This window comes from Thunnus thynnus, chromosome 23 (genome assembly GCF_963924715.1).
Source record: "Thunnus thynnus chromosome 23, fThuThy2.1, whole genome shotgun sequence".
Classification (NCBI taxonomy): domain Eukaryota; kingdom Metazoa; phylum Chordata; class Actinopteri; order Scombriformes; family Scombridae; genus Thunnus; species Thunnus thynnus.
The window spans coordinates 16,774,901-16,919,079 of NC_089539.1; the positions used below are offsets into that span (position 1 = coordinate 16,774,901).

At 39.7% G+C, this 144,179-nt stretch overlaps 7 protein-coding genes and 1 long non-coding RNA gene across 21 annotated transcripts in view; 6 read left to right on the plus strand and 2 right to left on the minus strand.

The window, feature by feature from the left end:
- Nucleotides 1-2,262: 2,262 nt before the first annotated feature.
- Nucleotides 2,263-3,661, plus strand: lepb (leptin b). The gene is given in 4 exon segments (XM_067581691.1): nucleotides 2,263-2,344; nucleotides 2,347-2,393; nucleotides 2,395-2,418; nucleotides 2,732-3,661. Coding segments are annotated over 4 exon segments (474 nt in total). The 3' UTR covers nucleotides 3,053-3,661.
- Nucleotides 3,662-6,127: 2,466 nt separating this feature from the next.
- Nucleotides 6,128-11,231, minus strand: LOC137175830 (transmembrane protein 53-A-like). 2 transcript variants are annotated; one of them, XM_067581735.1, is made up of 3 exons: nucleotides 11,175-11,231; nucleotides 8,501-8,699; nucleotides 6,128-6,834 (listed from the first exon to the last, which is right to left on the minus strand). In XM_067581735.1, the coding sequence occupies exons 1-3, from the start codon at nucleotides 11,214-11,216 to the stop codon at nucleotides 6,473-6,475; spliced, it is 603 nt and encodes a 200-aa protein (XP_067437836.1). In that variant the 5' UTR covers nucleotides 11,217-11,231; the 3' UTR covers nucleotides 6,128-6,472. The 2 variants fall into 2 exon arrangements, with proteins under 2 accessions (XP_067437836.1, XP_067437835.1); XM_067581734.1 differs by lacking the exon at nucleotides 11,175-11,231 and adding an exon at nucleotides 9,337-9,494 and having other exon boundaries at nucleotides 8,501-9,147.
- Nucleotides 11,232-20,804: 9,573 nt separating this feature from the next.
- prrt4b (proline rich transmembrane protein 4b) lies at nucleotides 20,805-42,073 on the plus strand. 2 transcript variants are annotated; one of them, XM_067582298.1, is made up of 4 exons: nucleotides 20,805-20,924; nucleotides 26,984-28,128; nucleotides 33,729-33,872; nucleotides 39,258-42,073. In XM_067582298.1, the coding sequence occupies exons 2-4, from the start codon at nucleotides 27,075-27,077 to the stop codon at nucleotides 41,330-41,332; spliced, it is 3,273 nt and encodes a 1,090-aa protein (XP_067438399.1). In that variant the 5' UTR covers nucleotides 20,805-20,924; nucleotides 26,984-27,074; the 3' UTR covers nucleotides 41,333-42,073. The 2 variants fall into 2 exon arrangements, with proteins under 2 accessions (XP_067438399.1, XP_067438400.1); XM_067582299.1 differs by having other exon boundaries at nucleotides 20,818-20,920.
- Nucleotides 42,074-42,115: 42 nt separating this feature from the next.
- On the minus strand, nucleotides 42,116-60,250 carry impdh1b (IMP (inosine 5'-monophosphate) dehydrogenase 1b). 11 transcript variants are annotated; one of them, XM_067582300.1, is made up of 16 exons: nucleotides 59,810-60,250; nucleotides 54,164-54,262; nucleotides 53,909-53,989; nucleotides 50,211-50,259; nucleotides 48,218-48,319; nucleotides 48,042-48,116; nucleotides 47,714-47,920; nucleotides 47,507-47,594; nucleotides 47,191-47,390; nucleotides 46,760-46,850; nucleotides 46,489-46,584; nucleotides 45,751-45,894; nucleotides 45,429-45,573; nucleotides 45,181-45,324; nucleotides 44,987-45,070; nucleotides 42,116-44,339 (listed from the first exon to the last, which is right to left on the minus strand). In XM_067582300.1, the coding sequence occupies exons 1-16, from the start codon at nucleotides 60,028-60,030 to the stop codon at nucleotides 44,318-44,320; spliced, it is 1,848 nt and encodes a 615-aa protein (XP_067438401.1). In that variant the 5' UTR covers nucleotides 60,031-60,250; the 3' UTR covers nucleotides 42,116-44,317. The 11 variants fall into 11 exon arrangements, with proteins under 11 accessions (XP_067438401.1, XP_067438402.1, XP_067438409.1 ...); XM_067582301.1 differs by having other exon boundaries at nucleotides 53,909-53,986; nucleotides 59,810-60,249; XM_067582308.1 differs by lacking the exon at nucleotides 59,810-60,250 and adding an exon at nucleotides 56,705-56,869 and having other exon boundaries at nucleotides 53,909-53,986.
- Nucleotides 60,251-66,384: 6,134 nt separating this feature from the next.
- Nucleotides 66,385-68,681, plus strand: LOC137175745 (uncharacterized). The gene is made up of 2 exons (XR_010925708.1): nucleotides 66,385-67,293; nucleotides 68,024-68,681. It is a non-coding gene; the product is annotated as an uncharacterized lncRNA (long non-coding RNA).
- A 2,495-nt stretch (nucleotides 68,682-71,176) lies between these two features.
- Nucleotides 71,177-84,265, plus strand: si:dkey-159a18.1 (sortilin). Its single transcript, XM_067581588.1, has 21 exons — nucleotides 71,177-71,629; nucleotides 72,004-72,066; nucleotides 72,431-72,507; nucleotides 72,618-72,714; nucleotides 73,446-73,613; nucleotides 73,844-73,917; nucleotides 74,172-74,218; nucleotides 75,145-75,281; nucleotides 75,478-75,561; nucleotides 76,354-76,414; nucleotides 77,977-78,129; nucleotides 79,175-79,272; nucleotides 79,373-79,472; nucleotides 79,585-79,759; nucleotides 79,903-80,096; nucleotides 82,635-82,827; nucleotides 83,014-83,130; nucleotides 83,205-83,349; nucleotides 83,448-83,554; nucleotides 83,637-83,754; nucleotides 83,880-84,265. The coding sequence occupies exons 1-21, from the start codon at nucleotides 71,357-71,359 to the stop codon at nucleotides 83,892-83,894; spliced, it is 2,496 nt and encodes an 831-aa protein (XP_067437689.1). The 5' UTR covers nucleotides 71,177-71,356; the 3' UTR covers nucleotides 83,895-84,265.
- Nucleotides 84,266-85,502: 1,237 nt separating this feature from the next.
- fam3c (FAM3 metabolism regulating signaling molecule C) lies at nucleotides 85,503-91,716 on the plus strand. Of its 2 annotated transcripts, none has more exons than XM_067581782.1 (10): nucleotides 85,503-85,615; nucleotides 86,114-86,171; nucleotides 86,364-86,468; nucleotides 86,700-86,726; nucleotides 87,092-87,215; nucleotides 88,513-88,571; nucleotides 88,954-89,004; nucleotides 89,086-89,170; nucleotides 89,285-89,411; nucleotides 90,995-91,716. In XM_067581782.1, the coding sequence occupies exons 2-10, from the start codon at nucleotides 86,156-86,158 to the stop codon at nucleotides 91,082-91,084; spliced, it is 684 nt and encodes a 227-aa protein (XP_067437883.1). In that variant the 5' UTR covers nucleotides 85,503-85,615; nucleotides 86,114-86,155; the 3' UTR covers nucleotides 91,085-91,716. The 2 variants fall into 2 exon arrangements, with proteins under 2 accessions (XP_067437883.1, XP_067437881.1); XM_067581780.1 differs by having other exon boundaries at nucleotides 86,119-86,171.
- Nucleotides 91,717-144,127: 52,411 nt separating this feature from the next.
- The window catches only part of btg1 (B-cell translocation gene 1, anti-proliferative), a 9,943-nt gene continuing 9,891 nt past the window's right edge, over nucleotides 144,128-144,179 (plus strand). Inside the window, exon 1 of the mRNA XM_067582173.1 lies at nucleotides 144,128-144,179. This exon is cut by the window's right edge and continues 404 nt beyond it. The gene's annotated coding sequence lies outside the window, so the exon portion shown is untranslated.

The window sequence follows — 144,179 nt, forward strand, 5'->3', positions numbered from 1 at the left end:
TTAATAACCTTCTAAGCCGTCTGAACCCGTGGAGAAGAACTGCTCCCCAAGGCGTTTGATTTTCTAACTAAGCAGCTGGTTAGTCCTCGTTAGTATGTCCATAAACTGTTGGCCTCTGAGTCACAAAGGCAATAAATCTAGACTGGAATACCTCAGGGGGCTGACGTATCTGTCTATGAAGTAAGCCAAAGCTGAAACCACATCCCGCTTGCTTTCTAAGGTTATTGGTTTTCCTTGTATTCACCAAGGCAAAGGCAAAGAGAACCTTGATCTGTAACCTGTCCTCTCTGGGTATCTTCCAAGGCTGATAGGTTCAGCTTCAAGACTCTTTGGGTTAGCCAGATTAGCTTGAGTTCATTAGCGGCCTATGAAGCTATCCATAAGGGGTTAATGTCCTTTTTTCATGTGTGATACAGGCATGAAACAGCCTCTTTAGCTTTCAGCTAACAACATACTGAATCACTCTGAAAAAAACAATAATACACTCATCACAACACATTAGCCTGTTGGTCTATAGCATTAGCAAACTAGCATTCAAACATAAGCTAGACTCCAAGTATTTTGCTTAGTTAACAGGCTGCTAAACTAAAAAAAGGCGTGTTATCTTCTAGCTAATCTAGCTAGTAATGCTAAACAAATTAGTCGCCATACTGACTTAACTGAGTTAACAGCTACACTTAATTATGAAAGTCTTAGAGAAGTGCAATAAGTGTAAGAAGTGACCTTTACTAGACAGTACTTTGTAAAGAAGAACTTCTTTTTAGTGCCAGACACTGGTGACACTATGTTCAGTGAAGCATTTCTCTAACAGGGAGCTTAGTGTGAGAATGACCTGGGTTGTTTAACCTTGAGGATATAAAGGTGACGCTGCTCACAGACAGTTCGACTTTGCCGTCATGCTGTCGCTGGTGTCATTTGAGATTCCGTTGTTGTTCACAACAAGAGAATTCCCATTGGAGAAACACCAAATTAAGATAGACAAAGAAGAACATTCCTGCTGTATGCAGTAAAATGGAGAATGTATTCTTTTTCACACATACAGTAATTACATACACGCTCAAAAACTTTGTGGTAAGAGCGTCAGGCCTTCAGACAGAACTTGAAAAACACCTCCGGAAACCACCAAAATTAACAAACTGTTATTATGTTTCCATTTTTCACTTATTGTTGCAGCTGTTGCCAATAACAACGGCAATACAGGCAGTTAAAAAACACGTCATAGGCACCACATCCCAGCAAAGACAGATTTCACAGTTCTTGTATATCACGTAGAAAAAAAAAGATAAATGCATTCACATGTAAAGAGAAAGCAGGGAGGATTTTTAAAGATCTTGAGCAAGATGATGATGACTCACTGCCTTTATTCTGAATGATAAGATCCTCATTTAATATTGCAATGCATTTCACCAATGCATTGCAATACATGTATAAATTGGCATTTATATACATGTTCCATGACTTTTTTGTCTTCTCCTGTTTTTCTTTATTTGTTTGGTTGTATTCTTGGGTTTTAGTGGGTTTGCATGGTGCCGGCACAAGCTATAGTCTACCTACGCATTTTCCAGTATTTAAAAGTTAAGATTAAATCAAAGGGATTATTCAGCAGACAAGCATGCGTACAGGAACGCTAAACTAAGAACACAAAATATGTGTGAGTTCCAAGTAACTGAGTCACAGTAATATACTCTCTTTTATATAATCTTTTTTTTTAAAATGGCATTTACTGTGAATTTCTTGCATAATTTGAATGCATTATAAGTTGACCTGTAAGGGTCAGGCTCAGGTTTGAGTTGGGGGAGGAGAGAGGAGGGGAATGGACCCAGGCAAGATTCAAGTTCAGAGCAGACTATTTAAATGGGGGAAACCTGCAGAGAGGCATTTGTCATCTCTGTCATTCAGTGTAACAGGAGAACAGCTACGAAAAACACAGGTAAGACTATGATATGATTATGATATATATTGATATAATATTTGTATAGGGGGCCATTATGGTGCAGAAAAGAATAATAATATTAATTCAAGTAATTCTATCATTTTTTCTTGTATAAGCAAAGTAAATGAGGAAATTATGAATGTTAAATTACTTTTAAAATCTAAACAAATTCATAACATTTTGCTTAAGAAAAAATATGTAATATGTATGTAACAAGAAATACTGAACTTATTTGCAGAAATGCAAAGAACATTTTGTTAGTTATGGTGCAGATTTTTGTTATGTTTTCTTACGTACTTTGTTCATTTACATTTATTTATTCTACCAGGATGCGCATCCTTCTGGCCCTCCTCTGTGTCTCTGTTGCAGCAGCTCCTGGGTGCACCAGTCTTCCTACAAAGGGAGAATCTATGAGAAACACCATACAGAGTATCATAAACATAGCCCAGATTACCCTGGTCCACATTAAGAAACTCAGAACAAAGGTATGCGTATTGCTTCGTATAAACATAGTTTAATAATGTCTCACAGTACAGTCTGTCTGTCTCAGTCTGTGGTTTAAAGAGAGTCCAGGACATGTATTAAACTCTCCATCTGATTATTATTATCTGCTTAGTTACATTTCCAGTAACTTGTAAGCATTACAAGCATAACTAAGTAAGCATAACTTTACTGTAAATTTTCCTTATAGCACAGTCATATAATAGTAAAAAGGAATGCATTACATCAAATCCCCCCCGCAGCAAAACTAAACAACATACTGGCATACAGCTAACATCTTCTTCTTCTTTTCCTTAGTTGCCTGTGGCTCCTCAGATAGAAGTCATCACTCCCTCCATTGAGGGACTAACTAGTATCAGCCATGACCTTGGACTTTTGGATAATGCACTACAAAACCCTTTCACAGAGCTTCTCAGCCAGATCCAGGCTGATGTCTCCAGCTTGGAGGGACGGGTGCGCTCCCTCGCTGTGACGATGGACTGTCCCGTCGCAGCCAGACCAAGAGTAGAGAGCAGTGACAATTCGTTCCCTGACAGCCAACTCTACCTGACTCTGACGAAGGTGCAGCTCTACCTGGAGAAGTTTCTTCACAACAAGGACAAACTCAAGGTCTGCTGACAAATCAAAACTCATGTCACAGGTATGCCGTGTCTTCCCATAATGCAAAAATAAAATTTGCACAAATAGTTCAGTGTAATTTGTCTTTGCACATATTATTTTCTCCTTATCCTTCTGTCTTTTGACTCCTTTCACATAGTGATGTAAAGCATGCAGAAACATTTTCAAATTAACTCTAAATACTCAAGTAATAGGGATCTTGTTCTGGTTGCTATAAAATGTTTTATATAATACAAGTAGCTTTGTGTTTAATGTTCATCCAACAATGATTTGGTAGACTTTTTGGAAACAGATGAATTTTACATGATTTTTAGGTTTATTTATATTATTTGATATATTTAAATGTTTATTGAAAATAGTCATATTAAAAACCCCGAATTAATAGCAACAGATGTCTCTAACAGTATGGTTTACAATTTAAAACATGTTTTTTTAATATGGGTATGGATATGCGATAGTGTGCAATTTTAATGTATGAAAGCTTTTGTAAAGAAATGTATGGAAAACTCTCATGAATGTGCAATGTTGATGGCGTTTCATTTGAAGTGCACTGTTTATTCTTTGATATGATACTTTATAAAAGCCTTGAGCAGAAACATGAAGCTTGTGGTCAACAACAAAGATGTTAAGCTGACTTTGCAATAAAAATTTTAGTCAATATGTGTTTGTCTGTTTCTCATGAAAAAAATGAAATTTGAAAAGAAAAGGCATTTTTTAAATGATCTTCTTACTTGTGTGTTACTCTGAAAACAAATCTTATGTTGTTTTAAAGTCTGGTCATCCCCCTGCCACACAACATTACACCACTGGAGGAAATAAAAATAGCAAATTTAGATTATATTTTTTAAAATGATAATATTCATGTGCTGTCTAAATAAAAACATTAATATAAAACTGATGATTAAACTTTCAGGAGGACATTTCTTTGTTCAATTAGATAAAACAATGAATTATGAATCAACTTCAAAAGGGATGGAGGAAATTAAAATATGAATGATGAATTTTAAATATAATGTGTGTGCTTCATTATAGTAACATAATGTGAATGTTACAGAAACACAAGACAAAATATAAGTAGCAAACTCAACACAGGCCTACACCAAATAGCAATAATCAAATTTTAAATTTTACAGATGTAAAATAAGGATTTTGTTACTTAATCTGTGCATAATAATTTTCAATTCTTTCTTCAGTGAGTAATTAACCTTTGTCAACATTTTAATAGAAATTTCTTCAGACACTGCAGTTACTTGACAAAATAGGATTTATAATACCAAAAAGCAGGCATGGTATTAAATAAATCTAAACAGTGTGGCGAGATATTTCTCTGTAGGTTACTGGTCAGCGTTTCGGCAGCATAGCCATTCGAGTGAGGCCCAAAATGTGGCAAAGTAAAGGTTGAACTCTGACCCACACACACACTAATACTAACGCATCATCACGCATCACTGAACACCTCATCTTCCACATGTACGACAGACAGAGGTGAGTATAGTGAAAGTTGCATTTGGCTCATTATATTTTTAGACAAAGACACATCAGATCGTAATTTTAATGTTATTATTCCAACATTAATTTGTGTTATTATTAAACACAAACAAATTGATTATTACAATAAGAAAATATATTAATTAAAAGATGAATTTCAGAAGAGGCCACTGAGAATTCATCCCTGCTCTACAGGCCACAAGTTGTTTGGGGATGTGAAAGAATAGGTATTGATAACATGCACTCAGCAAACTGAAAACACTGAGAACAATGGTGGCAGCACAGACAATCATGTTGTATAGAAAATAATTGTAAGAAAAAATGCACACATCCACTACCAAGTAATTACTGTGTAAAACTGGAAATTAAACTACACAGTCTTATTATTTGACTTTTCAGTTTTCTGTTTTTTATTTCAACAAATGAAGCTAAACATAGCTAAATTGTTGATAGGAAAAAACTGGATTACAGGATTACAAGACTATTCACCGCAACATTTATATTATCATTTGAATAAAGAGCTTAATTTTAATTATAAAATGGAAGAAGTGATTATATGTCATAAATAGAATGATCACCAAAACAATACAAACTAATGGCAGGAATATACAGTATATTGCTTAATATATTATGCTAAATTTATAAATTTGATTCCATTTTTTTCTCCTTTTTGTGTGTGAATTGTGGCTTTCACAACTCCCTTAATTAATTCCCTCTGGTTATGTACAAAAGTGCACAGAACTTGGATATAAATCTAAGAATACATATCAGTTAATTTTAAAACAAAACTGTGTCTTTCAGTGATCTGAAACTGTAGGATATCTTATAAAAGGGATTTAATGACATTTGTATACTTTCATGGTGCTGTACAAATACTTGAGGCAGAGCAGGGAAAGTGGGAGCTCCAGTGAGAAACACAAGATTGCATGTACATGTACTATTTATGCACATATGTAATAGAAAATGGTGGTGAGTGGGATAGTAAGATGATGGAATATGATATTACCGTCCCTGTGAATATGAGTGAATGTACATGCCAAATGTTTTATGTGTATGTTTTATGTTAGCATGACATCTACCTAGATAATATTGTATGGGAAGGACTATAAAACTGCTCCCTTGAAAGCAAAATCCCACAATACAAGGCATAAAATATAATAAAAATAATTATTAAAGTCTTTATCAGAATTAGAAACAGTCCAATGGCTAAAACTGACAATGATATTAGATATTACATGCAAAGCTCTGCACAACTCTGCTGAGAGATTAAACCGGCGAGATGATCAGCTCAGTTAAAACATCTCTGGTATTATTTAATGCTTCAGTATCACTTCTTACCTCTTTATTTGAGCTGACGTTGTCCTCGTTTGTCTTCATTCAGGGAAAAAATTAGTCTAATCTAAGTACTCAACCCCCTCAGCTATCAAGGTTCTTGCCCAACTCCCATATTCTTGTTACGTCATGTTCATGTGTGTTATTTTTTCCCTTTTTATGGTGTAAAGCATCTTTTGAGTACACAAAAAATATTATAAATCTTATCTGATGATGTATAGCAGCACTTCTCCACTGAAATAAAGAAAGCAAAGGTCTTGTGTGAATGTTTTATTTCACATTCTGTGCAGAAACCAAATCTCTGGTAACAAGTGTAACAGCTGTTCATTCATAAGCAAGCATTATTTGACAATAAACTCCAAATAAATGTTGTTAAATACTGCATATCACTTAAAGCGTAACCTTGGTCAAAATTGAAACAAGAAAAGTCAAATACTTGAGAATGCTTATAAGGAGAAAAACGTCCTTACTCACAAAAATAATGAATAAGCTGCAAGGCGAAGCCATTAAAGTGCCTTCTCTTTGAAATAACTTACTTACATAAAACATTTTAAAATGCAGTCAAACCAAACTTTTCCTTCCCCCCCCCCCTCCAACAGTTCACATTTTGGCTTTGAGCGAAGAAACAGGCAGCGAGTTCAAGAATCGTTCCAGCGTAGAGAGATACTCTTCCCGGTGGCATCGCATGTGAGCTGCATGTATCGACTCCTTCCACTTCCTGCTCTCCACAGCCACGCCCCTCTTTCTCCAGAGGTCAATAGTCTTTTCCATGGCAACTGGGTCACACAGGGCATCATTTTCACAGAAGAAGAACAGGGCCGGCGCAGTAATGGGGCTGTTGTGGAAAACTCGGACGCTGTTGTCGTAGAAGTCTGCTGTTTGGGTTTTGAAGAGCCAGAAATAAAACAAGGCGATGTTTTTGACCAAGCCCTCAAAACTTGGCAACAGAGTCTTGCCGAGGCCTGAACAACAACAAGAGACAACAGAAAGGGTAAATATAATATAATAAATTAGATATAGATATACTGTATATATATAAAACACAGTCAGGCTGAGTATCAAACTTCATCCTTTATGAGTGCAGATGGAAATGTCTCTAGCATTGAACACCTAAATTGTACCTAAAGTTGGCATTGAATGCATTGAATTCCTGATTTAAATAATAATTTTGCATTTTTGACTGTATTTCATATATCAACTGATTTGTATTCAACCTAAATACCGATGCAATTAAGAAGGTTGGCTAATTTTGTTAAATAGAAAAAGTGGTATTATAAAAAAAAAAAAATGAAAATAAAGAAAAGTTAAAGGAAAATTCTGGTTTATTTCAACCTGATGTATTTGATGTATGTGGCCATTGTGGCTCTATGTGTCATGTTAATCTTGCTGTCTCCAGCTCTGTTATAGAGATTCTGCTGATTCACAAAAAGACGGATTGGATATGACACACAACGATAAACATTGGGGCAAACTACTGAGACTAATACATCTTTCCAAATAAAAATGATTCTTACGTGAATCACTTCAAAAGTTTGTTTCTGAACAAAAGTAAACACAGAAACTGGCCGCCTTTAGCAGCCATTATGGTTAACTACATAGAGATCTATATCCAGGGCAACTTGCCGGCTAACCGAACCACCCTGCATATTCATCCGCGCACGCCAGTTTGTTTACATGTATGAGAATGACTTTCACCACGGTGACTGGCTGGCTGAGTGTATTTACTTGAGCCAAAGTACACAGAGATATAACAAATAGAAGAACAACAACAAAGAATTGAGGCAGAAAGCCAACAGGACTGTCAGGTACGTTTTTTTGTTTAAGTTCCTCAGAGTGAGGTACTTTAGAAAATACTTAGGTCTCCAATGCAACCACACCGCCCTGAGAAATGTGACTTAGACACACTTATTATATTAATTTACTGCTGAATGTATTTTATGTAAAATCTGCCTACTCAGTTCTCTGTATGCTTTTTCAAAACCTTCCCCATAATGCCGAAGGTATAATTCCAGTGAAGAAATACAATTTTAATTTAAGTCTTTGCCCTAAAAGTCTAATTCAACAATACAGGCTGTAAACATATTATAATAAGCCCTAAAATACTCACCATGTGTAACTGTGTATAATTGCGTAATAGCTAACTCCTACTCAGGACTTTTAAATCCCCAGATTTGACAATTACAGTAGTCGATCGACATGAAATTAATCAGGAAAATTAATTACAAAATAAATCCAAACAATAACCAGTTCAACCTTGTCAAAAGCTGAAATTATGTGTTTTAGGACACTTTTGATTGGACAAAACAGGCAAATTGAAGACACTGCCTTGTGGTCTGGAAAATTATGATGATTTTTCCTAGTTTTCTGATATTTTACAGATGAAAATGAACAAATAAAGTCTTTAATTACAGCCTTGTGTCTTTGTGTTTAATGAAAAACATATATAACTGTTTGCAGGCACTATCCTAAAGTAAGTTAGAAACAAGCTGCCACAAAAAATTCCTGGACTTCTTACAAACTGGAGCAGTAGGTCAGCTGATTAATGAATTATTTAAAGATCTGATGTGCATATCCATCACAAAAGTAACCTGAGCCCCAGTGGGCCTGTGGCAGATCCTTCTCACTCACCTATTGCCATGTGCTCCAGAGTGCCAACCACCAAGCTGTCATATATGTGCCCTATCACCCTCTGAGAGAGGTCTGCGTGTTCTTTCGGTCTCTGGGTGATATGGATGAGTAACTGGGTGAAAATGTAGCCACCGATGGAGGAGGCGTAGACCAGCACAGGCCTCCCTGAGAACTGAGGCTCCTCCAGCACCTTCAAAACCTGCAAACCATAATCAAGCCCCCATGGAGGCCACAGGAAGTGTGATGCACTGCTCTGGACCAAGAGGACATCCATGCCACTCTCCAGATACATATCCGTGTACTTGGCCACCGCCCCCGGCTGGGCACCGAGCCAGGAGAGGAAAAGGAGAAGTGGACGGGTGTTGGGCGCTGAATCTGACTGGTGTGTGTTTTGGGAGGATAGGGGTGTGTGTGGGAGTGTGTTAGAAAGCAAAGGAGAGGAGGAAGTGTCAGCAGCAGGGTGAGCTGGATGTGGATGGGATGAGCTTGGCGAAAGGGCACTGGGGAAGTTTTTGGCAGAACACAATGTCTGGCCTTCTGCCTCTGGGACCGGAGTGTAATAATGAGTTATGCCTTTGCATATCTTCCTGGTTATAAACCTTCCTCCACTGCATTGTTCAGACTTGGTTGCACCAGTCCTAAAAAGGCTGGAACAACAGAAATAAGGTTAAAAGATGATAGATTTACATAGTTTACACTTAATTATTAACTACTCAAACTGTGAAGGAGTACTTGACAATTCCACTACATGGACTAACCTGAAGGCTGTAATAGCATCGCCCTTCATATATTTATAGCAGGTTCAGCAATATCAAAGCAACATGTTATTCTTTTACCTTATTGACAGCGGCAAATTCCCCATTTTATGACGCTTTATGAGATTTCCACGGTGCCGACAGCCGCAGGTCCTCCGAGGAAACTTAGCAGAGGGATAATTTGGGAACCTGCTCTTCGCTTGTGACGGACTCTATTTCCTCACTGATATATTTCCTCTAGCCCCGCCCACGTGAAAACGACGACGGAAGCGCGCGGTCAGATAAATGCTCGCCCCCGAGATACTGTGCTCGCACCACTGACGTGTCCCAAAACGAACCGGGAGCGATTTTTATCTGTGGAAAGTTTTATTCTAGAGATAAAAATCCACATTTCATGCCTGTCTAGTTATATTTTGAAAATGAGTTGACAAGCCTGTCTTTGTTGCAGTGTTTTAACGTCTTTGTCAACACAACCGACTGTTATTTCAATCATTAAATGAATTTAATGATTGAAATTTTCTTGGGTGCTTTGTGAAAAGATGTTTTCATTTTGAAAATTGAGGACTTCTATCAGTACTGACTTATTCTTTATGCTGTGTTTATTGACATAAGCTAACTATGATTTTATAGCCTAAATGTGAAATATATCATCATCATCATCATCGTCATTTGGTCATTTTTTACTGTAGTATGTTGGTATGTAAGGAATGCAGTTGCATAATTTGGCCACAAGAGAACTCTGTTGTCCACTTGAGTTCAGCTATTTAGGGGAAACGCTATCTGATGGATTTCTATCTCAACAAGTACACTTTCACCCCGTAAAGAAGGCCAGAAAAGAAACTGCAGATGGAATTTTTTTTTTGGCTTTTTTGGCTTCATGTTTGTTTTAAAACAGCCTTCATTATGGCAGGGGGAACAAATCCTGACAACTGGGATGGTCTCAGTCAGATATTGTTCCACTTGTGTTAATGAGAAAGGAAGTTCACATATCAGGTATGCAAATACTGCCGACTCGTTTCCCCACAACAGGAAGGTTCTCTGAGTTTCAGCCTTGTATCACTGAATTTGTCCATTATAGAAGGATTTGCATCACTTTGATAGAGGTGTGAACTTCCTCAGAAAAGTGATAATTCTACTTTATGTTTATAACTGAGGTCGTAGTGGGTGGTGGTGGTGTACTGGAGTGTATTTTAGTGATATTTTGTCTCCTTCATTTATGTTAATGGGGTGGACAAATTATTAGGAAGTTTTCATTACAATGCTCAATTGCATTTCTAAAACTACAACATACTACAGTAAAGTAAAAATAAATTAAAATATAATAATTAAAATATGACCAATGAGGCATTGTGTCTTTTGATAATAATCACATATTTAGGCCATAAAATCACAATTATGTGTATGTGAGAACAGCATAAAAGTCACTATTGATAGTGTTGATTGTGGTCCACAACATTCAAAATGTCTTCTCACAAAGCACCCATGAACATTTTAGAAAATGATTTAACGATTAAAATAAAAGTTGGTTGTGTTAATAAAGACATTCCACAGATAAAAATCGCCACTAAAGCTAGTTTTGGGCCTTATCGCTCTCCGTAGCACCTCAGTGGTACGCGCACAGCATCTCGCGGGCGGGGCTACCGGCTCTCTCTCTCCTCTCTCTCCTTCTCCGCATGCCGTGAACGCGCCACCTCTCTGCCACTAACGTGCTGCTCGCTCCCGTCGACCTAACTTTACTTTCTCTCAACCTTTATTTAAGATTCTCGGAGAAATCATTGAGGGTGAGCCTCAGTTACAGTGATGCCGAAATAATGAAATGATGCCGACTTAATGAAAGAAAACATAAATAGACCAATAAATGATTTACAAACTTAATTTTACAAGAGTAAAATGTAATAACAAGCACCAATAATACTAACCAATAGAACATGGAGAATTACACGTTGATTGGCACACTCCATTGCAGCTTAGACGGGGCTTATCTCAGTTTATTTATAGCTCAAAGGAGCTCGTGGCCAACATATCGTGGCCAAGAACCAGCTATTACTGTGGCTGTAACGTCACAGAGACCTGCCACTGCATCTAAATACGGAAACATTGCAACATCATAAGGTTCAGTTTGATTTGACCCATTAGTCGAATAACTGCAATATATTTTAGCGCCACAAGATGGAGCCAGAGACTAACACTGTTACCCAATCACAAGGCAGAAGATGACTTTATTACTCCATAGGGTTGAGTATGATGAATATGTCCCTCAGAGCTTTTATGATTGGTATTCATTAGTTGGGAAAGTGGTAGATATAGCATACAGTTTCAACCTCAGAGAAATTATTGTTACATGTAATAATTTTGCTTCATATGGTATATTCCAGGACTGTGTTATGATGCTACAACCTCCCCCCATCCCCATTTTTTTAGCCCTTGTTCCTCTATTTCAGTTCTTCATTTCATTTTATATTTATTCATCAGGACAACTTTAGTAAACTGCCCACAGAACGGTCTAAATTTGTGCTCCTGAGATGCTAACGTCAGTTGTTTTAGATAGCTGAAAAAAAAAACTACTTTTAACCATGAAACTCCATTTTAGCAGCACTGCAAATATCCTGATGTGATCGTCTGCATTTAGACAGCTCAGTGGGAAACAAGAAACGCAATATCTTCAACCAAACCAGTCAGCCGCCAGAGAAATACAAGGTAAATGTTTCAAGAGAGCTTATGAATTTTACCCTGATTTATGATATTTGTGGTTTTAAAACACAAAAATGTCTTTCCTACCACATTCATTAATTCAACTAAGTGTAGCTGGCATGCTGTAAAAGTGAGCAGCGGTTGTCATGACAGTGCTCTGTGTAGGTGACCGCCACACTTTCCACTCTTTCACATACAGGCAGCAAAGGCAGGTTTAGGTCATCACATTTCTCTCTCTTTTTTTTCCCTTCTTCCCCTGGATCTATTTTCCGCAGTCATTTGCACTTCCCCCCACCAACAAACACACACGTGCACATGACCATACACACACATACACACACTGTACTTCTATCCCTGTGGGGACCCACGTTGACATAATGCATTGCCCAGACCCTTCCCCTAACCTAAACCTTATTCTAACTTTAACCCCTAAAAACCAACCCTCAAACAGCTCAAACAGCTCACTGAAGGTCATGACCGGCCGAAATGTCCTCACTTTCCCAAAGAAGTACTCACTCCCACTACAACTCAAATTGGTCCTCATAAAGATAGACACACAAGTACACACACACACACACACACACACACACACACACACACACACACACACACACACACACACACACACACACATACACATTACCTTGTATTTTCCAGCACTGCTGTTCCAAAATTTGACCTTCTACATGAAAGCTGCAGTAAGTAAGTTCAATGTCAGCATTTATTTTTGGGTTTGTTAGAGAGTTTACATGCACATTAGTATCCTAGTTATGATCCTGTTTTCGGTATCCTGGTTATAAACATTATATTTTTGTATCTTGAGCATGTACACATGGAGCTGAAAAAAAAAACAGATTCCTCACCTGGTGGTGAGAGTGTATGTTTATTCCTCTGGTTTGCTCCTGTGTGCATACGAGTGTGTGTGAGTGTCAGAGAAAGAGGCTGAGATTGCCTTTGCCTGACTCAGCATGATCACTTTCAGACTCAGTCAGGCAGAAAAATGTTTGAGTCCCACAAAAACATAACCCTCGCCCCCTAGGCCATGTGCCTCTGGTACCCTCAACACTACACGCCACCCTTTATTCACATCTTACGTCACCCTCTTCATCACCCCCGTTGTCACCCCCCTCGTCCCTGCTGGTTTTCCATACATTCTCCTCATCAAAACCCTACTTTCCTCCCAGCAAAAGAAAGCCTCCATCACTCTTTCTGACCACCCCCCACCCTTATAAACCGGCAAGGCCCTCTCACCCGTCTTCCCCTCTCAGCACTTCAGACCACCCCCATACTGCTGCTACACAATCCCCGGGCCTTTCCTTTTTGCATTGTTTCTCCATGGCCCCTATTGTCAGAGCAAAGAGAGAAAGATGGGAGGAAGGGGAGGTGGAGAAGAAAAAGAGGGGAGGAGGGGAGAGAGGGAGAATGTGCCCTCTCTGTTCCCTGGGCATGTGGAGTCCACCCACATCAGGGTGTGGAAATTCCATTGCAGCTTCCTGCTTTTTCTCCCAGTCTTTCACCATTACTCCTCTCATCTCTGTCATGCTTTCTGCTGGCATCATGTGCCTCTCTTCATGCATAGGATGAAATTACACCAAGCATGTCTGAGGCATTAAAACTCTATAAGATTTAATGATTTACTTAAACTTCTTTGTATGAGCAGGTAACAACGATGCCCTTTGATGCTAAATGACCCCAATGAAACCGTTTAAAATGCAGGTATTGGTGCTTTTTAACGCCAATGTTGGTGTTATGAATGAGAATTTATTCATATACAACTACAGGAAACATGCTGAAATTTGCAGTTTTATGGCTATTCATGCTTGGAAGGTGTAACAAATTATAATGAACCAAGAGCAAAACAGTCTTGAATGGTGCTTTTATCCATCAGTTTTTTTTTCATGTGTTCTTCAATGGTATGAACACCTGGTAAATGGCACAACTCCATCATGTTCAGCTTAAGTCATAAATTAAAATATATGAGCTTTCCGGATTAATGTCCAAGGGCATGAGTCCATGTGACTTGAAGTCTTGCTTTGCTAGAAAACTGCGGCATGAACCTAGATGAACTAAATAAAAACTGAGCAGGTAAGCTTTTCCATAAAGATTGGAAATGTTATTGTTAGTTACCCGCATTAAATGTTTTTTTGGCCACTTGGGGGCAACGTAACAGGCTGTAAACTCAATATTGACATGCTACAAATTTATAAAGTTGAAATGACAAACATGTTAGCAATTTCACACGTTTGTACAGCTAACACAAAGCAATTAGCATTGATTTGGAATCATGTTTCTGGCCACCTAGTGAATCTAACACTCTCCTTTTAGCTCTGGTTTGGTCTCCACCAACTCCTGTTGGCAATAACTTGCTCTTTAGCTACTAAATGGTCCACTACGTTCAACAGATAGCTGTTAACTTTTTCTGTCCACTCCATGGTGCTGGGCTGGTAGTGAACAGAGAATTTACCAGCACTTTTACAATGAAAAAAACAACAGCTGGAAACAAGGTTGATGACTGCAGTGAGACTGAACCAAAGTGGTATACAGACATATAAAACCACAACAATGAGGTAAAAGTTGCTAAAATGTGCTGTAGAGCTAAAGAGGACTGCAAAGATGGGTGATAATTCTCTATGGGTTTGTCACATTATACACAGTCATCTGATTCATTGTTGATATAAAAATATTGATAAGCAGAAACAAGGACGCAACATTAAGCTTGACACAACATTGAGCATGTTCATCTACCATTTCTTTATCTCTCTGCCTTCCATCAATCTCCTTCATCTATCCTTCCACCTTCCCCCCTTCTTTGTGTGAGGGCTGTGATTTGCATTCATAACGTGCTTAGAGGCCGTCGTAGCTCATGTGTGACACCTGTCGTCTGTGGGAGGAGCTTTTTTTTTCTATCCCATCAATTTTCCTCATTGGTATGGAAACCACGTTAAATCCCCAGTAGGTGCACCAGGCTGATGTATTAAACATACAGTCATTGATTACAGATGGCATACCTGCATCTCACTGGACCCAAACACATGTCAGTTAGATCCCATCACTGTTTGAAGCCACTAGATGTCATTGTTAATTTAGGTGCGGTTACACTGGCACTGATAATACTTTGATTGGCAGGGAGGTAACAGATTACATTTTATTACAGGACCAAAATGCACTGATCGACATTTTACCCACTGTTGCTAATCAGCATTACATTGGATGGATTTCAATACTTCTGCTCAATGATACTTTATCAGTTAACTCTCACAGTTGAAGCAAATCTAACCATGGGTAAATCTCAATACAAACAAAATGGATGATGATTGGATCAAAGCTTTTTAGGACTATGGTAAGTGGCCATAGCATGAACGTGATAATACACTAATTATATGTTCGAATATATAAATTAATGGACATAGTAGAGGGAACATCCTTCTTCACGTTGTGGCATTCTTTGCCTTTGCCTTGTTTGTTACTTTTGGATGTCAGGATACCTTGTCGCGTATTATCACTTACTTAAAGCTGCACTAATTTATATTTTTGTCTTGTAATAATGTGTCAGACTATGGCTATGTGTGAGTGAAAGGTGTCGCTCATAAAGACGAACCACAAAGAATAATCTCCCCATGCTGCAGTTCCCCTCAGCTCTTCCCAGTGTTTTAGCATATTTCTGCTCATTGTTTTCATTTTACAGCCTGAAACTTAACTGTCATTGTTCATTCTCACTGCTATCATCGCTGTCATTTCCTGATACAGCAGGCAGCTATTTTCAGCAAAACAAAACTCTCTGATTAACTCACTCTACACTACTTGCTCGCCACCAAACGGCACACAGACAAAGTTAGCGACTAGTTGGTGAACAGAGTGGAGCGTTTAGCAGCTAGAGAGCAAGATTCTTCCCACAGGAGTTGGTGGAGAGCTAAAGAGAGAGTGAATATTGTAAACTGGCAAGTGTTTGCTTACACATTCACCATATCAGTGTGTAATGGTGATAATACAGTATGTCAATGTTGTGTTGACAGCTTGTTGTGCAAGAGTCCAAAAACATGAAAAAATGGAGGTTTAAAGTGTGTTCAGACTAAACACAGACTGACTAATTTTAAGTGAGTTGACAATTTTCGTCACGTTGAGTCTTGATGGATTGTTAAACTGCGCACTCATCACAAAGACTCCATAAAAGGCACATACTGTAGTACTGTGTGTACTCTGTTGTGAGAGCAAAGTGAGGTTTATTTATATCAGTGGTCTTTCTGTGTATCTCTCAAGTAAATGCAGATGGTTTGTCAACCAAGGTCATCTCTGATCCTCATCTAACAGCCCTAATCAGCCATATCGAATCTGCAGGGAAAGCTGTCTGAGCACGCATTCACAAAAACACGCGCATTACACACACACACACACATATACACACTCTTCATTGAGCTTACACATACCAGAAGCAGTTGCATGAGACTTGCAACAGAGACAGAGATGTTGTGTTGCATGTTAAGAGTTACTAAGTCTGTATTGGATTTTTCCTACAGTCAGATTGTCTTTATGGATTTTTTTAAAGGTCATATTTACACGATGACTGCTGCTGTTCCATATATTAAGACCTTGAATAATGACATGCCCCTCTTGGTTTTTGGTGAATTGTAGCCTATAGTATGTAAACATGAAACATCATTATCAAATATTCATAGATGTTAGCATATGGTTGCAGAAAGGCACGCAAGTCACACTCTAAAAATAAAGGCACGACTCATACTCATATAAACATGTTTCTCATAATCAAAGCAAAATTATACCTTTAGTCCAATCATTTTGTAAAAGCAAGACTAATCTGTTGTAGATAATGTTTTTGGGAACTATGGGGTCTTGACCTCACTATAAAAAGCATGGGAAGGATCCATACAGCTGGCAGAGTCAATAAACTATTCATAGTGTCCTTTGTTTTTTTACTAGACAAAGAGACTTTCTTTGATCGTCACAATCTGCTATTGTCTGGCACTTTCCGTGTGCTGGAGCTAGTGGACTGTACAAGGAGAGGACATCACTATGAAGTCACACACACACACACACATGCACACACACACATACACATACACTGAATTCTTGGTGTTCTCTGGGGGACGCCCATCTGCTCCACAGTGTCCTCAAGACACCAACCAGTGAAACCTGACCTGTGAAAGCACAAAATGTCCCTTTAACACACCCGCCATTAGTCACACTGATAACGCAGTAATGCAGTATGTGTAAAGGTGCATGATACAGAGGTTATCTTAAATTAGAAGTGGACAAAATGTTTTCAGTAGTCCAGCAGGATACTGGACAGTTAAAATAAGCTGGAGTTGTGTGAGCCTGATAAATGCACAGTGGAAACAAATAATTAACAGATGCAACTAACTATTATTTTTTATCTGACAATTATTTTCTCTATAACTATTGAATTGTTTTGTCTATAAAATGTCAGAAAATAGTGAAAAATCTCAATATCCTAGAGCTCAAGGTGACATCTTCAAATGTCTTGTTTTTTTTTCCAACCAACAGTCTAATATTCACTTTACTATCATATAAAATAAAAGATAAAAGCAGCAAATGTTCACATTTTTGCTTGAAATATTACTCAAACAATTAATAAATTATCAAAATTTATCAATCAACAGATACTGTTGACTTTCTGTCAATCATTTTATGGATTAACTGATTTACTGCTTTAGCTCTAATTTCCATGTAATTATATTTGGGGCTGTATCTTTATTTGTTTCTAGGAAACATTTGAGAAGATATCTGACACATTTGAAAAGAAATGTATTTGTTCAGATCATGATCATTCAATTTTTACAATGTTTAATATTAAACTTTTGCTCAGTCTCTGCCCTCAGTTATGTCTTATGTTTGTATTACTGCAAAAGCAAAATGAGAAACGACAGGAACACAAGAACAGTTTAACGACATGAATAAATAAAGACTGAGCTCAGAGAAGACTGAAGATCTGTAATCAGAGCGCACACACCCGTCTGTTGTTAAATCTGCCTCCTCAGGCGCAGTTTAAAGATCATCTCACTCTGTCATAACTTCATAATACTGAAAATTTTAGGTCTGCGCTGCTTCCAAATGGGGACTTTTTTTTCCCCCATCATATAATTCATAGCTCTTAGGCAAAGCTTACATGCTGGCAAGGGGAGCTTGTGTCTACAGTTATTAAAAAAATGATTGGATGTCGTGAAATCAGGCTTTTAACAAACTCGTAACAGTATCTATTGTCTCTTATTTTAACATAACACTGTAGATTCTGGGACCAAAACCTTCAAAGACTGAGCTTGTTCCTTCTCCAACACAGTTTAGTATGACAGAATCATTCTGTGTCAACCCCTTAGACGTTGCAGTATTAGCATATTGATGTGCATTTCTGGTGTTGAGGATATACATCTTTAGACACTATGTCCAATCTAAAATCCAATTATTCTGTGTAAAATCATGACAATACATTGAATTCTAAGTAGAAGAAGAAGGCTTGCAGCCCTGTTATTACAACACCAGCAAGGAAACTAGTCTTTTATCTCACCAGGGTAAAAGTAAAGGTGGTAAGAATAGCAAGGAGAGTCAAGGTCAAATATGTTATTAAGACTGTCTTGCCAGTGCCGGCGGGACTGAGCCGAGCTGGGGAGGGGGCTTCATCACAGGCAGGAACGCTCAGTGCACCATTCAGGAAATTATGTTTCTTTAGGCTGGGAGGTCACTGATTGTTTCTATATTTAGGAAATTCCTGGGGATCATAAAGGCAAAGGATCTGGGGAATATTGTGCCAAAGTTGGTTCACAACAGCAAACATCCTCTGACTGGACACAGCAGATTTCATCAGAGATAAGTGAGGGAAAACTGATTGACAAAATAATGCTTAAAACTGTGTTAAAGGTGCGCCTCTCGAACCTCATGTACACTTTGGGATGCCGTGAGTTATTGTGTGCATGGGTGGGGTGGGATGAAAAGTAATTACACAGATGGTTTAAAGGATAATTCTAGTTTATTACAACTTGGATCTTATTTTTGTCATTTTGGCATTTTTTTGAGAGCTGGGAAACCTGCAACATCACGAAAACAAAGAAAAGTTTAACAGAGAAAGTATTACCAGAATTGTATGTCGTAAACATCCGTCACAGTTTAACTTCCAACTTCCAGATTCCACTTTGTGGTGGTTGAAATATTCTTGTTTACAACCTGCCTGTTTCTCTTATTCCTTGTGTTTTTTTAGCTTGTCAGACTTTGTTGCGGAGATGTCACCATGTTCCCAGATGAGACTGTTCTGTCGGTAACAGTCGTTGCAGCAAATACCTCAAAACAACATTCGTTAACGTTCAAGTGGCAAAGCCTTCTAGCGTCAGTAGCAGTAATGAGTCTTGTCTTTCAGGAACAAAGAAGTTAATTGTGTGATGTCGGTGTAGAGCTACAAAGTCTGCACTAGTTGGTTTCTTTTAACCATGACCACAAACGTTCCTTAACCAAGTAATTTTTGTGCCTAAACCATAGACTATATAAAGATGGACTTGGCGAGGTGTAATGTCAGCCATTGGTTTGAATTGGAGCCAGTTTGAAGCCTAGAGTTGATTTTTTCCTTTTGGAGCCAATACCTTCCAAATAAGGAGTGCGCGGTGTTGCCTTTCACACTCCGGAAACACGCCCTGCTACCTCGGACCAAAGCTAACGCTAGCTTACTGGGAACACTGACCTGTACTTTAGCTAAATTGTGCTAACATGGCAGGTGTCATAATCAAGTAATATTAAACTTACTGAAATATTGCGACAATTGTCCAACTCAGTGTGAGTCCCGGAGCTGCGGAGCAAATTGTCAATCACAACTGTCAATCAGAGGGCACACTGCAGACATCAAAGCTACTATAAGTCTTCAAATCTTATTAACGGAGCAATAATTTCCAAAATGACCACCAACACACTTATTAGAGGGCCCAAATTTAGAAATAGAGACCACAGAGATAGAGACCATTTAGAGACCATAATGACTCGTTGAAAAAAATGATTGACTTAGTATTTCTAGAGAGAAGTTGCTGTTTCTGAATGGGAGTCATTTGGAGCCAGGGATTTTTGGGGGCAGCATCTAGTGGCTGTCAGTGATATTGCATTTTAATGTAATTCCACACTGGCCTCAGCCTCAAGCCGTGGTAGTTGCCGCTCAGCCGTGGTAGTCGGCCTAAAACATAAAACATACTAAACCGATAAGGTTGTCAGATCAGGAAATGCTCATGTGTGGTTTTCTGGAAGTTAATTACAAAGAAGGCATTTTATTGTTAAATTAGGAGAACTTGTTGTATGAGATCTCAACAATTACTTTGGTTGGTGCAATGTTATCATAACTAATAGAAATGGTGACCAAAATTACAAAAAATGAGACCAAAATTGTAATGAACCCCAATTATCCTTTAAAGCTTGACATAATATGAACATAAGTTTTGCCTCTATTGGGTGGTGGGTGAGTCAACATTAGCATAACATTAGTCATTCTCTGTCTAAATATAGTGCTTGAAAACAGCTCCATTCAAATTTGACCAGCTTTCTGCTTGTGTACGTCTGCACATACAGGTGTTGTAAAGCTGTGCATGTAATTTTCAGCATGTGTGTTTGCATAGTCTGCCCAACTCTGCTTCCCAGTGTCCGCGGCGCTGGGTGATCTCCGCTAATGAACAATTTGCTCAGTGAGGTGTGACCACAGGCATTGTGATGGGAGCCACACAGTGGACTACTGATGCAGTGAGCGAGAGAGATAGGGAAAAACAGAGGGAGAGAGAGAGAGAGAGAGAGAGAGAGAGAGGGAGAGGGAGAGAGAGAGAGAGAGAGAGGGAGGAAGAGAGAGCGTAGAGTGAGGGAGGGAGACTGGAACTCAATTCCACACAGACGAACCTACACTGGCTCAGAAAGACAGTCTCTCCTGCAGCACACACACTCACACACCGCCGGCTGTGGATTCTCCATCTTATTCCTCACATCTGTAGGTAAGCAGCTGACATGTTTTCATCTGCCTGTACACATTTCTCTACCTTTCTCCCTGTCTCTCTACATGTGTGTTTTAATCATTAGGTCTATATCATGGAATAGGGATGTGTGGGTCTGACTCCCATATGCATGCTGTGACACGCTGAGACAGGCACTCTAGATGTAGCTATAGGTAAACACACGCACGCACACACACACACACACACACACACACACACACACACACACACACATATATACTGTATTCCCTTCCTACTAACACATGTAAGAGGGCTTGTGGTTGATCTGGGTGCAGTGATACTAATTACAATCAGGCTTAAGGAGATCAGAGGGAATCATTCAGGGGTAAATCTATAGGCAAACATCAATGTGTATATGTTGGTGGGTGTGTTTTATGTGTTTGTCAGTGTGTCATCTGAGTACAGCTAAGTATCTATGACCATGTACGAATGTTATGAATATCTGGTTTAGATTAGCTATGTTATACATGTCTACTGCAGAGGGATGTACAGAATTATGCATGCATGCCTGTTTAAGCAGATGCAAACATGGATTGGGTTGTGTGTGTGAGTGTGTGTGACTAGGCATTTGCATGTGTGTGCAACACACTCCTAAAAGCAGAACAGCGGAGTCCAATAGGTGCTCAAATCCAAGGGATTAGCGAGACGTCTTTGGCTTCAGCTGTCACCATGGCAAAGGCAGCCGGTGGAACGCCTGTGTTCGAGAGTGTCCTTTATAATCGTCAGGTTCACTGCATTCATCAGCTCTGGAGGCTAACACAAGCATTAGCCCGGCACAATTAATGTCACTCTCAAGGATGTAGAATATGTTTCACGAGTGGTCAAAGTGGGGTAGTAAAGAGGTGGAGAAAAAGAGGCATGGAAGATGTTTGTGGAACCAAACAAATTTGAGAAATAAGAACATTGACATCTGCAGAAATAAACAGGATTTTTCAGGAGAAAAAAAAACACAACTCCAGAGGCTGTTACTACTAACTTGAAAGTCAAAGAGAAATTCTGCATGGGGACATTGGAATTGTAAGATTGCATCACCAGAGGAAACACCACAGATTAGAATAGCTTGGCATTAATCTTGTTTGTAAATAGCACGCTGAATGCTGCTGGGTTGTAATGCAGGATAGTACGTAACCTGTTGGAGTCCTGCCTGTGATGCTGCTCTTGTGGACACATGACCAGGGCATTTGGTTATTCTCGGACATGAGAGCTGCTCTCATTATGGTCAATAATGCCCAGGAACTATCGACCTGCAGCTGGCCATACCATTTCTATCTGTTTCACAGACTTGTACAAGCTATGTCACAGCTCACAATTTAGCTACGGGATGTAAAACGTTATGAGGATCAGCTTGAAATTGGTCTGTGACAGAGGTTGCATGTAGTGATGAAATCCCAGAGAACTAGTTTCACTCAGCTCTATGGAGCTTTATAGCTTCTTTGAGCTCACTGTTTTGGTTTAACTCTCCTGTTTTGGTTCAGTCAGAGTGATGTGAGAACATTTACCACCTTACCAAGAATAATCATACACACTCAGATTTTAATTTTAATTTGTGTCGTTCTTAATGTGCATCTTAACTAGATGACTGAAGATAACTGAAGATAATTTGCTATGACCATTAATGACACCAACATTGATTGATAGATAGACAGACGTTAAGTGCTCTAACACTTTATAAAGCTCTTTGAATGTGCTGCTTTACGCAGAATAAATCCCTGCTGGCTTAAAGCGGCCAGTCAGATTGAATCTGTGCAGTATTGACATCCCCCTTGTAGCGTCAAAGTCAGGGGAGGACAGCAGGAAAAAGCCATAAGTTGACTCCTTAGATGGGAGATAGAGGCTATGATGTTAAAGAGCTGCGATCGAAAATACAAGCCTTCAGCAGCACGTGGGAGGATGCACATGTAAATACACACTCAGATACAAGTGCACCTACATATAACCATGGAAATATGGCAGGGTGAAAACTAGTGCTTGTAAATATGCACACCCACACAGCAGAGTCAGAAAAAAAAACAACCACTGTGACCCATAACAGTAGCCATTTGCAGGGAGGTAAATTACTCCATTATACCGGACTATGTCATTGATCCTCAGGCCTTGCCGTGCTTATAGCAGGTTTGTTAAAACGTAATGACATTGGAGACAGTCAATTTGTCTCCATTTGTGACACCCCTTGGTGTAGAGCCTCTCCATTTCAATCACTCAGGAAGGATACACACCTCTAATTCAGTCACCACATTTCTCTTTCACTTCTCCTTTTACAGCTTTCTTTTATCTTCCCCTCTCCTTACGTTCATTATTAAAATACTGTACTTCTCTCTTCATCTTTCTCTCTCAAACGCTTTACTACAGTGGCCTTATTATTAGCACCAAAGTGATCACAGAGGGGCCTGTAAAGCTGTGATGCTGCTATCAGATTAATTTAGAATAGAGAAATTTCCATAGAGAAATACAGTACAGCAGGTTGAAAGCCGATTGAGATCAAGATGGCTGACGGTCCTGAGAGAAGAGAGGAGAGAGTGGGGACACACACACACAGAGACCAATCTGAAAGACAGGAGTCTGTTTACAGAGTTAATAAAAGAGGCTCTGGCAACAAACTAAGATGGGCATTAGGCAGACTGCCTCAGAGTTTACTCTCCCGGACTAAGAATGCCACAACTGCATGTCAATATGGTGCCTCTCTCCCTTTACTTTACTGCCCTTGTCTTTTGCTCTCTGCCCTTCTTTTCTGCCTCTCTTTCTTTGTCTTTGTCAGGAGCAGTGAGACAAAACGCCAGCAAAATAATAGAGGGGACTTATAAATTCCCCACACACACTTTTTATAGTTCCTTTCCACTTGCTCTGCTGCCTGTCAAACCAGACAATGCCTTTACTAGCAGCCATGTATTTGATGTGGTGACAAGTGGTGACAAGTTAAAGACCTCTATCTCCAATTATAGTAAAGCACAAGCGGTGTGGTTTTTAGATTGATTGGTGGCTACATGGCTGCTGATCAATTAGTTTGCTTATTTGTTTCAAATTTTTAACTTTTCTACTAATGAAATTGGGTAAGTTCTGGACAGAGTTTATGAGAGTTTGTGATGGCTAAACACTGGTTCTGCATCGCTCAGAAAACTACAACTGTTTTCTTTACATTTTAAGTATTTAAAGCAGCATTTTTATATCATTAAATGGATCACATGACTACTTGTATGTGAAAGGGGTCGTTCGTAGAGATGAACCGCAGAAAACTATAAACCAACTCTGCAGCTCTCTTTATAGCATCTTTTAGTTCACTGTTTTGGTTTTACAGCTCGTGACTCAACTGTTTCATCCCTCTCATCTGCATTTTTTTTTTTTTAAACCCTAGCAGGCAGCTGTTTTCCACAGAAACGCTCTAAATACTGACTGTAGGCTAGTTGTCCAGCACCAAACTGCAGACAGACAAAGTTAGCAGCTAGTGGGTGAATATAATAGGGAATTTAACAGTTAAGAGCCATATATATAGCTCAGGAGTTAGTGGAGACCAAAACAGAGCTAAAAGGAGAGTGACTATTAGACTTATATTAAGGTGGCCATAAGCACAACTGCAATTGAATGATAATGTTTAATGTGTAAATAAGCAACTGTTTGCTAACATGTTCCCCATGTCAACATAAAAGTTGATAATGTGCCATTGTTGTGTTTATGGCTTGATTCTGCTGCCCCTGAGTGGCCAAAAACAGTCAGTTAAAAAAAAAGTCTCCAAAATGAAGCAAAATCATAGTGTATTGGGAGATACAATGGGATCTAGGAATATAGCTTATCTTAACTTAGTATATGGAAATAGTTGCATAATAAACTTTTACAAATCCTTCATCAGGGCTTTAAAATTGTAGTCAATTGTAATTTTATGTCCAAGACGGAGCTGCAGTGAATTCTACCTTCACTTTTCTGGAGGTGGAAGACCGAAGACTTAAAACTAAAAACATCTATCTTTAAGAAAATACTCTTGCATGAGTGCCATGCCAAGATGAGTCAGCCATCAACAAAATACCATCTGCTATATTACTTGTGTCAAATCAGACAACGTAGGAATGGAAAGTCTTCTACTTGCCTAGGTAATTGAAAAGAACAGCTTAGTATGCACTCAGTTCTGCACAGAACTGCACACGTGGTGATGTTTTCATAATAAGGAAATATTAGAAAGAAAGCCTTAGTGACCCATACCTACAGTACACAAAATCATTCTGATTAAGTGATTCTACAATCAAAGATAAAGGGAAATATCCTATAAAGTAAGCATTTTGAGCTCTACGTGAGTTTCCTTTTACCACACCAGGTGATACTGAGCAAATGTGATACTGTGGGGTAATGTTAGCCAAAATAAATTATACATATTCCCCGCTGTCTAAATAATTGATCAGTTATGCGTCAAATGTACAAAAAGGCAATCAGGAGTTAGAGATAATTTGCCCCAAGCTTAACAACTAATTGAACGCTTCTACAGATAATAAAATGAACTTGATTCCACAGCAAGCCATCTTATACTTTAAAGGCAGCATTAAATAGTTTATTGGCCTTTCTATAAACCTTTAGAAATTGCTGGCAAAATGTCTTGAAGAAGCCAAAAAAGTGTATCTGTGTGGGTGTGTGTACCTGCGACAGAATAGTACATGTGGGCGAACAAGCACCGAATTGCGCTAACATGCAGAGTCAGATTTAAATTAATCTAGAATCATATCTCTGCACGCATGAAATGTGACTTTGTGTGGGTTGGTTGACGCAAGCTTGAACAAACAGACATCTAAAAACAACCTCACCTCATTGGAAACTGATTTCGTGCTGTTCAGTCAAAATGCTAAAACGAGGGAGTGTGTGGGAAGCTCTATGTTTGACCCCCCTTCGTAGTGAGTCTTCATATCTCAGCATCTAACTGTGTATCCAGGCTGGTTCTATCCCTCCAGGCAGGCACAGAGGGGGAGATAGCAGGTGAAGTCCCTGCTCTCCTGATCAGTGAGAACAAGACTGAGACTCTTATGGCAGTGGCTGATTGATCTCGTGTGTGTGTGTGCATGAAAGAAAAGAGAAAAGAACTCGAGAGAGTGGAGAGTACTGGTGTGGATTTGAGAAAAAAGTGAGTCGTATATAAACTTGTCAGAGACATGAACAAAGGCTGACAGTGAAGAAAAACAGGGAAATAACATTCATAAAGAGAATGAGAGCATGACAGAGAAGCTGGAGAGAACTTCACTGTGATTGCGGTTTTCTGTGAATATTGGTGTTTTTTTTTGTCACTCTCGCACAAACAGATCTTTCTCCCTCTGCTTTAAAGACAAAATAAATCTGAGATTGAAAGAGAGCAAGGCCAAAGGAGGAGGGGGAGCCAACGGGGGAGTTAAGTACAACTAAAGCATACAGGTTGTTGTTCTCACAGGGGAAATTCCTTTGGTTCCCTAGTCTTTTCACTGAGGCAACAGGCTAGTGACTTTGAACCACTCAGTGCTCCACAAAAGAAAAAGAGGTCCCTCTATTCTTGTGCTGGAAAGCCAGACCCTAATTCTTCACTAACCTCCCCCAACCCTACTCACACACACACAAACACACACTTTATTTCTTGACCACTCCTCGCTGAGTAGAATACATATGCATAGAAGGTTCTTTCCCTAATTGGTCAGTCCGTGTAGCCGCCCAACAACTGTGACACAGTATGCATGTGAGCAACAGCATGACATAAATACTGACCACCACATCTAACAGGACACCACTAATTGTGGGGTGTCCGTAATATTTAAGTTCTTGTTGTGATTTGTGGTGGGTGACATATTTTCAGCTTGCTAACTTCGGCAGTCGCTTGTAATGGGTGGTAAACTTGATTCACTTTACAGTCTGAAAAAAAAAAAAACAGCTGAAAAGCAGGTCACACTCTGAGAAACTGAGGCTTAGCCTTCCAGAAATGTTCGATGAAAAGAAAAATCAACAGATGCGAATCCCACCAAGTTTTTGTCAACTCAAACTTAGCTGTGCAAGAATGGACTGAAAGTGTGTCACTCAGTGTCCTGTGTGTTCTTGTTTTCTAGGCCATTTTGCTGGAAAACCAGCTAAACCCGCCTCAGAGAGCTGAAGAATGGAGAACAACATGTGACCGATTCGTACACCACTGTCGACAGGATGCTTCGCCTCCACCAGACCTTTGCGCTCTGCTTCTGGTGTCTTTTGCTACTTCACAGGCAGGCTCTGGCTGACGAAGAGGCCCTCTGGGGACCGACGCCATCAAGAGAAAATCCACCTGAAAATAAGCAGAGCTCTTACTGGTGGACTCCGTCTCTGCCAAAACTCCCGCCCCTTCCCTCACTGCCATTCCATATCCCCTTTTATTCCTCGGAGAATAACGACAAGACTACTGTGTTGACCACAACCACCGAAGGGCTGACAGAACCAATCGATCACTTGCGAGACCACTCGGGTTCGGGGGAAGGGAGCATTTTTGAAGCCTCTGAACCACCCACCACTTCGACTCAGGGGCTGCTAACCAGTGTAACAAAGATAAGGACAGAATCACTTCCCACAGGGACATCAGATTCTCCACGCAGCAGCATAGCGCAGAGCGACAATGATACTCTTGTTTCAGACTCCTACTCTCCCACAAGCAGTTCTATCGGAAACACTGTGTTCACCAACAGTCCCACGAGCACAAGCGCTCCTGAACAAAATGCAACACATACCCACTCACCACAGGGCTCTACACAAGCAGCCAAACCCAGCATGGGTACCACTGCACAACACCTCCCAGAGGAACACACTGATAAAGAGGAAACGGAAGAATTTTCAGAAAAGATCCCTTCGACAATCGCACCAGAAACTACAGTTCCCACTGCCTTGACGTGGGCAGTGGCCCAAACCACAACAACAAACCCAGGACTGGTGGAGACCACACTGACCAGACACCCTCTAGGACCTGTTACTTCCCCCATGTCCCCACAAACCACATTTGTCACAACACCACAGGACTCCACTGTTAGTTTGAGTACTGAAGCGGCCACAATGGTAAAAATGCACCCCACTCAAAGTGAGACTGACTGGGGCTTCTCTGAGGCCAGATCGAGGTCCATGGAGGAACAGCTGGGGGTAATCACCACTACCATGGGGATCGATGACGAACTACTGCCAGTATCCATAACAAGCACAACTCAGAGCCAAAAGGTTAACTTCCCAATAACAGAAGGTAAGCAAAAGTTAAACAATCAATAGTGGCTGGATTGACTCAATAGATGTGATCAATCATCTGCAGGCAGGTCTTAAGTGTTCAATAGATGGCTGTCAAAAGACAGACAGTTCAGCTTGATTGATGACATTTCTGACATGGTAAATAGTCAAAGGTCGGACATTTGCAAAAATCCAGATCATGTTGAAACCCTGTCAACACTCATTAAGTACAAGTCTGGAATCGACATTAACATGACCACATTAATGAATTATATGTTGGAATTTATGCATATTTAGCTTGGAGAAAGTATCTTAAAGGTATATTTCAGATGTTTTACTTAGTGGTGGTTTTAAGGCATGTACATTAGCTCTGGCTACTGATCCTGTGGAGAAATTAATCCCAGTAACATGGCATCTTACAGAAATCCAAGGTAATCCAGGATAGAACAACCAAAACATGTATAAACAACACACTACAACAGAATGAAACATCTTTCCAATACTTGATTCTCACAGACTATTCAACAAAATAGTTTTATGACACAGTAAGTCTGACAGGAGAATAAAGCATCAGAATTTGTTGTGCAGTCAGTTGTGGGTGGTTGAAACCTTTTTTTGAGTGATGCATTGTTGTTTACTGGCCTCACCCATTCCCTAAATTCATTTTGAATTTCACAATCACCACCAGTGAGTAATTCATAACACCTAATGTAAAAAAAAGTCTGAAATATCCCTTTAAGAGTCTGTAACGAGTTTTCAAGCTGCAACTCTACTTCAATATTGCATAAGCCATTACCTCAGTGAATGGAAGGAAAGAGTATTTGATTGAATGCTGCTTAGTGGTGGTTTTGTTCTCCACAGTGCATGAAAAGAGAAAAATGATGAGCTAAAACAGCTACTGGTAGCTGGTGGGTTTCTAAGAGACTTTGATACAACATAGAGGCAATACCTCCTTCCTTCCCTGGCCCATCCCCCAATACTGGTGGCAGTCTGGTGTCTGTATGCTTAATGAGTCTTCAGAAGAAGATCCTCCTCCAAGTACAGACACATTCATCATGTAGGGTCAAAGGCTTGGCCAGAGAATGATGACTTGATTATTCACAGCCAGGGAGGCTCAGCGTCCATCTTATGAAACCTTGATGGTTTGGTGGATACATACATATGGTACTACTGCATGAGTACGACACAATGATATTCTGTTTGTGCATTAGTTTCCATATTTTCATGCTGTCCACACAACAAAAGTATAAATGTAATTTTGCAATCAACATTTATTTTAGTAAATAAATAAATACACAAGCAAGTAGGCTAAAACTATTATTGTAAGGCAATTAATCCCAACATACTAATTATGGTATATAATATGTTTATTATTATTACCCCTTTTCTGCAATATATTTGGAATCATATATAATATTTACTGTACTAATGCCAAAGTACAGTACATGTTAAATGTTTCTTAATCCAATTATTTTAAAACTTTTATTTAACTTGAAAATTGTGTTGTATATTTTTAGTTGCTTACTACAATAGATTCATAAATTAATGCCTTTTTTTACATTAGTCATCACCTCTGTTTCTTAATATACAAAATCATATTAGCTTTCTCCCATATTATATTTTTCTTATATGAAGTCAGAAATAAATCTCACGTTCAGAATTCAGACACTTTTGGACACAGTCAATGTGTTTTTGCGTTTGCAGTGTTGGCGTGCAACCATTCCAGATCTTACCTCTCCCATGCCATGTTTTACGCTGCCTGTGCACGAACTGGTGTAGTGTTTTGTCTGTGTCACCTGGTGTTGTGTCTACACTTGTTTTCGGTTGTGCACCGTGTGGCGGCATAAAGAGGAGGGGGCTTGGCCCTGGACGGGGAAGGCTGCTGTGGCCTTGTATCAGTATTCCAAGCGCACACTCAGCAAAACCACCACCTCTCCTGTGGGACCATCCGCCCGCCAGTCGCTGTTCATGGATGCTGAACATGCTTCTTGCCATTTAGTCTCCTCCCTCCCCCCTTTTTTGAAATCTTTTTGCCTCTGTACAAACACAAATCCCTGTCATTTTGTGCTATGGACAGACATGTCAGCCATGGCTGCTTTGAAAGATAAAATGTCTTGACAGGGATGAGAGAAGCTTGTGGTTGTCCAAGAAGGATGGAAAGCTAACAGAAAAAAAAGTGCATTTATGTACCCTTGAAGTCAGACTAGTGTAGTATTCACCAGAGTCTTGCAGTGTTTAAACAACACCTTGCCAAAGGACACAGGAGGAGACTAATATGAAAATGAGAGCGCGGCACCCCTGCATTATCATACATTATCCTAATGTGAATGTTGCATCTGTGTGCTGTAATTTACTTTAAAGCTGCACAGGGTGAATCATTTCACTACTGGAGTTGTGAAACACCTTCACAAATGGGAAATGGCTGGGTTTCCATTGATTTAGAGAAGATTTGCTATGTGCTATTGCCCTTGAGGAGGCTAAGAGGTAAAAAACGACAACAACAAAAAAAACAAAACAGCAATGCTCTGCATCTGTGTCACATTCTCTACGAAGGGACACTCTGACATCCGATAGCAAGGGCAATTATGAGAGGAGAAAGCAGAAAAAGGAGGGAAAAAAGAACCGGGGTTGAGGATGGTGAGGTATGGGGGTTGAAAATATAGGTTTTCTAAAGCATCCCAGATAGCTGTGGCTGTAATATTTCTTGCAAAAAGCTTTCCTTTATCCTGCACCTTCTTTCCCCTCCTCCCATCTTTTCCATTACTGTATGCTGCACTAATAGACTGTGGTGACACTAGACCCATAACACACTCCATTAATACCTGCAAGGATATATTGTGTCTGTGATAAGCGCTGTACCAAACAGCTAAATTGTAGCCATTGACAGTTTAATTGATTATGGAAATAGTTTTTACGCACACAGTATGTGACATGAATAAATGATGCCCTTGTATAGAATTTAAATGAAAAAAGGACAATAATGCAAAAAAAAAAAGAAGACTGTGATGACTTTAATATTATGATAATCCTCTCATAATAACTCCTTTATCCACTCTGAATCTGTGAGTTTTAAAAAACTGGATGGATTAGGGCAGTTTGTTTTTAAGATTTGACCCACAGCTCTCAGGCTGAATGAACCACAGGAAAAGACCTGACTGATGCAAATCTATAATTATAGAACAATCAGGATTACTCCTGCCCTTTATTCAGACTGCTGTTAAAGCAAGACATAAGAGTATAATGGGGTTCAGAAAATGCCACAAATCCCTTAGTAACCATCTTGAAAATGAGCCAAAACAGGAGCAATGTGATGCAATTTTGTGCAAGTACATTAACTCAAGATGAGGTATCTCAGTCATGATATCCTATTTTAATGCATCTGATTATGAGCACTGCTATTCACACACTCTGCAACAAACCCACACATGCCTTCTTTCACAAACTCACTCAGGGCTTACGTAGATAAAGCAGAGTGTAATGGACGGCAACATTATCTATGATTTTATCTAGTAGCTGAAGATAATGAGGAGCTTCTGAAACACTCCACATTTCTACTACATTTTAATAACATATACCACACCAAAAATGGCCGTCATTGCTATATTTTTACCCGCTGTGGGTGATATTTAAAATTCAAATTAGACTAGATCTCACGATCAAAACTACATTTTCATCCTATGTGCATGTGAAGAAAGGCTGAAGGAAATTATGTATGGACTAATGTATGTACTAATTAAGTAGACACTTAAAATGTGAATTCAGCACTAATGTAGAAGTTGTTCAAGAAGTAAAATGTAGATAGTCCACACACACCTTCTTCTCTCATCCCTTTCTGCTTTTCATTTTGCTCTGTCAGCAGAGTCTGTGTAAATAGCTGGTCATCAGTAATTTTGCTTGTGATGTACTAAAGAGATGAGTCCCACTATTTGGATATGAGTGAGTGAGTGAGTGCATATGTTAATTGTCCTTATGTCTCATTTGTGACAGATCTCGTTAGCCGTGGTAATTAAATCCAACACCACAGTGTGTCTGAACTGTGTATCTGAGATGCTGCAGTGAAATGATCCGGCTGCGGTTTCCAGTGTCTCCGTCCAAGTCACTCGATACACTTAACAAACATGTTAATTACAACACACTGTGAAACAAAAGCATTGAGAGTTTTAATTCAGACTCTGTCAGAACTCAACTTTCAGGGTTTTGGGGTTTTGGGAAAAAACAAGTTTTCACAAAAGATACTGACTTTAAAAAAAATGCTAAATTTCGAATCCCAGGTTTTCAAACTACACACGGTTCTACCAATTAGTAATCTTTTGTTCAGATAAGGTACATACTTCTCCTTTTTGAATAAAATTACAAATTTGTACACACTCAAAATTTTAAGGTTGTGAGTCTAACTTTTGAACAGTTTTGAACAGTTCTAGCCTGATTATCACATTGAATGACAGACTTGACTTCAGACTTTAAGGCAAAAAAAAAAAGAAAAAAACAAGAGTCGCAGGCCTCTGACTTAATCTCACCTTGAAATATGCTTATGAAGACTAGTGGCTTTAATAACAGCTTCAGTATATTTGTGCAGGTGTGCACACAGTTGTCATTACTCTCCCTCTCCTTTTGGACAAATCTCCAGCTGTCTGGAGGTCAACAGTGCAATAAAGTGACAAAAAAGGTTTTGCTTTAGAGACTTTTTAAACGTACAATTAAAGCGAGCACTGTGTACATGACCTAGATTATAAGATAGTAGCTTACTTTACCCCGTAGCTGTTATGATTTCTTTGTAACTCATTATCCCCCCCCCCCAAGCCCCATGCCTTGCTATCTTTTATTAATATTAATTCTGAAGTTACAGATTTACTCTGTACCTGGTATCTCACGCTTCATCACAGTTAGCTCATCGGTTTTTCCCAACAGGATCACTTCCTGAAAATTGTCCTGACTCTCAGCTAGTTCATCATTCATTTATAAGTACTGTACTGTGTTGTAAAGCACACAATTCCAGTCCAAAGGGTTGACTGTGAAAACATATTTTGTGAGTGTACCAAAGGGAAAACAAAATGATGTGGCTCTGTCATGCTATTCAATCATGCAGGCATTACTCTCGCATTCTCTCTGTCTCTTACTTTCTTTATCTCTTTCTCTCTCTATGTGTTCTATGTGCTGATATGCCTTTTCTTGTTTACCTCAACTGTGGAGGTAAACAAGAAAAGAAAAGGCATTTCATAAAGACAGTTGAACAAGAGGTCCTGGTTCATGATAGACCAGGGCGGACACACCCAAGCACACACACTCATAAACAAGCACACACACATCGGGATGTCAATGTAATTAGACTACAGAGGGCCAGACTACTGTGTTATGGATGACTGGCTACAACTAAGTGGATGATAGGCCGATCCATTTGACAGAACTGGGTTAAGAAATACAGTCCTTCTGCGTTTTTTGCAGTGTGAAGTCTCAGATGTGAGCACAAGAAAGAGAGGGTTAAACTCTCTTGTTGGCAGGCTCCAGATTTGTTAATCTGTTTTTCTTAGACTTCTTTGGAGCTGCAGTGTTGTGTAATTTAAACTGTATTCCTGATCGCTTTGAGATCGCTTGGAGGTTAAATTGCCTGTGTCTTCCCAGAGCTGCCAGCTAAAGAAGATAAGGCGGATGAGGATGAAGAAGGTGTGGTTCCTTCAGCTGCAGACGGGGATGGTGACACGAAGTTGGCAGACGTTTCCACGCCATACACTAAGCTGCTAACAACATCCTTGCCACAGAGCACAGGTGAGCAAACACATCCGTTAAGATGTAAACAAACACTGCGACTAACTTCAAAATCCCATGGCTTTCAAGCATGTATTCACACTGTCATACTGTTACGAAGGCAACTAAAATGACTGCATGCTGTACTTCCAGAAGCCATCCCGTAGTCTGTAAGTAAATCTGTCAAAAGACGAGGAGAAACAATTACCCTGCATCCTTTGCCTGAAGCCATTAATTGCTTCCAAAGGGAGGAGAAATCTGCTCATTCAAGCTGTGAACTTCAGAGAACAGGAAAGATAGGGAACAATGCCCACCTGATAAACAAATATTTCACTGTTCTGCTTCTCAGATAAGTATTCATTGATCTGGCGATAATACCTGCCTTTAAAAAACTGAAAAGACATACCGCTATTGATTAAGACTAGCCAATGACAACCGAACACTTAAAGTAGAGTTACTGCACACGGTAGTTTCAATACATTTTTAAAAAGTGTGAATATTTTTCCTGTTTTGGGTTTTTTATCCATGAGGACATGATAGAAATGTCAACTGGCTCTTTTAATAGATTTGTGAATCTATAAATATCATTATTATTATTATTATCAGATGTATATAATCCCTATAAATCTGTATATAATTGAATATGTGGAATATCAACGGACAAAACCTCATAGATGTATAACTTGAAAGACATGAAATTAAAATAGGTTTCACATTTCACATGTTGCCCAGTTCACAGGAGCAGATGTAACCCACATTGCCTCGCCCAGAATAGCAAATGTTGTCAAGTGATTTTCAAAAATAGATTTGTCAAATGTGCCACTTGCTGATGACGGGATGCCATGGGGCTCACTAGTTTGGTTTGTCACGAGTGAGTGAGTGAGTGAGTGAGTGAAACTTAAGTGTTATTACTCTGTCTGCCATATAAAGGTGTCGTCCCCGTAGCGAAAATCTGTTATTGAAAATATCAGCTGCACATAAACAAATTTGCAATCATCATATAGGCTTTCTTATTTGCTGGAGCAGGTGTTTTTGCACAAACTGCAGCTGTTTAGGAATAAGATCAAACCTCAGCCTCGCGGGCCCCAACACACACAAGTGGCTCCTCCTCAGTATGCGCCATCTAACTTCTCCATGAGCTCCCACTAAATTGCTTTTACTGAGGTGAGCCAAATTGAAAATGAAAGCAATCAGGGGAAAACTAAATGGAGTCCTCAGTTTCACGATGCAGCATCAACACGTAGCCAATTAAAGATGAGTGTGGGGTCGTGGTCTTTGTAACATCAGAGGAATCCCTCACCTTCATTACCTCACCTGATTTAAGGTGCCTTAGGTCAGGCCTTTCAAGATTTATTAGCAAAACCCAAATAAATGAAGAAATAAATAGCCTCTGAGCACTAATAGTGTTTCCACTGAGACCTAAATGAAAATTCTCCTCACAAGAAATGATCTGTGAAGCACAGCGTCTTATATGGGTTTGTTCATTTTCAGCTTATTACTGCTCATTTATCTTTTGGAATGTGTGGAATCGCTTTGTATTAATAATTGACTGAATTGTCTCAAGACAGGATCTAGGATCTGCCCAGGATCCGCAATTCTTCTGATTTTTACCAAACCAGACATCTACAGTAATAGTGACTGTAATCATTACTGTACATATACTGTAGGCATTGTGAAAGAATGTGGGATATTGTCATGTTGATGTACAATTTGTCAGATGGTCAGTACAGACTAAAAATAAATAAGTTGGTACAGACATTCATGATTCCCTGAGAATTTTTACAACATTAACTTAATTTAGTGCCGTTAATTTAGGTCAAAATTTTAACCCAGTACCTGAATAATTGACATTCCCATAAGGACTCAGCTGTACTTGTGTGGAACTCCATCTCCAAGTCTTTAAAAGATTAAATGAGTTCAAATAACCTCTCAGTTGGTGTCCACAGAGGACATTGTTTTCAGTCTGTGTCCGTCTGCTGTAAATGTGTAACTGTCCCTAGCATGAGAGACTTGTTCCCACAGGAATGTGTCAGATGACCGAGCAGCATGCGGCGGAACATAACGCTCTGATCCATCCTTGTACTGCAGCCACCACATACCAAACCTTGTCCAGGCCGCTCGGCCGGGCTCGGCAGCTCAGATGTGACATTAATCGTCATGAGCGAGGCAACAAAACATGGCACTAATTCAACTCCCAGTCTCATTTTTCCCACTCTGCCTGACTTAGTGGCATCCAAATCATCACCATCGCCCTGGAAAGCAAACAAACGGACAGACAAGTCATTGGGATAACAATGTACTGAACTCCACCTACTTTATCACTGGTCCCCACATTCAAAATGCCTGCAGCTGCGTGTTTGTCTTACGCTCCAGCCACATTTCCCACACAGTTACAGTCTGTTATGATAGTATGACATCGTCAGTGCAGTCATATCTGAACACTGACATAGTTAATATCCTTATTTAAAGCAGCTAATGGCATCATTTTAAACATGATTCAACATACTGTAGCTCTTCCTTATTTTCCCGATATAACACCAGAGTATCAAAGAGATAGCTTTCCTGCAATTTATACTGAACTGGACTAATATCCTAAGTAGTCCCCTTATTATTGCAATGTAGGGCTGCAACTATTTATTATTTTTTGAACAATTTTGAGAAATTAGCTTAGTGTTTAGTCCATAGGATGTAAAAACATATTGAAATATGTCCTTCACAAGTTCCCAGAGTCAAAGATATTGAATTTACAATGATATAGAACAGAGAAAAAGCGGCAAACTGTCACATTTGAAAAGCTAAAACCATCAAATATTTGCTATTTTTACTTGGTAAATTACTTTTTACTTTTACTTGATTATTTTTCTGTCAGTCAACGTATTTGACATCATATTTTTCAGCACTATTTCAAATAAAAACATTTGTTATGGGATTTCCAGACTCCTTTGGCATTGCTGTGATGCTAAATCAATCACTGGATGTGAAATTCAGTGGCTCCCACTTGTCATATTAAACATCAGTATGGAACAGGATGTTTAATCCATTTGCTAAACTGACTTAATGGCTGCACAGCTTGTACTTTCCTGACAGAACTGCAGCAGTGTGTGAATGTGTGACATATCTGAATGCACTGACTGATGCTCACACAGCTAATTATATATAATATTACTAATATAGTTGAGTACAATTATGAAAGATCATAATGAGAGGGATGCATAAGGGAGGCATCTTGACAGCATTCGTTTTGCTACAAAAGATACATCAGGGCTTAATTAAAAAACAGTGCATCAGTGCAAAAAAAAAGCCTCTCAAAAACTCATCGATCTGTGTTTTTCATCCTGTTCCTGTTGAGGATGCTGTGAAGCATCAAAAGACAACTCTAATGAAATAAAACTGCTGTGTCGTGCTGAGAGATGCACTGGCAGTTGGCGGTGGGGTCATATTTCCTCGAGCTTGACGTTTTCATTACAACCTGGGACAATGATTCAGCTCTGGGGTCAGGAGACGAACGAGGAAAAATGATAAAGACTTTGTCAACAACTGGCAGGCGGCAGGGAAGTGCTAAAGCTTATGCGTAACCACTTGTGAAAATCTTCTGTCACTCATGAGGATCTGAGGCAGAGAGAGAGAGCATGACTTTGCTCACAAAGAGGTACTTCAGTACAGCAAGTGTCAGCCGTACAAACTCCTGCAAATTCACCTATATACAGCCCAGTATAAACACAAACTGACACAAATTGCGCAGCTGACATGAATCCAAGTGAAAAGGGCTTCAGGCTGTTTGCATCTTAGCATCATCACGGTAATGTTAGAGCACTAAAAGCAGACACAACCATTTCACTCTCCACCTAGAGCTGCAGACCTACACATGTTTAACATAATGGACACTGCACCGTCTTGCCATGCATTGGATCTGTACAACTGGAAAAACAGGCAGAGAGCAGCTGAAGCAGAAAACATGAAGCATGGGTATGAGACTTGTAAAATTCAGGGCAGTCAAAGAGAATCGTTTCCAATAGAAAACTGTCCCAGTTTAAAAATAACAAACCCACCTATGGGAGTTTCCCCTTTTTGTGGGTGTTGAAGTGGGTGTTGAAAGGAAATCATAAACAAAAGAGCAAATTATGAGGCCAGGACAGGGTGGGATAGGAAATACAAGGATAGGAAACGCAAGAATGCAACCTATAAAAGTTCATTAAAAAGGCAGATGAGAAGGACTTGAAACAAAAATGTTAAACCACATGAGTTCCGCTTTTAGTTTTATTTAGGAAATGAATAAGATATCTTCAATCTATAGGCAACGATTTAGGGGTTTTGTGGTGCTGACGTCTGCACATTAAAGTTCTTAAAGTGGCACATAACAGTACCACCAGATATAATGTATTCCCCAGGCTTCGCTAGATGTGTTTAAATTCCCTGCAATGCTTTTGGCTATATTTAACCACATTTTACACAAAAAAACCACACAACACAAAATTAATGCTAAATGTTGTCATGAGCGCATACAGCACTAAACTTGCCTGCTGTGAGATTTACTACACTTTCATATGTCCCTGTCTCTGTGGTCTATTAAAGCGCCCGGTTCTTTATGGAGGAGTGATTGTCTCTGATAAGCCTGCAGCAAAATGACTGATGAGCCCGTATGTGTGCAAATGACAGAGATGCAATTAGAGGCTGCTTCTCTTTTTTTCCCTACATTTGACTACTTTTTCTGTGGCAAGGTTTTGAAGCTGCCATTATTAGACTAAAGGTCTCAATATGTTTTTTTCTGTGGTGAAAAGATAGCACGCACACGGTGACGGTTATGTTTTATGGAAAAAAGAACAAGCTCCATGATGTGAAGCTCGCCGATGTGCAGACTAGGAACTGAAAGAAATGTTTGTCTTTTTGCTCATCTGTGAGGCATTATACTGTGTGAAGAGACTCGTGCTACATCCCATTCAAGTTGTCCCCCAATAATTGAACTGCACAAACAAGTACGACGTAGATGAGCTTTGCAGGTGTCTCGGTAATGTTCATGCAAACACATATATACATGGTTACCTCTTAATTTCCAAAGCTAGACCACTTAGAGGCAGTCCTTTCCTCCACAGTGCTAAAACATGTCTAACACAATCATAATTAACTGCTCTCGCATGGAAACTCAAGATGGTTTACGTAATCCAAGAGAAACTTGCTTTGTGGTTCTGAGTGGGCTGATCTCACACATGCACACACGCCAGCCCAGTTTGAAGTTGCCTTCTTACAAGCTTTTAAACAGGATTAGCACATTAAGAGGAAAGCACGCTTTCACCATCCTGGATGTGAGCCAGTTTGTTCCCTTTGATTTTCTTGTTCTCTTCCTTTTCAGCTACTATTTAAATATCTATCTGTAATCACGATAGGACTGAAATTCTGCTTTCTTTTTAGGCATTACTCCAGAGACTCCACATATTCCTCTGTACACTGAAGACTGGATGACGGACCCAGTGGACAGCGACGTCACCTTCCTTCCTGACTGCAATAAAGAACGTTCTGGGATCTGCAACCTCTCTGACACCTGGGACCCCACAACCTCTACCATCAAGCCCACACAAAACACCACTGTCATGAACCACTCGAGCAACCCCTTTCTGATCCCAGCTCCACCCATGTTGGTGCCCTTGTACACTGACTGGAACAGTGCCATGGCAGCCTGGGGCCTGGCCTGGGAGGCACATGTTTATGGCGCCGGTTGCGTCTTTGCGATGCTGACGCTGGCCTCAGCGCTCAACCTGCTCTGCTTGCCTCTGCGATGTCCATCTGGTTGTGGCTACTTTGCTCTGGTTAGCCTGTTTCTACTAGCTGCTGGTAGTACCAGATCTTTCTTGCTCCTGTATGATGCCTACGGTCACCAGGACCGCTTACCCTCCACCGAGGCCTCACTGATGCTCTATGAGGCACCATTTCCCTGCCTGACTGCAGCTTTTGGCTTGGTTTTCCTTCTCCTTTCCATGCGCTCAAGAATGCAGCTCTCTTACTCAGCCTTCCAGAGACCCTGTTTCCTGGCCTGCCTGGTTGTCCTGCACTTTGCTGCTGCATTCGGTCCGGTGACATTACAGAAGTTCTACCAGCAAAAGCCTCCCCTTTGCCTCTTTCTTTCACTGATCTCCCGTGGAGCCTTTGTAGTTCTGGCAACATTTCTGTCTACTGCCTATTTTGTGTTCTACATCTATGTGAGGGCAGACTCGAAGCACATCTACCACCTGAATAACACGTCTCCAACACCTGCTGAGCGATACAACCGTTGTCCCTTTGCTGAGAGCCGGGACTGGGACCGTGCAGCTGTAACCGTTTGTCTTTCAGCACTGTTTTGTTTAGCCTGCGCAGGACTGCAGCTATATGCAATACTCAATGCTATGGGTGTTGCTGGTGGAGAGGAGGTCTTCCACCCTTGGCCCTGGTGGGCTTTTCAGTTTAGCTGCAGACTGTGTGAGCTAGGGGTTTGTCTCACCTTAGCCTTGGTGGTTGCACAACCTGTCTACTGCTCTGACCACCTTCCAGCTGCTGGAAGCTGCTGGACTGAACTGTTGGCGTCCAAATCGCCAATCCTGCCTGGGAGCTACCAGTGGACCCTTAGCCAGCAGGAGAAGCTCGCCATCGTTGACACCGTTGGGCTTGGAGAGACAGAGAGCCTTCCTCTTTATACTCTGATGGATGAGAGGCTTGGTCGCAGTCTAAATGGACTGGATCTCCTGTACCACAGCAACCGGGCCTTGGCCTACAGAGACCTGGACTTGGATTTGGACACACAGGGTTCAGAAAAACCTGAGGACGGAGGAGGCGGAGAGCCATCAGGTGGATCCTCCTTTACCAGTGACTCCACTACTGACCTGCGGCCACCTTCACCCATCAACCTGCGTCGCAGCATAGATGAGGCGCTCTTCAGTGAAGCCCTCTTTCCCATGAGCCTCTTCAGCCCTGCCAGGCCTATTCGCTGCAGTGATCTATCCATAAACAACCACTGTGCACTTCCCAGCAATGGCCTCTGTGATCCTCTCTCAGCTGACCCTGGCCTTTATCGGACCTCTTCCTGTGTAGAGATGGCCTCTAAACCCCAATCCTCTTGCGCTAAATCTCAAGGAGATCCTGTTGTAGGCGCTCCACCATCTCCCTCCCTGTCCTCCTCCTCCAGCTGTTCATCTCCTGAACGTTGGAGGGGCAGTTCTTCCTCTTGTTCCCTGTACCGAGCCTCTCTAGGGGGCTCATCACTGATCCTGTGCCCGAGCCCAGAGAGACATGCTCGGCAGCTTCTACAGCAGGGGGGCTTGGGCCATGAGGCTTCCTCTGGCCATCAGGGTTCCACTGACCCACAGAGAAACTATCATACACTGGGTGCGGCATCACAGGAAAGCCTGGACCTCGACATGTCATCTGACGCAGACCGATCAGTGCAGGAGGAGTTCATCAGTGTTTGCAGACAAATTGATGCTTTGAGCATCTGCAGCGAAACTATTGATTTATAAAAGACAGTCTGGTCACACAAGGGTTACATCGAGGACTTGCTAAGAAGGGTGCCTATTTTGTGCAGCAAGTTGACTGTCAAGATTTATACAGCCTATTTGATAGTGCATGGTAGCTTTTACATACATGATAAAATACCAATAGCTGCCAAAATAACTTTTTTTTTTGGAGGTTTGAAGAGCTTTCTTATGTGGTCATTAGTGAATGTCTATGAGGGTCTAAGTGCCAAGAATGTCAAGAGCCAAAAGGTAATTTGTAACTTTTACATGTTTGATAAAGGTTGGTGAAGTTTGATACAGTTAAAAGAACAGTAACATTTAACTGAATGGAGGTATAACATGAATTTATTTGTACAAATGTTTTTATTGCATTCCAACATTCCAATATAGTACTGTGACTGAATTAAGCACTTATTAAATACTACTGAAGTCACACGCTTTCAAATCTAGCAGAACATCATTGTAAATCTCATGTTGAACAAATGGGATTAAAATTAAAGGTTTGTCAGACTATAAACTCTACATACCAATGAGCAACACATTTTACTTGCAGTAATGATGCAGCAGTGCCCTCTACTGGTAAACTGCACACTGTGTTACCTTCTCTTTCTACCTGTGTCATCAATGAATTGTGCTTCTACAAACTGACTTGCAGAATCTTCTGACTGGCTTACTAAATTTATTTATGTTCAAACATAACGTTGCTCTACACACACACTGTTTAATAAAGTTTGTTTTATAATACGTGGCTTGTTTTACTCATGTTGAATAAGACAGGAGTCCATACACAGTTTGATTTCTTTATTCTTTTTTTTTTTTTTTTTTTTTTAACCATATTGAACAGCAAAAGCAACTTTCCTCTGTAGAGTGTTTTACTGTAAACATATTTTGACGTGATATTCCTCAAAAAACCCTACTGGATTTATTGAATACTGAGTTTTTTCTGTCCATCTAAAAAGCTCATTCTTTCTGTTTTGGTTGATGGGTACAGAGGCTATCAGTGTGTTCTGACTACTGTAGCTATAACATAAGAAAAAACAGTCTAAACCTAATATCTCACTTGTAACAATACTTGTGCTTTTTAGATGGACTAACCGAACCCAGTACTTGACAAATAAGACATTTTAAAAACCTGAATTCTCTCTTTAGGTGGGAAACTGAAAACAAGCAGCAGTCATTTACATCTGAATAGAAGTATATATTTCTCCATATATTCTCATGTACATTTTCTTGCAATACAGTCCAATTGCAAGACTTTTGTTAGTTAAGTGAACCTTGTGCAGGGTAAAGCACATTAGCAGGTTAGAGAAAGCAACTCAACTCTTACAATCTGGGGCATTTTATTAAAAAAAATTACACCTGGCAAAAAGGACATCCAGTATGAAAATGTTAGAAAAGCCTACTCCTACATTAGCTGAATGATAACAAACACAGCTATGCTGATTGAAAGTAAGAAAAGGAGGCGAAAGGGTGTATAGCATTATGCACTTCGATGCATTTTCACTGAGCTGTGATGTGCAGCCTTTATCCATCCCTGTTTCAAGGCATATCTCCGGTAAAAAGAAAAGTAATAAATCAAAAATAAAATAAACCTATCACAGAGAACATATGCCACACTGTGAGAGCGTAGGAATGAACAAGTGACAAGCAACTTGTCGCGCTAATTTTGGTTTTGACCTTACAAAAGAAGAGTGTCAGAGGAAGTATAAATACACTTGGCAGTATGTATGCAATTACAATAAAGCGGAATATAAATACAGCCATGTTTGGCTTAGTGAAAAAACAAACATGCATATCAAAAACCCTTCATGCTCAATTCAAAGCCCCCAAGACTATACAGATTTAATATAAAGGTTTTTTAAATCTAAAAGTATTCAAATTATGGACAGAGAATTTGCTATTCTCCTCCTTACTATTTTTGATTGGTACATTTTAGGGGTTTTCTTCCTTCTTTTAAACATACCTACTCCTCAGCTTTTGGTCCCTTCTGTGCTCAACATATGAACACTATGCACTGAGATGGGACACTGTTTATTTGGCTCAAGATGTCTTTGAGGGGGAAATGAAAGTCCACAGTGGCAAAGACTGTGGGTCTGAGTTTTGTCTACTGATTAAGGTGAAACTGGAGGATACAAAGTCAACAGGGTAACTGCCATGGCCAATATCTCGTACCTCGGGATCCACAATACATGACGTAAACAATATGTGCTGAAATATAAGCAGCTACTCTTCATCAAGTAGTTTATACCTGTAACGACCTAAAAATGCAAACCAAAAAACAGGAAAAATGAACAACGTAAGATTGCCATGATATACCGACACTCTGCACATTGAGAGACAAGTGTTTTTGTCTTGTTTTCTGCACACACACACTAGTGTGTTTAAGAACTGGGATGTGTGAGGCTTCCGACAGGGAGCTTGCTGGTTAGCGTGGATCCCAAAAAAGCCTTAAAAAAAAAAATAAAGGATGCTGATGGGATCTGCACCATTGCTGTTTTAGACTCACCAATATTAATAGGACAAAAAAACAAAAACAGTGCACCTTCACTTTGTTTGTCCCAATAAACATTTTAAACTATAATCGCACACTCAGACAAACACTACCCTTAAGTCACCAAACACTCACGCAGTCCATTCTCTCACTACTATCAACACGCACGAAAACAAAAATTGGGATCAGCTGCATACTCAAGATATAGGTGTGTATGTCATTCCGCAAACCCTGATGCGCCGCTTCTAGAGTGCAAAATCCCAGGTGTTCAGAGAGTGGGGGGTGTCAGTTTGAAGATTCTCACTTAGCTACGATGCCTCTTTCTTCCCCAAAGCAGCTGGTTGGGATCAGAGAGAGAGAGAGAGCAACCGTGGATACAACGCGGGGGAGGGCAAGGGTGGTGTTGTCGGTGGTCCATATTTTAGCAGAAGTGGCGATTTAACATTTGGTCACTGTTAGATTGGGTATGTCACATGCGCCGCCGATCTGCACTCCGTTCAGTAAAGCCGTTTCTCGTAACTGTGGGGGTGAAGACAAATAAAAGAGATATTAGCATTTGCTCTAATATAAACAAGTATTGCTGCTGTAATTATGTTTACTGCAATCCTGTGAACACTGTTTACACAATGTTTTCTGAATGTACTTGGCAGAAAACTCCTAACTTGCATTTTTTCCCCTAAATGTCAAGTTGGGGCCAAAACTTGAGTAACACGAGAGAGAACTTGCATTTGTTCTCTTTGTTAAAGCTAGAAAAAGATCATATTGTTTCTGCTGGCCAAGCTGCTTATAATGCTGATGCTGCTTTATCCACTACAGTGTTGTACAATATCAACTCCTGACATGAAGTAATATCAGAGCCCAGCTGTTTCTTAGCAACACACTGATGAAATCTTCTATGAGTCAACAAAGAACGCAATTTAGAGTTCCTACTTATGTCACCTGCCCCAGTAGTGGAAAAATTCAATCTAACTTCAGATGTTACGTGACGAGTGTGTTTCATTTTTACAACTGGGAACAAAATGCAGGACTGCTGCAATAATACATCTGTATACTCAATGAGGATACTCCTCTGATGTGTCAGAATAAAGTGTACATGTATACACTAGTGCTGTGATTAAGTATGATCATGTATTGTTTAATGGGACAAAATGTGTTTTAATACTTACGAGTGGAGTCCATGAACTCCTCCCTCCACCTGTGCAGACATGGTCCGCTTCTCAAACTTCAGCTCTCCAGAGTACATCATAGAACTGTGAAAGATGGAAAAAAAAAACATGTTAAATATAATAAACATAACAGTTTACATCTGTATTATATTGAGCCATTTACACAATCTAACCATCAAACCCAAACTACTCACCGGAGAACAGAGAGACTCTTTGCCCCAATGTCCTGGCAGCCATGTTGAATACCAGCTATCAGGTAAGGTACAAACTTATGGATCGAGCCCTTGTCCTGGACTGACCCGGATACGCCCTGGGCTACCTTCACCTTGTCGCCCTCGCTGTGGAAAGACATCACTGAGTCATTATTCCTCCAGTGGGATCACAGTATTGTAATAGCAGCACTTTGAATTTGGCTATTCACTACTTTTGACCTCCCACGCACCTAAAATAGCGTTTCTGACTGCTCGTGCTCTTCTCCATAGCGTCCAGGGAGCCCATACCACGGTATTTTTTCAGCCGCACACCGTCTGAGAAGAAGTACTCCCCTGGAGCCTCAGTGGTTGCCGCTAGCAACGAGCCCATCATAACTAGAGTGGGGAGAAGGGAAAGAATTATCTGTGTGTTCTCTATTACCCAACTTGACCTAATCAGTGCTGGGACTGTTGTCATGAGATTAACAAGCTGTATGAAATATGAGGAATTAGATAAGGTCTTCTTTTCACAATGTTACGACATTCTGTGTGTCATAATCTTTGGAATCTCACCAGTCGATGCTCCGAGCGACAGAGCCTTCACCACATGGCCCACGGTCTGAATGCCGCCATCAGCAATGACTGGCACACCAAAACGCCTGGCGTATTCTGCTACCTTGTACACGGAGGTCCCCTGGGGCCGCCCACATGCCATGACTACAAGGTAGAACACATTTTTAACATGACTGCCATCAAAACAAATCACACAATGTTCTCAGGTAAGGCAGATCTGAACTTGAGACGTACACGAGTTATGTGCCAAAATAAGCTGCATGAATTTCACCGATTAGTCTAACAGAGACATTTCAGGTTCATGTCCTCTCGCTGCAACATGTCTCTTCTATTCTCGTTGGTGAGCGTGACCCAGTCTATGCACGAAAGACCGGTCCCCATGGCAACCCAGAACGGGGCCTTGGCAGATCACCATGACAACTAGGAGTGGTCTCGGGGTATTTGTCACTGTTGGCAACTGATAGCCTTTTCTTCCCAGTGTAGCTCATAGCCAGATGAAGAACAGGTACAGAATGTACTACAGCTGATGATTTATGCCTCTAATTATATATTTTTTTCTTTTAAATATATTTAAAGTCACAGCTAGCAGTCATATATAGTCACAACATTTTATTCTATATTGACATAGTGCTATACTTTAACCTTTTATGTCAAATTAAATTCCATTTCTGCTTTTCCAGGACTTTGATAATGTGTTACAGTGTTGAGGAGATGCCACTGAAAAATAAGGATGAATACCTTCCTGTGTGATGCAGATGGAGCCGCAGCCCATGCCGACTCTCAGGGCATCCACGCCAGCATCGATCAGATTCTTGGCCTGGGCTGCTGTAACCACTGCAGATGGGGAAGAGAAGAAGAAAAGTCTGGAAAAGTGTGCAAGCTAGGATATTTGATTTAAAAAGGCATTAAAAGAAAGCTGCCAAAACACATGGAGAGTTACTGTATGTGTACAAAATCAAAGTCCTTTCACCAACACTTAATTCACATATTTTCTTTTCAACAAACTCACCATTTCCTCCCACCACTTGCAAGTCTTGATACTTCTGTTTAATATAATTTATCATGTTGATTTGATACACCGAGTTGCCTTGTGAAGAGTCCTAGAAATGCAAAAAAATTTATAGTTTAAGTGCAATGATGTTAAGAGTACAGTAGTCTAAACAAACATTAAGGGCTAAAAAAAGGCATACAGAATGCATATTATTAACACAATTTTCAAATGCAGGCAATTTTCTTCATACTGTCTTCAGATTTAATTTACAACACTTTCCTGCTGTTGATGTCGCACACTTTCCCACATTTCCAGTTAATCAGAGGAACTAATCAGAAAGTTTTATGTATTTTTAAGCAACCTGTGCTGCAACAAATATCTAACATTTATGATAAATTGGGACCGATGATAAGAGGCCCATCAACAGGCCATCATGCATCAACACGCACCAGTACGACAACATCCACTCCAGCCTGTACTAGCAGGTCCAGTCTGTATTTGTCATCCTCCCTGGTGCCGATGGCAGCGCCACACAGCAGCTGTTTGCGTGAATCTTTGGAGGCCAGAGGGTAGTCCCTGTTCTTCTTCAGATCTGTCCTGGCGATAATGGCCACCAGCTCGTCGTTATCATTTACAATGGGAAGCTTTCCTGTTTACAGAGAAAAGTGAGGTTATTACATGGCACAAAAAGGAAAACGTCAGACAAAAATCAAATAGAAGTTCAGGTACACAAGCTGCATCAACTTTCTTTTTTTTTTCTTTCACCTTTTTTGCTGCGCTGTAGAATATCATTGGCTTCTTTCAGAGTAACACCAGCTGGAGCAACTACCAACTCCTCCCTCTTTGTCATAGCCTAAAAGAATGCAAGCACAATTAAAATGTTAAAATATTTAAATGAATGATGCTAATACAAAAATGTCTTAAGTGATGGTAGGACAGTTCCTTAAAAACTCGACATGTTACGATACTCACCTCCTCCAGAGGTTTGCCGTGGTCTTTCTCAGAGAGGAAGTCGATGTCTCTGGAGGTGACAATGCCCACCAGCTTGCTGCCCATCTTGCCTGTCTCGGTGACAGGGATGCCAGAGAAACCATGTCGTACTTTGGCCTCAAACACATCTCCAACTGTGTGGTTTGGACTCATCACAACTGGGTCTGTGATGAAACCTTGCTCAAACCTCTGGAAACAAGAGAAACAAATATCCCTGACATGATGAGTGAGCACAAATCCTGAGATAGTTTCACATAAAATAGTGTACTTGAACTGTTATATGTATTTGTATGTAGGATAATTAGTTTACCTTAACCTTGCGGACCTCATTGGCTTGGAATTCTGGTGTGCAGTTGTGGTGGATGATGCCGATCCCGCCCATTAGCTGCCAATTTTTTAAAAAAGGAATGATATTCACAATTATGCAATAAAGGAAAATCCATACTCTTTCCATAATTTCAACAGTTTGGGAAAGCAGTTTCTTACCGCCATTGCAATAGCCATAGCTGACTCTGTGACAGTGTCCATGGGGGAGGAGATGAGGGGGGTTTTCAATGTGATCTTCCTTGTCAGCGCTGATGTCAAGTCCTTTAAAGACAAAAAAGGAAAAAGGAGTGCACATTTTAATAAGAGTTTGTTTCTGTCATTTTGAACAGGATCCACCAGGGGGCAGACTAAACTTAAGAGATATACAGTGTACAGTTGTGTCTAAAAGTGGTTAATGCCTCTAAAATCTGTTTCAATCACACATGAGGGCATAACTTCAAATGACATGAGGACAGTGAGGGCAATTTGAGCAGAGTCAAAAAAAAAGTGGTGTTTTGTTACTCCCTCGCTTGAAGTTAAAGTCAAGTCTCTTGTATTTGAATAGCGCCAAATCACAACAGAAGTCATCTCAGGGCACTTTTCACATAGAGCAGGTCTAGACTCTTTAATTTATGGAGACTCAAAATTCCCCCATGAGCAAGCACTTGGCGACAGCAGCAAAGAAAAACTCCCCTTTAATGGGAAGAAACCTCAAGCAGAACCAGGCTCTAGGTGGGCGGCCATCTGCCTCGACCAGTTGGGATGAGAGAGAAATATAGGCTACATTATTTTATTTAAAGCACATCATTAAGCATTCATCTATGGCTTGAGGTGTCCGTAAACTAAATGAAATGCATGAGCCATTTAAAACAGTGTCCTTCCTGACGGGGAAAGAAACCTGACACTGCCTGGAAAAATGGAAATGAGCCATATGACAGTGTCTCCAACAGCAGCATTAACTCTCACTTCTTACAGGTTCCCACAACAGCCAGCGCCACACTTTTGCTATCTGCAGCTGGGAGTGTGAAAATAAAGGCATTCCTTGCACATGGGAAACCAGCAAATGAGTTCTATGGTGTCAAAGCTTTTACTCCTTATCTGAGACAGACATAAACTATGGAGGCGACCCGCTGCTTTTCTCAAGGGTTCACGGTGAAGTTGAGACAAATCACCTAACACCCACTTCTCCGTTTAGAGAGCACAACTGCACTAAGCTGCTAGATTCAACTGAGAGTTTGGAAAGCATGTCAGGAACATCACGACCCCCCAGAGAATTTCCCACAGAGGCCCGAAGCACACGTGGCCCCTCTTCATGTTTAACACCTTTCCAAGTGCATGTGAGCTAGAGAGGATATTAGAAATTTCAGTCTGGTCTACAGAGTGACCGTCTGAACATGAACTCTATTCAAAGTTGTGACTCAAGCCAAATGTGGGAGCATTTGTGTTATTCAAGCTTGAATAGACTCACTATCCAGTGAAAAACTAGGGCAGACCAAGACTCTGTAGAGAACCAATGACAACATGGCGAAGCAGACAAGCATCTGACACAACGATGAGAGCTCTGCTTAACTCTGGAGGAAACGGGGAGAGATTAGAGATATCAATTAAATTAAAACCCTCTGAGATGGATGAAGCAGAAGAGAGGGATTTCATCTAAAGCCCTGAGATTAACTCTCCCATCATCTGCTGAGAGAGCTGGATGAGCAACCAGCCAGACACAAATGTAAACACAAGGGTGAGGGAACAGCCAGTGGGTGACCACGTCGGGCAAAAATAGCAGGGCGGCAGCACAGGAGAAATGATGCAGATGGTTTTAAATGGGCAAAAACAAGACTACTTCTGTACACACTCCAATTATAAAATGAAGTTGAGGTCTGGAGTGGAAAGGTTTGCTTAGAAAAAAGAAAAAAGAGACTCCACTGTAATAAGGCTGATGGTTTAGGAAGTGGCTCTGCCAAGAATGGTCTGTCTGCTGACAGAGCCACTTTGCACATTTATCACTATGTCCATAGCTGCAACAGAACAAATAGTTGAATTGTCCTTCAAAATACCAAGAAAAGTCTCGGCTCAGATGAGACAGCTACTTGCGACAATCCTCTGTAACAATAACAGACCTTGCATGCCCTTTTGTACTCTGTTACGTCCTGCGCTCAAAAAAGAGAAGTGTACTTACCACTTCGTCTGAGGTAAAGTCGATGAAGCCAGGTAAAATCAGGAAGTCACTGAAAGACATAAGCAATAAGCAAAATGCAAAGTAAGGGGTTGATAGTGGCAACTTCTAAAGCATCCACACTGCAGTAAAAATGCCAGAAGCTAACCAGTTCCTCATGTTTATACCAATATGAATAACCAATAATGGTAGTAATTTCTGCAAAATATCTCCAAGCAAAGCAGAAAATGTTTACCTACGTTATGAGTGGCTCACGGCAAACAGGGTGAATTGGAAAACAATCAAATGTGAGTGCTATTGAACACGATGGGTAAACAACAGAGATGTGGTTGTGATCAGCAATCAAGTGCTTTTATCAGGGTGTAATTAAAAGATGTGTGATACATTTCATTACTGTTGCTGACAGCCACTTTTTAAAAAGAAAAATTCTAAGATATGTTTTTGGGGCATTTTTGCCTTTAATTGACAGCTGAGTGGAGAAGCAGACAGTAAACAAGGGGGGAGAGAGAGGGGCATGACATGCAACAAGAGTCCCCAGCTGCAATTATGTGGGATGCCCTGTAACCATTCGGCTACCAGGACGCTCCAGACAGTCACATTTTTAAAAATAAACGTGACCGATGACCTTTTTGTCTATGGGATCATTTTCTACTTATTTTTTTTCCATTCTTTAGAACATCTTCAACTAGGACAACACCACACTTTGGGGCCTGCAACCTATTGTTGGATGCCCTTTTATGTCTCTTCATGGTTCCCAGAATATTGCAAAGTGGCATACTGGATGAGTACAGACACTGAGTGAGGCAGGGTGCGTCCTGTTCTTGATAAAAAAGCTACACTGGACCTCTTTCAGCTCTTGGCCTGTATAAACACAATGAAGTAGAACGGTTGAGGGGGAGCAAGAGCTAGACACAGGAATGACTTGTTTGTTTTTCAACCAAAGTCTGTACGTATTTTGAGGTTTTACAGATGGGTGTGAAAACAGGCAGGGGACAGATGGAAAGATGGGTGGAATAAGGGAAGCTTTGTATGCCGGAGGATGTCGGAGGGGAGTGGAGAGGAAACTACGAGGCGAGAATAAGTTAAACAGGTAGATGGCGAGCGGTACAGGTGGACATAACTGAGTCTAAATGTGAGCGGGTGTCGAAAGAGAAAGTAACACTAACAGATCCCTCGGTGTGGGTGTGGGGAGAGTCAGAAATAGACGCGCTTGATGGGACAGGAACTAGATTGGAGTCCTGTTTGTCACTTCAGAGTCTAAACACCCACAGACATCAACGTAGGGACAAGCAGGAAGTTCAGCACACATCTGGTAGCATTTAGCGGCAACCACAAACCTCGGGCTGCATCTACTGACTCAGGGTCAGCACTGAATCCTGAAAAAAAAAACACTGGCTTGGTGATGCCTTATTATGGTTTTCATTTCACTGTTAAATGTAGGCAAAATATCTGATGATAAGTGGGAGCAATTCAAACTATTATGAGAAGCCACAATCGGTCTTCACCTGCTTGTAAAGAGGCCTGTTCTTGTCTTGGCCTGGACATTAAAGAAAATCTAGGACATTGTATGCCCACACCCAAAAAACTTGAAAGCCTCTGAAAAACAGAGAATCCAGTGTTTTGTAATTGTGGCAGCAAGTTTAACAATGCAAGTATCCTCTGTACTCTTACTAACGTTGCTTTATTTGGCTTTTGTGTCATAAGTGTAACAACAATCAGACAGACGTGGTTCAATGCCAGCCCTACGCCAGAGGTAATCGACTGTGGTTTACATGACTCTACTATCATGATTTATTGGAGTCGGGTTTGGTTTTGCCACAAAATGTGCCCTTCAGGCTTTAAGAAGGTGACGCAGATTTTACGGTAGTTAAAAGTCACAGATCTGGACCGTGTGGATGCTCTCTATCCACTGCAACTGAGAGTGAGAGCAGAAAAGTCTACCAAGCCTACAGATGGATTGCACAGCATATAATTGTGTAGTTTATAGTTTAAATTATATGCTCCAGTTGAAGTTCTCATTTTGTGTGAATGGTAATGACATATGACCCAGTATTTACCCAAAACCGACAGCCTGGGGCTTTTGTGAGAAGGGTGCATTTGAGGCATTTTTTAAAAAAAAAAAAACTTGATTACAAGTAGATGCATATTACAGTGTCTACACATAAGAAAAACACTTCCTGAGATTGTTTCATAACAACCAGGGAATCTTACAATTCGTACACTTTTACTTTTGATGGCATTTCAGGCGTGCTGACAGAGTTAAAAAGTAGATTAGTTTGTGAAACATGTTTACAGTCCTGTCCAGGATGTGATTTTTTCACCCTCCCAGTTGAAGATCACAATACTTCAGGAAGTTGAGTCTCTCACAAAGCTGTTTCTGTCTTCCTGTGTGTTTGTTTCACTTTCTCTTTGAGGCTTTATTTCTTCATCTTCTACCAGGCAATAAATAATTAACTGTTGACCCTTGGAATCAAAAGATATGTAGGGGAAGTGGTCTGTAAACCTAACAATAAAATTTGAACTCCTACTACTTTTATCTGTATTTGTAAGACACTAGTTAAAAGGTTGAAACAGAGGACAAACGGTCTGCAAAGACTGAGTCATCCTAAAACTGGCCCAATCCACCTCAAATTCCTCCTGTGACTCACATGGTTGTCATGTGAGCAACCTTTCCTTCGGTCGTGATGCACTTCATTACAGGGTAGAGAGGTTATTCAAATCACACGCGGACACACTAGAACACCATTACGTTTTCTATTTAATTAGCTTCAGTAAAGCAGTAGTAGCATGATTAGACCGAGGAAATTGGAGGATTTTCTCTTTATAAAACCTTCCAATTGTATTTGAGTCACTTAAAATATCAGTTTTGTCGGCCGTGCGCAGACATTGATGCGGTTACGGTCAATTATCTACCATCTATAATTACACAATAATACATTAACTAATGGTCTTTCAGGGAACGCTGAGAGGGCATCTTAAGCGTTGACTGCAGTGGTTATTAGGCCCTGTGGCAAACACATTCAAAAGGTGAAGCAATGTGATGAATTTGGGAGATTTTTTTTCAAATGTGGGGGCAAATGCAAGATAAGAGGAAATGGCATTTTTCTCAGTGTCTAACAACCACTACAAATGAGTTGATTCTTTCTGAAGGCATAAAACATTAGAAAAGGGTGTTCAAATGGATTAATCAAAAAGAAAAATGACAGTCAAAATGCATGGTGAGTTAATGGACAAGCATTCCTTCATTTGTCACCAGAATGCTTACCAGAGGTGAGTGAGGTAAAGTAAGAGGTGGGAAGTTATTAGTGATTGATTAGTGCTTTCTTAAAAATCAGAGTGAAGAGTTTGGAGGAAAAGTGCATGGGCTGTTTTGTGACGTGTGTTGCATACACAAGACAGGTCATGCACTTTTGATGGTTAGTTCAAGTTAATAATGTAGTTATGTCCACTGGAAGCAAATTTCATCCCCATGACCAAGATCAGGTTGAGCATTCCAACAAGCCCTCTATTGACATCTGCACTCATGCACTTTCATGACACTAGATTAAGATTTTGGCATGGTTTGTTTAAATGAATGAAGAAGCTTTAGAAGGACAACCATTTGCTTCCCCCTTATGAATTCACTATTTGGAGAGACACAAGAGATTTTTAAAAAAAACAGCACAGTTTCAACATTGTTTGAAGACGACTGTTTTACTCACTTGTAAGTCAACCCATCTCCTTTAGAGCATAGCTCTTCAGCCGTATGACCATCGGAGACAACGCACTGTTGGTCAGATCTGCTGGTTCAAAATGTGTTGGCCATTACAAAGCACTCGTGCGTACACTTCACCTACCACTGCGCGGTGAGGTGAGGTTTTAAAATCAGGAGACCTCACTTTGAATTACTTTAATGTCTTTACTGAGACTGTGTAGAAAAGAAAAGAAAAAATCAGTTTGTAATGTAGGAAACTTACTTGTACGTAAGACCATCTCCAATCGAGAAGAGCTGCTGAGCTGAGAGTCCATCCTCAGGGACGTAGCCTGTTCCACCACTGATTAGGTAATCCGCCATGCTGTCAAATGATAGAGAGAGGAGAAACTTCTGTCACCTGTGCAGCCCAAGATGCAGATGAAGATGTGCATCTACAGCAAGTTAAATGCTGCTTTGGAAGAACACATCCAATTTGCAAGCAGAGCTTTAGTGACCTTCTCACAGGAAGACATAACCATAGCAACATCAACATCCCCCCAGCCAGCCTCATGTCAGTGCGCCTGCGCGGCAGCTGCGAGATGCTACATCTTCCTCTCCTTGCAAAAACAAACCATTAATAATCCTGTAAAAACGTGCAACAATGCTGCTAACCACTAATTTTTGTAATTACTGCAGCAAAATAGCGGGATCATTAATTAACATAGCATCACACATTATGTACCACAAACACGTCACTGTAGAAATCCTAATGTGGTTTTGTGACAGAGCAGATTTTCTGTCTCTGCATGTAAAATACTAGGACCGTTATTATTTTAACAACAGAAAACCAGGATCAGGCAAATCCTGGCCGGGTGACCCACTAACATTCAAGTGAACCACTACAGCGACACGTTTTCGATCTTTTAAGACATTATACTGTTATGGTAAAAGCGTGTTAACGAGAAACGGTACAAAAAAATGTCGTCTTAACGTCGTATTGTCTCGACTTGAGCGGTAACGTCTACTGGCCTGGTGACCCACATTACATTATCGGTAGCTAACAAACATTAGCAGCTTTGCGAAGCTTTAGTTAACACAATACTAGCTATTCAGACCTGTCTGTGCTGTTTACACAGCAAAAAACACCAGCGCAGCATCCACGCGGATGACGATCATATCTGTTAGCCCCTCGCATCTCTCATTCTTCACAGAGATCCATGTCTGGTTAACCATCGCTGTGTTTTGGAAAACGACAACGTCAGTGAAATGTTTTTTTTTTTTTTTTTTTTTAACGCTAACATATCTTGTCACCACGCATTGCGGTCTAACTAACGTAGTCTACGTATATTTTAGAGGAATAACGACACCAAAAGTTTAAGTTTCATTACAATAAGTGGTCTTTTTGAGTGTTGAATGCATGCCGAATTGAAGAACGGCTCATTTTATATGGTAAATGATGTAAAATAGTCTTCTACCTAATATAACGCCTTACTGACAACAGAGACAACACTAATTTGGCAAAGTTTCAAAGGAATTTTGGTGTTAACATATGTTGGGCTTCGTGCCAACAGCATGTGTGTGTGTGCACGCAGGTTGGTATATATCTAGGGCCATTGAGAGGTGATGGTATTTTCAGTTAACGTAAATTAATAATAATAATAACGTTAAAGTTTATAGCAAATCATCCGGAGAGCAGTTAATGCCAATTCAGATTTATAATTCAACGCTAACCACGCCAAACATTACACAATGTTTTATGTCTACCTGACCGTTAATGAACCGTTAGTCACAGGATTGGAAATATCGTTGTTACAGCTGCCAGTATAGTTTACAATTAACCAACATCCAGTGATGTAGTTTAGCCGTTAAATTATAACATTAACTTAACAGGCAAGTTAAGTAAGGCTTCGTGTAAATAATTTGACATTGCTTAACACAATTATTTGCGTTTTCACAAGCACAAACGTTAACGTTGCTTGATTTGCACGCTTTTACTGTGAATCCGTTGTCTTCACAACTATACTAACGTTTTAAGAACGTTAACGTTACTGGTAAATCTAATGTAACGTTGCATTATGTTGGGCACGTTTCGCCACAATTTTCATGTTTCCTCGTTAAAATGTATATCGGCGTAAACGGACGGATAAAATACATTCTATTAACGCCACCATAAAACTGTCACAACTGTTGCAGATGTGTTAATAATCCACAAAAGTAGCTAAGGTACATACAACTGAACTTTTGCCAGACCATACATGAACTGTGGAAATGTGTCCAGACTACATGTGGGGCTACAACTGACTCGTTAGCCAATTTTTTTTTTCCCAGGACGGCGAAGTCATGACCCGCCCTACTCTACCTCTGACTGGCTAGTATTCGTTGCCTTCGTTGGTTAGGTTTACGTTTGAGGAGTGAGATTGGTTAGGGTTGCGGTAAGAATATCAGGGTAAACCAATCAGAGGCGGAGTAGGGCGGGTCATGACTTCGCCATCCTAGGAAATGAGAAATCTCGAAAAACGTTAGCATTTTGCATTAGCAGCTTGGTTATTTTAGCTTGACTTATTCTTTTATTTTACTGATTATTATTTTGTCTGAGACTTTAAGGCAAGCATATCCGCTCTCAAATTGGTAAGCATGATTTTTAAACTATGTAGCTCCCTCGCTAGCAATAACTCCAACCTCTTTTCCTTGTTCATGATGTCACGTTAGCTAGCTACCTTGTTGAGCTGATGCCCACGTTGACCAAAGGGAAGCAACTTTCCAGCTGCGGGTCTAAAGAAGTCGGGTAATAGAAACGGCGATAGAAGCAGTAATTCCCGTTTACCTCGAAGAACAAACAAGATGAAAAGACCGGTCGTTCGTGGCTCCAAAGATGTAAAAGTACGGGTCGGCAGTAAAGTGAATCAGAAGTGATTGCCTGTCGCTGTGTGCAGACAGTGCGTGTTGCTGTTATGTACTCGCGGCGGCGTCACATCCCCTCTCTCCACAGAGGCGGGTTTAACCCTCCGCATCCTGCTTCTGTTAAATCAGGAAAGTACCTCTCACTGCAGTGTGCAACAAAAGTGACTAGTGCACGTGACAATTTTTACTACTGAATAGTCTGCGTTAGGAGGAAGCTGCTTTCACGTTTCTTTTATCCAGCCAAAAATAGTACTATTTTTGGTATTGCTGGTCGAAGTGTCATAATAGTGTAATGAGAAAAGATTCAGAGCAAAATATAGATTAGTGTGTCTGATAAAAATCTTAATTGATCAGTCCTCATCCAGCCCCAAATCGTTATTTGCTTATTCTTACTCCACTTGGATGTTTGACCTTGACTATGCAAAATGATGTACTGCATGTGCAGAGCTGGAAAATCTGAAGTGTCATGCCTTTAGGGCCATTTTTAGGATGCACCGATCCGACTTTTTCAGTCCCGATGCCGATACCGATTCTTGGGCTTTGGGTATAGGCCTACCTAGTACCGAGCCGATACCAGTGTTTAATTCATAAGCTGTTTGCCTCACTGTGTGGACCAGACATGGATCATTCTTTTATATATAAGGCAAAATCATGCTTGACTTAAACATTCCTTTGCTAACTAAATGTAACAAATACACATTTACTGAATTGTTATTTATTAAAATAATGGTATCCGATACCACATCAGCCCATTGTCACTGATACCCGATCCAGCTATCTGAGACAGTATCGGACCGATATTTGATATCAGTATTGGTATCGGTATATCTCTATTAAATTTCCTAAAGAGAAACGTCATGTTGAATTTGGACAGCACTGTCTGAAATTTTGGTCACATGTAAATCATCTAAATTGGATTAAGTGTATTGAAAAGCTGGTCAAACCACATTTCATCCACATGATAGTAGTTGGAGAGAGCGTGCAGACTGCTAGCTGCATGTAACAGACTAAAGCATCTCATTTAAGATCCTGTATTTTCTTCTTGTCTGATAACATGTTTAAGAACATAAAATCTTGATGTAGATCAAATTCACTTTCACTTTTTTGTGATAATTCTTTACATAGATGCAATACACTATACAAAAGTGGACAATAACAATAAACAATAAACAATAAACTTCCTCATAAATTGTGCACCACAATTGGCTGCTTTCAGTGTGTACAAGCGTATGTCGAGGAAAACAAGTACAACCAGTATGAGATAAAGGAGTTCTATTTTAGGCTATGCATCACTGAGGAGAATGCTTGTTACAGTAGATACTGTGAAAGTTTTATTTACTGAGCAGTAATCTCTCATGCTGTATACACTCACTTTACTTTTTGGCAAAGAGAATATAAAACGGCACATGTAGTTTTTCCAGCATGCAGTGCACACACATGTACATTCACATTACTTGACGGTATGTCAGCATGCCGCTCTTGTCATCGAGCTGTCAGCTGCATAAATGGTTGGAATGAGCTGCTGACAGAAAATCGCTGTTGCTTTCTCACAACTAAAAATATGATGGCCGATATCTATTATCACCACTACAGCTCCATGAATCAGAAAGCTCAAATTAAAACATTTCACATTCACACATTTGTGATTTTAACAACATTAAAAGCTATTTTTACTTGATTTACAGACAGCCAGAGGCCAAATATATGGCTAATAGGCTGTTTTAGGGTGATTTGTGATGGAGCTGCTGGAGATGGCATGATAAGCACAACTGCATATTCATCTGTCAGAAGTTACGGATTATGATTCAGTTTTAGGATTATGGAGTCACCTCTTAGAAGTTTTTGTATTTAGTGTCACCTTTTTACAGTCAGTCACATGTCAGTCAAGTATGTGCGACATAGTAGTGTGTTTATTTAAACTGAACCTACAGAATTGTGTGGGTGTTGACTACAGATGTACAGAATAATTTATGTTTTGTATTATATAAACTATATAAGCTGCATTGAGAGACAAGAAAAACAATAGGCGTTACCATTGTATTGCATGAGTTCTTTGTTGATCATGCCTTGCAGGGAGGTTTTTACTGATGTATATTAAATACAATAGACAACCATTTGGTCTTCCCTGTGACCCAATATGCTTCACAGTAAGTAAGTCCTCTCTTCTTCTATATTAATCTTAGGTAAGGATTGCTTGAAATGTCTGGCAAGGTGACTCGAGGGGGATCTGTTTCCCACTTTGTGTTTGTGTCAAATTAAATGTGGGTCATTGCAGATATAGGTCAGTGGTTCCTTTATGTGCTGTAGCTATTCTGAGCAGTTGATTCAGCCTTGTTTATCCTCCCTGCAGCATGCTGCACACCCCTGCCTTGATGGTGCATCACAGACTCGTCGGCGTGTGCGAGGGGTAACAGAACCAAGTTAAAAATAGCACCTGACAATGTAAGATTTCTATTGTTTTAACATCTGCTTTTAAGCCAAGAGCATTATCTACAGGGCCTTCAGACAACTCCAAAAGTGAAGTGTGTAATTGAAAGCAAGGGATTTAACCTCAGGGGCATTTGCAAACTGATCTAAATGCAAGTGTGTGTGGACCGTGTAAACTGATCCGATGCCATGAAGTTAATTTACATGTGCAGTCTTATGAAGGCACAGCCAGTGAAAGTAACTACACAGCATGAAAGACAGAGAACTGACATCCATCATTATTTTTATTTTAATGTTGTATATTGAGTCAAACTTGAAATTATTGTGGCATTATGAAGTCTTTCTTTTTTTTAAGCATTACTGATCTTCGATTTGTAATTTTTGCAAAAAGTGGCCTTTTATTACATTTCTTGCAGAGCTCTGGCACTTGCTGGTGAGAAATTAATTTGCATCAGGCGAATATGCAATAAGAAATAGCTACAAAAATCTTTTGTGACACATTCTGTAAACATAATAAAACATATGGATGTATTTCACCTTAGTATAGTTTGAGTCTGACCTAAAGGTGGCTCATTCTGCGTATACTACCCCAGTAACTCACCTCTCTGGGCCTAAACCAGCCTGGATACGTGTGGCGCTGTATCGCTGGGCTGCAGTTTCATGCCCATGGCCATGTGAAGTTTGCCGAACATAATGTTCACCCTCCCGGGATGATACACTGGTACGTGGGGGCTGAGTGTCTCCTACAATTCTTCGATAGTCCACTTGTTGGCTCTTCCTTGCTTCATCGGCCCCAAAGTGCTCATACTCATGCCCCTCCATGGTTGATCCGAGGTCAGTCTCTAAATCCAGTGAGGTTGTTGCCTTTTAGCCTTGCTGTGCAGCTTTTCAACAGGTTCTTACTCTTAAACAGAACATGCAGGGTCAGTGGAGAAATCCACCAGCTGAAGGTTACATTTGGACCCTGATTTCTTGAAACCCTGAATTTATATGAACTTCACATAGCCCGAGTTTAGTTGAAGTGGAGGAGTTACAGTTAGCGGAACAAATGAAAACTCTCCATTTGTTTCTAAATATTCTTATCTGAATTTCAGTATCTGCTCTATTCCTCTGCAGCTGCCTTCCAGACTAGATATGGAGCTGTATAGGTGTTCCCACAGAGAGAAAACAGAAAAAAAAGAGCTGTGAGGCTACTCCGTCTGTCCCTGCACAGGATGCACCTGCCTACAAAAAGGCACCAGCCACCTCCAGGCGTGTCAATAGAGGGCGTCACCTAGGAGATTCTTCCACTGAGAGGGTGTCGCCGTGGAAATGATGTCAGCAGCAGAGCGTTGTCGTTGTTGTGGAGAGGCTGTTGTGCTGATGTCTTCGAAATGTTGGAGGAGATTTCCTGTCATGAAGGCAAAGGGTAATGAAAAGGGAGAAGAGCACAGCACATGCCCCTATACCTCTATGTGGGATAAAGCGGTCATTGCCCTGAGCGTTTCTCTACACGTTGAATGGAGTGAGTGGTACTGTCCTGCTGAGTGCCCCATGAAGCTCTCTCTATGTCTTGCTCCCTTTCTATGTATGGGTTAATCCTGCTTTCTATCAGAGGCACCACGTCAGTTTCACAAAGAGGATTTCAGAATTAGAATGAACAGGACTAAAGACAGGCGCTGCAAAGTGAGCAGCACATTTTTACAACACAAAAAGCAAGATCATCACTGTATTATTTTTATTTATCTCACTGGGCTCCTCTAAAACCAAATACATGCAGCACACATAACAGTACTGGAAGCATTTGGCACAGAGTGATGTTTTTCATTACTCTTGAATGATAAATTTAGCTCATCACACCAGGACCCACGGGTATGATTTGCATTGCTTCTCATGCTTTGTGCAGGCCTCTTAAGTTTCCAGTGTGTAGCTGACTAAACTTGGGACTGTATAAAAGGAGTATGTATAAAAACAGCTCTGGTGTAACCAATTCACTCCCTAAAAAAAGTCAAAGGGTGAGGTTAGACCCTGAACCTAACACAACATGTACTTGTACTACTCACAGATGAGTGAAGCTTGCACCAAAGTGTCAGGAGTGTTACATAATCACGCTAAATGGTTTCAAAACCAATTTGTTTTCCAAAGAATATCCCCTATGGACTGCTAGCATGTTTTTACACACAGCACCACACTTTACAAACATCGAATTGGTTCTTTGTGACATCAGTAAAGGCTGTGAATTCATACCTTAAGTGGGATATGCATGCAATGTATAGAATGTATAGTACGTATTGACTCATCCATTGTTTTTTTGGTTTTGTGTGAAACTTTGGTACAGTTTAGCCAGTGGAAAGGATTCTCCTTTACACACACACACACACACACACACACACACACACACACACACACACACACACACACACACACACACATGTACCATCACTCCTTTCAAAGGGATCACCTCCAGGTGACTGACTGTTTGTGACAGTTGGTGAGACGTTAAGATGGAAAATCCTCTTAGCCTGTCCTCTGAGGCTCGAGTAAGTTCCCCCACTTACAACTCATCTTTAACACATGCTAACGGAAACCCCTCACCCACACAATGCAGATAAAAAAGTAAATCATAAAACTGACTTTTAGTACCAAGGACATATTCTAAACATGATATATCACAGATCAGTCGCAACATTAAAACCACCTGCCTTATGTTGTGTAGGTCCCCTTCATGCTGCCAAAACAGCTCTAACCCATTGAGGCATAGACTCCACAAGACCTCTGAAGGTGTCCTCTGGCACTAAGATGTTAGCAACAGATCCTTTAAGTCCTGGATCGGACTTGTTTTTCCGACACATCCCACAGATGCTCGATTGGATTGAGATCTGGGGAATTTGGAAGCCAAGGCAACGCCTTGAACTCTTTGTCATGTTCCTCAAACCATTCCTGAACAATTTTTGCAGTGTGGCAGGGTGCATCATCCTGCTGAAAGAGGCCATTGCCATCAGGGAATACTGTTACTATGAAGGGGTGTACTTGGTCTGCAACAATGTTTAGGTAGGTGGTGCGTGTACAAGTAACATCCACATGAATGCCAGGACCCAAGGTTTTCCAGCAGATCATTTTCTAGAGCATCACACTGCCTCTGCCAGCTTACCTTCCTCCCATAGTGCATCCTGGTGCCATCTCTTCCCCAGGTAGACAATGCACACGCACCCAGCCATCCACATGATGTAAAAGAAAACGTGATTCATCAGATCAGGCCACCTTCTTCCATTGCTCCATTGTCCAGTTCTGATGCTCATGTGCCCATTGTAGGCTCTTTCGGTGGTGGATAGGGGTCAGCATGGGCACTCTGACCAGTCTGCAGCTAGGCAGCCCCATACGTAGTAAGCTGTGATGCAATGTGTGTTCTGACACCTGTCGATTATAGCCAGCATTAATTTTTTGTAATTTGTGCTACAGTAGCTCTTCTGAGGGATTGGACTAGATGGGCTAGCCTTTGCTCCCCATGTGCATCAGTGAGCCTTGGGTGTCTATGACCCTTCCGCTGGTTCACTGGTTGTCCTTCCTTGGACCGCTTTTGGTAGGTACTGACCACTGCATACTACAAACACCCTACAAGACCTGCAGTTTTGGAGATGCTCTGACCCAGTCATTTAGCCATCACAATTTGGCCCATGTCAAAGTCGCTCAGATCCTTACGCTTGCCCATTTTTCCTGCTTCCAACAAACTAACCTCAAGAACTGACTGTTCATTGCTGCCTAATATATCCCACTCATTGACAAGTGCCATTGTAATGAGAAAATCAATGTTATTCACTTCACCTGTCAGTGGTTTTAATGTTGCGGCTGATTGCTGTATATAGATTTGTAATGAATGGATTGCCGTGTTGATGCTGCTGTCTGCTCTGAGTGTCATACCTTAAAACCATGTAATCGGTGACATTAAAGGGTTAGTGTCACATGCAGAATGAATGAAAGGATCCCACTTTTAATTTCACATGTGCATGTCCTCCTCATTCAATTACATTAATCATAATGAACCTCATGTGCACAGTGTGGATACTCATTGACTAGCTGAGACAAATCAGAGTCATAAGATTTAACACAAGGGTAACCATTCCCTTGTGTGTGAGAGAGAGACAGTGACTGGTCACTGAGGATATCATCTCTTAGATTATGTGAATCTACACTAGAGTTGTAATTCATTCATTGGGCTACTTTTATACAGCACAGGCCTCTTCTCAAAGAAAAACACTACAACTCTGTCACTGAGTCTCTGTTTTTTGTGTTTTAAACAAGCACCAATTCTAAAATGTTATATACAAGTAGTATTTTCTTTACACTTTACAATCATTTGTGAGTTTTATTGCAATTCAGAGATTGTCATCTTGTCAGAGGTGTGTCATCTCATTTTGGAATTGAAATTTTGAATTATGTTACTTCTCATACAGATAGAGAGGGGACAGAATGAATAAAAACAGTAAAGGTGTGCTGTTTCTGGGCTGCTCCTACAATATTACACAATTCAAGTCAAGTCAATGATATTTACAGGGCTCAAATATTTACAGAGCCCAAAAATCCCAAAAATGTCAAGTCAATTCAAATTATTTTTTTATGAAGCACACAACACAGTCTATCTTTAGACCCTCAGTTCTAAAGGAGGAAAAAAGGCAATAAATATTGTGTGTACAGTACAGTATATAATGAACTACTGGAGAAACAAAATGACAGTATTAGGTAGATAGATTGCAAATATATGAGGAAAATGCACCCAAGAAAGTGTTGAGCAGCTTCCAGGTACTGCCAAAACTGGTAAGACCTGGGTCACACCACCTCTTCAGTACTGCAAAGACCTGGAAATGGGACAGACCACATAGGCTTTATACACAAGAGACAATTTAACGCTGACAGCTTTACAATCTGTACAACATAAATGGCCCTCTATCTTTAGACGCTCAATATGGGTGAGGAAAAGCTCCACAAACATATCCTTTAACATGAAAAAAGAAAAGTCAGAAAGAGTGACAGAACATGTATGTACTTCATGTACAGAGTAGACAGACATAACAGTGCTAGAATTACAGTATGGAGACACAGATTTACTAGATTTATTAGATTTTACGCATCAGCCTTTTCTGATGTCAGAAACTAGAGGTGGGGTTTGACCCATATGATGGAAGTCAAGATTTTCACCATTTCTTTTTTTGATCTGTCACTCACAAGTCCCCTAAGTGCAATACTAAATCCCTGGAGTACCCTGTAAAATATATGGATTAAGGTTCAGATTTGACATAATTTTAAAAAAAGAATGAAAATCATGCACATGAACAGTATCAGTGCATGTCTTATGTCTTATTAAGATAGTTCTCATATTACAGTACATTTATGGTTATGTATTTCTTCTTTGTTATGCTTATATATTTCATAAGTACTTCGCTGTTGTCATTTTTTTGTTTTCCCATTGATCAAAATTTATTTAGTTGTCATTGCTTTAATTATTTTTTTCAGTGGAATCCCTTTTTAAGACCACTTGTGTGTTTTTAAAAAAAAATAAATTATTATTTATTTATTTATTTATTTTTTTTACCAACATTGTCTTTTTTTTCTTCCATTAATGTGTGATGCTTTGGTGTTTTATTATCTGTGCAAATAAACTCTAACTCTATTACAGACCTAAGACAAAATATGACACAACACAATACGTATTTTATGTGTTAAAGTGCAGTTGTGGAATTTTACCTCTTACACAAGCATGTAAAACTGTGTTATGACCTCCAAACTGTTATGCACTGCCATCTAGTGGTTGCAATATTTTATTACATCAAATGCCATTGCTGTAAAATATCCTGACTAAGGCCTTTATGAAGGTACTCAGTTTTCTTGTTGTTCATCACAGATATTCTGTCATAAATGTTGTCGTCTCTGTCTTTGCAGAAACTAAATTGTCAAGTTTAAAGAGTTAATTAAAGATTTTAAGAGTTACCTCTGATTCACAATCTTGTGCTTTTTTCTCTCTTCACCATTGATTGCCTGTCTTCACTGAGCTCTCTGCCAAACAGTCTATACTGCTTATTGTGTTGTTTTCAGCACACTTAATGTGCTAGACAATTGTTTCTCTTGGTGATTCAGCTGTTTGAGTCTAGGCACGGAAATGAGTAACAAAAGGATTTAATTTGCGCTTTTGGAAAAGTAGTACAAACTATTGGCTGCCCTCCAGTTTCTGCCGAGGGAAAAGAAGTTTCTGGCAGTTGTGAAAAGTGCAGAGTATCAATTTCTCAGACAAGAAAGCTGCTTACGCAACTTGCTGCTTTTTTTAATATCCTCTGGAAACCTAAAGACTTAATTCTCTGGAGAGGAAGCATTCTGAATGATCAATAAGTGCGTAGTGGAAACTGAAGGAACTGTGTGGGGTTGTCTGTGCTAATGTGGTGCAATACTCTCAACTTCTTTTGTCTGCTGTTTATCTTAGATTTAGCCCTGCATCTGTTACATTATCCGCTCACTGAACTGAAATTGTGGCTATCTCGGCTGAAGTCAAAGTCAACTCAAAAAACCATGACAAGCCCTAGGGGAAGTGAAATCATGACTGTTATGTGAAAAAGATAAAACAGGGCTGCTATTTAGCTTTGCTTAGTCTGCTGCTCTGGGAAATTTCCACAGGAATCTTCACTCTGGCAGATGGGTAAACTGGAAATCCCAAGAGTGTTTTTTTTCTTTTTTTTCCGGACAGAAGTCTAGGTCTTCTAACAAGTTTATACATTGTGGATGGGGTAGGAGCAGGTCTGAGCCAGCCCATCGAAGTATGTATCTGACTGTGTGTGTGTGTTTGTGTGTGGTTCAGGGAATATGACCAATTTCTTGGTTAAAGCCCAATCAATCTTGTGCTATGAGTCAGTAATCTCTACAGGTCAACTTAAATGTTAAACAAACAAAGACCTCTTTGTCTCATGGCCAGATCCAAAACAAGGAAGTGAAAACGTTTCATGAGATATTATCTAGCTCTAAACCCTCCTTGTGCCCCGTGAGATGAAAACTCTCTTTGGTATACTGCTTAGAAAGTGTTTAAAAGCTGAATACAAACTAAAACTGTAACTGAAACCTAAGAGAGCACTACAGACACCATCACTGATCCACCTTATTATTTCTGGGACTTTTGTTCTTTTTTAGCAACCTGGGCTTTATATCTATGCCATAATTTTAAAAGTGACAGACATAGATGGCTTTTTTAGACTTGATATATTTAAATTGACATCATTTAGTCAAACCAAATCATGTCAAATAAAGGTTTCAGTATTTCCTCAACAGAATATCATTCCTGGCTTGGAAAAAAGGCTATGAAAAATCAAATTTACAGACAAATAAAAGGGTTTTGCGTTCCTTAATTTAGACTTTTTAAGAAGTAATGACAGGTACCTGTATCCAAGGCTCAAACCCACATCATGTATCCAACTTCCTCCAATTTACCCCCCTTTATAAAAAATAAAATGCAGCAAATTGAAATAAACAACACGTTTGAGAGTCTTTGCTTTTGGTATCTGGTGAAATGTTTAATTAATTAGGGCAGTCATGGCCTCTGAAATCCTTGCTACTACTCTGACAACTGTGAAGTGCCTTCTGTCCTTTTCTTTCCTCTTAATTGTCCTCATCTGTGACCGTAATGCAGTAAAAAAAAAACAGACCACATGCTGAAAGCTTTTTGGCTGAATGGACACACATTGTCTGACTACGAAAATGCATAAAAATTAAATGGAAAACCCTAAACTTTCCACCGGCGGTCTACAGTGAAAACTCAGGAAATGCCCGCTGTTGCTTACAACGTGATGTCACCCTACGCATACTAAGTCCAGCGCTTGACAAGATCGCACAACAGAAGCAGAAGCGGCAGCAGAGAGATAGAGCCAGAGAGAGAGAGACAGCACCCGTGTGTCTATCAGCTCCAGTAGGATGAGGAGTTTAACAACAAAAAGCCGTCTGTAATTATTGATTGACAGAGTATCAGCGGATCCAAAAGGCTGCCGTATTTGTTGGGGGAAACCACTTTTCAGCTACGAAAAACAAAGGAAGAGAAGAAGAAGGAAAGACACCACAGAGCAGTCGAGTCTTTTGGTATGTTGTTATGCCTGCCGTGTCTTAGGCTTTTTTAGTTGGCTAATTGGCGTAGCAATGATTCAAGCTTGTTTTTGTGGTCTGTGTCGTTCTCAAAACCATGTCCCCCTGTCGCTGTTTAGCAGTTGCGCTCAGATACATCAATTACGCGTCAGCATTTGAGTCTCAAAGTCTTAAATCGAAGTTAGCAGCACAGCTAACCTCAAATGCCTCGTAAATGATACCAAAATGACCAAAAAAACGTGTTACAACGGCGATGAAAGAGTAGTTGATGTTTTGTATCAAATGAAGACAGACTGAATGACTTTAACACAACTGTTACGAGACTTTAATACTGTCCGCAATTTAAGTGGGAACTGTTGTATCATAATCTGAATTTAAGTCTAATGGGGTCTGCTTTGGATTGCTCAACATTGTAAAATGGGACATTTCCAACAGCCTATAAATACACCACTAATGCTTGGTTCTTCCTGTAAATGTGGTCTGTGTTTCCTTGCAGACAAATAGTCTCCACATACAAGCTCCTTTTACTTAATTATCTACTAATTACTCTACTGAAGGACACGGTGTACTGCCATGATGATGAATTTAACTTGAATGATGTGGTAAAGATTAAAACTGTACAAAAGTATTGGACAAAATGTATCTGTGCTTGTGTGACTTACATGTAGATTGGTCACCGAAAATCTGTAACCAATCTTTAAAACTGACCATTTTTATTTTTCCACAGCTGATTGTTTTCTACGGGAGCCATGGTGGCGGCTGTGATCAAGTTGTATTTAATTGGAACTGCGCTACAGTTCCTTGCAGTCATTTATGGAATAGTGGACTCCTTTGGTGGTCTCATGTACGTCCAGGACCATGACTACATCCTGGAGCTGGACCACCAGACAGAGAGGCAGCTCTCATCAAGCAACCACGAGAGGGGATCTTCTGTGACTAAAAACATCGGCTCCTGAGGGAAACATCGTGGCATTTTGGTCCCAAATTAAGGAAAAAATGGCAGCTGGATGGACATCCTGGACACTTGCAGTGGATCAAGAGGCAGTGAGACTTTCTGAGAATTATACTGGTTGCATTGCTGAGTACCCACGTCATTGTAATATCCAACTTGTTGGATGCATTCTCCACTTTGGAAAAGCTCTGCACCAGCCAGTTTTTGATGGATGGATAATCCCACAGCATGCTTCTGTTTGGTTTACTTTGTACCATCTGCTGTTAAACACTGTAGCAACTGATCTGTATAAGAACAACTACAAATCTGAAACAAACGTAGCAGCACTACTGAACAGGCATTACTGGTTTGCACTGAAAAGGAGAGCGTTTTGTTTTTTTATGTTTAATGTCATTGTGTTTGTTTTGAGTGTTTAATAAAGTGAATGAAACCATTTTCGAAGTGTTGTAATGAGTACAAACATACTGCGGCCACCTCTAGGAAAGAAGTTAAAGATGATTGTCTGTCTGCTAACAAGAAAGGTTATGGTTGGATCCCTGGCTAGTCACAAGTATCAAATGCACTGAAAATTTTGCTAAAATTTAGCTCAGTGGTTCTCAAACTTTTTCATATCAAAGACCCCTAAACTGACACCAATTAGACCACGGACCCTCATTTGATAAGATTTTGTCCCAGGGTCCCCCATCTGGATAGATTTTCACTTTTAGATCTTTTATTAAGGAAAGTGTATGACACCCATGACCAAACCAGTCATAAATTCTGTCATTATGTTACTTACGGATGGAAAATAAATTATTCCTCTTTTTGCTGGGGAACCCCGTCAAGGACCACTGTACCCGGATGCCACTTTGAGAGCCACTGAATTAGTGAAATCAAGGTTGATACAACAGAATCTTGTTTATTCCCAAAGTGCTCTATGCTCCCCATACAGAACACAACAACACAAATAAACGTAGGGATATGTTAAACCTTATGTTCTCAAAATAACTGATCCACAATATTTTCTTTAAAACAAAAGATTCAAATAAAACAAGTAACCAATTTGTCACTTGTTTTATCCTTTATCTTTATTTGTCTGTCCTTTCATACTAAACACTACTAGACACTTAAAAGCAGGTTTGCAGAACATACAGTAGTCAAGTCCTATCAAGTTTGTATTGATTCAATCAACATCACACGTCATGTCTCAAAAGGAATTACAAGCCCTCAAGAGCATTGTGTCCCATCACAGTCTAAGAAGCAATTCAAATAAATTGTTTTCTTGTTAAAGGGCTTGTTGCGCAACAGAACCCAGGAAGTTACAGACATTACTTGGTCTATGAGCATTGACAATAAACCAAATGACTGCTGGATGTGTAATGTGAGGTTGCTCAAAGGTGGCCTCAGAGAATCGTCACTGAACTCTAAGGAACTAAGGAGTAACTTATTCCTTTCTAGCTAACTGTTTTTTTATTTTATGGTGAGGTCACTCTTTGATTCAGTGTCACCACTCTTATCAGATCCACATATTTCCTCAAGAATTTGTCAGGACCAAAACAGAGCAAAATAAAAGCGAAAACTACACTTACAGTAAATTTTTAAGGTAGATGAGACCAAAACTACACTTACAGTAAATTTTTAAGGTAGATGAGACACATGTACAAACACACACAACACGCAAAATAGTCATGCTGAACTATCTACTCTGAATCATCCTGGTCTCTGAATGAATCATTAACATTTAGCAGTGGTGAGTAAAAGCTCAGCTGTGACACACAATACAATATCGAAACGATAATGATTCTGACACAATTATGGTTGAGTTATAAACCTCATAAACGGTGCCAGGGAGTCTGTCGGCTTCTTTGAAAGCCCTCTCATTGGCGGTGTTTCCAGTGACAGTGGCATCTGCACGTACACACTCTCACACAACAATAGTCATCGGAGGTGAGTTATTGCGAGGCCAAACCGTTTAATGTTTTGATGTGTTGCCCTGCTTCAAGTACAATAGCCTAGTAGCAGTTTCCTGCTTGGCTAATCTGACATTTTCTCACTATGCGTGTGGTTTTCCTTCTTTCTCTACATAGTATGTGTATTCCCATTTATTGTTCCAGCAATTAAACATCTGGACAAAATTAAAATGTAAAATATAAAATGCAAAGTATCAACATGAAGGACTTTGAAGAGTCGAAAACAGAAATCTGAGGTGAGTCTCTTCATCCTCCTCTACACTGTGAGAAAGACAATTAAAAATGTTTTGTGTGAATTTATATCTAACATAGTATATATTATACTACTCATATCTGAGAAACTGTCAGAGTAAAAAGGAATTAACTCAACATGTAGGAAAAAGTAAACTGTCACATCTTTGCCGGATCAGCCCACAGCAAAAACCACTGTGTTTGATCAGTGGCACAGTCCATATCGCTCTCTGTTGATACCTAAGATAAAATAGATGCTTGATTTACTTTCAGATATTGCTTTGAAAGAAACAGAAACTGTAGTGTAGTGATAAAAATCATAAGTTGTTCGTGCGTAAAAGCGCACCTGAGAGTGAGATGTTCACCTAGCTGGCAGCACTGCAACGCATGCCGTCCTCTTGCGTTCAGTTTCGCCCACTACAAATGAAATCAGAGACAAAAAATGTTCTGCTATGCTGCATTCAGGTTTATTCCTGCTTTCAGAGGTGTGCGAGAACTTCCCAGTTCCGATTATTACGATTACATTTTTTTTTCTGCCTGCTCATAATCCCTACATTTTTGATGGCACATGAACGCATCGTAAATGAATAGCCTCACAATTCTCCCAATTGTAAAAATAAGTCACTCTGAATCCCACATTTTTTCCCCCTTGCATTGGTTGCAGGTGGCCACAGGTGCGTTTCCATCAAATACACTTGAAATGCAGATCTCCCAGCAGCCCAGGTCACCTGGATGCGGGCAGAAACACCTGTTGGCGGAGGACGCACCACTTCACACAGCACTTTTTATGTTAATGACCCGTCCAAGCACTTCCCACCCCCCACTTGCCTTTAGAGCGCAGCACTAATAACCTAGTCAGTATCGGCAAGCATCACGGTCACTGGTACTCATATTTACAGCGTGGTTCCACCTTTTTTTCGCATTGGATATGATCTGGAGACTTGTGGTCCTCAGTGGGATGTGCATCCTTCTTTATTGTTCTGTAGCATGGGGCAGAGATGGAAGAAGCCGCAGGGGGAGGACGGTGACTTTCCGCCGCACTCAGCAGGATGAGAGCCAGGGCCAAGTGCGCACACGTTCCAGGAGGGACGCCAGCACCTCCTCAGGCGCCTTTAAACCTTCTCACGGTCATCCTTTCACCTCCTGCCGGCTCTCCCTGACCCCAGCCGAGCACAAGGTTCTGGATGACAATACACATGAGGTGAGGTGTGTTTGAGTAATGTGACATTGTTCTGCATTGTTCTGTATAGTGAGTAGACAGGAAAAATGTCCATCAAACAAGATATCTGATCTTTTGAATCTTGCAGTCCTGAGTTTTATGAAACGTGAATCATTTTTCCTATCAGTATCTGTTATCTTTTTTTGCACAGTTTCAGGATATATAAGGCCAGATGTTTATAGAAAAATAATATAACATAGATGAATTATGTGACCCCAAAACTGCTTTCAGTCTGATTGTGGGACTAAATGACCTTATTACCACTAGGTTAACAGGTGGAGATTTATTTGTTTTTTGACTTGATAGGTGATGTGGTCATATATGTGTGTGTGTGTGTCTCTCTCTCTCTCTTATAGACAGGTTTTAATGGTGATGATGGCTCCTATGTAATTCTCACATGGGTGGGCGATGGTACAGGAGTGAGTATCATAGTGCAGTATAGCACCCATCAGATCATCCTCATTCACACATCATGGTTTCTCCTTGTTTCTTTTGAATTACCTTAAAGTTTGACTCAGAAACATCCATGAATGTACAGACTTTATATGTTTTTTGCCTAATCTGAGGCATAGCATGCATGTTTCATTATTTCAACTTCACCTTTTAAGCATAAAATTATTTTAACTTTTGTAAAAATATAGATTTGGAATATATAATTTCTAAACAGCCTACCAGAAGCTTCTTCCATACTTAAAAAAATACTGAAGTATGTCTTAAATTAACATCACAATTGTCCTTATTACACACATGGTAAAGGCTTAACCATGTTGTTGCACTTCCTAGGTAGTCCTGGTGCTGTCAACAATTAGTGCTCCGATTGAATCTTTCTACGATGGAGGCTCGTCACGACTTTACCGAAGGTGAGTTAGTATCTGATAAGAAATTGCAGTGTAACATTAACAGCACATCCATCCCACTCTGTGCAGAACTCATGCAGTCTAAGCATGACCTTTCTTTCCTTTCCCATCAGTACGGATTATGGAAAGTCCTTCCATGACATCTCCCACCGCATCAATAACACCTTCATAAGGGAGGAGTTTGGAGTCAGCGTGGGACCAGGGAGCTCTGTAAGTTTATGGTTTGGCATCTGTTGACAAGATGGGACACCAAGCTTTTTTTTTTATGAGTGTCTGTACTGAGTTAGCTGTTAGACTTCCTTTTGGGGAACTGTGTTTCATCTTCTTACACAGGGAGTAGGGTGTGATGTTGCCTCACAAAAGTGTGAAGACATCTTACATATTGCTCAGTTGCGTAACAGCACCGCAGTCAAACCTCACAGTGTCATTTATTCAGACTTATACATATACACACTTTAGCACCAATAACAACATCATACAGTGAAATCTTATATAGAAGAGCTGAAATCTCATTATCTCAGTCTCTGATTGTTGTACTTTTTAAAGAACAGTTTCAGCTCAGATTGAGGAGAATTGGAGGATGATGATGACAAAAAATTAGATTTTTCTTCCTTCTCTTTTTCTATGTTATTTCCTCTTTCAGACATGTATATTTATGAACTTTGGGAAGCTAATGTTTAGGGCAAGATCAGTGTTACAAAATATAAAAGATCTCTGACATGCAAGTTGATTTCTGTTGCCAGGAATCCTGCATTGCTAAAAACAAAAGCTCCCTCCAAAAGCACCTTTTGCTCCTTTATGAACTGTTTTCTTTCAACTAAATATTCTCAATTAACATTGTGATTTTGATGTTTTCTTCACTTTAATTCATTTGTAGCAACCTGTCACCACCCTCTCAATCACCATCTCACCATCTCAACTTGGTTTTTAATTGATTTCAGGTGATATTGACAGCTGACATACCAGTGGTTGACCATCCAGGAGGGATCATTTTCACCTCCACGGATGCCGGTGCGACCTTTAAATTTATCCAGCTGCCCTTCCACCTGGCTCAACCAATCACGTACCACTTCCTCAACCCTGATTACCTTGTGGCCCTCAGCATTGATGTGAGTCACACAGCTGACAGCTTTCTTTTTTAGTCTTTTAATTGTCACCTCCCTGCCTGTCTCTCGCGCTGTTTATTCTGCTTTTTAAGGTGTGTAATATTCTGGGCTACAGGTTGTACTCGAACACAAATTTACTTGATCGACTACGCTTAGCACACACACACACACACACACCAAGCACACACCTTAAAGTAAAGGTAAACATTCCCCTTTTGCTCTCTGATTTGCAGGGCAGTCTGTGGCTTTCTCTGGACTTTGGTGCTAAGTGGACAAAAGTTCATGACGGAGTGCATTCTTTCTCCTGGTGAGAATAAATACACACACCAAACACAAAAACCCCCAGTGTGCCTCAAAGAAACCACATGTTAGAGGAGCCATATTTTGTTCACCAATAATATTGTAGACTTTGCAAATACGTAAATGAAAAAAAAATCGTAATTGTACTTAAATGTAAGGCAAATTGCTTTGAATGAATATGTTGTGTATGTTGGGTTCTGGAGAAGAAAAAAGTCATGGACATTTTTGGTGTAATGTTTTTTAACTTCCTCTTTCTATTAGGGGGAGTGGCATTGATTTGTTCTTCAGCTGCAGTCAAGTAGACACAGGTGAGAGGCTGTACAAAATGCACTTTCAGAGTACCAAAAAGCTTAAAAAGAACACTCTTTGATGTTTTATTAAAGAAAGCAACCCCACATGTACCTCAAATCCCAGATAAATACTAACAGAAATGTTTGTAATGTTGTTTTGCTGAATGTCATGTGAAACACGTTGTGATGCAAGACAAACTTCAGAAACTTCTTACATTAAAATGAAATCTGATCTACTCTCATCTTATCCAAAACAACATTAAAAATGATCATGGTGGTTTTCAGTTCATCTAGTGTTTTTATTGTCCCCTAAGAAAAATTCTTTGCAGCAAATCTTCATAAAAACATTTAAAAAACAATCATAAAAAAATAATCAAACAAGAGGAACACTAAAAAGTGTAATTACACTACACACAATGCAATATAAAAGCAGTAAAAGGTTAGGAGAGAATGAAAGGCTATGTAAGGAACTGAGAGGAAGTTTATGGTATGACGTGTGTTATTGCACATGGAATAAACAAAAATTAGAACCTGTTGTACCTAATTTTCAGAAACCTTTTGTTGATTTAAAATGCTGCTGCTCGCTGTGCTATCCAGCGTGTGTTATCCAGCGGATTCCGGCTCCGTAAATTCCCACTTCTTGCCCTTTAAGAATGGTGTGGGAGACTTCAAGTGTTATCTTTATTAAGAGAGTAGCCATGATTCATGGCTCATCAACCACAAGCCAATGTGATGACTCATTTTCATGAAGTAGGTCAACAACAGCTATTATGTTTGAATGTATGTCAAGATGTAGGGCTAAAATGGAATCAAATCAGAGGAAAAAATTGCAAAACAAGTTGCAAGATATTTTGTTCTGTTGAAGTACTTGAGTTGAGTGTCATGTATTTTCAATTAAACTCACTAATATTCGTGTCACTGAGTCTTGCTTCTTGTCGCTGTAGTTGAAGCAGAGGAGAGGGGAGATTTACAGCTGAAGAGGACAAAGGATTTGGGTAAGACCTTCACCATAATCCACGAGGACATCTACAGTTTTGGCTACATCGGAGCCTTTCTCTTCTTCTCTGTGATGGAAGATACGGTGAGATGTCACACAAATCATCCTCTTCACACATAAACATACAGACAAAACAGCTCTCAAGATAAAATTGCACCCGTTATATTTTGTATCCAAATGACACTAATACTTTAAAATGAGAATTTGATGCAATAGCAACACAATGCTCATTCTGTACATAAATTAGTGTGAGTATTTATGCAGTGATGTTTGCTTCCAGAGATCCCCCCGTGTCATGTATTTCTCATCAGACCAAGGTGACACCTTCAGTAAAGCACTGCTCCCTTCTGCCTCCACTGAGCAGGTGAGAAAGAGACATTATTTTTGTAGATTTTTGTATTTTTGTATTGGTTATAATAACAAAATTGATATGATTATCAATTTTTTGGTAGCGATTGAAATGTGTACCTAGCGTAGGGTATTGACAACTGTCAAGTACTGAAAGCTGGCATCAAATGTCTGGTTTGATTTGTAATCTTGCTTACTTATTCTTGATCAGAAAGTTCCTTATTTTACTCAAATTTCTGCCAGTTTTAGACGATTTTATCTTGGCAAAGTTCTGTGCAGGTGCTTGTGTTTAGACATTAAACATCTCAGAACTTCATATTTCCTTCAGTAAAAACGAAACAAAAAAAACAACAAACCACATTTGTATGGAAAATGTGAAAACGATACCCTGTTCTAACACAGGAAATGAGCAGATATTATTATTATCTCATGTCACATTTTGAGTCAGACCCAGGTGGGGGAAGTTTTTAAGCTCTTCCACCAAATACTTAACTTGCAGAAACATTTTGTGATGGTTGAGACACTAAATGGCAACATTTCCTTTTACAACACCAACTGCACAGACATTTGTCAGTCTGGTGAAATAGCTACCCACACACCTACAGACACACGAACACACATTCACGCCCCCGACATCTTGCTGACAGCGCAAACAACACACACACTCTCTCTCTCTCTCACGATGATTAGACAAGGTTTATGGCAAAGATTAAATTAGTCATAACAATACTTTCCCTTTTGTCGCAAATCATGATTTTCTCACCAACATGTGTTCTGTCTCCTTTGTTATGTGTGTGTGTTTCTGCAGTTTTACTCCATCCTGGATGGAGATGAGGATATGCTCTTCATGCATGTGGACAATCCAGGAGGTAACTGACCAAAACACATACAAAAAAACAACACACAGACAGTTTATACCACTCCCTTTGTCCATATTTTCCACTCAGGAGACACACACACACACACAGGCTCACACCTACAAAAAAAAACCTACCTTAAAAAACATGCTTGACACATATTTGCAAATGTTGTGAGCACAACATGACTGAATTTATAGCTCTCTCAGCCCCTTTTGTTGTAATGGAAAAGCTCAACGGTAATGACCGGACTGGTTTCACAAGTTCTCTCTGTTGCTGACAAATCATACCTAGTGAGTGTTTGTGCATGTAAGTACAGCTGCCTGGTCTTTGTTCTTCTTTCTCTATGTCTCTCTTTCTCCCTCCCCCTTATGGTCTCATTCCCACTCTCTTTCTCAATAATGTCCATTTCTGTTTCCTCTCACGTTATTATAACCTTTTTTTTTCCTGGCTGGTGCTCCAGTTAATCCTGTAAGGGTAAGGTGATGGGACTTTTGTGCTGTTTAGATAAATAGGGGAGATATGGGGTAGAGGGGCTTTATCTTTTGTTGGCTGGAGGGAGGGAGATTTAGGTTACACTGCAAAAGCTGACGAACATATTTTTGGATCAGGGTGTAACACAAGCACGCACACATAAACAGACACACTCAAACCAACACCTTCCTCAGCTGAGCTCGTCCTTCATGACTTTAGCTGACACGTGTGTGAGCCTTACACGGTTAACAGATGGATGATGATTTACCTTTGTTATGTTAGTTTTAAAAGGGCAGAGTGGCATTACCTGTTCCCAAGTGGAGATAGATTAAAGTGCTACACATACAGGACTGTCATCAATACATTCCAGACCATCATGAAGAGCTTCTACTCTACAATTTTACAAATTGGCTTGGTTTGGCTGGATTGCAGGGGTACAATTAATGATTATTTTCATTATGAATTAATGTGTTGATTGTTTTCTCAATTAATTGATTGGTTAACTGGTCTATAGAATGTCAGAAAATGGTGAAAAATGTTGATCACTGTAGGTAACGTCCTCAAATGTCTTCTTTTGTTCAGACCAGCAGTCCACAACCCAAAGATATTTAGTTTAGTATACTTTAGCATAGAAGACTTAATAAACCAGGAAATATTCACATCTGAGAAGCTGGAATCAGAGAATTTTGACATAAAAACTCAAAATGATGAAATGATTATCAAAATAGTTGGCAAATAAGTGATTAATCTGCTGATTGTTGCAGTTCTACTGCATTGCAAGTAAAACTTTTATAGATTGTGTAAATGGCAGGTGATACCATGATGGAAAGGTCAAAAGGAAAGAACAAATCACTTCCCTTATTTTTGGTTTCTCAACTAGAAGTATGAAAACAAACACAAATATATACTGAACAAGGAATTTGGATGACGTAACCTCATCCTGTTTGCACCAGAAACTAGAAATGAAATCTTAATTTTGAAATATACCAACTAACAACGGAAAGAGACACAACCAATCATCTGGACTGTGAGCTAATACAGCAACTATACTGAGCACTCACAGTTACTGTTTCTTCCTGTTGCCTTGTGTTTTAACCCAGACACCTTCTTTGGAACCATGTACACGTCAGATGACCGTGGTATCTTGTTCTCCAAATCACTGGAGCGCCACCTGTTTGATGGACAGAGGAAGAGCGATTTCACCAACATTACTTCACTGAGAGGAGTCTACCTCACTAACAAACTAGATGAGGGTAGGGTTTTCCACTGCTGTGTCTTGCCATCCATCTACTGAATATTTCCACACATTGTACACGTTTTTGGATGGCCTATATTGTAACAATTTTGGCACATTTTTATCTGATGCACTTGGTGTATATTGAGTTTTTTTATTGTGCTCACAATGACCTGTATAAAACTGCAACAGGCACATATCATGGCCTTGAACAAGAATCCCAAGTTGATCAGTGCCTTGCATGGTAGTTTCCTGCCACCGGTGTGTGACTGGGTCAATGAAACGCACTTTGGCGCAATATGAATGTATATAGTCCACAGTGGATTTTTCTATTCTGCTTTAACATAGTTCTTATGGAGCTCAAGTAATGTCCTTTTGACACATTATTAAAGCTGACCTACAAGCTGATATATTAGTATTAATCTCCTGTTAGCACAGTGCTGTGCTGACAGGATGAAGATGGTGTTATTTATATTGTTCTTAAACTAAATCAACACTGCATTAGTCTGTCTCTCAATACTTTTCAACTTCCCAAGCCTGTCTTTGGCATACAGCCCCAAGCCCATTTATCCCTATATTCATTTATATACACAAAGTGACATAGTTTAAAGTTCAGTAATCTCTCTCAGCTGGACGCTGTAGCTTTTAGCAAACAATACTCAAACAAGACTAAACTGCATTTGTTGGAGACTATTTTTTTGCAGTGGATTAATATGTTATTTAGAATTAACAGCAGCAAGACAGTGACTATACTGTGTGTGTTCATGAAAATGAAGAAGCATGTTATTCAGTGAAAAAGGTGTAGCTCATTTGATGTGTTTTTAATTGTTTTTGGACATCAATGGAGCTATATTGCACAGAGAAATAGCTATAAAGTATAAGACTTTGGCTAAACAGACAATACTTAGTAGGATCAATTGATTGGGTCTTTTCATGTGAGTTGTTAAAAAAAGGAAAAACATAGAATATCTATGTTAATAGACACCTCACCTTTCTTTACTTAATTAAAGTTACAGCACAAGAATAATGTGAATTATGGTTTTAACAATGTTCTTTTGTTACAGATGGCCGTATAAGATCTGTGATTTCCTTCAATAGAGGAGGAACGTGGAGTCAACTTAACAAACCTGAGAATGTGGAGTGTGGAGAGAAAGTAAAAAATGTGTGTGACATGTAGAAAAAAAAAAATTGGCATTGGACATTACATTCTTCGAGTTAGTTATTGTTCAGTGAATCATTACTATGTGTCTGTTTTTCATTAGTGCAACCTTCATATTCACGGGGAACACAGTCGCAACAACCGAATCGTTCCCATGCTTCCTCTGTCTGAGCCAACTGCTATCGGTCTGGTTATCGCTCATGGTAATTATAGAGCATTTTACCCACATTTATTTCAGCACAAGACCTTTTGTTATATAGAACAAACGAGGCCAAAATTTAAACATGTGGCGTACTTTCCTCTCCTCTCCTCCAGGTACTGTGGGTGATTCTCTGTCATCGTCACAGAATCCAGATGTGTTTGTTTCCTCAGACGGGGGTTATAACTGGAGGGGGACATTGAGGGGTCCTCACCACTACAGCATATTGGACTCTGGAGGTCTCATTGTGGCTGTGGAGGCCCAGCGTGAAGGACAAGTCAAGACTATAAAGTACTGAACAGATATCTTTATACTTCATACACAGTAAAACACTTATATAATAGCAGCTATACCTATATTTGTTGCAGTTTTCTTTAAATAAAGTGTTCTGTCCTATTCACTATGTGATGTATCCTGTTATTTCTTGTCACCAGGTTTTCCACAGATGAGGGCCAATGCTGGAAGTTCTACAACTTTACTGAACAGCCCTTCTTCTTTGCAGGCCTGGATTCTGAACCGGGCACCAAGGCCATGAATGTCAGTGTGTGGGGCTTCCGGCCCGAGGAAGATGGCCAGCCCATGTGGGTGGCTGTCACCATTGACTTCCAGAGCCTTATTACCAGAGAGTGTGAGTCAAGATACAGTAATACTGTCTGCTAACATGTGCTTTTTCTCCAGAGAGGTTTACAGGAACTTCACTTCTTAACTTTGGCGCCATGTTCCTCTTTTTTCATTTTTAAAGCCTGAATCATCAAACAATTGCCAGAAAATTCTGACTCTTTGACAATGGGGAGTTTACTGGACCTTCTGACAAACTAAAAAAAAAAAAAAAATTAAATAACTCTTTGCGTATATGAGTTTTGTTTTGTATCATATTTGATACATCCGTAACAAAAACATACAGAACGCATAATTTTTTAACCCCTTAAACTCTCCCTTCAACATTTTTTCAATATGTACGACAATGAGATACATATTCCGTAGCTGCTACACTGAAGCTTCATCATGCAGCAATGACATTACCCAACGACAGGACTGACAGGGTGAAAGAGGAACCTCTCAGTTGGTTTGGTTCATTTTTTGGTCCATTGTTTGTTTCACAACCTCTTTATTTTGCATTGTGGTAAGCATGAAAACAATTTCTGCCCTTGTTCAGACAAAGATGGACTGGACATTTCCCGCAGTAGTTGCTTGTGCAGTGCTTGCATCTCTGTTGGGTTGCCCACATTGAGAAATGGTCAGTCATGCTTTCTCACATCAGGTTTCACACTAGAGGTTGGCCTTTTGTGGGGAGGTGTTCCTCCTGCTTTTGGAGAAGATAGTGGTCTGCCACACTTGATTTTGCCCTTTCATGCTTGTAAGTGAGGTGCTAACAGCAGCCTGAAACCTTCACAGGGCCATGGGTTTCTGCCTGGGCTGCGGTTTTTTCTGGTCTCTTCTGTAGAGGTTCCATGCATTGATTACTGCCACCATGACAATGTGCCACCACATGTGCATTTACCATCTTCAGGGTCTGAAGTTGAACTTGTGAAGTGCAGATAGCTTATCAAGACGGTGACATCCTTCCATGAACTTGTATGTTTCTGACACATTCATCTTGCAAGTCTTCCTCATCACTACCATCTGAATTTCTCTCAGTACACACTGCAGTAGGAGTCCATTCCTCTTCATCGTCATCATCTTCTCCTAACTGCTCCATGTCGCTTGAATCACCATCCATAATCATCTTCAGGACATCCTCAACACTGTGCTTTTTTTTTTAAACCATCTAATGGTATAATCTATTGTGTATTTCTTCTCTGAATTGGTCAGTTTTTGGTGAAAATCAATGAGCAAAAGACAATAATTAGTAAGTGAGCCTTGGCAACATCCAACTGGTCATCGATCATCGTGATCATCGTCATTTATAAAAAATACAATATAGGCTACAAATATCTCAATTTATACTCTAAATATATCTAATTATGTCATTTAAACCTTTAATTAGTTTCCTTAAATCATCAAAAGAGTGTATGTTGCTTTATGGTATGCATAATGCATTAAATGCAATAAAATGACAATTGATGGATTTACAGATAAATTACCTTATATACCTGCTGTATCTAATAAGTTACAAAATATTAAGTAATTATTTGTTGCATCAATCCAGTAAGTATTCCCTTTGAAGTATCAGTAACAATTTGAATGTTTTCTTACCTTAACTTTTTTCAAAACTGGCAAAAATATCCATGCAAAACCACACATGGGTCTCAATTGTAGGTCTTCTGTTGCATACCTTTTGCACCCTGGTGGATTATCTGGGAACTGCATCTATCTGATTTTTTTATACATCAGGTTTTTCAGGGGAAAAATCACAAAAAAAAGACAAAAAATTCCCACTGATGATGTGGAGTTCTCAAAAACTCATGTATCAAATGTGATTCATTTGAACTTTGGACATATGACTCAGCCAAAAAACATCCATTGTAGCAAACTATTGTGTCATATTTTGGCTTTTTGCTCTTCTGCGTGTATTGTGGTCCTTGACTTTTCTTCTTTCATTTTCTTAAAACTTATTTCTCTCAACCAGCGTGTTACTGTTAGTCATGGGATCTGCCCTCAGAATCTGATAACAGTTGGTTTGCTGTTTGATCACTGTGAATCAAATCTGATCAAACAACACCCACATAGTCCTGATTAGCTGGATTTTGGAGAGTTAAACTCTAAGTAAATAGTGTGTTGTTGTAAATAGTGTGAGTGTTCTTTTAGTTTCACTTTTTAATTTACTTACTTATAGAGAAAGTAAAAGATTTGAAGCCAAGTTCTCAGGAGCGTTAATATTTCCCCTGCTCTGTCTTGCTGTTGCAGGTTTGCAACAGTTATATTGTTTTGTGTTTGTAGTAGTAATCCTTGTTGTGAAATGACAGCACAGTTTTTACAGCACTGTTAGCAACACCTACAGTAAATGTTTTGGGAACTTGGATTTAGTATCATCTCATTGCAGGGCTGAAGAGTTAGCTCCAGGAATTTCTTGAAAAATTGTGTGGAGAAGAAAGGAAACAAAAGCAAAACCCCTGACAGTGGCAACACTTTTAATAGAAAATATGTATGTTGACCATTGAAGAAACCTATTAGGGGTGCATTGTTTGAAATGATTGTCAATGATTGTCATGATCTGATTCCTCAGGTAATGACGAGGACTATGAAGAGTGGTTGGCTCACTCAACGGACAGAGGAGACTCAGAGAGAGATGGATGTGTCCTGGGTGTCAAGGAGACTTACAGGAGGCTAAAGAAACAATCCGTATGCAGAAATGGTCGAGGCCATGTGGTGAGGAAGAAGCAAAACCCCTGCCTGTGCACCAGAGAAGATTATTTATGGTTAGTCAATTTCTTTGTGACGTACTATAAGAGCTGCACAGATACCATCCCAAATTGTAAAACCTGTTGGCCTCTTAACAAGACTATTCAGAACACAAGCTTGCATGGGGACATGTTTTGGTCTTTGCAACTAAGACAGCATCGATAATATCCCCTTGCAAAAACCTTATCTGTTCTTCTCAACAGTGACTATGATTATTATCGTCACGTGAACACTTCAGAGTGTGTGAGACAACCCAGCTCTGCAAATAAAACCTTGGAGATCTGTCTGAACGGAGAGGAAGATGAGCTCCTGACAACAGGGTAATGGTCACTTCTTTTTAAAATGAGCAGACATACATCCTGCACACTTCACTGACTATGTGCACTGTTTGTAGGTACCGTAAGGTCCCGAGCGATAGGTGTGAGGGGGGATTCACTCCTCAGATGGCAGAACAGACAGTCATCAGACCCTGTGGTGTTAAACCCAGCCCTGGTCCACCTGCCAGATCCAGGTCTCCAGTCACACACTTTGACACACCGGTCAGTAGGTTTGCTGTTCTAATCTTTGTGTGTTTTCACCTTCAATTGTTCATGCTCAAGTTTTTAGGAAGATAACAGCTGCTGCATGTATTTTCCAGCGAGAGAGGCTGGTGTTGATACTGGTGTGTACAGGGGCAGGAGTGATCGTCCTGGTAGCTATCATTTCCGCCATCCTTGCTGTCAGGAGAGTGGTTTATAGAGACAGGTGAGCTAGACACAAGCCTGTAATACATGTACAACATCATGAAGCATATGAGCTGACCATAGTTTCTTGTCTCCCTCTGCAGGACACCAGTGTATCGTTTCTCCAACCTCCAGATTCAAGATGACGACAACTGCATCACAGCTGATCTTGAAAGCGCAACCAGCAGCAATGGCACGGCATGTCAGCAGGACTCAGATGATGTAAGAGTAACTAGCATTCAGATCACCTTATAAATTGTTTTGTATTGTTTTTAGCTCATAAAATCTTCCAGATGGTGTGATTCTCCCATGTAATCATGACACTTTTTTATCCTTTTTTTTGACAGGATCTTATTGGATGACATACACATTTGAGATTGAAACCAGAGCCGTGCTGAAAAGACTGCCAATTACGTTTTGTTGGACCTGATATTTTAATGCAAGCACCCTCCATGCCAGGTTTTGTGGTTTTGAATGACATGCATGAAAAGGTTAAATGTCTTTATTTATTGAGCCAACTTCATTTCATTACTTTAATTTGTTCAGTCTTTGATTTGTACAGTATTTTTTTTTAACTTCAATAGTGTAAGGCAGTGAATACTTTCTTGATTTTATTCGCATCACATTTTTACTTCTGTTCAATGTGAAAACAAACATGACAATCCTGAAAATGTGCATTTGTAAAAAATAATAATGATAATAATAAATACTGCTGCCTATTATTTTGTGCCAATACTGTTGATGTTACATTTTAAAATATTCCCTGAGCAGATGAAACGCACAATAAACCTTTGCTTTAAAGCTTCTGTCCATTAGATGCCACTGGCGGCGCTGTAACGTCTTCCACCTGCTTCAAATCGAGCAGAGAAGAAGAAAGAGTAGGAAGTAGAATGACAGAACAAAGATCTCAAATAAGGCCAATTGAAAAGATATCCCACTCTCAAAAAAATAATACTGTCAGAACTCTTGCTATACTTCAGTGTGGAACATAATGTACACATGTGGGTTACTAAAGAGGTGGTTCATAAATTACATGCTATGTCTGAACTTGGTTCAACAGCTTGGCCCTGGGGGAGTATTCTGCATAGCAACAGCCATTAATGATGCTAATATTGTAACTTTATTGCTAAATTAGCAGGAGACAAACCATGTTGCTGTGTTACTGTGATTAATTAAATGTAATATTTGATTGATTAAAAGAGCTAAAAATTCATCATCTCCCATAATTCCTAAAAGATTCATTATTAATAATTTATTTTTATTGGTATACTATAAGTATACACCAATGCAAATTTACAAAATCACCCCTTTAACTGAACTGTCATCATATACTAAAACTTAAAAATAATACCCAGGCTCAAAAATTGAATGCGTTACCAACTAACTACAATCTAAAATAACCCCTTCCATTATTTATTTTTATTAATGTTATTTATTTACCTTTATGTTACTAGCCTACGAAATGAATAAGACCTTGTAAAGGGAATTTTGTTGTCATTTATTTTTTACTTTGTTATGTTTGTTTGTGGCTCATTATCTGCTCTTTATGAATGTGATATTTTGTTGAGATTAGATTATTTGTATAATTTGTTTATTGGATTCTGCTTAGTTTTATTACAAAAACAATAAATAAAACTTTTTTCTTTTTTATGTGCCAAATGTTGGTTGGTTTATGTTCTTGGTTGAAAATAAAGATACGTGGTGGCTCAGAGATATCATGTCCTTTCTGAAGCTAGAGAAGATTAGTGTTAATTATTTGATTAATTAACACACACACACACACAGACACACACACACATATATATGTATTGCACAGTACTTTAATTATACTACTATTATTATTATAATTATAATAAAAAAAGCCAAAATAAATCATAAATACTTCAATAAATACTTTACTTCCGCCCACATGGCTGCTCAGGTCTGCCCGCTAGTCCGTCTTCGGTTTCTTCGACAGAGTGGGACCTCTGTCTGTGTCCCTCTCCTCTAACCAGTTCATCTGTCACCACTTGCTTCACTACTAACAGTTTAGCCTATCATACTCCACAACAGCGGATTTGTGGTTACATTGGCTGTTGAACAGGTAAGAGCAAGGTGTGAAAATTCATGCAGGGGTTTTATTTTAACGCTACATACAAATATTAGCATTATTGAGCTTCCGCTTGACTTATTTCGGTGTCAGTTAGCAAGCCTTGGCAGAGGTGAGGAAGTTAACACAGCAGACGAAACAACGTAGCGTTAATTTTAACATTAAATGTTACATTTTAGGCTAGAAAATGTAGCTTCCAAGCTATGCACTGCATCACACAGTCACCTTAAATTAGGTTTATGCATCATTTGGCATACTGTCTTGTAATAACTCATCCAGTGACGCTAAAATATCCGACAAACTTTTAGTGGTAGCTAGCAATATCGCTCATTTCAGCTGTGAGCAAGTAGCTGTAATATTGGCTAAAGTTAACGTTGACATAGTTCATTTTTACATGTAATATATCGTTAGCCGTTGCGCATCACTCCTCTACTCTCCGTAAACATAAATGAAGCGGATGTAAACTCATAAATTGGTTGTATGTTTGACCAGTACAGGTGTTAGCAGTGGAAAAGTGGCTGGAGGCTCGCCAAGATGGTCAGGGCTGGCGGTGAGTAAACGCCTTTATTGCTATATTGTTACATTTAAGTTACACGTTAATAGTTTGTAAGACCACGAGGAACCTTTGTGTGATGTTAATCTAATCCAAATGGTATTATTATTGTTATTTGGTTTTAACTGACGCTTTTATCTATCTGTCATTGTCTGATTTTTTTTTATTTTTATTGTAAACTTTTTTCAGGTATATTGAAGTTGGCAGCGCTCATCTTTGCATTCCTCCTAGCTGTCTTTCTGGCTTTTCAACTGCTGGAGATAAATATGGATTTTAAACTGAGCAATGTGATTGGTGAGTACAAGCAAGTATGAATCTCATTAATTACAGCTTCAGAAAGTGCCTTTAGCAGATATGGAGAGGAAGTGAAAGAGAGTATCATTTATAAAGGACGCAACAAGACACCCGGTTGTTTAGTGTTTTTGAGTCAGTATTTGTGGTAGTGACACTAACTCCAGCCTCTTTGCGGCCTGAAGGTTTCGTTCACATAACAGAAACATAACATAATGTTCTTTTTGTTTATAGGAAAATCTTTGCCAGAGGATGAAGGCTGTAAGTATGCTTAAACTATTCACATTTCATCTTATTGCTTTGTTTTTTGTCAATGACTGATCTATATCGACGCACTTACCTATTTTCTTTCCATCTGTCAATACTAGACAACGCTTGAATGGTAAAAACAAACTTTTTTTTTGCAACTAGATGATAGAAAAGCAGTGGACAGATTTTAGTGTGTGTTAATCTAAGCTCTAGCTTGGCATTTAGGATGAAAATAGATTCCTGTTGTATTAGTTTAAATCGAGCAATAGCTTTTTGTTCCATGTCTGCACCTGTTTGTGTGTATATGTGGTTTGGCTCCTTGTTACCTGATACTGTGCATCCTTTTCGTTGATGTGTAAACTGACTTCCATTCACAGCAACTAAGCCAGTCAGGCACAAGTGTGGGCTTTCCAAGGCATGTCCTGTTGGACACTTTGCCTTCAAAATGACGAGTGGAGCAGCCAGCGTAGTGGGGCCCAGAATCTGCCTGGAGGACAAATTGTAAGAGGATTGACGTCTTCAAACTCTCAGAAAAACTTCTTATACTGTTGAGCGTTTTGGGCTTACTGGTTTACAGTAGACCAAAACCCAAATTGCTTCCAGTAAAGGAGACACAGTTTGGCAAGCCGAGATGTTACTACACAGCCCTGTTATGTGAACATGTTTATTATGTGTGTATTATCTTCAGGCACTGGGATCAGTGGATGTCATCAGTTGTTTTTGTTAGTAGCACACCTCAGCTGGTGCTTTGTTTAAATTAAAATGCTTTTTATATACAGTAGAACAACATGTTAATTGAGCTCACTGAAACAGTATAGATTTCCACAAATGCGTGGTTGTCATAGCAACTCATTAAGAGTGCAGTAAAGCCTTTTAAAACAAGGGAAGGTTATTTTCTCTGAGCCTTATTTCATAGCTCAGCAGCTCTCACTTCAAAAATTTTAAATAAAATTGTACTGCAGCTGCCTTCTGTGGTGGGAAAAGTGGTGATTGAAGTGTTGAAATTGATTACTTTGATTTCTATATTCATAAACAATCAATCAATCAAGGCATTTATCAAGCAAGAATGACAAACATTCACTGCTTTCAGCTTCTCAAATTTGAGGTATTATTGCTTTTCTCTATTCTTCGTAATTGGAAATGTTCTATCTGGGTTTTAGACTATTTTTTTAAATGTTTGTTACAAAAGAAGCAATTTTGGACTGAGGCTGCAACTATTGATTATTTCTGAAAATAATGAAAACTGCTGTTAAATAATTTTTTTGAGCCCAAGGTGACATCTTTAAATATATTGTTTTGTGTGATGAAAAGTCCAAAACCCAAAGAAATTTGGTTTACTGTCATGTACGATGCATACAAAATTCAAATCCTCACATTCGAGAAGCTGCAACCAGTAAATTTTTTGTGTTTTTTCTTTTAAAAGTAAGTAAAACAATTTGTTATTTATCAACGTAGTTGCTGATTACTTCCCTGTCGATAGACTAATTGAGTAATTGTTGCAGCTCCATTTTTGACATTTTATAGATTTCATTTTCAATCACTAAATGCGGAACTAGCTTGTTGGTTTGGCTTTGTTGATATGTCTCATAATAGTTTAAACAGTCATCTAGTCACGTAGTAATGTTTGATAAAGGTGGCATATTGTTGTGCACATGCATGCATGAGTCCAAGAACTTTTGTAAGGTTAAATATTTGCCTGTTGCTTCACTGCATATCAAGGAGTGTCTTTTCTTCTATTCCTTGTGCCTTACATGTCAAAACTACCCTCATGGACTCCACTTTCATTGTCTCGTTTTAGATTAATGAGCGGTGTGAAGAACAATGTGGGGAGAGGAATCAACATCGCCCTGGTTAATGGTAACTTCATCAGCCGATGTCCAGTAAATTTACAAATGAGCTGCTGCTGATAAAAAGACAGTACTGCAGCATTGTTACACCAGTGCCACAATGAATGGATCCATTGAAAAAGACAAATGATAAGCCTTCGCACAGGAGACAAATGTTGGCTCTACTCCAAATTGATAGACTATATTATTACCTGAAGAACAGGTTTGTTCATATCAGGCACAAAGGCTTTACTGCCACATCTATTTAAAAACAAACATTAGTCATTCCTAGTGGTAAACCTATGGTACATGGTAATGAACTACTACCCAAGATTTTGTGCTCAATGCAGTTAAAATGAATTGTGTGTATGTTGCTATTAGTTAATAAAGTAATAAAACATTTCCCCCCACAGGAAGAACGGGGGAACTTAACAGGACACAATTCTTTGATATGTGGGCAGGAGGTGAGTATATTTAAGAACTTTCTTTGTTTTTAATTAACCATGTGTAACCCATGTGTAACGGTTAACTGTATCACCCTGTAGAGGTTGCTCCCTTAATTAAATTCCTGAATGAAATTGAAGATGGGACAGTCGTGATGATGGCCTCATTCGATGATCCCTCAACAAAGTAAGCACGTTCTTACAGTGAAGTCGTCTCTGAATTTGGCTGCGTTGCTTCACTTGTTGCCGGTGTGGCCATAAAATAAAATGAAATAATGTCTTATCATCTTTTGTTCTGTAGACTCAATGATGAAGCCAGGAAGCTAATTGCTGATTTGGGTAGCACAGCTATCAGCAATTTGGGTTTCCGGGATAACTGGATCTTTGTTGGAGGAAAAGGCATCAAGACCAAGAGTCCATTTGAGCAGGTAATACAACCTCAAAGACACATGTTTATGTCTGCTCCTTTTAAAAAAAGTAATACACCATATTTACCAAATGATGAGGAAAAAACATCAGCAACAACAGTCTCCTTGTCTTTATACATCTGTAAACATTTCAATTTAAAGCTGGGTATACACTGTGCAATTTTGGGCTGTCCCAGACGAAAGTAGAAAGAAACGTGGCGATATGTCTTACGTCTACTAATCAACTTATAGGAATGCAGCGTGAAATGACGCACTCATCAATGTGACACTAGCACTAAACCTAATGACAGTGGTAAAACGAGCAAAACGAAATGTTTGGGATTCCAGTAAAGAAGAAAATCTTGTTGAGTTGTGGCAGCAGAAGCCTTGTTTATATGATGTGTCTTCCAGCTGTTATCATGACTTTGCCAAGAAAGACGTAACATGGAAACTTTGTTTCTTGCTCAACTTCATTGTTTACTACTTTAGTGCCGCAGATGGATGATGCACGCAGATGACGTTTTCTATGTTTTCTTGTATATTGACTCGTGTCATTTCTTACAATTCAGCAGGTGTGATCATTGTACCATCTACATTCATCAAACTTATAAGATTGCTGAAATCTCACAGTCTCTAGGCGCCATAAGGGAACAACTCACTCCAAAATTGACATTTCTGTCATTTTCTTCTCACCCTGACATCAGCTCAAACTACTGAAGTTTATACTTGGTTGAGACAAAAGAAGATATTTGAGGTTGTCATCTTGGCTTTCGGAATATATATATATATATATATATATATATATATATATATATATGTAAAAATTTATAGACCAAACAACTAATCGATTGATCGAGAAAATAATCAACTGATGAATGGATAATGATAATAATCATTAGTTGCAGCCCTAAAGCGTTCACATCTAACATGTTTGGTCAACTCAAAGGAATTATGGTGTGTTTTCCATTATCAAAAATGTTGCTGATGCCATTTTGGCAGAACAAAAAAACAACTATCTTACTTCATTTTTACAAATTTTGATTTGCTTGTAGTGAGACCGTGTGAACTTGAACTGGACCAAAAATAAAACACTGATAAATCTTTTTTTTTTGTTTGGTGCGGAGCAAGTAAACTCACCCACGGACGAGACTTCAGCCTTTTTTTTGTTTCTTGTTTCTGGAAATGTGAACATCTTGTACTTCCAGAACTAGAAGATAGAGATCTTCATCAATAATCATCAGTAATGTGGACATAATGACGAAGTGGGTAAAGGCAAATAATACAACAGCTAGAACAGTTCAGAAAAAAACTGTAACGTAGCCTTTAAAACCAAGATAAGACTACACTTATGAGTCACTAATCATTTATGTGCTTGTCATGGCACTAAACATCCCCACCCTGCTCAAGTCAGTTGTTGGGCAGTATAATATATTCTTTTTGTTATAACCTCTTCATCTGCTGAATTCACAGGAAGGTCACCCTGCCTCATGGGTTTGTCTGACCAGGATACTGTATCTATTGAGTTATATTAACAAGGAATGCTATTTGGTTTCATATTAAACACAATGTGTGTGTGTGTATGTGTGTTGTTTTCACCTCCTCAGCATATAAAGAACAGCGCAGATACCAACAAATTTGAGGGATGGCCCGAGGTTCTGGAGATGGAAGGCTGCGTGCCCCAGAGGCAGGACTGATCTGAGCTCTCACCTTACTGGTCGACCGCACATTTCTCGTCCCGCCCGTCCACTTCGTCCCCCTGACATTCCTGTCCTCATGAGACTTGTTACTGTTGCACTTGTTTGGTCTGATAAAGGCCTTTTTCCAGTCCTCATCCTACCAGAACATCTCTCCAGAAGATATTAGCAAGGAATAGGCTCAACCTTGAGCATTAAAGTGAAGCTTGGACATTGCACTCCTTCTCCTCTTTGGATACCATTTCATAGTTATGTGATATGGATGTCAAAGCCCAGATTTTTTGGGCTGTACCAAATCAACATTGCTTGTACCTTGCCTTAATCTCATTATCCTATTCACATTTTTTATCAACATGACTTTGTGTTTCTGTTTGTTCCCTTCAGAGTTACATTTGTTTTGACAAAATGATTATTAACAGGGTTTAAAGAAATTCTTTGCATTATTCTTTAACCAAATGTACCAAATTCACTGTGAAATGTGTAAATATTTGTTTAGATGAGGATCTAGACTTGAAAGATCCTAATTTAATGAGCAATAATATAATTTCTTAAAATAAATTGTACTGTTAGGAATGTGTGTGTGTGTGTGTGTGTGTGTGTGTGTGTGTGTATGTGTGCGCGTGTGTGGGAATTAAAAGTTGTGTTACATCTAGCAGTCGTAAGTAGTTATTTTTGTAAATAAGTATTTGCACTGGCATGTAGTTTTCCATGTGCATATACAGTTATCAGCTGTGGATAAACTGCAGGTCATAATGTCCACTGAACACTCAGTTTCAGTATGATACGTGGTGTTAATCATTACCATGTCAATCTTGCTATTGAGCAACCACTTGAACAGAAAGAATAGCCTGTTCCTTCCTCATTTCACTTTTATAGCTGATGTGGTTGACTGAAAGAAAACCACTAACATAAACACGCACTTCTGTGTTATCCACTCATCAATTTTTAAGTTACATATGTGTCACATGTGACAGTTTTATTTTAAGATTAGACTTTCTGTGGAAGTCCTAATAAAGTAGAAACCACATTGCTTTTCATAATACATTCTTTAAGGTAAAGAAAAATTGCTAACTCCATTAGTATAACCATAATATGAAATAGTACAGTTACACTATAATATTGGACATGTATTAACTTGTTTTTGCTTAAAAGATGAGGTAGAAAATCTAAACAGTCAAATGGTCACCCATGTGGTCTGATTTAAAAATAGCCTCCTCCTATGTGGGCCATCTTATGTTGAAGTTAAAGCTATTTTGAATAAGTGTCTTATTTTTTTACATTCCACATCTTCAGCTGACATTGTTTATCGGTCACTAACAATTTTAGTGCGCCAGAAAAAATAGCTGTGAATCGTAGACCATCATTCACATATCAAGCAGTGTTCTGGAGTAATGTCAAACAACACCATCTGCTCCCTGGATCATGTTACCCCCTCTAAGTCTTTCTCTGGTGTCTTTTATATTCTCTCTGCTCCATGTCTCCTAATTTTAAATGCAACACGTTATGCTGTCAGATTGTGCAAGAAAATGATCATTTGTGGCAACAACCACTGTCACAGAACTGCTGTCTTTGTAGTGACAGGCAGGTGGCGCCATTGCCTCATTTAAGTCGGCGTGTGTGTCCTGTGGTTTGTAGCATCTACAGTATATTGTTGTCTTTATAGCTGCGCTTCAGTAATACACTACATCATATTTCTATAAGTGGACTGTCCTTCTAATTTTTACCATAATCATCCTGTTGTGCTTTGCCTGAGATTTTATCAGCAGTATTAAATATTCCACAATGAATTTAGTTAAATTTACCCTAACATTTAATATCTGCCCACCTCATAAAACAAATAGTAGAATCAAGAACAATTCTCAGAATAGATGCTGTCATGAAAGAGTGTGAATATGTGAGATTTGCGGCTTTGCTGAGGCCTTTGTGTGTGTCCTTAATACTGAACACGGGCCTTTTTTTGTGTTTGTGTGTGTATACAGTATGTATGTGTGCATTTGTGAGCTACTGTTCATACTGTAAAAGGATGGCTTTGACCTAAAATTTTCAGTCCTCCCACTCAAAGTGTATTGTCATTGTAATACCTCAGCCTCTCTTTATCTGCACACTCACATAGTGTAGTAATTCAACCATTCTGACACTTTCTTCCATTATAATTTCAGTCACTCTTGTAAACACTCTCGCACACATTCGTGAGTACACGCTCTCGAGCTTGTATGATGCACATGACTCCTTTCAAGGTTTGTCCCTCTGCCAGCGCAGTGACCTTCTGAGTTCCCCTCAACACAGAGCTCTTCCTTATTCCCAGTAAATGAAAAAAAACACCGTGGTGCTCTGTGTTTGATCTCATCTGAACTCCATGCATGACATCCCTCTGACATTTTATACGTGTTTATGTAAGGGGAGCGTTTGTTTGACAGCAGTTCCAGTATCTATGTTATATTTTCTTTTCTCTTTTCCCAGTATGGACCCTTGCATGAGGCCTGTTATGTGAGCTTTGCATATCAATACGTTGTTGTTTGTCTTTGTGCAGTTGGAGATGTATGTGCTCGCGTGCGTGATACCTTCAAAAGTATGTTCGTCGGTGTTCGTGTAGGCTGTGCCTCCTCTGAGCTCCCATGTTTCTGCAGTAAGAGATGAGGTGTAGGAGTGAATCGTCTCCAACTCGTCTTATATAACACACGCTATATGATGCATTATGTATGAACATAGAATATATCCCATCGCATAAACCTCTAATGATGAGACAGCTCGCGGTAGCCTGGGGGCTGAGCTGCATAAACACAGGACTGTGAGGATAACATGCTCTCACGAAATGATTTTTTTTTTTTGCATAGAACAACACCCAAGGTCTCTCTTTTTTCCATTTGAGTTTTTTCTTTCTCCCCCTCTGCATGCTTCCCAAAATAAATCAGTCCACCACACAAAGGTGCTTGCCTCTCAAAGAAACTATGAGGGGCTCAACTTTTCTCATTACCCACTGCCCCAGTGTGACCTCTGACCTCTGAACTCAGGCCTTTGACCCCCTGACCAAGTCATTCTCATGCTTCTGTTTGCTCCAAAACAAGCTTCAAAACAACTCCTCTCTCCCTTATTTACCATGAAGCCTTTGATGAAAATGCAATTCCTTTCCTCCAGCTTTTTTGCTCTAATTCTGACTGAAACACACTCTCATAGCCTCAATTACACAGCACAACTGACCATATCTGTCACAGTGAATGTTAAACATACACTCACTGATGACCACGTCTTACCATCGATCAAAATGCGCACACCAACGCACTCCCTCATATATACCCACCACCTGCCGCTATCCCCTCTCAATCTTCCTCCGACCTTTGCCCTTTAAGTCAGCTGATCACAAATCCCTCAGTGACCTCAACATCTGAGCAATGACTGTTTTAAAAGAAAAGAGGCACTTTATCTGTCTCTGAAAACAAAGTAATGTTCATGATTCAGACACCTGATATCTATCTATACCATACATATCGCAACCTCTGGTGTCCAGAAGCTGTATTACAACAATCTTTGCTCATACATCAGTATTTTTGCAATATAGTTTCTGGCCAGCAGTGGCAGCACTGAGCACAATGCTGCTTCCTACTCCACTGACTCTCCACATCAACATCAGTTTACTCATCATGCTGAATACAAATCAACCTGTGCACAACGTCTTATAATGTCTTCTGTGGCTCTCAAGTCTGACAAAATAACCTTGGGGGTGTCATTAGTGTTTGGGCTTGAAGACTAAACATTTATAACAGGAAACCTGTGTTACAATACTGATGATGTAGAGTTTGAAAGATGTACAAAGCAGGTAGGGTCTAACAAAGATGCTGTCAAGCTGCATTATAGGATCCAGGATTTTTGGAGCTTTGTCCACACTATAGGGACTGCAAGTCAGGTTACATTGTTCTCTGTTGCATTGATTTTGACTGTTTTTCAAGCGGCTATAATCAACATTCCTGTATTAATAATGTATCACATGACTACTTGTATGTGAAAGGGGTTTGCTTGAACCCACAGAGAATTATCATCTGACTCTGCAGTCCCACTCATCTCTACAGAGCTTTACAGCGTCTCTCAGTATTGTCGGGTGGTACGGATGTTTTTAGCCACAGACAGCAGCTGTTTTCAGAAGAAAAAAAAAAAGCGGCTATAATCAACATTCCTGTATTAATAATGTATCACATGACTACTTGTATGTGAAAGGGGTTTGCTTGAACCCACAGAGAATTATCATCTGACTCTGCAGTCCCACTCATCTCTACGGAGCTTTACATCGTCTCTCAGTATTGTCGGGTTGTACGGATGTTTTTAGCCACAGACAGCAGCTGTTTTCAGAAGAAAAAAAAAAGTGCATTTAAAACCAACTGTATGCTGCCAGCATAGCACAAAACTGCAGACAGACAAAATCAGGAACTAGCTGGTGAATATAATGGGCCTTTTATCAGCTAAAGAGCCACATATGAAACAGGTAAAAGTTTTTGTAGATGAAAAACAGAGCTAAATAGAAAGTAGATATTGGACTTACATATATCAGGTAGCCCGAAAAACAACTACAAATGAATGTTAATGTTGCAGTGTCTCTGCTAGATGTGTAAATAAGCAACTGTTAAGCATATTAACTTGAAGGGTTATATGTGGCTTGTTTCCAATGCCCCCAAGTGGTCAAAAACTCAGTTACTGCATGTTTAATTATGTTTCTTGTGAGTCCCCCAACTTTATACTAAATCTCTGGAGTACTCCTTTAATGGAAATAATTTCCTTGCCACTGGAGAAAGTAATTTTTTTGGTTACTTTACACCCACCTGCCAGTGATTTTCATTCGTCTGATAAGTGCGTCTGCTGCTTTCCGTACATAAACAGTTATTTGCGTGTTCCTATATTGTCTGTAGGCTGTGACCACTCCCCTAATCTGTCTCTTATCTGATGCCGAACCCCAAACAGAGCCCAGCCCTGTTGTTTACTTCCAGCTTTGCACATTAACCCTTCGACTCCTTCAAACTTTTATTCCAGAACTGTTTTCTTTCAGGTTCCTCAACCCCCACACTCGAACCCCCTTCCCCCCTCATTTCAGCAGTGACCTCACTGCCCTTGCTTTCCGCCCCAGCTCCAATCCTATAATTGCCTCCCCAACACACACACACACACACCCACACACACACGCACGCACAGACACACACACACACACATACACACACTGATTCAGACAGCTGTGTTTACACTCTGTGGATCTGTGGGAACTTCCTGCTGACCTCAGCACAGACAGACAAACACTACGCTGGCCGCAGACACTCAGCTGGATCGATAGCTGATCATGTGGATCTTTTCACATGTCCCTATATTTCTAAATGCACACTGGTCACACACAGTCAGTCAGACTGAATGATTTAAAAAAGAATCTGACAGAAGACAAAAAAAATATGTTTTGCTTGGCTGAACATGAATGAAGTATGCTTTAAGTCGTACTTCTTTGTTGTTATTGTGACAGTGAAGGTTTTTTTTTCCTAAGACCTCAAAACTTGGCCAAGTTTTTACACTAATGACATGCTCAACACTGGAACAGCACTAACTTTTTCACCCAGACTAATGGCTAACATGGCTCATAGACAAATAGACGCACAGTCCCTCTGGTCTTGTCTGTGAAACAAAGGTCTCATTCAGTCATCATTCTGACTTTTTCGGCTACACCAGGCTCAGAAAGTTGAGGTGGATCAGATTGCTGCTGGTGAAAAATAGAAACGACGCAGCCCAAACAGTGCTCCGCAAAGTTATGTTGAACTCATTCAGATCATTTGAAGCATTGTAATTATCACTATTGTCATATTGTGTAGAAGCCAAAGCCAAGGATGTAAATATTATCTTTCCAGGCAGCATAGTATTTATGTGACAGCATAATGCATTCAGGCTGCACAATATTGTGATTGAAATAGAAACATAAAGTATTTAAGAAATGGTGCTGGGGATGAAAAATGAATAAAATAAGATGAGCATCTGCAGTCCAGAAAAAAAAAAAAAGTTTTCCAAAAAAAAAGAAATCCTCTCTTAGTTGTGGTTTGCAAAAATGAATGGTGTAAACATTTTTCTTTTAAAAGCTTCAGAAAACACAAATAGACTTTGAAACTCAACACTCAAACCATCATGAACAAGATGTCAACAAGATGTTGCTAATCTACAGTTCAATGATTGTTGTATGATCAAAAACTCAGAACATAAAAGCAACTAAATGGACCTTGACGCAATTAATATCTTTAGATTTTATTGTTGTCCAGTCTTAGTTGTTTTTGTCTTGACAACAGGATCCAAACCTGTGTTTTACTTTTTAGCAGAGGGGCAATATTTTAGTGAACATTTGGGTAATGGGATGTCCCTTCGAGCCTCTTGCAATTGCAAAATTGCAGTCGTCCAAAGTGCATTTTCTGCACTTTTTGTTAGTATACCTACTTCCGTCAGCTTGCAAGTGAATGTACATCAGAGCACATAAAGGCTGTCTGGAAGACTGTTATCATGGCCCATGGACGTCCACTTTTGTTACCACAAAGTCTGCTTCATTCATTATGCAACAGTGCCTACAGTCTAGACAACACTCTGCTGTCCTCTCCCTGTGTTTCCTTTACAGAATAATGCACAGTGCATTTGACATTTCAGTTAATGTTTTGTTTAATATATGCATGTTGTACATTCATTTTCATATTTTAGAGGCTATGAAGAAAAACAGATGAGAACTTCATAAAACCTGCTGGTAAAGCAGATCCTCATTTGAGTTGATATGTGTTGCATGTGTGAGAGAAACAGTTCCAAACAAATCAGTGACTTTGACACAAGTGACTACACTCTTGTGTATGTGTTGCCTTATAAGAAGTACCAGAATGATTACATGCTTACTCACAGAGCCATAACTACTCCAGCTGGTACTGGGAAAGCAGTGTGAGCAGAAAATCACACTATGTTTTCTGGCAAGCCAGTACAGCCTTTTCTCATAAATACAGCCACCTCATAAATTTCACTGCATCAATTTGCATCTAGCATGCCCTTCACTTCACAACATATACTTAAGTACGACATACCATAAAAACTGATGCAGAATTATAAACAGCGCAACTCTGAGCTCCTTGAATGTCATTCCAATGAGTCTTTGTCATCACAGCGTACTCTCAGTCTGTTTGGAGCCAAGAAATGCATTTCTCCGCGTAGCAGCCGGGACGTCGCCTGTTTCGAGCACTAAGATTAAGATTAAGGTGAGATTCCCCTTCCATTAACACAAATCACATCAGTTCAATCTGAAAGTGTTTTGGAATTGGCCCAGTGTGTGTACATGGAGAACGGTCATCCTAAAGACATTATGCTTTCATGCAGATTTAAAAGATAAAAACAAGGGAAACCATTTATTAAACAATCAGATTTCTTTTTAGTACATTGGAAACATTTTTGTACAGATATTTCAAATGATCTACTGATTCTTATAACCCTGCCTTAGACTACAGTGGGCTTTGGGTGGGATTTTTCATTTCCAAACCTTTTTTATAATCCTAAACTCAAGGAAGAGTGTGTTATGTTGTCATTTTCTCCCTAATCAAAAATGTCAGAATTACCCCCAGCCTCACAAAAGGTCTATAGTATGTCTATATTTACTGTTGTTATTGGCATAGAATAACAAGAATCGAACTGCACGATCACAGATAAGAGCCAGTGGATGGAAAGAGTGAAAACATACTATGCAGTCTTAAGATCTTGATTCAGTTGGTCTTCAAGCATGTAGAGTTGGACATTATTAAACTGCACTAGCAGCCTTGTGTGCAACCTCAGAAACATAACCATGAAGACTATGAAATAAATGTGTCCAAGGGAGCCCCCAGAAAAGGGTGGGACCCTAAGCCACAGGTCGGCCCTGCCTTGTGGTTTTTACTGTAAGCAGTGTGTTAGATGGTGTCCATATGTGGAGAGAGAGGCCTCTGTAGTTGTTTCTCTGGATATTCTGTATATGTCTACTGTCACTCTGCAGTATGGTAACATTATCAGCATATTGTATTATTTACTACATTGCGAATCAGATGGGTACATTTTGCACTTCTGGAAAAATTACTTTCAGTTAGTGTAACTTTAGTGTCTGGTATTCTTTTACAGTGTAACTCTTGGTTACATTACAGTGTAGTAAATTACACCTTGTGACTATCTTTATCAGTTCTGTCTGGTGTCAACAACTATTTTGAATTCACAATAACAGAAATAATGTGCATTCATATGACAAAAGAACAAGAGCATTAGAGCTGTGAGTCAAGGGGAATATGATTCATGCTCATCAGTACGCTTGGAGGATTTCCTCTTATTGTACCACTACCTGTTTTCTTAGAATGACTTAGAAATTGTTATTGTCTCCTAATCCTGCACTTTCTTTTCACACAGGTAGTGGTACAAGAATCAAATTATCATACAAGGTGTTAGAAGTCAGGATGTGGCTATATGCGATCACACAGATCAAATTTTGATGCACTTTTTGTAACCTAAATGTCCTTGCATGCTAGAAGGTACACTGTAATACGTACAGGTATAATTTTCTCTGTTTGCTATATATACTGTATATATTTTTTGATGTGGTGCTACTTACATGGTGGTTTTACTTTACAAAAAACAATTTTCTAAATTAAATGGTTTCTATATAGGAACTGTTTTGACTGGACAGACGTTAGTTGAGAGCAGACTGAGCAAACAAAGTCCCCTAATGGCACCCATGTTGCTTTACCATTTGTGCGTGCATACTTTGAGTCCTTGCCAAGCCAACTGTATACGTTGTAGGTGACGGTATTTCACAGTCTCCCCTGCTGTACAAACGCAGGACTGTCTGCTGTGTGTTTTTGCTTCCATAAAAAGGATGCAGGTGTGTCGGTTTAACCTAACCTGCACTTCAAGGAATGCTCCAATACACACACACACACACACACACACACACGGATCATTTTTGGGGAAATTACATAGACTTACACTCATTTCCTGGAGACTTACCCTAACCCCTAACCATAACCACTACTTGTCTAAACCGCTAACCTTAACTACGGAGCCAAAAATCAGCTTTTTACCAACTGGGGACACAGCTTTTGTCCCCACTGGCACAAGTCGCCCCTGATCAACCGGTCTTAAGTCTGGTGTGTGTCCCTGAAAGTAGGCCAAGTCATACCCCCCTCCCCCCGCATATACACACACACACATAGATCCAATATGAGTTGTGTTGCCTTCCACTCCCAGGTGAATCTTGGTAAAAATAACTCTGGGCTGTTCTCAACTATGAGGGCCGTCGAGTGTCAAAAAGAACCTCACACCCCTATAGTCTGGAGTTGTTTTCATCCGGTGGTTCCAAGTGTACATACACACATGCAAAAATGTACACACAGAGCACTTCTGCATGCTTAGTTTCAGAAATTATATTTATATGACATGAGTCAGGGAACTGAAAGTTAAACAGCAAGTTGCAGAATATGCAATGTGGGCATGAAAACAAGACAAGATGCTGTCAATCTGCTTTATATAGTATATGCATGTAACATCTAGTGTTTTTATGCACAGCTTTACTGAAAAATATCTTCTAGAAAAACAGTATTAGTCACTGCTGATGCCTTCCCTCTAAGTCATTCTTCCAATGTTGATGTGTTATAGTTACACAGGGAGTGGAGGTCACTGAACCTTCAGAGGGTGTTGCAATCTCTCTGCTCAGGTGACCAATGAGAATCCAGAAATACCTGGTGATAGCAGAGTAGAGGAGGGGCTGCAGCACTTGTTCTGGCAAAACAACATTTTGGTGTGTGTGCGTATGACAGAATGTGTGTCAGAAGGTGTGGTAAAGGGGGTGGCTGTGATTAACAGGATTGATAAGGTGATTGAGAAAAACAAAAAAGGTGGTTAGACACATGACAGGGGCGCGTTGTCCCGTCAAACTCGTTCCAAATGTTTTGCATAAACTGTGTGATTCAGCGTGTCTTTGTTTTCAACCTGTATCTGTGAAGCATGTACGTGTGTGCGTGTGTGTGTGTGTGTGTTTGGGTTTCATTGTCTGCCTGATTGCACGTGTATGTCCACCACCACAGAGCCATATGTGTTTCATTTCGGCACCAACACAATCACTCTCAGATCATTTTTCATAACATCTCTGATCTCTGCCCCTCACAGCAAATGGCCTCCCATGTTACACAAGCCGTGTGGAAACGCAACACCATTTGGCCTAAAGCTGTCCAAATATGGCCCGCAGCCCATTTGGTGACGCTTGCCCAGCACGCCTTGAAGGCTAGCACAAGAAATCGTTCATCATGTCCCTAATTCAATCAACAGCAATTTCATTACTAGAGCACAACAAAGATAGATAACGATGGTTCTCATTTTCTCCGTTCTGTCTTTTCAAACCATTCAAGTGTTTTTAAATGGCAAATGTAATTACCAGCAGCACATCTTGTGCAAAATGCTAATAGCAGCCAAGGACAAAACCCCCTCTGTCTCTATTGGCTAGGCACGGGGAATGTTTTGTGAGCCAAAGAATCAACTCATTTAGACTCTATTTGCCTTTATTATGTGACCTCAATATCAAGCCTATCATTTTCTCAGCCATTGTTCGAAAACCCCCACCGCTGTTTCTCCCACTCTCTCCCTCCTCCAGTAATCTGCGTCAGTTTGGTGATAATTATAGCTTACTGGAAGAGATGTGGCTGGCTGTGAGCGTTGCTTCTTGTGCAGAAAAGGAGCAGGAAAAACAGGGAGACTTCCATTTTTCCTTTCTCCTATGGGAGACAGAGAGTGCAGGACTGTTTGGGTGACTTTGGGAGGAAAACAGGCTTGCTGCTGCTCTTGTCTCCTTTGATTTTTCTCATTTCGGTTTCATTTCTGGCCAAAAAGCGGGCTGCAGGGGTGGATGGTTGCTGCTGTAATGATTCGATCCCCTCACTCAAACAGTTAGACATATACTCTCTCTCACACACTACATACAAAATAACTAGCTGCCTACTTAAGTGCTGTGAAGGGAATGGTGGTAATGGTTTCCAGTACGTCTCTGAGAGTGTGCCTGCCCTCCTGATACTGAGCAAATGTCTGCTTCACATACTGTATATGCATGTGTGTGTGCATGTGTGTAGTCTCTAAGGTTCTCTCTGATCCTGTTACACTAATGGCTGCAGTCTTGCCATCCTTTAATGGCATACAGAGTTCACCAGGGACGGATGGATGACACAGGAAAGAATGAGACACACAAACACACACATGCACATTAGCCCCTCACATGCATGCACATAGTGTATACACACGTGAATTGTATGAAGCAACAAAGGCACACATCTCCATTACGAGGGACTGTTACTTAGAGGGCCATTTAATCATCGAGATAACATGTCTTTCTCGCCCGTCCTCACAAGAAAAACAACGGTATAGGTCTAAAATTCATGCCGGTAAAAATGACCAACGATTATGTTTACACCATCTAGCAGCCGCAGTAATTATGACCCGGGGAAGTGACGCAGTTCAGATGTGACTTGATAAGATGATTTTGCTGTATTAGTAGGAGGCAGGTTGAGTGGGTGGCAAAAAGTGAACTTTACTGTAGGAGACCACTATTCATTTCCATTTTCAACTGCGAGTGTCATGTTTCCAACCACTACTTGGGACATTTTTTTAAAAACCGTAACATCACGGTGTTTACTGTTGCCATGACAATGAAGGTTTGCACCACATTGAGGAAGAATTAACCACATTTAAAGGGATCATTTTAACCTAAACCATGATCTTTCCCTAACTCTGACCAAGTGGTTTTTGTGCCTAAACTTAACCAAACCTTAACCACAGTGTTGACGCACCATAAAATATAATTAGTTTTTAACACTGACTTGTAACGGTTTTGGAAAGCGGCATATTACAGTCCTATGGGTTGTTCTGGAGTCCATTTCTACAGTCGCAGATGTAACTGTAGGTCATTTTTTTCCCCGGTTGAATTTTAGACCTACAGTATACTGTTGTATAATTAAGAGGATGTGTTGTGTCTTTCATCTAACAAGGTCTAGCAGTTTAAAATCCCGAACAATCTTTCTTCTTCATCATATCCTGTATGTGGACTTCTACATATGGTATCTGCACTAGTGTACAGTATGTTTCTCGCTTCCTAATATTAGGAACTCCTTCTTTTTCCTTTCAAAATAGATTCTGATTTCAGGAGAGCACTATGATCTCTAATTATTTTCAATTATGAAGGGAAACTACAGATGCAATGCAGATATACTAAGATCAAAGCTCAGCAAGTAAGTGTTCCTCATAAAGGGGTGTTTTCTTTGTATTTTGTATGCTCCTTTGGTTGCAGTTTGCATACTTCCCCTATATTCCTATTTTTAGCTTTCTAGCTCCCTGACTGCTGCCTTGGAGGTAGTGGGATACATTGTTGTTGTTTATTTTCCCAACACTGAAATTGTATATATTCACATCATCCCTCTGTTATATGGGAGCGGTGGTAGCCTAGAGGTTAAAGAGGGAGGAATGTGGTTATAAAGATACTGGCTGGTATCCCAGGATTGGCTGTGAAGATGCATTGTAGAGGAAGAAAGTGTAATGATCTTCTGTCCTTCAATAAACAATTTTAAGATCCACTTGAACAAGACGCTTGATCCCTGATTTCTTAGGTAGATCTTAAGTTGCAAACATTAGACAATGATTGTGCTTAGTAGATACTGTTGTATTCCAGTACACTTTGTTGGCCAGTTCCTTACTCTAGGACACTTAAGCAGAAATGTTGGGCTCTGCAGATACAATCATCCATCTTATCCTACTCTTATATAGTAACACACTACTGAGTAATGTGATTACTTTTTCAGTAACAAGTAATGTAAGGGATTACAATTTAAAATTTTGCAATTACACCTCAGTTACTAATCCCAGAAATGTTCCATTACTCCAACAGTATTGCTTCCACTTGTTCGCTGCTGCTTCTGGGAGTTTGATGGAGGGTTGATATCATTTTTGTCTGTGTATGTTCAATGTTTTGGTTGAGTTACTGTAACTTGGTGCAGTGGCTGGAGGAGGTGGGAGGCAACTCCTCTACCAAAAGACGAGAACAGTGCCTCCTGGAATTTCCAACTTCGTCTTATTTACAGGTTTTGTCTTTTTAGCTGGCTTGCCAATGTTATTTACTGGTAAGTCTCCATTCAGAAATCACCTGGCTTGGTTCAGAGGTGGAGGGTGTTTGAACCCTGCACCTTCACTGAGAAAATGAAGCTTCTGAAGTGCTGCATGCAGTCATGCAGGCTAAGAGCAAGCGCCAAACCAACAATGAACTGATCCCACTTACAGGTTTTGTGTGTTTATCCGAAGCCTCCAGAGAGTAGTTCAGTGTACACTGTAAACTTCTTCAAGAACTTTAGTACAAAGTCAAGAGGTTGTGATATGCAGCACAACAATCTAGTGAAGCTCTGTAAACCCGTGCATGTGCAGTAGCGTAATCCTTACAAGGAACTACTCTCTGGAGACTGAAAATATGATCGCTGTTATCAGTCTTTGGAGCTATTTCTGAACAAACTAACACGACCATAATCTTTGTGGTGAAGTAATATGTCACCCAGTGCAACAGTGTGGTTCACTGATGTGTTTTCAATAGTTCTTGGGCAATAACAGAGGAATAAGATACAGTATATCAGGCTTTGGATACACAGACAGTACTTGTAAATAAATCAGTTATATTTATAGTACAATTGTTTGGCTCTGCACATGAGATTTGTTAACAATAGTAAATACTGTAAATACTTTTTATAAAAGGCTTTACATGTGTAAAATATGGATAATATGACATATGAATGTGGTGGAGGCTGTAGTTGTTTAAAAAGTACCTTTACCTATTTACTTCTGCTATTCACTAATTAGTTAAGAGATGGAATTACCTTACAAGTAATTTGAAATGAGTAATTAATTATATTTTTCAAGTACCTTGCTCAACACTGCTCATGAATAAAAACACAGCGCCTTGTTTGTACAGAGGACTAACAATGTTTCAACCTCTAGTAACCTGTTGTTGTTAGACATAAGGCACTCCTCCCTTGGTGATAGAGAAACGGTTGACTTGCGTTTTGCAAATGTTGACATAATTAACAGTTTGACCACAGACCCTGCAGAGAGAGGAAAGGCTCCACAACGGTCATAAAACACAGCTTAGACTGAAGAGCGGCCTACCAGCACTTGGTCTAATAAATTTGGGTATTTGGTTGTAGTTTTGTGTGTGAATGTGTGAGTATGACTTTTCCACATTTTTCTGTGTACATATGCTATGCACAGAAGTAAAAGCACATGATCGAACACACATACAGCTGAATGTTCAGTGTAGTATGTCCATAGGAGTAGCTCCGAGCCTCATCACGTCCAGGCTTTCGTCTCCTAAGGAGTCAGGTTTATCAGGTATCGAGCCAGAACTGCATCGTTACATGCCATATAAAAAGCTCAGGCCTGGCTTTCACAGCAGGAGCTCATTGTTACTACCCCAGATCCTGGCTCACAGCATTACAGCAGAAGCCACAGGAAGAACTCAAGAGCAGAAGAATATGACACAAATAAAACACACACACAAAAAAACAGTTGTATAGTTGTTTTTATTTCATTTAGATATCTTTTATACTTCCTGGAAAGCTAACCAATGATTATCAGCCTGTGCTTTCTTTGCAATTTGCTTTTATAAATGTCAGCACCTGCATGTCAGCTGTGTACTATAAAGAAACCCATATCGGCAGGAGCGACAGCATCAGCAGGATTAAGTCATCATAACACACCAAAGATATGAAATAGCTAATTATTTCATTTGAATTGTCGTACTGAAGAAGGTGACCTTCTAAAAACAAAACAGGTGGTACATACATCAACACTTCAAAGTGGATGAGCAGTGATCATTACTCCTGGCCAGAGTGTTGTTTCTAATTTTGTCCTCTTGATGGTGTGTCCTTGTTTGTTTATCAGCTCTTTCCAACCCATGTTTCCATTTCCAGAGAGATACGCCTGTGCTATCAGGCCACTTAGGAACATCCAGGACCCTCAACCAGATATTCTTTCTGTCACTCAATCAACACACACACACACACACTCACACACATACTATTCGATCCCCCATTGCTATCACAACTGTGAAGAGTGTGCATCTGTCAGGTTTTGTAAGATCTCCCGCTAATCCAGCTCCATTGCTGTTCATCTCCCTCTATCCCTGTGACACTTTCCAAAGTACAGCACACATTTCTCATAAACTCATTCATAATGAACCTTTCATAATTCACCTGTATGTCCTTATGAGAGGCAGCGGTGTTACCTTTTATAAAATCTAGTGTGTTGGCAAGTAGTTTTGCAATTCTTTCCAGTTCTGCATGCATTTCTTTTCCCTCCCATATCAGCTACACTTCATACATTGTACAACAGGTGAGGTTGGTTCCCAGTGATTACCTTAGTAGAACAAACAATATATCTAATTTGCTTAGGGAAAATTGCCTGGCCTTCTGGAAAGTGAGTAATGTTTGTATTGTGTGAGACGTGGAAAAAAATCTCCAGGTGGTTTGTTCTCACTGTTTAATCTGAGTCTAGACATCAGCAGTCATACTTCGATGGAGATGAATTGACGTGAGGGGTGATTAAAAAAATATACCACATACTGATAGCAAGCTGTTAATGCATTGTGTGTAATATTATGTAAGGTTTAATCCATATGGGGAGCTCACTGAAGCATATTTTCCTAGTATATATTAAACCAGTATATGGGAGGAGCACTTTCAGTTTGAAGTAATAGGTTTGGGTTGTTATTTATACAACTTTTTTTATCCTCCGCAATTTCCCATTCTCATCCAGCTCACATTCTCATTCACTGCCTGTAATGAAATCGCCCTGATAGCCTTTCATTCATCAATTCCAGAGTCACTAAGCATAATGGTAATGAGGCAATGGGTGATGTCTGCTTCTCCTCCCGTTGCCTATCTTAACACTCTCCCGTTATCCATCTTCTTCCTCCCTGCCTTCTATTACACGCCGGTCACTGCGTCTTTAATGGAGTGAATCTCAATGTTGTTAATTACTAGCTTTTTTTTCCTTCCTCAAAGACTTGAACAGATAATGCTGAATTTATTAGGTTTTATGCTTGATACACTTGCAGGGTGAAAGGTGATGATGATTCCAGGGTCCCACAGCTAAAGGAGTCCACAAAAATGACACTAAGATGTATGAATTGATGTGTATTTTATAAATGCAGCCCCCCTTAGTTACTCTCACTACGTCTGTCAAGCTTTTTGATCTAGCATGGCAAATATGCGGTTTTAAGGTTAACAGTGGTACATTTACCACTCTAAATTTATGCTAAGCTTTGAAACAAATGGTCCTTGACTTCTGATAGAGGTAGACAAAAGGGGGCTTCTCAATCTTAGTTAGCCACTGCCAATTTTGCCAGCTAGAATAACATCAATCACAGTTTTTTTTAGCTATTTGATGTCTATATTACTATTTGATGGACACATACAGTAGGCCACATACAGAAATGAAGATTAGATTTATATAAGGGGAATGTAGCCTGCAACCTGACTTAATAATGTACAGTTATAAGCTAACGGTATGCTAACTCTTGGCCTAGCTAGAGTACCGTGAGACAAACACACTGTTTAATCCATTCTTTACACTATTACTTGTGTATTTTTGGTTATGGAAGGGTGATTTAAAAAAAATGCATTTTTTGTCTACTATTTTGATCTTGCTGTCACTGTAGATATGTACCACTGCGGACAGGAGACAAGAAATGAAGAAAGAAAGCATTGTTAGACTTCTGGATGCTTCTGCATCTAGTTAACAGCTGTAACATTTAAATTTTGGAAGAGGGAGTGTGGCATTAGTTTTTATGAAGCGATGTTAAGTGTGGCCTGGATGTTTTCCTTGGCAGAGACGAGAAAGAGAACAACTGCTACTGGCTGCAAACAGCAGAGAACCAATGCTCAAACTTCAAGTCACAGTACATTGATGGCAACCGTTGCTTGGCCTAAACAAGACTTCTAGAGAAAGGTCTGGCTCAAAGGTTTTTAATGTTGTCAGTCAGTGCTCAGAATAGTTTTATATTCCCAAAGTAAGCAGAAAAACACAAAAGGCTGTTGTAGGCCTTCCATATTTATGCAGTTGCAGCTGTGTTGAGATATTTGGTTGGCTGAGGTGTTTTTCCATGATCAAATAGAGTATGACAGCATCACAACTAATGGCCTAATAACACCAAAGGTCTTTCACTGCACAATGTTAAGTCAATCAGGGGACATTTTTAGATATTCACATTCAATTTACCTTTGATTAAAAATAAGAAACACTGAAAATGTGCAGTATTTTGTATGCAACATATTTTTCAAAAGATATCTTCCATTCCTGGGTTTTTAAAACATTTTTTTAGCAGTGAATAGTACTTTTAGGGGACAAATGCTAATATAATCCATGCATCCCATTGTGAAGCAAAGAAAGATACAACACACCCAATCATAGACAATACACTTGACTGACATACTGTTCTCCCAGGATCACATTTCCACTGCTTTCATAGCCACAGATGTTAAGCTATTATGCCTTATGTATTCTAATGTATGTAAAACCTTTCGGGTTCTTACAGAGAGCGTCCTTGCAGCAAGGTGAAGATGTGTAAATTGCGTTACGGTGTGTCTGTATGAAATCAGGTTATTATTGAGACTGGAGGGGGGTTCAATCATGGAGCTGATTGCCAAGTGCAAGTGAAGAGTGGTGGGGATTGATCACAAATGTAATTTTCGACATATGTGGCGCGAGTGGAGAGAGCTGATCTGAATATCTTAAATCAGGTTATGCTGACCCGCTGGCTTTCATTTCTCTCTTTGCATGAGGGTTTTCAGCATGTGTGCATATGGGCTATGTGTGTAAGTTCAGTTATTTCTGGGTGCGTCAGTTTAATTTCCTGTTTCAACATGTCATTATTGTGGCATGAAAAAAAAAGGTGGTGTAAAGCTTGAGTAAATTTTCTTCTTCCTCATCTCGAGCAGCCTTATAACACACAATCAGGAGATACACACGAGCAAACTCAAAAAATCAAATCAATATCAAAATATCCAGACAAAGGAAGTGGTTTTTACTTGTGTGAAGGAGATGTGCCGGGGGAATAATTCGACAATAATTTGTATCAACGATCATGCATAAATCAATCAAACCATAACATTAAGTGTTGGTTCTTCTGCAACAAATGAAAACTATTGAATATAAACATTACAGCACAGCTTTACTGTATGTGTCTCCATCAACAACTTCTGACAGAAGTTTAAGGCCTAAGTAAGATTCAGGAAGTGTAAAGGTTGAGGGGTTGTCACATTACAAGGGGAAACATAGAAACATCCCCCCTCTTGTCTCGACTGAGGAGGTGTCTGGTGCCCTTAGTTCCTTAGTTTTTGGAACACTGCAGCTTTGTTTTCTTCTTCTGTTTTTTTGTTTGTTTGTATGTTTGTTCCTCCTTTTGCTCTTTTTTTCCTTTTGTTTTGGGTTGTTGTCCTCTTGCCTTCTCCTGTGTCATATCTGTCTGTTTGTTGATCACTTATCTTTCACTATCAATAAAAAATATCTAAAAAATATGCTTCTTTTATGCAGTGGCTGGGGTCTGAACTCCCCCAAAGTGTCACAAGCTGAACGGGGTTGCATGATAATAAACAAGTGAGGAGGTTATAATGGAAAATCAATGGGGTGGAACTACTTGCAACTTATTTAAAAAATGTAACATATGAGAAAGGTTTTCAAGTATAGATATTGTTGCTTTTTAAATACATAAATGCTCCTTTAAGACAGAAAAACTTTCAGCTCCTCTGTCTTTCTTTCCTTATAACACTCTCTTTTGTCCCACAGCTCTTTCTCCGTCTATACATTAACCTCGTCTCTCCCAGGCATCGTCTAATTAGTGGTCAGATTGATAGGGTGGGTGACAGAGATAGCACAACTCCATCTAAAGGACCTATTTACCAAATGACTGCCCCTGTGCATGTGACTGACTAGAAGGCAAATTCCAAGGACCTCTGGGTTGTCATTTCTCACTTTAAGAGGCCCTTGAGGAGCTACTTGCGGAGCCTGTGTCTGACGTATGAGGGGATGGTTGCATACTTATCAAAGGTATGCACTTTTCCCCCATCATAAGCATAAAAAAAACTGACTTGGCCTAGTTGTTCTATCTTCAGGGTAATAGTAGTTTTCTCAGTCTGGTGGCAGTGAGGCAGTTGTAAGAGATCTAGTTTCCCCTTTCAGGGAAGTATGGGGACTTTTTGTCAGAGATCCAGCTATGGTTTGCGGTAGAAATACATTTACAGAAAGACGACGGGAGACTGAGGGTGATAGAAAAAAAGGAAACAGAAAAGACAGAAATGGATTTGTAGTAAATTTGTCACATTACCCACACAAAGACAAAATAAAGATTTATTTGTGAACATACAGTAAACTCCTGTTCTTTCATTTTTAGTTTTACAAATCCACATTACTATCTTTTACCAGGATTTTTTTTTCTCTCTGACTGTAAACCCGACCGCGATGTAATGGAAAAAGGGTTCTGGCAACCTAACAGTGACAAACAACATTCTGCAGATCTCTCCGTGCGGTGCAAAGGTCAGTCCGTCTGCAACAGATGTTAAAAGGCCAAATCACAAGCCGCTGTGAGCGTCTTAGTGGTGAATAAGCTTCTGTGTTCCTCCTCCACGTCAGTCGTCTGTCTCAATGATCTACTGATTGCGGATCAGTTCACATGTGGACCGACGCTGACAGTAAAGACGGATGAACCAGCTGCCTTTTTTACAGAGCAAAACATCAGACAAGTATACAGATTTACAATTTTCATTTTACATCAACTTTGCTGTCTCATCCTGACTCTGTGTCTGCTTTCTTTTAGCAACTCAGATGATTACCTACAATAAAGAATGGCCTTGTTTGATCTGTCCTCACATAAAACAGCACTCAAGCAGAGATAAAGTCTAGGAAATCACCTACAAAAATCCGGTTGCTTGAGTTTCATGTGATTTGTGGAGGCTGAATGACTGAAACTTGTTGTGTTTTGCTGGTGAGTTATTTATGGTTGCCAGGGATTAAAGGTCAGGTAGCCAGAGATTTGGAGTATAAAGCGAGAACCAGTTGAGAACAATGTGGCTTCCAGGCTCACAGCTGCTCATCGCCAGGTTGCTTGCCACAAGACACTTAGTCACTCACATTTTAAGCTTCATAAACAATGATTTCATCACAGGGGATAAAATGGTAAGCATCTATGTTTGGCATGCTCCGAATAAAACCTGGCAGAGATGCAGCTTCTCATAATGCAGAGCAAACTAACAAGATATGCAGCGCAGGATGACTCTAAACTTGGAATACTTTATTTGTTCTTGAATGTCATGCAACATTTGCCGTTTCATTGAAACTCTTCCAGTGAAGAGTGAGCCAACATCACATTTTAGAACTGCAGCCACTCCTTAAGGAGAAGGGTTAAGCACTAATCAAGCTCAATCTTAGGTAACCCAAGAGCTTTCCTTTCTCATAAACCTTCATCTTGTGGTTACATTGACAAATAGCTTATACTTTTTTTTTATGCCCAACAAAAACCCTAGAGGCTCCAGGATGTTTTCTGTTTCATGCTGTAACCAGCGCACGAAACCTACACATCTCATTGATCCAACTTGAAAAACAATCTTTATGTCTGTGAGACAGTGAATGTGAACAGACTTGATAACGCTTAAATTAGCATTCCCACAAGTATCTCTACACATTTAACACAGATACTGACATATCTACACACACACAGACATACACATATGGTCTCTCTCTCTCTCTCTCTCTCTCTCTCTCTCTCTCACACACACACACACACACACACACACTGAATCAGGATCCACAGGAGGCATTTAGCCTCTAGCTCTCCAGTCAGAGGACCTACCAGGCTGCACGGCTCATTACAGCTCCTTAGCTCTCCTCCACAGGCCTGTAATTATAAATCCCCTGACAACCCATCCACATAAAGCCTTTCATTAGCATACAGGAGCACAGGAAAGTATGAGTTCATCATTGTCCGAGATTTCCATCTAGCTACCTCTGGGGTTTGAAATTTGCATGGGCAAAACGGCCTGTTTGTTGACAGTGCAGCCGAAAAGGGGAAGTTTGGCGTGGTCCAGATCTGCTGTGTTTGAAGTGTTTACATATCACATGCCTGTGCAGGGGCTGCTTGAGAGGTTGTGTTTAATCTGTGTGTTCATGTGTGTGTGTGTGTGTGTTGCAGCAAGAGGGGGCAAGACTGATTTGGTTTGAGAAGGCAAAGGAGATGTAATCAGCGTAGGCAAATGCTACAGTCTGAGAATACTGTTTACGCTTATCCGCCACACACACAAACACACAATCCATTTTGTACACACCCATATAGACGCTCTTACCCTTTGCTCTTTTCGCTCATGCACACCACATTCACACATGCACTCCAGTTTAAGTAGTGCAAGGATTATCAGACAAACTTGTTATGGTACACAGAGAGCTGTTAGACAGATAAGTAACTGGAAGTTGTACCATCAAATCCACACATCATCTGCTGTCATTAGACCGCCTTTGTTGATTTAGAAGCAATTCCTTGGTGATACAGTCACTTATGTGTTTTTTCCAACAGATTTGTTGTCTCTGGGCTGTTTTGTTCCACAGCATTCCCTACAGGACATGCAAACACAGCAGATACTATCTCCCACTCATGGCATCTCTGTGAATCGTCATGGGACTCTATGATTTGCATCCCGAACAGACGTCCATTTTGTGAGGCCGGATTACAGCTTTAAAAAAAAAGTTGTATTTGGTGTTTTGACCTGTGGCATTCAGTGACCTATTTTAAAAGGTTTCTGTTGAATTAAAAAGGTATTTAGATGGAACTGAAAGCCACAAACCTCTTTGGAAATTACCTTGTGAGAACCCCTGTCTTTCAGTTTGTCACTTTTTAGCCGCACTATTGATGTAGGCAAGCCACATTTGGCCAGAGTCAACTATTTGATTGGTTTCCGTGTAATTCATTGTCCTCAAAAGATGAATCCCAGTGACTTTGGGGATCCTAATTTTTCAACTGTCCACCATACAGTAGTTCATGACTGGATACTAAAAATAAACCCTAGTCAGCCTCAGCTGTAGATACTGTAGTAATGTTACTGATGTTAATATGCTGACGTTAGCATTCAGTTCAAAGTACCCCTCAAGATGATTGAGTACAGCTTAAGGGTGTCTGAACATGTCTAAAGACAAAAATGTTTATACCTGTTCCAAATGGTCCCAATTTAAGGTGAGGCCAAAAGCCTGCCATTTTCTCACCTCTGCACACCTGAAGTTGGCATTCTTGTCAGATTATGAATGTTTCACATTGTCTACACAGGCTGTGTATTGAAAACAGCACATTAGTAGAGCAGAAGCAGCACACAGGATGTGTTCAGGCACATTGAGAGTAGGTCACCACATTTTGGCAGCGCTAAGAGCCAAATACACAGTACAGTAAAACAGAATAAAATAGACTTGCAGTTGCAGTTATGCACCTATAGCATGAGTGAAAGATGAGCATGTGTAGACAGCTGTATTGATTAAAACAGAAGCACATGTCTAAAACACATCTGAAAAGTCTTTTGTGTAGACAGAAGTCTACAATTATAGCTGTTAGAAACATTGTCAGATGCTGCCCCACCACGCTGACGTTGAGTGGAGATCATTTCAGACCCTGTCAGACCATCTGATAAGCACTTCTATTGGAGTACTGACACGTTTAAAGACCCTAAAGTGGTCACTATACAGAGGAAAAAACCTTGTGCAGTGGCCTTCCTCAGGCCAAGCTTCAGTTTTTGTTGTCTTTTGGTTCATTTTTTTTTTTGTTTTTTTGTGTCACTGGCACTAAGTGGTGAGCTGCTTCTCAATATTTCATTCGTCCAACAATTTAGCTCTCTGGTGTGAAATGAGCATCATGTCACAAGGGACCACGAGCATGGCTATGGACATTCAGTTTTTGTTCATTTATCAGTTTTGTTTTTAGTCTGCCAGCTTCCCCATTTAAAACTTATTGTGTTGGATCACGAGATGAGCCACGGATCGCCCATGCTTTTCCCACGTGCCCACGCTGTTCCCTCTCTGTGCCAGCCTTGTTTGGCACTGGCTGTTTCTCTGCAGATATAAGAGGCCCATTGAGGCGGCGAGGCCTCGGCAGACAGTTTTGCGGGGGTCGGGAGAGCTCTCTAATAACAAGCTGCCTATTATGACTCCAAGACAGATGCAGGTTGTGGTGTAGTATGTTTGCTGGAAATTGATAGTAGCCCTGTGTGTGTGTGTGTGTGCAAGTGTTGTTGTGGAGACTCATCAAATGACCATTGTTGATTATGTCTGTGATGTAGGTCAATGGAGTTCTCCGCCTGCCCCTACTCATTGGACTTTTTGACCTCGTGCTTTGTGAGAGGCTCCTTTTAGAGCCACTGGCCTGTGGAGAGGACGGCCCAGGAGGGGTTTGTGTGCGTGTGTGTGAGTGTTTGTGCATGTGTATTGCCCTGCTGAGAGAGTGAATGATGTCACCAATCTCTGTAGTACAATCGGCCCCGTTGATGTCTCCTGGCAGACTGCAAAGAAAGGCAGTGTTCATTGTCCCGCCCTGTGGTTACACACTGTTATTGACCACTCTGGTCAGCACCCAGGATTAAGATACACTACAAACTGTACTTATCTCTATATAGCAGTAGAAAATGGTGAATTAACCTTAAAAGAATATCATCCCTTAAACCATAATGGGGTGGTACAGCAGGTCATGAAGTGATTTAACTGAGTAAATTAGCTGCTGTTAACTAAAAGTGGAAAATATGTAGTTGTAACCAGCCCACGTTTATTACTGTGCTCTAAAAGATTTCTAAAATAACAATTGCTGAGTGCTCGAAACTAATTGTCCTTCATCCTAAAGAAATGTTAAATTACTCCTTCTTTTATGTGTGTTTTAATAAGAACAGTTAGTATAGTGATATCACAGTGCTTTTTAGAGGCCCGACATTACTTATAATATATAGCAGGAGAGAAAAAAAAACTTCCCATTTAGCACTCAAAAGCAGTATATGAACACTGAATGCATGTGTGACACACTATAATGTAGTTTTAAGCAAATAGAAGGATCCTGTTGTAATTTGAAATTATGATAATATATAAATATTACCATGCTAACATGCTAATCATAAGTATGTTAACATACAAACTGTAGTCATGTTTCTAATGCTTGTATGCTAATTGTAAGCAAATATGAACATTGTTTTTAGCTCAGATTCTTTTTTACATACGTTTTTCAGTGTTTATTAATGTATTAAAACACACAACTAAAACACATCTTATGAATCATCTATAACTGGTGTATAACCAGTTAATGAAAGCTCAAAAACAGTGTATAGCAACAGTAAACAATTATAGTATAATGTAGCTGTAGGATTATACACATTAGCGTGTCTTATAAAGCATTAATGTTTACAACTGTTTGTAATTGTGTTTAATGCTCAAGAATATATATTCTTTAATATAATCATGACTTTGTCATAGTATGTTATCCAGCATTTGTAAGCATTTTTTATATATTCATGGTTGATAAATACATTAATTCTTCTCCATGATGAAAATAAACACTTATATCTTCTTATAACCCCATTATAATATATTATAAACCATTTATTGGTTGATTATATACTGTTTATAAATGCTAAATAGACGGGATTACCTAAATATATTCATGCAAACATCCTAAAAATGAAATGTCAATAATTCACAGATAAAAAAGGAGCAGTCTGGGTAAAGCCTGAGGGAATGTTTGTCCCCAGGTACCCTGTGCTTACCTCTTGAAAGCTAACCTCTACCAGCAGGATGTACTGCATAACACTAAACTGATTTATGGACTGTAACATAGTGGCCACTTATGTGCACACAACAGCATGCATTAATCAAATATGTGTGTATATGTATGTGATTCCATACACATACGCATATGTGTGTGGTCAAGGAGACTGTAACTTGTTACCTGCCATGAAGGTCGCATTTGCTTCTAAACTGTTCTCCCACATGCAATTAGGCTTAATGAAGTGTGACACATTCTGCATGATACTGCGAAAGGTCATCTGTACTGAGGTATAGCAGCAAACCCGATGACCTCTGCGTATCGGGAATAACAACACACACACACACAGAGCATGCACATATGTTCAGGCGTAAACATACACACAGGCGTCCTCGGCTGGTCTTTCATGGCAGGTCATGGCCACCATCTTTCCACTCTATCGGTGTAAATCCCATATTCCCTGAACCAGACCCCCAGTTATCCCTGTAGCTAAGAGACACTGGGTGACATTGGGATGCGGTTAGGTTCTGGATCCCAGTAATCTGTTGGCATTTTTACCCTCTGGCTGGCTTCCAGTCATGGCTTCATTGCCAAAATCCTTCATAGTTTCACTTTATCCTCTCCCACATAGTTACATAAAGCACGAGCAAGTGTGTGTATATACGCCAACTCACATTTAAAATACATATAGCACATTGTGTTCAGCGCATGCAAGCTTTTGTGAAATAGATGCATGTGTTCAAACACTGCACATCTACACACACACACACTTTATGGATACTTTTCCTTCCAATTCTGGCTGGGCACGGTCATTTATGAGGCAATATAATCATAATAACATTCCACTCTCCAACTCTTTTACTCTGTCCTCTTTCTTTTCTTTTGTTATGTCTTCCAACGTGTCATCAAATATTCAACATAATGGCCATCTGTACATTTTTGTCTGTTATTTATGTGCTTTTTAAGTAATGTTTTTACGAATGAACACATTTTTAGGGCTGATTTTTTTTAGTGCAATTTTATGAGTGTGTGTGAAGGCTACAGACATAAAGAGAAAAAGGTGATTTGTGACATTTGATACCATAGTATGGTATAATATATTTAAATATATCTAAAATGCAACTATTAATACACTAAGTTCAACATGAGTGATTTAAATTTAACACACAGTAATTGACCGTATTTTAGGTGCGTGACAGCATCTTAAATGCTTTCCAAAAATATTATTTTTCCAAATTTTTAGCGTAATTTCAGTGTATTTTGAATGCAGTAAAATTATATTAAAATACAGTGACAATGTATTTCAAGCTAATTTATTTTGTTTTTAGAATAAACTGGTAACACACTACAAATTTGAAGTCAGTATACTTGTTGTTCAGCTTCTAAACACTTTTGACGCTTTCAGTATATTGTAATACTGCACTATTGTGGCAGGCAAAAGTACCAAAAAACACAGGAAAATATGTATATTTAGTGTATTTATGCCCTAAGTGTAGCTTTAAGTATATTAAGTACTACTTAAGTGATTTCAACTCAATACAACTTAAAGCATAGTAATTTATATATTTGAAATGTATACTAGTATATGAAATATACACTTAGAAAGTGTATATTTTTTCACTAAGGAAGTGAGGCAAACCCATATACGCTATAAACACACTGTTCCTATAACACATGGTAATGATGATAACCATGTTCCATACTGACGCAGACTGTGCTCATATGCATTACATGCTTTTGTCTCATACACACACACACACACACACACGCAGTCTCATTTTTCAACATTACAGGCACACACGGAAAAAAAAAGAGCCACACACAAACAATGAGCTCACATGGATTCTATCCTCCCTCTGGTCCCAGTCTGTTGATAGCTGCCCCACCTCCTGCCTGCTCTGAAGTGTCTGATGGGTTTATCTCTTATTTATAAGACTTGGAGGTCAGCGCCAGAGAGACACAAACCCTTGTGTTCCCATGAGGAGAGATTTGTGATTGAATACGTGCCGTTTTCTTTACCATTTTGTATTTTACAGTTGATTTTGTCGTCCTTTTGCTTCATGTAGGTCCTACAGTAAATGATTGGCTTACGTCGATTCGTCACTATGGCCAACAGCATGCAATGCTCCATCAGTATATTGACACTTGGCTGACGTACCATGCCTTCTATTAGAGGAGTGAGTGTGTGTGCGCAGATGTGTGCGGGGAGGAGGATAAGTCATGTTATCCCCCCCTGCTGCCACTCGCTTTCACCCCAGGGGCTCCTGTGGTGTATGATGCTAATAAATTTAGCAGAAATCACATCAAGTATACTCGCTGTGCCATCGATTGCGAGAATGACATCATCCCCCCCCCCTCCTCTTCTCAGCCCTTTATTTCACCGACAGCGGAAGCAAAGTAGAGGAGAGAAATCTTTAAGCCAGAGAGATCCTCTTTCAGGAGGAGGGAGTCTTTTCACCTGTCTTTGCTTTTCTGCCTCAGACTGCCACATATACATGCATACTCACGAGCCTCGGCACTAAGAGGGGCGGAGGGGGGTGGGGGGATTTTGCTCTGGCAGAGAAGTTTCCACATTAGTCTTCTTGAGGCAGGGTAGAAAATCTATGAGACAATTACATTAGAGTGCCAAGTGCATATGGAAAAGCTTCTTACACACTTAGGGCGAGCTAATGAATATGAGTCTGTAGGTGCTTGTTGGAAAGAGGTCAGTTGGTGGCAATGTAAAGCGTGAGCGAGCGCACAGCTGTGCTTATTTTCAGCCTTATAAATGTTCTTGTTCCATATGAAGTTTTGCAACATATGGACATTTGGAACTAATTGGTTTTGAGTGCTAATGAAAGAAGGGTGTTTTAAAAGGCTTTCTGGCTGCTTGGAGAATTAAAGTACTGTATTTTTATTGCATTTCAGGTTTGGTTTGTTGATTTATAGCCATCATTCCAAACCCAATTTTTTAATGGAAGAAACATCGGAACTCATGAAGAAAATGCTAAATTATCATAAGAGCTATAAAATGTTGAATAAAACCTTACCCTTGGAAAGAAGGAAACACGCATGTAATAAGAGACACAAGCTAAATAAACTGTGTAAGTGAGTTTTACTGCGTCTTTTTACTGCGTCTGATCTTACAGTAGACTGTATTACCATTGCTATATTCTTTATATCCTTCTGTCATGGAGTGTGGTTGCTTTTGTGTTTTCTGTGCACTCCGTTCAGCCCTGCATGTTATTGAGTGTGTGTGTTCAGACCCTTGAGTGACTCATCCAGGGTGAGCACGCCCTGTTCTATTCGCATCGATCCCATCCCCTCTCTGTGCCCGCAGGGAGCCGATGAGATCTGCCAAAGTGGACATGACCACCTGTACTCCACAGATGCTCATCAAATGTTTGACCCGCAGAATACTACAAACCTGCCTCAGGTTATTGTTATTGGTATTGTAAACACCAAAACAAAGCAACATTGTGGCTTGCTAGGCACCAGATCATCAGAGAGAAAAATACCAGGCATTTTATCAAGCTCCAAAAATTGGTGAATGCATTTATTTTTACCTTTTCAACCTTTGACATTCCAGAAATGTTGAGTAAACAAACTTAGCAATGCTCTGCTTCACATTAATCCATTTCCATATACTGACACCTGGCAGTTGATCCTGTAAAAACCATAATCCTCCACTTTGCTTGGAAAAATGCCTCCTTAGGCTGCATTCAGACTGACATTAGCATTGCATCAAAAATGCATCCATCTCATTCATTTCAATGAGACTACTGCATTAGCACAGTGTGGGTCCTATCACAGAGGGATATGGCAAAGAAACAATTCATGGACAAACAGGTTTTTCCAGCAAAAACAAAAGTAAAACCTGGCTCAATTTTTGCAGTGCTGCAAATCAACATCATCTGAAAACACAGTGTGTTGGCAGGTGAAGTACATGTGAAGGCTCACTCCTGGTAGAATACTTTGTTACAAGAATAGAGTATTGTTTTGATGTCTGATAAGTCTTCAACATGATGGATGTGTTACTCAAACTGGACTTCCTACATTGTATTTGAAGGAATTTATCTCTTGAATAGGGAGACAGTTAGCTGAGTTTAGTAAAAAGACTGGAAGCAGCCTGGCTCTGTCTGAACTTGAAAAATAATCTGCCTACAAGCACCACCTATGCTAACGCTGGAGTTTTGTTGTCACTGTCAGGTTGCCGTACAACCAATGGAGAAGTCACTATGCCCATGCAAAAAGTAGTCCAGCGCATAACCCCCTATAAAACCAAAACTTGTCATTTTTACACTATGGTTTTTGTACCAATTAAACAAACATGATATGGTGTGTTCATTAGTGATACTAAGGGCCGCTGGTAGTCAGATTTTTTTTGCTTTTGGACAGAGCCAGGCTAGCTGTTTCCCCGATTCGAGTCTTTATGCTAAGCTTCCCCCGATTGTAGCTTCATATTCAATGACCAATGAGAGTGGTATCGATCTTCTCATCTAATTGTTGATAAGATGGTGATTACGGTACGTTTATTTCACAAAACACGGAAGTATTTTCAAATGTGAACGAGCCACTGATCCCCAATAGTGCCAATGCACCCCCTTGCGTTTATTTAGCTATTCTCTAAAAATCTGTAAGTATGAAAACTTCATTTATATCCTTTTTTAAGCTCTTTTTCTGTCAAAGTGGTGAGAGAAAGTAGCACAAAGCAGTTGCTAATGAAGAACACGAATGCATCACATTAATAAATGTCCAGTGTGGCATTCATTTGAATTTCAAAGTGACAGAGAAGCACCACTGTATTTCCTTTGTCTACACCAGCTGAATAGGTATGTGTGCCTGTTTTCCGCAGTACATGTTTGCACCAATCTCTCTATGCATAGCTGTGATTCCTATGTGATTTGTATCTGTGTATGCTCAAGAATTGTCTGTGTAGATAGGTATTTGAAGTGGAAATCCCTTTTATAAGAACTGTACACGTCCAGGACAGTACGGCTAGTGTGTGTATATATATATATGTGTGTGTGTGTTTACTCATTCTGAACTCCAAGATTAAAATGCTCTGACCATTCATCTCTCTGTCATATCTATCAAATATAACAAAGACACACAATCCCTCCTCTCGGTCCCTGTGGCTTTTCCCATATGTCTGTTTATGTACCTATGGTCAATATTTGTTTCTCTGCCCACCATTTCTCACCCTCACATTTATTAATCTCCTGTCCTTTAAAATATATGACATTTAATTACAAATGGATTAAGAATTCAGGTTCTGACGTCGGGGTATAGGGGAGGAAACAAAAAAGATTGAGAGCATCTCACGGTGCAGCATCACGCCATGACAGAAGACAAATGGGCTTTGTATAGGTTGTTTCCATTAAAGCTTAATGCAGACAAGTTATGAAGAAAGATTGATTAGCGCTGGTCTGAACGGCAGCCATTGGAAATGCTATGGAGTCAGTGGATTTCTTCAAAGAGCCGCTGTGAGACAAAGGCCTGTGTAGGACAGCAGAGTCCTTTGTGGTAGAATTACTGCCTGGTTTAAATTTGCTGGAGGAGTCTCTGGTAGCAAGAAGCCTCTATCTTCTTGTTCTTTTCATTTCCTCTTTTTTGCTCCCCTTCGCTGATTCAGATGCCGAATTAGAATTCCCATTCAAAGTAGGTCAGCGCCCCCTCTCTCTCTTTCCTCACTGTCCTTCTATGTCTCTCTGCCTCTCTGTCTTCCTGGCACTGTTCCCTATGTAATCCCTATCCAAAGCGCCTCACTATTTAAAAAAAGGGGGAGAGATGAGACTCGGGTGCTTTGATTCTACTTCAAGCTAATTTCTTCTTTCCCTTTGTGGCTTTCTTCTCCGTTCTCCTCTTGATGTCTACTTTGCTCTTCCTATCTGCTAGAAACCTGTCCTTTCCCTCCCATCGTCTGTCCATCCGACCAATCGTCTTTTCTCCTCTTTACCCTCTCCCTGAGTTATCCATCACTGTCACTGCACTCCTTTGCGGAGCCACAGGAATTATACATCAAGGTTGACCCCAGCCTACATCTCTCTGATAGCTCCTATACAGCAGTTGAGGCAGTTTAGCTAATGCTCTTATTAATGGGGTTCTATGTAATGCTGAAGGACACTTTGACAGGACAGATGGCTGTTGCAGGAATTGAAAGTTAGATAATTTAGTCATGGGACAACTGGGCCATCTTGTCATCCTATGCATAGCTCTATAATATGCATAATTAGATGAGTCTTGCAACTTTTACAGTGACCAGGACCACCTCAAGGTCAGTAACAATAGTGTGAGGAATTACAATTAGTTTTAGTTACTAATCCTAATGATGTTCTGATACTTCGGCTTGTTTGTTGTCCGACTGATCTTTGTGTTTAATGGAGACACTTGGGTGGTGGCAGGAAGAAACTAGTCTCCCCCTAAAGAGAAGGAATGGGCCTCCTAGTAATAAGAAATGCACCTCTGGGAGCTCCAAAGCTGTCTAATTTAAACTTACTTAGCCACTGTTAAACCTACATTCAAGAATCGCCTGGTTTTCTTCATAGTTGAAGTGTGTGTGTGGACACAGTGGCTTCACTGTGAGGACAAGACCTCTCTGAGATCTGCCTGCAGTAAACCGGTTGCCTCTTGATGGTCAGTAAATATCTCCAAAAAAAATGTGGGCTCACTGCTTGTTAAACCACTGTGGATTTTTTTCTGTTTTCACAAGTGTTTAATACAGAAGATGTGGGTGCGGTGGAGGCTTTGGAGTTGTTTAAAGGCACCTTTGATGGAGATTTGCTGAGTGATGAAAGTAATGTAACCAATTACTTTTGCTGTTGAGTAATTAGGAAAGTAATGTAATTACTTTTTTCTGTGCATAATCTGTCTTCATTATTGATTGAATTGATTATATTTTTCATGTGTCTTGGGAAGGGTGAATGTTTCTAATGAAATGTTGAAATCATGTTTTTATAAAAAGGCTAAATTGATTATAAAATACAAATCTGCTTAATCCAACCAAAGTGAATGATCAGATTAGTTTTATATTTACAGGCTTTTCAGCAGATACTCAGAAATAAGGCTTCTGAAATGCACACTATACCAAAATTAGCGCTTGGCACAATTATTGGTTTTTTACTGCATTTTCTAATTAAGTTCCATCGATGATTCTAACAACGAATCAATGTCATGGTTTTAAAAAGTCTGGGAACTACTGGTCAAGCCACATATCAGAACCTGCCAAAAAGTGAACATGACATGGTAAGTAAGTTTATTTGTATAGCACCTTCTGAGAGCAGAGATGTCACAAAGTGCTTCACAGAGGAAATAAAGCATAAACATATATACAACATAATAAAAAAACAGATAAATAGAATATAGAAAAAAATACACAAAGGCAAGACTAAACAAAATGAGTCTTGAGCTGCTTTTTAAAGGTGTCCACAGTGTCATGTGCTCACAAAGAAACAAAGAAATTTGTTACATTCCTCACTTTAAAAAAAAAAATCAGAGCAGCAGGTGATGCAGGAATAACAATATTACTGATAGTGTGAAATAAAACTTTGGGATTGCGCCGATTGTTAGACACAAGATTAGAGAAGTAGATAGCTCTGACATCCTTCACCACATTATTGAAAGACCTTGCAAGTAATGAAATAATGAACAAGCATTATTGAAAGATGTGGGCAAGCATATGCAAAGAAAAATACAGATATGTGGAAAACAGAAAGTAAGTGGAACGATCGCTATCATTTTCATCTTGCGTCATCTTATGACAGGTTATAAAAGGTTTATACCATCCATCCTCTTATCAAAATGTCTTTAAGAAAACGTTGATTATGTCATTTTATTCTGATCAAGGTGATTATTTAGGGCATCTGAATGAGCTAAAATCAGTTAATATTTGTTACTATCACTACAGTACCAGACATTTTCAGCTAATAACATCCTGTGCCTGATTTAAAACTCAGGCTTTTTGATCTTATAGCCGCTGACAACCGAGGACATCAGCCAGCATCACCTGGTTATAAAAGAGTTTATGGTTTTATGCTTAAGCTAAATAACCTTATACAGCTTTCTTTTAACTATCCACCTTGTTGATGTTTAAAGGTTAAGGGGACATAATGGATTATGACTCTCTCCTTTGATAATCAATTAGCTATTAGTCTGTCTCCCTGTGTCTCTCTCCCCTCTTTTTTTAATTGTTCCAATCAAAGCCCTCCGTCAAGACTGAAAGACGAGACTGTATGCCTAAATGGGTTGCAGGACAAAAAAAACCCTGATAATCCATTTTAATTACCAAGAACAAAAGCAAAACGCAGTCACTTGAAGGTGACGCGGGGACGTTCTTCAAAGGGCCTGTCACCATGGTAATAGCTGTGGGCAGGACAGACCCCTGTGGCAAACTTCATCCTGCGCATAGTGAGCCTCTGTCTCAGCCTTGGGAATGCTTCACAGCTTCATAGATGCCATCAAATTGTGCGGTTAAAAAAAGAGTTAGCTCAAGGCCATTGTTACAGTTTTGTGTTTGGGAAATGTAGTTAAATGTTCAGCTCAGACTCCTCAGTTCACAGTTACAAACAGACAACACAACAATATCCATAAAGAAACAAAAAATGCATTTGCTCCATTGTTAATGTGACTTTTTTTTTTTTTTTTCTTAACGAACCTTTCTTTGATGGTGGACACAAATTGCAGTGTTCCCTGAGGGCAGCTGCACTACAAAGCTAGGCTTTATCTTTTACAAACACATGCTGTCGTTTGTCTTTGCCTACCGCCCTGTATGGTTGGATTTCTTTTGCCGGCCATACTGGTGAATAGGCTGCTCCTAATGAAGCGCTGTGTGTCTGTGATGATGTATGTACAGGTAATATTACAGTACGTCTCATAAAAGTGTTATAAAATTGCAGGTGTATTGATATAAGAGCCTGTCATACAGTAATACATTATAGAACAATATCTAGTTAAATCTTTGAACTTTAGTGTTTTTTCAAAGAACACAAATTCTAAGAAATATCTTTTCAACCAACTATTATGTTGGATCATTTCCTTTTCTTTATCTGGTAATTCCAGAAAGCTGGATTAATGTCTGGACTGTTGACCCTTTGGGACTATCCCATGATTAAACATTCACTGCAACCAGCCGACAGGTTAATAGTTGTTTTTCCATCATATCTCCAATGTTAAACTCTGACCACATAATTACTGCAATAAGTTTTAATGTATTATTTTATAGTAACTAATAAACCCGCAGGGGTCAAGAGTACATGTGATAAACTTTTCCCTTTCAGTGTGGTTAGATGCTAGTATTCATTATGCCAACATGAAGAGATCGAGCTGCTCTTGTTTTCATCTCAGTACAGTACAGAAAATGTGTATTTAACAACAATTTTAACAATATGAATACTGAAATTTTGCTTGCACAATTTAAAAAACAAAAATCCCTAAATTTATGACTGTGTTGTCTGTGTTTGCAATCTTCTGTAGTTTATGTGATATATAACATTCACTTGGATATCTTATAATCCCCCTTTGTTTACTTTCTTGTTTCATTTTCTTGGTATTAATTAAGTATTGTGTCATGTATATGGGCGCTGGGTGTTTATGTTCTTGGTTAATTAACTGTTTTTTTACACCCATTACATAATGAACTTACACATTTTATTTAAGACATTACTTTTATAGTCTTAGGGGTTTATTTTTGCAGCTTATAGTTTTACTTTGAGTTGTGGGAAAATTAAGTAATATTGTAAACAATCTTTCCAGTGAGAGGGTTACTGTTTACACTTCATTTCCCACAATCAAAGGGCTTCTTGAGTCGAGGCACTGGAATGCCAATGCCTTAGCCAATTACAATCAGCTGTCCCCCTTTTTTCTCCACTTTGATCATCCAGTAACTGACAGATATGCTAAACCATACACACACACGCACAGACATGTGTACCGCCGTACCGATGCAAACACACGCTCTTATTCAGGGCAGCATTAACTTTTTTCGGCTGCAAAATGTGTAATTTCGATACATTCGGTAGTACTCATTAAGTGCAAATCCAAGTCCGGCAGCAAACAGTATGCTAATCTTCAAAGAACAGTCTTATTATACATGAAGGGGGCATTTTACGCTCCACTAACCTGTTCCTGCCTTTACTTAATACCGCGTGGTAGGAAATACCCTCATAAATACAGAGGGCTCAGCTTTGGCTGGATGCAGGAACAAGGCACCCTGTTCTTGTGGGGCAATTACAGATTTAGTCTAGACTGAGGCTGTGGCAGGTATGTTTATGCTGTTATGTTGTAAATTTAAATTGTGTGCGCGAGTGAGATGCTGTATGCAGCAAGCTTACAAATCAGGTTGCTGAATGCTGTGTTTATTGGTAAAGATAGTCCTCCCTTTTCACTGGCGATTTTGTACCAACTCCACCAACCAATGAACAAAAGTAAAAACCCACCTGATAAGCCGCTAATCCAAGGCTAGACACTCACAGGCTCATGTATTACAGTGTTTAGACACATGCAGCTATTGAGAGAATTTAGCTCTTAGATCATTGTTTTTCATAAGAGAAGATAGTCTTCTTCACAAAGTACATTTATGATGTGTGTCACACTGTGGAGGATTTTATCATGATGCTGGCTGTGTAGGAAGGGGTCATTTTAAGATTTGGATGAAATATAATCTAGCTGTTAGAGCATTATATGTGTGCATCAAAGCTGCCGATTGCAGCTCAATCACAGTTTCACTAGGTAATTACCCTGTGAGAGGCACACGCACACAAACACACTGAGCAAACAAACCTTCAACCCCTATTCTATTGATTTTAAGGACAGAAAGGCTGACAGACACACAGTTGCATAAACACACATATATTAATACATGAACGATATATCACATACAGTCACACTACATGCATACACACGCATATATGCATATAAATCTATATGTATCTGCACACCAGAATATTCTTGAACACAACTTTCACAATCACTTCAGGCAAATGCACAGTCAAATATGCAAGACAGTCATATACACGTGCACTGAAATGTTTCTGCACAGGGTCAGAGATTATCAGTTAATGTAAATAAAGTGTGTCGACCGGCGCTGGACAGAAATATGAACAAATGCAGGTTGGACAGCTGTTGTAACAAGAGCAGAGAGGTATGACACAAGCAGCCAGGCCCTGACCTGTACGTGACACTCTATGTCAACCGGCCCTGTGTTCGCTTTTATTTATAACTCTACTGTCATTTGTATTATGTGTGTTATCTGCTAACCATCAGACACTCACCTCTTCTCCCTTTTTTTATGCTCTCACTTTGCTTTTATGTCCTCTCCCTGCCTGCTTTCTCCACCTTCATTTCCCGCAATAGGCTACCATTTGGCTTTTTTTCCTCCCTTTGACTTCACTCTTGTCATTTTCTGTTCCCCTCCACTACAATTTTGTCAACAGGCCACGTACGTCGCCTAAGTTGTTTTCTCTGGCACTGTTGTGCATATCTCCTTACACATCTCTTTTGTCCCTGTCCATCTTGTCACAGTCCTTTTGCTATTTAGAGTTAGCAATCTCAAAGCAACCTTGACATTTAATAAGCCTGTAATGTATATTTAATCTTTCTTTTGTCCACTGATTGATTTGACCGCCAACCACTAAATTAAATTCAAATGTATTCCATTAAAAAGGAATGTATTAAATAAACACCCTTTATTTTTTGCGTGGTGTATTTTATCTGATGATCGACCACCAATAACAATAGCAGAGGGTGGCCTATTAAGATACCATCAGCAAATCTTCACAAAGTGCGAATATGTCTTGCCTCCCAGGGCGTGCGGCATGCCAACGCTTGATCAACAGCCTTGCCGCTGCAAGTAAAGAAGCCAATTAACTTCCTCTGTCACCTTCCAGCTAAGTGAAGCGATTGCTGAAGGGTGTACAAATTGCAGCCAGGAATCTAATTTCAGATGAACACACACCTCAGGCCCTCTAAAACAGCAAAAAATTCAATCTGAAGAAATATGATGACTTGCACTTGCTGCTCACTATTGGGTTTGGCCCGTCAAAGTCGCTCTTGTAGTTGAGCTGCAGGACTGGGCAGCAGCCCAAGGGAGGATGGAGAGAGTCTCAATCCAAAGCAGCCACCACTTTTAAAGGAGCAGTTAAACATTTTGGAAAGTATATCTGTTAGTCAGATGTGAAAATCAATATCTCTGTACATCCAGTCCATGAAATGTTGAGCAAAGTTTGGGACAAAATTAGAACTGCCAGTTTCACATGGAAATTAAAAAAAAACACATCTTTCCACAACTCCAAACTTTTTCCATGTTGTACCCAATTCCAAGATAAAGTGAAGAGAGTGTACATGAACCATGACTCCACGCAATGTGACTGTTGGTCATGAAATGAAATAGGTCCAGCTTGTTCTAAATGTGTTAAATAATCAAGATTTAATTTATTGCTGCCACCATGACAAAAAAAATGCTCAGAAAAAGTTTCTTGTTTTAACAAGAAAATGCTATTTCCTTATTACGAATTTCATTATAATGATTAAGTTTTCTTACATTACCTTCACTGTGACAAACAGACCAAAACAGGCCAACCACTGGATTTTTAATAACAGATATTTGATTTTGGAATTCATCTGAGCAACTATTACTATTCAACCTTCTGGACATGAACTGCTAAGAAAGTCATCTTGTTACGACCCCTCCCTTTCTGCCTGCAGCGGTTTAATTGGCTACTTCCTGCAGGAGCTGGCAGTCAGGGAGGGTCGTTAAGGTAATGTGGTGACACCTGGGTAGGCCTCCACCAAGGCTATATCTACCAGTCTGGTTGCATTGTCTCTTTCTCTCTCCTAGGCTCTACAAACCCAAAACCAGGAGCCTGGTTATGGGTTTGTTTTGATGTGTTTTCCTGCATTCAACAGTAGCATACACATTCCTCACTCATCCATAGATTCCATTCACTACTAATGCAGTCACTCTCCTCACCTCATGCCTTTTGTAAATAGTTATGTCCGTAATAGTTATGTAATAGGCTCGTCCGGGATAAACATAAGCAGTGTATACATGTAACCATGGTAACACGCATGCGCATCAGCTAGTAAGTTACATGGATTTTCCCCAGACAATCAGAAAGTGAAAAGTAGTTAAACAGTACTTTGCTGTGCCTGTGTGTCAGTCTGTCAATTTTAACTGTTTCTCATTAATAGTGAGTAAAATGTAATGACCGCAGAGTAATTATCTCCCTTGGAATATTACAATCCTGTTTCTACACCAGTCTGCCATTACTCATAACATGAGGTTTGGTTTTGACTAATAATATCGTAATGAATAATTTCTTCATATGCTCTTTTTGAATATCAGATAATAAAAATCAGCACATAACGTGTGCATGTTTCCAGTTTTGGAGCTGAAAGGTGTATTTTTTTCAGTTTTGATAGATATTGATGTATCCATCTAACACTGAGTAAGACATTAAACAAGTGAATTTTCTAAAATGTATAGACTATTCCTTTAAACATATACTTGAAATATATACTGCTGGAGGAGTTAAGAGGTCATCAGACAGTATAGTGCAATAGCAGTCTGCGAAGGTTATGACATTTATTTTTACTGCATGTTTTTATAATAGGTTTTACTGCAGTTAAATACCATCTCTGTCTCCTCTGACTCTGGCTGTCTGTCACCCTAACACAATATCGCTTTCGCCTCTGCAGTTGTCTCACTAATTCTGCAATGACACCGGGTCCTTCTCGCTGCTACACAATCTTCACTTCACCTTTGTCCTCATAGAACAAATTAACGGCAGCCTGGAAACACACAGCCCCAGGCTCTTTCTGGGATGTGACATCACTCTAATACTGTTGTTAATGTACAAGTGGGAGGGAGAGAGGAGAGATGCTGTGACATTCACACTTCCTCCGCAGCACACTCATTTCCTCTCTAATCTTGACGGACATTTCACTCAAGTTCTCTGTCTCTCGATCGTCTCAGTTTCTATCACCTCGCCTCGTTTTCATCCCCTCATTTCTCTCAATGCCCACTCTCCCTCTCACTCTTTCCTCTATTTTTTACCTCACAGCCGCCGTCCTCTCTGCTTCCAGCACCTGTACCCGCCTCTTGAAACCACTGACAGCATAGACAGAAGCTGTGGAGGGCCAATTTCCTGAGTGCTGTTCACCGCTGGCACTCATTTAATTACTGCAGAGACAGAGGTGGGAGGCAGGGCCTGTCAGAGCTTTAGCCTGGATCAGTTTGGTCCCTCACAACTCCTGCTGTCCTAGGGGGGTAGCTGTAGGGGGGCTGTACCTGTCATATTCTATAGCTTCTATATGGGCCTGAGCTGACAACTAGAGATTAGCCGTCTTGATTGAAGTCCTGAGAGGCTTGGTAGCCATATGGCCGGGATACTGGATGAATGCCTTTTAAGTTTTTTTTTCTGTTTCTTTTCACAGGCTCACACAAACATCTGAACCCTTTTGTGGGAATCAGTTGAGATTAAAAATGGTGTCAAATTGGATCAGTGGTGTCGTGTTAAGATGAATATGTGCAGGTAATTCATCCCCCACAGATGTGTCCATGTGTCTCTCTAATTTGCGTATATTAAAACCAATTAAATAGCATAAAATGATCTTACCATTGTTGGTTTGTATTTACTGTTTACCCCTCAAAACACAGTAAGTTAAAGTCCATTAAGTCCTACATTCAGTTTAATACCAACACTTTCATTATTGACAGCTGAGTATAGAGTAGTGATATAACACCTTAAGTCTAGCTCAATGTAGTTTTAAAAGTGGAGATTTTATTGCAATAGAATTGATGGTATTGCTTTTGTTATTTGAATCATTGTACCCTCAAAGTGGTAAAAAAGCAGTCTCACTCCCACATTAATTTATACATGCTATTGAAGCCTGTTTTTTGCTTTGCTTTAAAAAGAGCATCACAAATAAAAAAATAAAAAAATCACCACAGAAACTTAATTTACAAAGTTTATTGCAACAGCAACAACATAATTCAAAATGATTGCCAATGAAACACAGATGCCAGAGCCAGATGAGCAGCTGATAGCTACATGTTGTGCCAAGAGAACAAAGCTATATTTTAAAGCCTATTTTGGAAAATCCACAAGACACACTAATGAATGATGAATACAGTGATTTAAAGTAGCACATGTTTAATTGTGTGTCATCTACACTCTAATTTTGATTATGATAATGTGATATAGATCTCCAAATGGAGCCCACCAGTCTACAGTGAGGTCAGAGGTCAGGGTGCACATTGCCTGCGTTGGCAACCTAACTTAAGAGATAGTCTTTCTATTCACAATGCCACCATGTTGCCATGTTTTGTTGTCATTTTTATCCATGCTGGTGGCCTAGCTCTTGGTCAGTATTAGTTGGTTCATCACTCTGGTCTGGACTGAAATATCTGAACAACTAGTGGATAAATTGCCAACTTACAGCATTGTTATTGTGAGCATGTTAGCATGTTGTTGTTAGCATTTAGCTTGTAGCACTGCCTAAGTACAGCCTCACTGTAGACTCTTGTTGTTTTACATTGTTTACCTGCAATTTGGCTGGCACTACCCTGCCTACTTTTCAAACCTGTATTTCAAACCACAAACTAACATGCCATTTTATTATTATGACTCTATAATGTCTCTTCTACATACTGTATAAGTAACAAGATCACTTTGTCCTTGGTCTGCCCATGTTTCCATGTATTTCAGTGTTACCAAAAATAAACCACTGGTTTAGAATAAAAGTATAAGTAAATAAGAAATGAGAAAAAACTTTATACACAGGGATATTTAAAAAGCTGTTGTTGGGCAGGCCAGAAGATTTTTCAAGGTTTTAGTCTCAGGGGCCACATGACATTCATGGTACTGGCACCACATGCCATTGTTGAGTCTGTACATGATCACATTCATTCCCTTGGTCTGGTTTAATTTGTGCTACCACAGGAATGTTCTCTGTGACAGTTACTGTACGTTTCAGCCACAGTTTCTCAGTATTTTTTTATGTTTGGACTGAGCCCACACTGAGGATGGGAGCAGGATCTGTGGACATAACCATGGTAACACGTGTTTTTCCTTTGAAAACATAAAAAAAACCCATTGTTTGTTTCCCCTTTTTAAAAACAATACAACAACACATAATTTTCAAGCTTGCTGATGTTCAGCTGTGGTTTGACGGAGAAACTGTAGCCCCTGCTCTGTCTCTTTTTTGTGAACTCTTTACGCTGACATCAGAGTGGCCTGTTTTCCTTAAACATGTCAGGGTTGGATCCAGTCTGTCAAGTCTTCACAGTTAATGTGTGTGATGTTTCGTGCTTGTTGCTTTACAAGCCCTGAGAAATTAGACAGGTTGAAGGAACCAAGAGAGTCATTAATGCCGCCTCTACAGACTCCTCCACCCACCCACCCACACACACACACACACACACACACACACACACACACACACATACACACACACACACACACACACACACACACACACACCTCAGAACATGTTGGGCCAAGTCCCAGATTCAGCTCAACATGTCCTGACATAACTCACCAACATTGCATCCTGTACTCTAACAGGAACACAGCTTGAACTTCAGTTCCTCAGTGCGACTATTCACATCTATTCCACACACACACACACACACACACACACACACACACACAAACTACAGCACTACAGTGCACTTAAATCTCAGAAACAGGACAATAGAACAATATAACTATAGAACATATTTGAGTTTTCTATCTCAGGACCCTCTTTATCTCTACTAGGAGAACGTCAGATCCCAGTGTTGTCACGAATACAGAGGATGAAAGTGAAATTTGAGCTGATTGGCTTTATTCTCTTTCACCACCCACTTCAACCTCAGACATTAAATAGACTCACCGTCGGTCTGGCAGTCGCTCTACATGCCCTGGCATGTCTCCTGACACTGAGTCAACCAAAAATAACCTTAACTTTCACATGGTTAAGTATGATTTAAAGCATTTGTCTCCACAGTACAGTATCAGAACCCCTCATATACTGTACAGTTCAGCAAGTTGTTCAGCTGTTTTTTTCCATTACTATATATCATATTTGTAGTTTAAAGGATAAGTACTGTCAAAAAGTCATAGAAAAAGACCATGTATGTGGCACCCAGCCTACTAAAGAAAAAAGGTTACAAACTGCATGGTTTCAATTTCTTAAAAACAGCAAATGTTACACAAAAGGAGTAAATAGCACATTTGTTGGGGACTGTTTTTGGCTGTGGATTAATACACATCTAGTGCACAAGTGAGTATTTACAGTGACAGGATGGTGTATGTGGGATTGACTCAAAATAAAACACAATGCCCATGTTCATGATGATGTCACCCAGAGCAACAGCATGGTTCATTTATGTGATTGTTATAGCTTTTAGACAACAATGGAGGTCTTGGAAGAGAGGAATAATCTTGGCTTTTGGTACACAGACAATATTTGTTTGTCGGATAAATTGTTGGTTTTGGTCTTCACAAGGGATTTGTATATTATAAGAGAAATATAGAAGACCATCACACTTATCCTTTAGTTGTGTGAAAGGACTGATTTAGTGATTTAAACAGGAGGAGTGTCAGATACAGCAGAAGCAGTAAATCTTTTCCTGAGAAGAGGCAAAGCTATGACAAACCACCATGGACACAGATAAGTATGCATGAATTCCAACACACCTCAACATGGCATGAGCTCAACATGCTTATATTGCAGTAGCGGCAACTTCCTGAGTTCCTTTTAAATCTTAAAATCAAATCAGGTATATCTCGCTTTTATCATGGCTCCTTGCTGACATCTGGGCTTTCACTTCCTTGATCCAAGTTAATGTTTGCCTGTCTCAGCTGGCAAGCAAATGCATGGGGGTTATACTGAAACCAATAACTGGTATTTTTTTTCCATACACTATTATTTAAAGTGCTCTGACCAAAAGAGGTCAAGGGTTACGTCTAAACCAAACTTTAATTATATGCTGTCACTAATTATAGGTGAGGTAAGCAACACTTCATACTGTCTGGGTGTCAAGATGTATGATATGACTCCTCGGCATGTCAATGGGGTGCATTTTTCACACTTCACTTGACAAAAATAACACAAAAACACAAAGTTTAATATGTCTGACATAACAAAACAGAGGTTATGAGTTGGATTTGGTATATATGAAAATCTGACAAGGGAAATGTGTGGGTAAAAACTTCAAAAAATAAATTACATTACATTTACAAGGTTCAATATTTTCATGGGAAGCACAAAAATGTCCTGCAGTCATGACTTATACTATCTACAAGTGTACACACGCTTCTATCTTATGGACAATCTTGACCTTCATGATGGCAGCAGAGCAGATACTGCATGGAAAATCCAACAAACCAGTGAGTCACAATGAGGTATCTTATTGCATGTTTGGAGTCTCTGCTGCGCTTATATCTCCACAGATCTGACGGAGAGAGCTGTGTACTTTGGGTTTAGCTCATCTACTTATTGCCTGTAAAACTATAGCTTGTGTCATGAATAGCAGCTCGCAATCAAATGGCAGCTTGCGTGGGCCCAGACTGGATTTGATCCCCAGCTGTTTGAGGCTGTTTAAAGCGTGAGTCACATTGAGGATTTTAGGTAGCACCATCATTGACTCACTCACGCACATGCACACTATCTCTTCTCTCTTTCTCTGTCTGCCTATCTCTCTCTCTCTCTCTCTCTCATTTTTAGCCCGGAGAGAGGGCGGATCCAGTGTGGCAATATTTCCTTCAAGCTGAGACACAGTATTCTGACAGGAGCCAATGATAAAACCTGTTCCTTCTTATCCACATGAATGATAATGTTATCATAGACTTTCTATTGGTCTTTGAAGTTAGACTGTGAGTAATACTGTTATGTGGCAGACAGACAGACTGCTTAAGAAGGCTACACAAGGCAGTGAAAAATAAACATAGAGGCTCTGAATTAAGCATAGAAACTTTTTTTTTTTTTTTGTGGTGATTTTACGATTATGGGATTATGTGAGGGCAAAAAAAGTTCCATGGGGAAAAGCTGAATCCAGAAAGACATTCCTTTAAATCTTTTGTTATCCCATTCAGCTGCTGTAGATGTTTTCTGATTTCTGAGGATTAGATTTTATGTTTGAGAACGAAGGAAAACACATCTAGTCAAGATAATATATTTGAATTTAGAATATGGCTACACTACTGAATGCTCAAACTTTCCTCACTTACTCACTATAGAAAGGCAATAAAATATGTCTTCTGTAAAATGTCCATTTCAGCAAAACTAAAAATAACAGCCACCCCTCAACCAATCAGAATGAAATATTCACTTAGGGCATAATATAATATGGTATTAATCTAAGATGAGCTGTAGCTCATAGGATGCCACAGTCTAGTACACACAGAATTACATTGAGTATGCGTGAAGACTCTGTCCCAGATAAAGTGCGAGGAACATGTATGTAATATTCATTGAATGTTACATATTTATATCTCACATAAACGTGCTGCAGACACTGCCCTATGTGGTCTGCTCAGGCTGTGCAGCTGCATGTGTGTGTGTGTGTCTGCAAGTGTATAATGACTCAGCCATGGGGCACTGAAACTTTGCCATTCCACCAGGGAAAGTCAGCAAGTCACTGCACAAGACTAGAAACGTGCCACATGCAATATGCCACATACACAGCAGCCGGTCAGCATGTGCAGTGTGTCTGTCCACTGATCCACACACAACTACAACATTTACAGGAATTATACAACCTTTAAATGGAGTTACATCTGTTTAAATGCTCAAATAATTGGAAAGATTGAAGAAGTCACTGCTCTGTCTTGCCAGTAAAAATGGAGATTTTCAAACAATCTTAAAAGAATGCACCACCACAAATCTGTCTTGGAATAGCAGCAAGTATCGCTGATATGCACCAAATGACAATGCAAACATGCTGATGATCTGCAGGTATGAAGTTCACCATGTTTTCTGTCATAGTTTAGCGTGTTAGCATGCTAAGATTTTCAAATTAGCACTAAACACATATACAACTGGGACTGATGGTCATGTCATCATTGCAGGTATTGAACAAGCAGCAATTTGGTCTGATGCTGGTGTTGGATGGAAATTCAGGGGATTGCCAAAGTGTGGTGAACTGACCCTGGAGCCATGCCACTAGCATGTATGTATGTATGGATAATTTTAAGACATTCTTATGCTGTGACTCTGAATCCACTGTAACATCTGACTACCACAGCCATGCAAACTTTTCAGAGTCACTTTTACAGGCTACAGGCATTGAATCCTCGAAAGATTGATTTATGGTGGAGTATTTCAGGCATTCAGGGTCTGGATCAGGCTTTATTATTATGTAATGGCTTAAGATGAACATCCTTAAAAGGTCATGCGGGTCATCAGCAAATAAGTTATATGCGGCTAAGCAGGTGTATCTTATATCTTGGTCTTGCTTTTTAGAGCCCAGACGACTGTAATATGGCGACGTACAGTAACTGCTGGCAGGATACTTAATACAGTGAGCGTGTGTGGTACTGTGAGTGTGTGAAAACCTTGACATCAGAGACTCACACACCTACTTTTTGCGCTTTTATATTTTAAGGTTGGAGAATATTATGAGAAAATTTCAAACAAATGTCTTAAGCTGTTCAGCTCACTAACTTCTTACCTGTGTTTCAGCAACACATTAAGGTGCTGAAGGGAACATTCGGGAATCACATTTCAAAACTGGACTTGACTGGTCTTGCCAAGCCCCTCACTATCTCAAATGTCACTGCTATAAATACACACACACAGACACACACACATGCACACACACACACACACATAAGGAAATGCATACACTGCTATATGTGGTTTATATTGTTCAACCCATAGACACATAATGGCACGCACTGTATGAGTCTTTCCTCCTTTTCCCTGGCCTCACAATACTGAGGAACTGAGTCACTGGGCTTGGAAAGCCTCATGTATGAGTGGAAAGAGGAAGTGAATAATTTGTACATCAATATGTACAGCGACGGACAAGTTTAATCCCTCCAACTCAAAGATGGTTTATGCTGTGCATTTTGTCTTGCCAAGCACAGAACATGAATAACTCAAGACGTTCTGGAGAGCTATGAGTGTGAATAAGCATAATGGAATATACTGTAGCTACAGAAAAAAAAAGCTGTACAGTGCTTATACTAGGGCAGCTTTGCTCCGAGGATCCATCTGGTCTTAAACCTCAAAATGAATTAAGTAAATACAGAGAGAGTTAAGCCGAATCAGAAGGAAGGGGAAAAAAACATATAATACAGGACAGCAACTGTAGAAAAGGAAAAAGGTTCATGGGGCAGTCGGTGTGCATGTTGCTCCATTTTTTGTGAGGGAGTCAAGGCCAAGCCACAGCACACAGCACACCAGTCCAATGTAAAAGGGAGGCTGGGACAACTTCCTGCTTCAATCAGCATCAACATCAACAGAGAGAGAGAGAGAGAGGGAGAGGGAGAGAGAGAGAGCATCATGGAAAGTTTGTGGCTTTCTCAGATTAGTCTCTTCCTGGTGACTGTGGACATAAGTTGGAAGGGTGTGGAGAGTTTCACTGACTTGTTTTTCTGAAAGGTGATTACTCCCGTCTGAGCCACACCCACACGCTCACGGCACAGTGACGTCACTCATGTCGTAGACCCAGATTTGCATTCAGTAGCCTGAGACATTTCGACATTCTTGTAGTGTCAAGTTGTATATGTGACAACATCACTAGACAGCTGCTTTTTTGCTCCCCCTAATAAACAAGAATAGTCCAGTGAAGGCATAATAATGTCGCAGTGTGTTTTATTACTTACTTTATTACTGTTATGTACTGTACAGAGAGAGAAGAAGTGTACAGATTCTTTAGTTTAATAAAAGCAGCCACACCATACTGTAAAAATACTTCTTTAAATTACAAGCCTGTATACATGCTCAACATTTTATATAGCAGCCACTGCAGCCACAAGTGAAATTTATAGTAATAATGGTAAAAACTGAAACATTGCGTAACCATAGCACACTTATAAACTTTTCTAAGAGGAAAATTGTGTTATTTTTTCTTTCAAAGGCAATCTTACTTTAAGTATCAAAATGATTTGTAAAATTCGTGAAACAGCTTCTCTTCATTTATATGATCATTTTTATGGATCATGTATTAGTCTGCAAGTAGACTTTTCATTACATGGCTGGTCAAGGTGGAGATAATTATAACTGTTCTCTGAACTGGTGATTAGTTTAATATGTAACTTTAATCTTCATAGTACCCTCTACCTATAGCTGTCTCTATAAATGTTATGAAGTAAAACATATTTTCTTGCTGTAATCTTTCCTCCTGTTCATACTGACCATTAGAAGATCCCCTCCAAATGTATTTACAATGTAAGTGATGGGGGACTAAATCTACAGTCCACATTTTGAGCTAAAAATATTTAAAAGTTTATCTGAAGATAATATGAGGTTTCAGCCTCAAATAATGTGGATATCAGTCTTTTTCTGTCTCAATGGACAGTGTTTCCCTGTTCAGCTGCAGTGGAAGTAAAGCAACAAAAAGGAGAAATTTGGCACTAAAAAGACGTTAACTTTGAAAGATATCTACTTGATTTGACTACTTTGGATGACTGAAGCCTCATTAGCTTTAAGTAAACTTTTAAATGCATTTTTACACAGAAGGAGAACTGCGTCATTTACATTTAAAGTACATTAAGAAGGGATCTCTTAATGGGCCATATGAATAAGAGGAATTCAGCATGAAAAACGTGTGCAAATGTTCACTTGAGCACTTGACTATTGTTTTAGGACATACTTGACAAATTGTTTCAGGTTTAGCACAATGAGTAGAAATATGTTAAATGGGTCAGGTACTGAGAAATCCCAATGATTTTACAGTACAAAGGGACACACTTCACTGACAATGAGTCTGCACTGAAATGATAAGCCAGCTCCTGCTCAAAGAGACAGATAAATATCTGTGGACGTTAAGGGAATGTTCAGGTCTGTGCATGTGTGTGTGTGTGTGTGTTTATGCATGTGCTGGGAATGTAAGACTGTTGTTTTGTCTAGCGTCTGGATGAATACTGCCTATGTTGGTTTAGCGTTTTGTATGACCTGCAGATGTTGGTGTCTTTGCTGGTGGGGTGTGTATCTCTTTTGTACCGTCATCTGTGCCCAAGCTTGTACATACATAACACCTCGTGTATTCATCCTCATGAATGAGCATATTTGGGAAAAACTCGCAGGAACTCTGCCCACACTAGCAAGCAGCCAAGGTCTCTCTCTTCCCGACCTGACATTCTTTCCTCTACTGTAGTTCACGTGCGGTTTCAAGATAAAAGCCGCCATTCATTAGTCTAACTGAGGGCCCAACGCAACGACAGGATACCCCACCCTTGTCTGGCAGTAACTGGGGCCATATTTTACCCAGCGCTGGTGGCCATACACATTAAAAACAACTTGTACCACAGGGCACTTACTGCAGCCTGTGTGTGTGTTTCAGGTGTACTATGTCCACAATATTTCTTGAACTTTCACTATACCGACAGGAAAAAGAATGTTTGGGGGTTTCCAGGCTCAATCGCCCTTCACTAGCTCTCTCTGTTGTTGCATGTATTCTTTCTCTTTCTCTTTTATCCCATTTGACTTTTATCTCCTCCGACGGGCTGCCAAAACTCAACCACACACCCCCACACACTTTGTCAGTAATGAGGCATTTGCCTGTCCACAGCTGGGTGTGTGGTACAGATGTGTGCTATCGTGCTTGCTTGCAGATCTCCTGCTTGCTCCACTGCTGCTGAACTCCCAAGAGGAAAATCCAGAGCAGGAGTAATGGGGACAGAAGCCGACAGCAACTACTACCGTGTAGCGTTTGTGAATCATCTCCACACAGTGCAGCTAACTTGTGTCACCTGAACACATCACCATTAAAGTGATACTGCGCTTAATATCTTTATTTTGAGTATCAAATACTCAACACATGTATACTTGAAAGGTGGCTGTAAAAAACGGTTGTTGCTCTATCTTTTATGGATCACAACCGCAGTGGTTGGCTTGATTTCATGTCAGTTACAATGGATTCCAACATGGAGTAGTTGTTATGATGAATAAAATAATCAAAACATGCACAGAAACCTCTCAAACCACTCCTGCAGCATAAACCACTTCTCTACTGTCTATAAAATACTCCAAACACTTAATTTCCCCCATATTATACTCCTAACATGCTTCCTCTGTTTCAAAGCTCTTGCACAACCCTGTCAGTTTTACAAGTTGGTGAATCTGCCCCATTTGTTTGTCTTACATTTCTATTTGAGGTTACTGATTGATAGGCTGCTAAAGCTACTAAAAAGCTTGACTGAGTCACAGACATTGTGAAATATTATTGCCGTAGTTTGGCAAAAATATGAATGCTTGAAGCTTGGGGACTTTACTAATTGGGAGCAGAGAATGGAATCATACTGAAGAAGTGACAGAGAGGTTTGCATGGCTGTTTTGATTGTGAAACTGTTCTTTTTTATTTTGGTTTACAGCTTTGCATAAAACAACACAAGATCATAATGAAAACATGGTCTTCCATAGAACTCCTCCTCCAAAGGAAAGTCCAACTTCAGTGGCTTTGTCACTAAAGTTAGCAGACTTTCGGTAAATATTTCTCAAGAACAAATCCATCAACTTGACTGGATTTCACTGTGAGAAATGTTTATGAGTTTTCTCCTGAAGTCTTTGCTTACATACTGTAATTACAAAATATAAAAGAAAGCAAACATCTCTGATATTAATACACGTTTAACAGAAAACACAAGAACATGACCTGCATCTTTAAAGCCTCAATATACCCAGCGCTCCAACTGTCACGTATAATAATCGAATACAACTACAAGACTTGAATATTACACTGTCTGCACTGGGTTAGTGACACTACATGACATTTCACTCCACTGCTATGAGAACATTAGAAGTGGAATGTGGGAGTAGTGTGAAAAGTCACAGCTGGGGTAAAGCTAACCTAGTTTTGATTGAAATAATGTTGTGTCCAGTTATTAATGAAATTCTCACATTAAACCACAATATGTGCAGCTGTCTAAGGTATGTGTTAGTTTACATCAGTAAAATGTTCAGATTTTCCTGGAACACACTGAAACTCTCCACCATCTCATAAAATAGCAAGGTGGTGTGTAACTGTGGGCGAAACTGTTACTCTGAATGTGTGTGTATATGTGATGAAGTGGTAGGGGTGCATACATGTGTGAACTTGTATATGATTTGAAGAGTTTCCTGTCCATATGTGAGGACTGTCATTTAACTTGAACCGCCGGTGAGTCACAGTTTTGTGGTAGTAGTTATCAAGAAGCCAATCAGAGGTGACACATTTCAGTTTTATAACATTATATCTCACTACTGCTTTACAAAGTATGAGAAAATCCTGCTCTAAACAAAAGTTTATTCTTTATCAGTAACATGAATTAACAGAAATTCATGTAGGTTATTTCCCACGCTGCTATGTTGTACATGTGAAACCATTCCTTAAAGAGACCGTCAGACTATAAAGGACACAAATAAACACATTGTGTAGGTGAAGTAGTGGTCGCAACTCACACACCAGGGTATTGCGTCCATTTGCTGAGGAGATTTAGACTCAAAATACTGTCTTAAAACAGTTACATGGTCAGATAAGTGACAGCAGGTCAATACTGGAGATGAATTCAAGTTAACAGCATGATTAAATCACTATTAAACTAATTATTACGCTATTACTGTTTGTGTGTTTTGGGGACACATGCATATGCACATTTTGTATGCATTTTTGTACACCTTCAGGCCAGTGGTTGAACCAATCAGTGTGGCCCTGGTGTGTTTGATTGCATCACGATTGAAACACTCAGTGGGTCATCACAACTGTGTCTGCAACAAACAAAGCATGGCATCAGTCTGTACTTTTCCACTGATTTTAATGAGCACGTAGGGACCGGCCTCTGACAAGAAAGCAGATTTCTCTGCTTCCTGGCGTAGCGTTGTCTCCTCAGTCTTCAGTGGGGTCACACCAGTTGAACTTCTTCTTCAGCTGATTGAAACTCTTCCTGTTTCCAGCCACATACCTGCTAAGCTGCACATATACACACACAGAGCAAGAAAGACCCGAGCATAGAGGTGATATCCCTCACTAAGGTATTGTAAACAGTCTTGCTGTCTCTTCCTGTTTCACACAGACACATACACACAAACACCTGACCTGACCTGAAATACAGCAAGACTTCGAACACACACACAACATTATGGTACAGTAAATAATCTGACACCTGCAGGGCCCAAATGTTTTTTTTTTTACAAACAGCAGTTTAACTTGCAAATTTAGTTTTTGGTAAAAAACAAACCAAAAAAAGAAGACTAAAGTAGTTTGTAAATATGTATTAAACTGAAATAAACTATTATTTCTAATAGACTGCAGCTAATGAGATAAATAATGGATTGTTGGACCCACAGCTTGATTTACCATACTTACATTACCTAAAAAATTGGAGAATTGGGGGATACTTTCAAAACATCACTGTCTAATGAAAATCCTTAAGCTCCAAATTTGGTGAATTTGGTTTTTCAAATAAACTGAAGGATTTAGTGTTACTTTGTGGATTGATCAAATTCTGCTACTTTTAAAGCTAAAAAAAATCCCCATTGGATATTGTGTTTCTGGGGGGGGGATTTTTGCCTTTATTAGAGAGAGAACAGTAGAGAGCTGACATGAAATAAATGGAGGAAGATGAGGGTTGACGTGCAACAAAGGTCTCTGGCCAGACTCTCGCTGAGGACATTGCGATTACATGGTTAACACTTTAAATCCCTTGGCCTCAACGACACCCCATTTCTGTATGAAACAAGGATTATGAGTACATAACCGGGATAGATCTATCGAGTGCAGAAACTTGAGGGCCATTTAAACTGGCTTTTTTCCTTAAATGGTGCAAAAAAAACTTTTACAGAAGCTGTTTATTTCATTTAATTTGTTTTTTTCACTTTTATCTGTAGCAGTATTGCAGATTTTATGCGAGGCAAGTTTACCTGTATAACATATTACATACACAAAGGGTACTTTAAAGTGATTTACATCATGCATTAAAAACAAACAATAAATACATCTTAAAATATTACAATACAAATCAAAAGGATATAAAGAAAAATTTAAAAACAAAGATCTTAATAGATAGGTAAAGATTTCAGTGCCAGGTAGATAATGGTAAGTGCTTTAGGTTTAGTCAATGGCTGGAGAACATAGATGTATTTTTTAACCCTGATTTAAAGACAGTGATAGTCAAATTCGGGACAAATATATATTCAAGCTCCATGGTCCTGTATATCGATATACTGACAATTTCTAATTGTAACTGGATAGGCAGAGTGAGTTACCATGTTTTTGTCATTACATGTTAGGCTACTGACTATAATTATCTGTGCACATACATGTGTAAAAACCCAAATGAATATGGCGTCTGTCTCGTGATATTCTACAGATGTTGGTCCTCAGAGAATTAGGCAAAAAAAGCTTTTAAATACGCTGCCCCTTCTTCCTGAAATTGTCAGTGCTGATTACGGTCAGTTTTAAAGGATCGAGGAAATAGTATTCTTGGTAAATGTGATTGCTCCGAAATTTTCAATGAAATCATTTAAGAAAATTGTACCTGTTTATGCATCACAACTGGATTTTTGTCCTTTATCTTTTATTGCATATTCATTTGATTTTGTGTGCACTCGTTTATAGTGCGTGACGGTTGTATTTGTCTGTTTGTATTGTTTGTGTTTATTGTTGTAACAATGTTTATGCTGCTCTCTTGGCCAGGTTACTCTTGAAAAAGAGATTTTAATCTCAATGAGACTTTTACCTGATTAAATAAAGGATAAAGTAGAAGACAAGAATACAGAAACAATAAAGCATGCTTGTTGCTGAGACCAACTTCTTCAACAAGGACCTCTCGACTTTTTCTTTGTTTTCTTCGCTTTTGTTCCCTTTTTTTCTCTCGTACTTCCCGTCTTACGGACAGTCCCTGAACGCACCGTGGTTTCATGCTGTGTACCTCTGTTTATTTTCAGAGCGGTGACGTGAACGCTCCACTCCTCCTATATGTGGCTCGTCAGACGGTCACAGGGGCCCCGATTGGTGAGCTGTTGTTGCTGTAGCAGCTTGTGTCGGCGCTGTGGAGAGGGAGGGGGCGCTATAAAAACCCGCTCCCCCACTCGGTGATCTTCACTCTGGCGGAGGAAAGTGAACAGGGAGGGTCGGTGAACGTGGCAACAAGG

Bases quoted from the DNA above. Each gene is read 5' to 3' on its own strand.
- LOC137175830 (XM_067581734.1), bottom strand. From the start codon at position 9,362: ATGGGGAATTTGCCGCTGTCAATAAG. The intron at 9,148-9,336 runs GTAAAAGAATAA...CTGTTGTTCCAG, and splicing joins AATTTGCCGCTGTCAATAAG to CCTTTTTAGGACTGGTGCAA. The intron at 6,835-8,500 runs GTGAGTGAGAAG...GTTGTTGTTCAG, and splicing joins TCTGGAGCACATGGCAATAG to GCCTCGGCAAGACTCTGTTG.
- prrt4b (XM_067582298.1), top strand. From the start codon at position 27,075: ATGCTTCGCCTCCACCAGACCTTTGCGCTCTGCTTCTGGTGTCTTTTG. The intron at 28,129-33,728 runs GTAAGCAAAAGT...GTGTCTTCCCAG, and splicing joins TAACTTCCCAATAACAGAAG to AGCTGCCAGCTAAAGAAGAT. The intron at 33,873-39,257 runs GTGAGCAAACAC...CTTTCTTTTTAG, and splicing joins ATCCTTGCCACAGAGCACAG to GCATTACTCCAGAGACTCCA.
- fam3c (XM_067581782.1), top strand. The intron at 86,469-86,699 runs GTGAGTACAAGC...TTTTGTTTATAG, and splicing joins TAAACTGAGCAATGTGATTG to GAAAATCTTTGCCAGAGGAT. The intron at 89,412-90,994 runs GTAATACAACCT...TCACCTCCTCAG, and splicing joins CCAAGAGTCCATTTGAGCAG to CATATAAAGAACAGCGCAGA.
- si:dkey-159a18.1 (XM_067581588.1), top strand. From the start codon at position 71,357: ATGATCTGGAGACTTGTGGTCCTCAGTGGGATGTGCATCCTTCTTTAT. The intron at 72,067-72,430 runs GTGAGTATCATA...TGCACTTCCTAG, and splicing joins GGGTGGGCGATGGTACAGGA to GTAGTCCTGGTGCTGTCAAC. The intron at 83,350-83,447 runs GTCAGTAGGTTT...TGTATTTTCCAG, and splicing joins TCACACACTTTGACACACCG to CGAGAGAGGCTGGTGTTGAT.
- impdh1b (XM_067582300.1), bottom strand. From the start codon at position 60,030: ATGGAGGGGCATGAGTATGAGCACTTTGGGGCCGATGAAGCAAGGAAG. The intron at 54,263-59,809 runs GTGAGTTACTGG...ATCATTTGACAG, and splicing joins GCTGGTTTAGGCCCAGAGAG to CATGGCGGATTACCTAATCA. The intron at 45,071-45,180 runs GTGAGTAGTTTG...CATCTTTCACAG, and splicing joins AAGAGTCTCTCTGTTCTCCG to TTCTATGATGTACTCTGGAG.